Raw genomic sequence first — 144179 nt, forward strand, 5'->3', positions numbered from 1 at the left:
GAAGAGCCCACAGAGAGCTCGCATCTGGCAGCTGCTCCCCTCGCCCTCTCCATGCTCTGCACACAGTAAGCGCTCAATAAATACGATTGATTGATTGATTGATTGATTGATTGATTGGAGGTCAAAGAGACCCCTCCTTGCGGAGCCGGCCCTCCCGGCGGAGACCCTGGAAAATATGTTCGTAATGAAAACACTGACAGGGCTCAAAGAGATCAAACATCTGGCCCCTTCCCAAACCACACGCCCCCCTTGCCCCCTCTCTGGAGCGCTTCCCAAGCGCTTAGTCCAGTGCTCTGCACACAGTAAGCGCTCAGTACATATGACTGATTGATTGATTGATTGCTTAAACTTTCCCAACTGGTAATTGGCCTTAGAAGAGGGCTCAGCGCTTAGAACAGTGCTCGGCACATAGTAGGCGCTTAACAAATCATCATCATCATCATCAATCGTATTTATTGAGCGCTTACTGTGTGCAGAGCACTGGACTAAGCGCTTGGGAAGTCCAAGCTGGCAACACCTAGAGACAGTCCCTACCCAACAGTGGGCTCACAGTCTAAAAGGGGGAGACAGAGAACAGAACCAAACATACTAACAAAATAAAATAAATAGAATAGATATGTACAAGTGAAATAAATAGAGTAATAAATATGTACAAACATATATCCATATATACAGGTGCTGTGGGGAAGGGAAGGAGGTAAGATGGGGGGGGATGGAGAGGGGGACGAGGGGGAGAGGAAGGAAGGGGCTCAGTCTGGGAAGGCCTCCTGGAGGAGGTGAGCTCTCAGCGGGGCCTTGAAGGGAATTTACTGAGTACTTACTGTGTGCCCCCACGGGCCCCTCCGCCCAGGGCCGGCGCCAGGCCCCTAGATCAGTGCGCACGCGCACTCGCTCCGTCCCCCGGGTCCTCGCGCCCCACCACGTGCCCCTTCTCCTAGGGCCGGCGCGAGGCCCTTTGCGCACGCGCGCTCGCTCCGTCCCCCGGGTCCTCGCGGCCCACCACGTGACACTCCGCCCAGGGCTGGCGCGAGGCCCCTTGCGCACGCGCACTCGCTCCGTCGGGTCTTCGCAACCCCCCCCCCCCCCCCCAACGCCTCTTAGCCCAGGGAAAGCGCGAGGCCCCTTGCGCACGCGCGCTCGCTCCGTCCCCCGGGTCCTCGCGGCCCACCACGTGACACAGCGCCCAGGGCCGGCGCCAGGCCCCTTGCGCAGGGTCCCCGGGTCTTCGCACCCCCCCCCCCCCCACAGCCCTTTGACCAGGGCCGGCGCCAGGCCCTTTTGCACGCGCGCGCGCGCGCTCCGTCTTCGGGTCTTCGCACCCCCCTCCACACCCCTTTGACCAGGGCCGGCGCCAGGCCCTTGCGCAGGCGCGCTCGCTCCGTCCCCGGGTCCTCGCGCCTCCCCACGTGCCCCTCCGCCCAGGGCCGGCCCCAGACCCCGTGCGCACGCGCACTCGCTCCGTCCCCGGGTCCTCGCGCCTCCCCACGTGCCCCACCAAGGGCTGGCGCGAGGCCCCTTGTGCACGCGCACGCCGTCCCTCCCCCGGGTCCTCGCGCCCCGCCACGTGCTTCCCCGCCCAGGGCCGGCGCCAGGCCCCTTGCGCACGCGCGCTCGCTCCGTCCTCGGGTCCTCGCGCCCCACCACGTGATACTGCGCCCAGGGCGGGCGCGAGGCCCCATGCGCACGCGCACTCGCTCCGTCCCCGGGTCCTCGCGCCCCGCCACGTGACCCTCTGCCCAGGGCTGGCGCGAGGCCCCTTGCGCACGTGCACGGCCCCTTGCGCACGCGCACTCCTTCCCTCGCCCGGTCCTCGCGCCCCGCCACGTGCCCCTCCAGCCAGGGCCGGCGCCAGACCTCTTGCGCACGCGCGCTCGCTCCGTCCCCGGGTCTTCGCACCCCCCTCCACGCCTCTTAGCCCAGGGCCGGCGCCAGGCCACGTGCGCATGCGCACTCGCTCCGTCCCCCCGGGTCCTCGCGCCTCCCCACGTGCCCCACCGACCAGGGCGGGCGCGAGGCCCCTTGCGCACGCGCGCTCGCTCCATCCCCGGGTCCTCGCGCCCCGCCACGTGCTTCGCCGCCCAGGGAGGGCGCCAGGCAACCCTTGCGCACGCGCGCTCGCTCCGTCCCTGGGTCCTCGCGCCCCACCACGTGACACTCCGCCCAGGGTGGGCGCGATGCCCCGTGCGCACGCGCACTCACTCCGTCCCCGGGTCCTCGCACCCCGCCGCGTGCCCCTCCACCCAGGGCCGGCGCCAGACCTCTTGCGCACGCGCGCTCGCTCTGTCCCCGGGTCTTCGCACCCCCTTCCACTCCTCTTAGCCAAGGGCCGGCGCGAGGCCCCTTGCGCACATGCGCTCGCTCCGTCCCCGGGTCCTCGCGCCCCACCACGTGACACTGCGCCCAGGGCGGGAGCGAGGCCCCGTGCGCACGCGCGCTCGCTCCGTCCCCGGGTCCTCGCACCGCGCCACGTGCCTCACCGCCCAGGGCCGTCGCCAGGCCCCGTGCGCACGCGCACTCGCTCCGTCCCCGGGTCCTCGCGCCCCGCCACGTGTCTCACGCCCAGGGCCGGCGCCAGGCCTCGTGCGCACGCGCGCTCGCTTCGTCCTCGGGGCCTCGCGCCCCACCACGTGACACTCCAACCAGGGAGGGCGCGAGGCCCCTTGCGCACGCGCATTCGCTCCGTCTCCGGGTCCACGCGCCCCGCCACGTGACCCTCCGCCCAGGGCCGGCGCGAGGCCCCGTGCGCACGCGCGCTCTTTCCGTCCCCGGGTCCTCGCGCCCAGCCACGTGCCTCACCGTCCAGGGCCGGCGCGACGCCCCGTGCGCACGCGCACTCAATCCGTCCCCGGGTCCTCGCTCCTCCCCACGCGACACTGCTCCCAGGGCCGGCGCCAGGCCCCTTGCGCACGCGCGCTCGCTCCGTCCCCGGGTCGTCGCGCCCCACCACATGACACTCCGCCCAGGGCGGGCGCGAGGCCCCGTGCGCACGCGCACTCGCTCCGTCCCCGGATCCTCGCGCCCCACCACGCGACCCTCCGCCCAGGGCGGGCGCGAGGCCCCGTGCGCACGCGCGCTCGCTCCGTCCCCGGGTCCTCGCGCCTCCCCACGTGCCGCACCGACCAGGGCCGTCGCCAGGCCCCGTGTGCACGCGCACTCGCTCCGTCCCCGGGTCCTCGCGCCCCGCCACGTGTCTCACGCCCAGGGCCGGCGCGAGGCCCCGTGCGCACGCGCACTCGCTCCGTCCCCGGGTCCTCACGCCTCCCCACGTGCCCCACCAACCAGGGCGGGCGCGAGGCCCCTTGCAAGGCACGCGCACTCCGTCCCTCCCCCAGTCCTCGCGCCCCGCCACGTGACTCTCCGCCCAGGGCCGGCGCGAGGCCCCGTGCGCACGCGCACTCGCTCCGTCCCCGGGTCCTCGCGCCCCGCCACGTGCCTCACCGTCCAGGGCCGGCGCGACGCCCCGTGCGCACGCGCACTCAGTCCGTCCCCGGGTCCTCGCGCCTCCCCACGCGACACTGCTCCCAGGGCCGGCGCCAGGCCCCTTGCGCACGCGCACTCGTTCCGTCCTCGGGTCCTCGCGCCCCACCACATGACACTCCGCCCAGGGCGGGCGCGAGGCCCCGTGCGCACGCGCACTCGCTCCGTCCCCGGGTCCTCGCGCCTCCCCACGTGCCGCACCGACCAGGGCCGGCGCCAGGCCTCGTGCGCACGCGCGCTCCCTTCGTCCTCGGGTCCTCGCGCCCCACCACGTGACACTACAACCAGGGAGGGCGCGAGGCCCCTTGCGCACGCGCATTCGCTCCGTCCCCGGGTCCTCGCGCCTCCCCACGTGCCCCACCGCCCAGGGCCGGCCTCAGGCCCCGTGCGCACGCGCACTCGCTCCGTCCCCGGGTCCTCGCGCCCCGCCACATGCCCCACCGCCCAGGGCCGGCGCCAGGCCTCGTGCGCACGCGCAGTCGCTTCGTCCTCGGGTCCTCGCGCCCCACCACGTGCCACTCCAACCAGGGAGGGCGCGAGGCCCCTTGCGCACGCGCACTCGCTCCGTCCCCGGGTCCTCGCGCCCCGCCACGTGCCTCACCGCCCAGGGCGGGCGCCAGGCCCCGTGCGCACGCGCACTCGCTCCGTCCCTGGGTCCTCGCGCCCCACCACGTGACACTCCCCCCAGGGCTGGCGCGAGGCCCCGTGCGCACGCGCACTCGCTCCGTCCCCGGGTCCTCCCGCCTCCCCACGTGCCCCACCAACCAGGGCGGGCGCGAGGCCCCTTGCGCACGCGCACTCCGTCCCTCCCCCAGTCCTCGCGCCCCGCCACGTGACCCTCCGCCCAGGGCGGGCGCGAGGCCCCGTGCGCACGCGCACTCGCTCCGTCCCCGGGTCCTCGCGCCCCGCCACGTGCCGCTCGGCGCGAGGCCGGCGTCTCAGCGCCATGAGGGACGGGGCCCCCACAGACACCGACACCGCCGCCGCCGCCGCCACGGCGACCGGCAGGAGGAAGACGAGAAAGAAGAAGAAGAAGAAGAAACGGCGGCAGCGGCTCCGGGGGAGACCCCCGACCCCCTGACCTTTGACCCCCTGACCCCGCCCCCGCGTGAGTGCGGGGGGGCTGACGTGCGGGGGGAGGGGCTGAAGCCTCACTCAGTCAGTCAGTCATCCATTCATTCATTCATTCATCCCGGCCTATCGATTGAGCGCCTACTGTGCGCAGAGCACTGGGCTAAGCGCTGGGGAAGCGCAATTCATTCATTCAGTCGTGCTTAGTGAGCGCTTACCGAGCACTGGACTAAGCCTTGGGGAACCACAATTCATTCATTCAGTCGTGTTTAGTGAGCGCTTACCGTGCGCAGAGCACTGGGCTAAGCGCTGGGGAAGGACAATTCATTCACTCAGTCGTGTTTAGTGAGCGCTTACCGTGCGCAGAGCACTGGGCTAAGCGCTGGGGAAGGACAATTCATTCATTCAGTTGTGTTTATTGAGCACTTACCGTGCGCAGAGCACTGGACTGAGTGCTGGGAAAGTACAATTCATTCGCTCAATTGTGTTTATTGAGCACTTACTGTGCGCAGAGCACTGGACTGAGTGCTGGGAAAGTACAATTCATTCACTCAGTTGTGTTTTTTGAGCGCTTACTGTGCGCAGAGCACTAGGCTAAGCGCTGGGGAAGCACATTTCGTTCATTCAGTCGTGTTTAGTGAGGGCTTACTGTGCGCAGAGCACTGGGCTAAGCGCTGGGGAAGCTCAATTCATTCATTCAGTCGTGCTTAGTGAGCGCTTACCGAGCACTGGACTAAGCCTTGGGGAACCACAATTCATTCATTCAGTCGTGTTTAGTGAGCGCTTACCGTGCGCAGAGCACTGGGCTAAGCGCTGGGGAAGGACAATTCATTCATTCAGTCGTATTTAGTGAGCGCTTACCGTGCGCAGAGCACTGGGCTAGGCGCTGGGGAAGGACAATTCATTCATTCAGTCGTGTTTAGTGAGCGCTTACTGTATGCAGAGTACTGGGCTAAGTGCTGGGGAAGGACAATTCATTCATTCAGTCGTGTTTAGTGAGCGCTTACCGTGCGCAGAACACTGGGCTAAGCGCTGGGGAAGGACAATTCATTCATTCAATCGTGTTTATTGAGAGTTTACCGTGTGCAGAGCACTGGGCTAAGCGCTGGGGAAGGACAAGTCATTCATTCCGTCGTGTTTAGTGAGCGCTTACCGGGCACTGGGCTAAGCGCTGGGGAAGGACAATTCATTCATTCAGTCGTGTTTAGTGAGCGCTTACCGTGTGCAGAGCACTGGGCTAAGCGCTGAGGAAGGACAATTCGTTCATTCAGTCGTGTTTATTGAGCACTTACCGAGCACTGGGCTAAGCGCTGGGGAAGGACAATTCATTCATTCAGTCGTGTTTATTAAGCGCTTACTGTGTGCAGAGCACTGGGCTAAGTGCTGGGGAAGGACAATTCATTCAGTCGTGTTTACTGAGCGCTTACTGTGAGCAGAGCACTGGGCTAAGCGCTGGGGAAGGACAATTCATTCATTCAGTCGTGTTTATTGAGCACTTACTGTGAGCAGAGCACTGGGCTAAGTGCTGGGGAATCACAATTCATTCATTCAGTCGTGATTAGTGAGCGCTTACGGTGCGCAGAGCACTGGGCTAAGCGCTGGGGAAGGACAATTCGTTCATTCAGTCGTGTTTAATGAGCGCTTACCGAGCACTGGGCTAAGCGCTGGGGAAGGACAATTCATTCATTCAGTCGTGTTTAATGAGCGCTTACCGTGCGCAGAGCACTGGGCTAAGCGCTGGGGAAGCACAATTCATTCATTCAGTCGTGTTTAGTGAGCCGCTTATGGTGTGCAGAGTACTGGACTAAGTGCTGGGGAAGGACAATTCATTCATTCAATCGTGTTTAGTGAAAGCTTACTGTGCACAGAGCACTGGGGAAGCACAATTCATTCATTCAGTCGTGTTTAGTGAGCGCTTATCGAGCACTGGACTAAGCCCTGGGGAACCACAATTCATTCATTCAGTCGTGTTTAGTGAGCGCTTACCATGCGCAGAGCACTGGGCTAAGTGCTGGGGTAGGACAATTCATTAATTCAATCGTGCTTAGTGAGCGCTTACCGTGCGCAGAGCACTGGGCTAAGCGCGGGGAAGGATAATTCATTCATTCAATTGTGTTTATTGAGCGTTTACCGTGTGCAGAGCACTGGACTAAGCGCTGGGAAGGACAAGTCATTCATTCCGTCGTGTTTAGTGAGCGCTTACCGAGCACTGGGCTAAGCGCTGGGGAAGGACAATTCATTCATTCAGTCGTGTTTAGTGAGCGCTTACCGAGCACTGGACTAAGCGCTGGGGAAGCACAAGTCGTTCATTCAGTCGTGTTTAGTGAGCGCTTACCGTGCGCAGAGCACTGGGCTAAGCGCTGGGGAAGCACAATTCATTCACTCAGTCGTGTTTAGTGAGCGCTTACTGTGCGCAGAGCACTGGGCTAAGCGCTGGGGAAGGACAATTCATTCAGTCGTGTTTATTGAGCGCTTACCGAGCACTGGACTAAGCGCTGGGGAAGGACAATTCATTCATCCAGTCGTGTTTAGTGAGCGCTTACCGTGCGTAGAGCACTGGGCTAAGCGCCGGGGAAGGACAATTCATTCATTCAATCGTGTTTAGTGAGCGCTTACCGTGTGCAGAGCACTGGACTAAGCGCTGGGGAAGCACAAGTCGTTCATTCAGTCGTGTTTAGTGAGCGCTTACCGTGCGCAGAGCACTGGGCTAAGCGCTGGGGAAGCACAATTCATTCACTCAGTCGTGTTTAGTGAGCGCTTACTGTGCGCAGAGCACTGGGCTAAGCGCTGGGGAAGGACAATTCATTCAGTCGTGTTTATTGAGCGCTTACCGAGCACTGGACTAAGCGCTGGGGAAGGACAATTCATTCATCCAGTCGTGTTTAGTGAGCGCTTACCGTGCGCAGAGCACTGGGCTAAGTGCTGGGGAAGGACCATTCATTCAGTCGTGTTTAGTGAGCGCTTACCAAGCACTGGGCTAAGCGCTGGGGAAGCACAATTCATTCATTCAGTCGTGTTTAGTGAGCGCTTACCGTGCGCAGAGTACTGGGCTAAGTGCTGGGGAAGGACCATTCATTCAGTCGTGTTTAGTGAGCGCTTACCGAGCACTGGGCTAAGCGCTGGGGAAGCACAATTCATTCATTCAGTCGTGTTTAGTGAGCTCTTACCGTGTGCAGAGCACTGGGCTAAGCGCTGGGGAAGCACAATTCATTCATTCAGTCGTGTTTAGTGAGCTCTTACCGTGTGCAGAGCACTGGGCTAAGCGCTGGGGAAGCACAATTCATTCATTCAGTCGTGTTTAGTGAGCTCTTACCGTGTGCAGAGCACTGGGCTAAGCGCTGGGGAAGCACAATTCATTCATTCAGTCGTGTTTAGTGAGCTCTTACCGTGTGCAGAGCACTGGGCTAAGCGCTGGGGAAGCACAATTCATTCATTCAGTCGTGTTTAGTGAGCTCTTACCGTGTGCAGAGCACTGGGCTAAGCGCTGGGGAAGCACAATTCATTCATTCAGTCGTGTTTAGTGAGCAATTACCGTGTGCAGAGCATTGGGCTAAGCGCTGGAGAAGGACAATTCATTCATTCCATCATATTTATTGAGCGCTTACTGTGCGCAGAGCATCGGACTAAGCGCTGGGGAAGGACAATCCATTCATTCAGTCGTGTTTAGTGAGCGCTTATCGTGCTCAGAGCATTCATTTCATTCATTCAATCGTATTTATTGAGCGCTTACTGTGTGCAGAGCACTGTACTAAGCGCTTGGGAAGGACAAATCAGCAACATCTAGAGACGGTCCCTACCCAACAACGGGCTCACAGTCGAGAAGGGGGAGACAGACAACAGAACAAAACAAGTAGATGGGTGTCAATACCATCAGAATAAATGGAATTATAGCTATATAATATATACCTATAGAGAGAGAAGCAACGTGGCTCAGTGGAAGGAGCCCGGGCTTTGGAGTCAGAGGTCATGGGTTCAAATCCCGGCTCCGCCACTTGTCAGCTGTGTGACTCTGGGCAAGTCACTTCACTTCTCTGTGCCTCAGTTACCTCGTCTGTAAAATGGGGCTTAAGATTGTGAGCCCCCCGTGGGACAACCTGATCACCTTGTATCCTCCCAGCGTTTATAACAGTGCTTTGCACATAATAAGCGCTTAACAAATACCATCATCATTATTATTATTAAGCAACGTGGCTCAGCGGAAAGAGCCCGGGCTTTGGAGTCAGAGGTCATGGGTTGTCAGCTGTGTGACTTTGGGCAAGTCACTTCACTTCTCTGTGCCTCAGTTACCTCGTCTGTAAAATGGGGATTAAGATTGTGAGCCCCCTGTGGGACAATCTCATCACCTTGTATCCTCCCAGCACTTAGAACAGTGCTTTGCACATAATAAGCGCTTAACAAATACCATTATTATTATTATTATTAAGCAACGTGGCTCCGCCAACTGTCAGCTGTGTGACTTTTGGGCAAGCCACTTAATAATAATGGCATTTGTTAAGCGCTTACTATGTGCAAAGCACTGTTCTAAGCGCTGGGGGGGTACAAGGTGATCAGGTTGTCCCACGTGGGGCTCACAGTCTTAATCCCCATTTTCCAGATGAGGTCACTGAGGCCCAGAGAAGTGAAGTGGCTTGCCCAAGCTCACACAGCTAAGTTGCGGAGTCGGGATTTGAATCCAGGACCTCCGACTCTCAAGCCCGGGCGCCTTCCACTGAGCCCCGCTGCTTCCCTCTGGGCCTCAGTTCCCTCATCTGTAAAATGGGGATGAAGACTGTGAGCCCCCCCATGGGACAACCTGATCACCTTGTAACCTCCCCAGCGCTTAGAACAGTGCTTTGCACATTCGTCATTCAATCGTATTTACTGAGCGCTTACTGTGTGCCGAGCACTGTACTAAGCGCTTAAAGCTTAGTTGTACCAAGCACATAGCGCTTAACAAATACCATCATTATTATTATCATATACACATCGTGGATAAAATAGTCACAAATCGGTACAAATCTAGAGAAAAGTGGAATAAATAGGTGCAAAAAAAATCTAGAGACAACTTGCCAGAGGTCATGGGTTCAAATCCCGGCTCCGCCAACTGTCAGCTGTGTGGCTTTGGGCAAGTCACTTCACTTCTCTGGGCCTCAGTTCCCTCATCTGGAAAATGGGGATGAAGACTGTGAGCCCCCCCCATGGGACAACCTGATCACCTTGTAACCCCCACCAGCGCTTAGGACAGTGCTTTGCACATTCGTCATTCAATCGTATTTATTGAGCGCTTACTGTGTGCAGAGCACTGTACTAAGCGCTTAAAGCTTAGCTGTACCAAGCACATAGCGCTTAACAAATTCCATCATTATCATTATCATATACACATCATGGATAAAATAGAGTCACAAATCGGTACAAATCTAGAGAAAAGTGGAATAAATAGGTGCAAAAAAAATCTAGAGACAACTTGCCAGAGGTCATGGGTTCAAATCCCGGCTCCGCCAACTGTCAGCTGTGTGGCTTTGGGCAAGTCACTTCACTTCTCTGGGCCTCAGTTCCCTCATCTGGAAAATGGGGATGAAGACTGTGAGCCCCCCTGGGGACAACGATCACCTTGTAACCTCCCCAGCGCTTAGAACAGTGCTTTGCACATTCGTCATTCAATCGTATTTACTGAGCGCTTACTGTGTGCCGAGCACTGTACTAAGCGCTTAAAGCTTAGCTGTACCAAGCACATAGCGCTTAACAAATTCCATCATTATCATTATCATATACACATCATGGATAAAATAGAGTCACAAATCGGTACAAATCTAGAGAAAAGTGGAATAAATAGGTGCAAAACAATCTAGAGACAAGTTGTCAGAGTCATGGGTTCAAATCCCGGCTCCGCCAACTGTCAGCTGTGTGGCTTTGGGCAAGTCGCTTCACTTCTCCGGGCCTCAGTTCCCTCATCTGGAAAATGGGGATGAAGACTGTGAGCCCCCCGTGGGACAACCTGATCACCTTGTAACCTCCCCAGCGCTTAGAACAGTGATTTGCACATAGTAAGCGCTTAATAAATGCCATTTTTGGGGGGAGGGAGGGGAAGGGGGGATTTGCCCGCCAGAATTGGCGGGGGGCGCGGCCTCCAGGAGGAGGGGGCGGGGACACACACTCACACACACTCCACACACAGACACACACTCTACACACACACACTCTACACACCCCCGGAGGCCCCGGCGGGAATCCTCCCGCCGCCTCCTTCCCACCCCCGGGAGGGATTTGCAGAGCGCCCGCCGTGTGCCAGACACTGTGCTGAGCGCTTTGTTGGGCCGCGATGCCCCCCCCGTCGCAGGGGTCCCTCTCCCACCGACCCGCCTTTGTCCCCCGGACCCCGGAGCCCTGAAACCCCCGACCGACGAGAGGACCAAGAGGACAGGGCGTCCTGACAGTAGCCCCGGGGGGACCTGCGTAAGTAGCCCGGGGGACGTGTGAAAGTAGTAATAATGATAATGACGGTAGCTGTTAAGCACCTACTATGTGCCAAGCACTGTAGCCCGGGGGGGACGTGTGGAAGTGATAATGATGGTATTTGTTAAGCGCCTACTTTGTGCGAAGCACTGTAGCCCGGGGGGGATGTGTGGAAGTAATGATAATGATGGTATTTGTTAAGCGCCTACTTTGTGCGAAGCACTGTAGCCCGGGGGGGATGTGTGGAAGTAATGATAATGATAATGATGGTATTTGTTAAGCGCCTACTTTGTGCGAAGCACTGTTGGCCGGGGGATGTGTGGAAGTAATGATAATGATAATGATGGTATTTGTTAAGCGCCTACTTTGTAAGAAGCACTGTAGCCCGGGGGGGATGTGTGGAAGTAATGATAATGATGGTATTTGTTAAGCGCCTACTATGTGCGAAGCACTGTTGGCCGGGGGATGTGTAGAAGTAATAATAATGATAATGATGGTATTTGTTAAGCGCCTACTTTGTGCGAAGCACTGTTGGCCGGGGGATGTGTGGAAGTAATAATAATGATAATGATGGTATTTGTTAAGCGCCTACTTTGTGCGAAGCACTGTAGCCCGGGGGGGATGTGTGGAAGTAATGATAATGATGGTATTTGTTAAGCGCCTACTATGTGCGAAGCACTGTTGGCCGGGGGATGTGTAGAAGTAATAATAATGATAATGATGGTATTTGTTAAGCGCCTACTTTGTGCGAAGCACTGTAGCCCGGGGGGGATGTGTGGAAGTAATGATAATGATGGTATTTGTTAAGCGCCTACTACGTGCGAAGCACTGTTGGCCGGGGGATGTGTAGAAGTAATAATAATGATAATGATGGTATTTGTTAAGCGCCTACTTTGTGCGAAGCACTGTTGGCCGGGGGATGTGTGGAAGTAATAATAATGATAATGATGGTATTTGTTAAGCGCCTACTTTGTGCCAAGCACTGTAGGCCGGGGGATGTGTGGAAGTAATGATAATTATGGTATTTGTTAAGCGCCTACTTTGTGCGAAGCACTGTTGGCCGGGGGATGTGTGGAAGTAATAATAATGATAGTGATGGTATTTGTTAAGCGCCTACTTTGTGCGAAGCACCGTAGGCCGGGGGATGTGTGGAAGTAATCATAATGATAATGATGGTGAGCCCACTGTTGGGTAGGGACTGTCTCTATGTGTTGCCAATTTGTACCTCCCAAGCGCTTAGTACAGTGCTCTGCACATAGTAAGCGCTCAATAAATACGATTGATTGATTGATTGATTGATTAAGCGCCTACTTTGTGCCAAGCACTGTAGCCCGGGGGGACGTGTGGAAGTAGCCCCGGGGATGTGTGGGAGTGATACTGATGATACTTGTTAAGCGCCAACTTTGTGCCAAGCACTGTAGGCCGGGGGATGTGTGGAAGTAATAATAATGATAATGATGGTATTTGTTAAGCGCCTACTTTGTGCCAAGCACTGTAGGCCGGGGGATGTGTGGAAGTAATAATAATGATAATGATGGTATTTGTTAAGCGCCTACTTTGTGCCAAGTACTGTAGCCCGGGGGGATGTGTGGAAGTAGCCCGGGGGATGTGTGGAAGTGATAATGATGGTACTTGTTAAGCGCCAACTTTGTGCCAAGCACTGTAGGCCGGGGAACGTGTGGAAGTAATGATAATGATGGTATTTGTTAAGCGCCTACTTTGTGCCAAGCACTGTAGCCCGGGGGGACGTGTGTAAGTAGCCCGGGGCAATGTGTGGAAGTAATAATAATGGTAATGATGGTACTTGTTAAGCGCCTACTATGTGCCAAGCACAGTAGCCCGGGGGATGTGTGAAAGTAATAGCCCGGGGAAAGGGTGGAAGTAATAAGAATGATTATTCTGGTATTTGTTGAGCGCGTACTATGTGCCAAGTACTGTTGTAAGCCCAGGGGACGTGGAAATAATAATAATAATAATAATGATGGCATTTATTAAGCGCTTACTATGTGCAAAGCACTGTTCTAAGCGCTGGGAGGATACAAGGTGATGAGGTTGTCCCACGTGGGGCTCACAGTCTTCATCCCCATTTTACAGATGAGGGAACTGAGGCCCAGAGAAGTTAAGTGGCTTGCCCAAAGTCACACAGCTGACAAGTGGTGGAGCCGGGATTTGAACCCATGGGGTGGAAGTAATAATAAAGATTATTCTGCTATTTGTTGAGCGCTTACTATGTGCCAAATATTGTTGTAAGCCCGGGGGACGTGGAAATATCCCGGGGAAAGGGTGGAAGTAATAATAATGATTATTTTGGTATTTGTTGAGCATTTACTATGTGCCAAGTACTGTTGTAAGCCCGAGGGACGTGGAAATATCCCGGGGAAAGGGTGGAAGTAATAATAATGATTATTCTGCTATTTGTTGAGCGCTTACTATGTGCCAAGTACTGTTGTAAACCCGGGGGACGTGGAAATAGCCCGGGAAAAGGGTGGAAGTAATAATAATGATTATTCTGGTATTTGTTGAGCGCTTACTATGTGCCAAGTATTGTTGTAAGCCCAGGGGACGTGGAAATATCCCGGGGAAAGGGTGGAAGTAATAATAATGATTATTCTGATATTTGTTGAGCGCTTACTATGTGTCAAGTACTGTTCTAAGCCCGGGAGAGTGGAAATAGCCCGGGGAAAGGGTGGATGTAATAATAATGATTATTCTGGTATTTGATGAGCGCTTACTATGTGCCAAGTATTGTTGTAAGCCCGGGAGACGTGGAAATAGCCCGGGGAAAGGGTGGAAGTAATAATAATGATTATTCTGCTATTTGTTGAGCGCTTACTATGTGTCAAGTACTGTTCTAAGCCCGGGGGACGTGTGTAAGTAGCCCGGGGAAGATGGAAGTAGCCCAGGGAGGCTCCTTCCTCCCTTTAAACTGGGCTCCCTCCACTTGGCACAACTTTAGGCGGCTTTCCCAGCTCCAGAAGCCCGTGGGACGCAGCGCTTTGCACAAGGACGGCCTTGGGCGTCGATCCCGGCCTTGGATTTGGGGGGGGGGGGGGAAGAAATCCCGAAATCCCCGGCCTTGGGATTTTGAGGGCCAAAGCGGCCCCCCCTGCTCCCCGAGATGAGGCTGTGAGCCCACTTTTAGGTTGGGACCGTCTCTATATGTTGCCAACTTGGACTTCCCAAGCGCTTAGTACAGTGCTCTGCACACAGTAAGCGCTCAATAAATACGACTGAATGAATGAATGAATGAATGAATGAGGCCCAGAGCCAGGGGAAGCGCTGAGATAAATGTGGTTATCGAGCCTGGGCGCTTGATAAGGGGCTGCATTCCTTCAGGGCAGGGCCGGGAGTTAATAATAATGGTATTTATTAGGCGCTTACTAGGTGCAGAGCACTGTTCTAAGCACTGGGGAGGTTACAAGGTGATCAGGTGGTCCCACGGGGGGCTCACAGTCTTCACCCCCATTTTCCAGATGAGGGAACTGAGGCCCAGAGAAGTGAAGTGACTTTTTCATTCATTCATTCAATCATATTTATTGAGCGCTCACTGTGTGCAGGGCACTGTACCAAGCGCTTGGGAAGTACAAATCGGCAACATACAGGGACGGTCCCTACCCAACTGGGGGTTCGCAGTCTAGAAGGGGGAGACGGACAACAAAACAAAACGTATTAACAAAATAAAATAAATAGAATAAACGTACAAATAAAATAAGTAAATAAAGAGTAATATAAGATAAATAAATAAATAGAGTAATACACATGGTAAGAGCCCGCTGCGGGACAAGGCCTGCGTCCAACCCGATCTCCTTGGGAGCCACCCCGGCGTTCATTCATTCATTCAATCGTATTTATTGAGCGCTTACTGTGTGCAGAGCACTGGACTAAGCGCTCACTGTACTTGTACTTGCCCAAAGTCACCCAGCTGACAATTGGCGGAGCAGGGATTTGAACCCATGACCTCCGACTCCCAAGCCCGGGCTCTTTCCACCGAGCCACGCTGGTTGAGGGTGGGTGGGTGAGGAGTGCCCCTAAATCAGGGGAAAGAGCCCGGGCTTGGGAGTCAGAGGTCATGGGTTCAAATCCCGGCTCTGCCAATTGTCAGCCGGGTGACTCTGAGCAAGTCACTTCACTTCTCTGGGCCTCAGTTCCCTCATCTGTAAATGGGGATGAAGACTGTGAGCCCCCTGTGGGACAACCGTATCACCTTGTAATAATAGTAATAATGGCATTTATTAAGTGCTTACTATGTGCAAAGCACTGTTCTAAGCACTGGGGAGGTGATCACCTTGTAATAATAATAATAATGACATTTATTAAGCGCTTACTATGTGCAAAGCACTGTTCTAAGAGCTGGGGAGGTTGCAAGGTGATCACCTTGTAATAATAATGATAATAATAATAATAATGGCATTTATTAAGTGCTTACTATGTGCAAAGCACTGTTCTAAGCGCTGGGGAGGTTACAAGGTGATCACCATGTAATAATAATAATAATATTAATAATGGCATTTATTAAGCGCTTACTATGTGCAAAGCACTGTTCTAAGCGCTGGGGACATTACAAGCTGATCACCTTGTAATAATAATAATAATAGTAATGGCATTTATTAAGCACTTACTATGTGCAAAGCACTGTTCTAAGCGCTGGGGAGGTTACAAGGTGATCAGGTGGTCCCACAGGGGGCTCACAGTCTTAATCCCCATTTTCCAGATGAGGTAATTGAGGCCGAGAGAAGTGAAGTGACTTGCCCAATGTCACCCAGTTGACGATTGGCGGAGCTGGGATTTGAACCCATCACCTCTGACTCCCAAGCCCGGGCTCTTTCCACTGAGCCACGCTGCTTCTCATGAATGAATTATCCCTGCTCGCAAGGACCTTTTTTTTCCATAATAATAATAATAATGGTATTTATTAAGCCCGGGCTCTTTCCACTGAGCCACGCTGCTTCTCGTAACCTTCTTGTAACCTCCCCAGCACTTAGAGCAGTGCTTGGCACATAGTAAGCACTTAATGCATGCCATTATTTATTTATTATTATTATTGTTATTAGTATTAAATCACATCTTGTCCCGAGCTTGGCTGTCTTGCACATTCACAGAGCCGCACACTTCGAGGAGACCTGTACGTATTTATTACTCTATTTATTTATTTATTTTACTTGTACATATCTATCCTATTTATTTTATTTTGTTAGTATGTTTGGTTTTGTTCTCTGTCTCCCCCTTTTAGACTGTGAGCCCGCTGTTGGGTAGGGACTGTCTCTAGATGTTGCCAATTTGTACTTCCCAAGCGCTTAGTACAGTGCTCTGCCCATAGTAAGCGCTCAATAAATACGATTGATTGATTGATTGACCCTCGGTTTGGCTTCCTAGAGGATTAAGCATCGGAGCGAGGTGAGGAATTAAATGGTTTTTTTTCCCCCCAACCCCCTGCCAAGGAGTCAGGATAAGAATGCAGGAAATCTCCCTTTCTGGCCAGGGACTTTTGAGCGAAAATCTTAAATGGGGGAAAGTCCTGCTGGTGGTTTTCAGGAGTTGGACTTTTTTTCCGCGCTGCCTTGGCTGCAGATTGCTCAAGGCCTACGTAATGGCAGAACCGCAGAAATCCCAACTAACGCCGGAGTTGGGTTAGAGGGAAAACTTTTGTAAACAGATCCGGGCCTTCGTGAGGGCCCAGCGTCCCCGTGCTAGGCCTTGGGGAATAAACTGTTCCAAAAAAGCCAGCAATGTATGAAGAAGTCGCACACGATTTCCGCCGTCTCCGTGATTAATTGGGACTGGGAGATTCCTGGGATCTGCAAGCGCTTTTCCAAGTATGGACTAGGGAAGCCGACCCGGAACATCAACTTTTCTAATCAAAAGAACGCCGGGTGCCCGGAGGTTTTCTCTACCGCGCCTTCATTTCTCCCTTCCTAGTTCCCCGCTTGTACTTCCCAGGCGCTTAGTACAGTGCTCTGCACACAGAAGGCGCTCAATAAATACGATGGATTGAATGAATGAATGAAATAAAGTAGTATTTATCGAGCCCTTACTTTGTGCAGAGCACTGTACTGAATCATCATCAATCGTATTTATTGAGCGCTTACTATGTGCAGAGCACTGAATGCCTGAGATTGTAAAGCAGTGTCGGGAGGCATTATCCTTCCAGACTGTGAGCCCGTTGGTGGGAAGGGACCGTCTCTATATGTTGCCAACTTGGACTTCCCGAGCGCTTAGTACAGTGCTCTGCACACAGTAAGCGCTCAATAAATATGATTGAATGAATAATAATAATGATGATGGCACTTATTAAGCGCGTACTATGTGCAAAGCACCGTTCTAAGCACTGGGGAGGTTACAAGGTGATCAGGTTGTCCCACGGGGGGCTCACAGTCTTCATCCCCATTTTACAGATGAGGGAACTGAGGCCCAGAGAAGTCAAGTGACTTGCCCAAAGTCACACAGCTGACAGTTGGTGGAGCCGGGGTTTGAACCCTTGACCTCTGACTCCAAAGCCCGGGCTCTTTCCACTGAGCCACCCTGCTTCCCTTGAGCCACCCTGCTTCCCCTACAAGTCGGCAACATCTTAGTACTTCCCAAGTGTCTAGTACAGGTCATGGGTTCCAATCCCAGCTCTGCCAATTTCAGCTGTGTGGCTTTGGGCAAGTCACTTAACCTCTCTGTGCCTCAGTTCCCTCATCTGTAAAATGGGGATTAAGACTGTGAGCCCCGTGTGGGACAACCTGATCACCTTGTAACCTCCCCAGCGCTTAGAACAGTGCTTTGCACATAGTAAGCGCTTAATAAATGCCATTATTATTATTATTATATTGCGTTGCACCAAGTGAGAAGCAGCATGGTGTAATGGATAGAGCACGGGCCTGGAAATCAGAAGGTCATGGGTTCTAATCCCGACTCTGTCCCTTGTCTGCTTTGTGAACTTGGGCAAGTCCCTTCTCTGGGCCTCAGTTTACTTCAGCTGTAAAATGGGGAATTGAGATTGGAGAGCCCCACACGGGGCAGGGACTGTGTCCAACGCAATCTGCTTTTATCCACCCCGGCACTTAGAATAGTGCCTGGCACATAGTAAATGCTCAGCAAATACCGTCGTTATTATCAGGGCTTAGGACAGTGCTTGGCACGTAGTAAGCGCTCAACAAATACCATCATCATTATTAAGTGGGTGCTCAATAAAGGGGAAGCAGCGTGGCTCAGTGGAAAGAGCCCGGGCTTGGAGTCAGAGGTCATGGGTCCTAATCCCGGCCCCACCGCTTGTAACTTTGGGCAAGTCACTTAATAATAATAATAATAATAATAATAATAATAATAATAATAATAATAGCATTTATTAAGCGCTTACTATGTGCAAAGCACTGTTCTAAGCACTGGTGAGGTTACAATAACAATAATAATGATGACATTTGTTAAGCGTTTACCATGTGCAAAGCACTGTTCTAAGCGCTCGGGAGGTTACAATAATAATAACAATGGCATTTGTTAAGCGCTTACTATGTGCAAAGCACTGTTCTAAGCGCTGGGGAGGTTACAATAATAATAATAATGAGGATGATGCCATTTGTCTTCTCTGTGCCTCAGTTACCTCATCTGGAAAATGGGGATTAAGACGGTGAGCCCCACGTGGGCCCACCTGATCACCTTGTATCCTCCCCAGTGCTTAGAACAGTGCTTTGCACATAGTAAGCGCTTAATAAATGCCATCGTTATTATTATTATTATTTGCACACAGTAAGCGCTTAATAAATGCCATCATTATTATTATTATTTGCACACAGTCAGCGCTTAACGAATGCCATCATTATGATTATTATTATGAAATCCCATTCCTGCCCCCACCCCTTTGCAGATAATAGTTTTGATTGTGGACTTCGTTAAACGCTTACTCTGTATATATGTATATATGTTTGTACATATTTATTACTCTATTTATTTTACTTGTACATATCTATTCTATTTATTTTATTTTGTTAGTATGTTTGGTTTTGTTCTCTGTCTCCCCCTTTTAGACTGTGAGCCCACTGTTGGGTAGGGACTGTCTCTAGATGTTGCCAACTTGGACTTCCCAAGCGCTTAGGACAGTGCTCTGCACACAGTAAGCGCTCAATAAATACGATTGATGATGATGATATTTTATTTATTTATTTATTTATTTATTTATTTTACTTGTACCTATCTATTCTATTTATTTTATTTTGTTAGTATGTTTGGTTTTGTTCTCTGTCTCCCCCTTTTAGACGTGAGCCCACTGTTGGGTAGGGACTGTCTCTAGATGTTGCCAACTTGGACTTCCCAAGCGCTTAGTCCAGTGCTCTGCACACAGTAAGCGCTCAATAAATACGATTGATGATGATGATGATGATAAGATTATCAGTTCGGACCCAATCCCCTCTCCGTCCCGCGTGAAGTTTACTGTCTAAAAGAAAGGAAAAGTCTCTGACTAGTGTCCGATTTTCAGCTCGTTGGGTCCCCTGGATTTGACACCTATTTTCACTTTTTATTCATTCATTCCTTCAGTCGTATTTATTGAGCGCTTACTGTGTGCAGAGCACTGGACTAAGCGCTTGGAAAGTACAATTCGGCAACAGATAGAGACAGTCCCTACCCAACAGCGGGCTCACAGTCTAGAAGGGGGAGACAGAGAACAAAACCAAACATACCAACAAAATAAAATAAATAGAATAGATATGTACAAGTAAGATCACCATGTCACTTCTTCCTCCTGTACCGCCCAAACACCTCACCGAGGGTGCGTTCAGGACACGGACATTACATATGTTGCCAATTTGTACTTCCCAAGCGCTTAGTACAGTGCTCTGCACATAGTAAGCGCTCAATAAATACGATTGATGATGATGATATCTATTCTATTTTATTTTATTTATTTTATTTCTATTTATTTTATTTGTTAGTATGTTTGGTTTTGTTCTCTGTCTCCCCCTTTTAGACTGTGAGCCCTCTGTTGGGTAGGGACTGTCTCTTTACGTTGCCGACTTGGACTTCCCAAGCGCTTAGCACAGTGCTCTGCACACAGTAAGCGCTCAATAAATACGATTGTCCTCCAGGAGGCCTTCCCAGACTGAGCCCCTTCCTTCCTCTCCCCCTCGTCCCCCTCTCCATCCCCCCATCTTACCTCCTTCCCTTCCCCACAGCACCTGTATAGATGTATATATGTTTGTACGTATTTATTACTCTATTTATTTATGTATTTATTTATTTTACTTGTACATTTCTATCCTATTTATTTTATTTTGTTAGTCTGTTTGGTTTTGTTCTCCGTCTCCCCCTTTTAGACTGTGAGCCCACTGTTGGGTAGGGACCGTCTCTAGATGTTGCCAACTTGGACTTCCCAAGCGCTTAGTCCAGTGCTCTGCACGCAGTAAGCGCTCAATAAATACGATTGATGATGATGATGACACGGTAATACCACCGCTACGTGCTGCCTTACAAGGCCTCCTTAAATTCCCCCTCTCCTCTAGTCCGATAGGCAGAAAAGTCTGCAATTTAGAGGCAGGACTCGAGATAACACGGCTCTTGACATGTAGCGTGTGCTTCCACATGGGCCGAAAGCAGGGCCCCACGGATAGGGAACGGTACGGGGCACGGGAAAAATAGTTTCTCCGTCTCTTACGCTTCCCTTAAAAGCTATCAGGAATAGGGAGAGATCATCATCATCATCATCAATCGTATTTATTGAGCGCTTACTGTGTGCAGAGCACTGGACTAAGCGCTTGGGAAGTCCAAGTTGGCAACATCTAGAGACGGTCCCTACCCACCAGTGGGCTTACAGTCTAAAAGGGGGAGACAGGGAGCAAAACCAAACATACCAAGAAAATAAAATAAATAGATATATACAAGTGAAATAAATGAATAAATAGAGAAATAAATCTGTACAAACATATATCCATATATCCAGGTGCTGTGGGGAAGGGAAGGAGGTAAGATGGGGGGGATGGAGAGGGGGACGAGGGGGAGAAATCAGTCAGCCGACACTCGCAGGCTTTTTTACCCGTCCTTTGATAACGAGTGTTTTGTGATTCGGAGTTCTGAAAGAGACGGAAATATTCCCCAAAGGGAATGTGGCTGGAATTCTCCAAGGCCCAGTCGGGGGAACGAACGATCTTTCCGTCCCCCTGTCATATTTGTGATGGGCAAAATCAAACCAGCGGGAGAAGCAGCGTGGCTCAGTGGAAAGAGCGCGCGCTTTGGAGTCAGAGGTCATGGGTTCAAATCCCGGCTGCGCCACTCGTCAGCTTCACTTCTCTGGGCCTCAGTGACCTCATCTGGAAAATGGGGATCAAGACTGTGAGCCCCACGTGGGACAACCTGATCACCTTGTAACCTCCCCAGGGCTTAGAACAGTGATTGGTACATAGTAAGCGCTTAATAAATGCCATTTAAAAAAAAATGGTGGTATTTGTTAAGGGCTCACTTTGTGCCAGGCACCGTACTAAGCGCTGGGGCCTCAGAAGCAGCGTGGCTCAATGGAAAGAGCGCGGACTTTGGAGTCAGAGGTCATGGGTTCAAATCCCGGCTGCGCCACTTGTCAGCTGGGCGACTTTGAGCGAGTCGCTTCACCTCTCTGGGCCTCAGAAGCAGCGGGGCTCAATGGAAAGAGCACGGACTTTGGAGTCAGAGGTCATGGGTTCAAATCCTGGCTGCGCCACTTGTCAGCTGGGCGACTTTGGGTGAGTCGCTTCACCTCTCCGGGCCTCAGAAGCAGCAGGGCTCAATGGAAAGAGCGCGGACTTTGGAGTCAGAGGTCATGGGTTCAAATTCCGGCTGCGCCACTAGTCAGCTGGGCGACTTTGGGCAAGTCGCTTCACTTCTCTGGGCCTCAGAAGCAGCGGGGCTCAATGGAAAGAGCGTGGACTTTGGAGTCAGAGGTCATGGGTTCAAGTCCCGGCTGCGCCACTTGTCAGCTGGGCGACTTTGGGCAAGTCGCTTCACTTCTCTGGGCCTCAGAAGCAGCGGGGCTCAATGGAAAGAGCGTGGACTTTGGAGTCAGAGGTCATGGGTTCAAGTCCCGGCTGCGCCACTTGTCAGCTGGGCGACTTTGGGCAAGTCACTTAACTAGAGAAGCAGCGTGGTTCAGTGGAAAGAGCCTGGGCGTTGGAGTCAGAGGTCATGGGTTCAAATCCCGGCTCTGCCACTTGTCAGCTGGGGGACTTTGGGCGAGTCGCTTGACTTCTCTGGGCCTCAGAAGCAGCGTGGCTCAATGGAAAGAGCACGGACTTTGGAGTCAGAGGTCATGGGTTCAAATCCCGGCTCCGCCACTTGTCAGCTGGGTGACTTTGGGCAAGTCGCTTCACTTCCCTGGGCCTCAGAAGCAGCGGGGCTCAATGGAAAGAGCACGGACTATGGAGTCAGAGGTCATGGGTTCAAATCCCGGCTCCGCCACTTGTCAGCTAGGTGACTTTGGGCAAGTCATTTAACTAGAGAAGCAGCGTGGTTCAGTGGAAAGAGCCCGGGCTTTGGAGTCAGAGGTCATGGGTTCAAATCCCGGCTCTGCCACTTGTCAGCTGGGTGACTTTGGGCAAGTCACTTAACTGGATAAGCAGCGTGGTTCAGTGGAAAGAGCCCGGGCTTTGGAGTCAGAGGTCATGGGTTCAAATCCCGGCTCCGCCACTTGTCAGCTGGGTGACTTAGGGCAAGTCAGTTCGCTTCTCTGGGCCTCATCTGTAAAATGGGGACTAAGACCGTGAGCCCCCTTGGGACAACCTGATCACCTTGTAACCTCCCCAGGGCTTAGAACAGTGCCTTGCACATAGTAAGCACTTAATAAGTGCCATCATTATTATTACTAATATTATTGTAACCTCCCCAGTGCTTAGAACAGTACTTTGCACATAGTAAGCGCTTAATAAGTGCCATCATTATTACTACTAATATTATTGTAACCTCCCCAGTGCTTAGAACAGTGCTTTGCACATAGTAAGCGCTTAACAAATGCCATTATTATTATTATTGAGCACCTCCAGGATGCAGAGCACTGCACTTGGCGCTCAGTAGCATTTACTGAGCACCTACTGGGGGCAATCAATCAGTGGCATTGATTGAGCGCTTACTGTGGGCAGAGCCCTTGGAAGAGTGCAATATAATACTGCATGGCTCAGTGGAAAGAGCACGGGCTTTGGAGTCAGAGGTCATGGGTTCGAATCCCAGCTCCATCACGTCTGCTGTGTGACCTTGGGGAAGTCACTTAATTTCCCTGAGCCTCAGTTACCTCATCTGTAAAATGGGGATTAAGACTGTGAGCCCCACGCGGGACAACCAGATCACCATGTATCTCTCCCAGCGCTTAGAACAGCGCTTTGCACATAGCAAGCGCTTAACAAATGCCAACATTATTATTGAGAAGCAGTGTGGCCCAGTGGAAAGAGCCCGGGCTTTGGAGTCAGAGGTCATGGGTTCTAATCCCGGCTCCGCCAATTCTCAGTTGTGTCACTTTACTTCTCTTGGCCTCAGTTTCCTCATCTGTATCAATCAATCAATCAATCAATCAATCGTATTTATTGAGCGCTTACTATGTGCAGAGCACTGTACTAAGCTCTTGGGAAGTACAAATTGGCAACACATAGAGACAGTCCCTACCCAACAGTGGGCTCACAGTCTAAAAGGGGGAGACAGAGAACAGAACCAAACATACCAACAAAATAAAATAAGTAGGATAGAAATGTACAAGTAAAATAAATAAATAAATAAATAAATAAATAGAGTAATAAATATGTACAACCATATATACATATATACAGGTGCTGTGGGGAAGGGAAGGAGGTAAGACGGGGGGATGGAGAGGGGGACGAGGGGGAGAGGAAAGAAGGGGCTCAGTCTGGGAAGGCCTCCTGGAGGAGGTGAGCTCTCAGCAGGGCCTTGAAGGGAGGAAGATAATGTATAATGGGGATTAAGACTGTGAGCCCCACGCAGGACAACCTGATCACCATGTATCTCTCCCAGCGCTTAGAACAACGCTTTGCACAAAGTAAGCGCTTAACAAATGCCAACATTATTATTGAGAAGCAGTGTGGCCCAGTGGAAAGAGCACGGGCTTTGGAGTCAGAGGTCATGGGTTCTAATCCCGGCTCCGCCAATTCTCAGTGGTGTGACTCTGGGCAAGTCACTTCACTTCTCTGCGCCTCAGTTCCCTCATCTGTAAAATGGGGATTAAGACTCGGAGCCCCTCGTGGGATGACCTGATCACCTTGTAACCTCCCCAGTGCTTCAAACAGTGCTTTAAGCGCTTAGTACAGTGCTCTGCATACAGTAAGCGCTCAATAAATACGATTGATAATATAATGGCATCCCTGCCCAGCAGGAGCTCACGTACTGTATCGGCTTGTAAACTCCTTGGGGCAGAAATCGGGTGTGCTCCTGCCGTCATATGCTCCCAAACGCTTTGCGTAGCGTTATGCACACAGTGTTGGTTGATGTTTGAGGGCTCACTATTCGCCAAGCACTGTAATAATTGTTTGGGGGAGCACAATAGGGGTAGTAGACGCGCTCAATCAATCAATCAATCAATCAATCGTATTTATTGAGCGCTTACTGTGTGCAGAGCACTGCACTAAGCGCTTGGGAAGTCCAAGTCAGCAACACGTGGAGACGGTCCCTACCCAACAGCGGGCTCACGGTCTAGGAGGGGGAGACAGAGAACAAAACCAAAACCTACTAACAAAATAAAATAAATAGAATAGATGTGTACAAGTAAGATAAATAAATGAATGAATGAATGAATGAATGAAGAAATAAATAAATGAATAAATAAATAAATGAATGAATAAATGAATGAATGAATGAATGAATAAAGTAAGTAAATAAATAAATAAGTGAATGAATAAATAAATAAAGTAAATAAATAAATAAATAAATAGAGTAATAAATATGTACAAACATATATACATATATACAGGTGCTGTGGGGAAGGGAAGGAGGTATGCCTTTGAGGCGCTTACTTTCCGATCGCAGAGTCAGGCCAGACTGACCTGATCACCTTGTAACCTCCCCAGCGCTTAGAACAGTGGTTTGCACATAGTAAGCACTTAATAAATGCCATTATTATTATTATTATTATAACAGGAGAAAAAAGAGAAGGGAAAGATAGCGCTGATAGTAGTCGGTGTGTTTATTCATTCATTCATTCAGTTGTATTTATTGAGCGCTTACTGTGTGCAGAGCACTGGACTAAGCGCTTGGGAAGCAGCGTGGCTCAGTGGAAAGAGCCCGGGCTGTGGAGTCAGAGGTCGTGGGTTCCAGTCCCGGCTCCGCCACTTGTCAGCTGGGTGACTTTGGGCGAGTCACTTCGCTTCTCTGGGCCTCAGTTCCCTCATCTCTATAATGGGGATGAAGACTGTGAGCCCCCCGTGGGATGACCTGATCACCTTGTAACCTCCTCAGCACTTAGACCAGTGCTTACCTGTATATATGTATACATGTTTGTACATATTTATTACTCTATTTATTTATTTTACTTGTACATATTCTATTTATTTTATTTTAATATGTTTTGTTTTGTTGTCTGTCTCCCCCTTCTAGCCTGTGAGTCCACTGTTGGGTAGGGACCGTCTCTAGATGTTGCCAACTTGGACTTCCCAAGCGCTTAGTACAGTGCTCTGCACACAGTAAGCGCTCAATAAATGCAATTGAATGAATGAATGAATGGAAGCGCTGGCATTAAAATGACGTTTTTATAGCAACGATGAAGCAGCGTGGCTCAGTGGAAAGAGCCTGGGCTTTGGAGTCAGAGGTCATGGGTTCAAATCCCGGTTCCGCCACCTGTCAGCTGTGTGACTTTGGGCAAGTCACTTCACTTCTCTGTGTGCCTCAGTGACCTCGTCTGTAAAATGGGGATGAAGACTGTGAGCCCCCCGTGGGACAACCTGATCACCTTGTAACCTCCTCAGCGCTTAGAGCAGTGCTTGGCACATAGTAAGCGCTTAATAAATGCCATCATTATTATTATTATTAATGCTCTTTTAAGAGGCTGGGAAATTTAGGAAACGGTGGCCCCTTTTTCCCAGAGCGGAAAGCATCGCGTCTTCGGGATGTCTATGGAAAATGCCTCGTCTTCTGGATTTCTATGGAAAATGCTTTCGGTGGGAGAGGGCAGGGAGTTCTTTTTGAGAGGAAATCTTCACGGCCGGTTCCGTCTCCCCCACCGCGGGGAGTCGGGAATTACGTCCATCTGGCCGCAGATGGCCCTTCCCAATTCCCATCCCATCCGCCGGCAGCCACATTCCTCGGACGCCAAAGGTCAGGGGTCAGGATGGACGGTCGCGGCCGATTGGGGAGTCGCGGATGCACTTTCAAAAGAAAACTTCCTTTATGTTGGGAAAAAAAAAAATCACCCAGCGGGAAAAGATAACCGACTTCCTGAGGGTGGGGCTCCCGAATCTACTGCGGTCGTCGTCGTGTTTATGCCCGAATTGGAGGAGGCGGAAAAACAGATTCATTCGTCCAGTCAGTCGGATTTATTGAGCGCTTACTGAGCGCAGAGCACTGGACTAAGCGCTTGGGAAGTCCAACTCGGCAACATTCATTCATTCAGTCGTATTTACTGAGCGCTTACTGAGCGCAGAGCACTGGACTAAGCGCTAGGGAAGTCCAACTCGGCAACATTCATTCATTCAGTCGTATTTATTGAGCGCTTACTGTGCGCAGAGCACTGGACTAAGTGCTTGGGAAGTACAAGTCAGCAACATTCATTCATTCATTCAATCATATTTATTGAGCGCTTACTGTGCGCAGAGCACTGGACTAAGTGCTTGGGAAGTCCAACTCGGCAACATTCATTCATTCAATCGTATTTATTGAGCGCTTACTGTGTGCAGAGCACTGGACTAAGCGCTTGGGAAGTCCAACTCAGCAACATTCATTCATTCAATCGTATTTATTGAGCGCTTACTGTGCGCAGAGAACTGGACTAAGCGCTTGGGAAGTCCAACTCGGCAACATTCATTCATTCAGTCGTATTTATTGAGCGCTTACTGTGCGCAGAGCACTGGACTAAGTACTTGGGAAGTACAAGTCAGCAACATTCATTCATTCAATCGTATTTATTGAGCGCTTACTGTGTGCAGAGCACTGGACTAAGCGCTTGGGAAGTACAAGTCGGCAACATTCATTCAATCGTATTTATTGAGCGCTTACTGTGTGCAGAGCACTGGACTAAGCGCTTGGGAAGTACAAGTCAGCAACATTCATTCATTCAATCGTATTTATTGAGCGCTTACTGTGTGCAGAGCACTGGACTAAGCGCTTGGGAAGTCCACGTTGGCAGCATTCATTCAGTCAGTCAGTCAGTCGTGTTTATTGAGCGCTTACTGTGTGCAGAGCACTGGACTAAGTGCTTGGGAAGTCCAAGTCGGCAACATTCATTCATTCATTCATTCATTCATTCAATCGTATTTATTATTATTAATAATAATAATGATGGCATTTATTAAGTGCTTACTATGTGCCAAGCACTGTTCTAAGCGCTGGAGAAGTTACAAGGTGATCAGGTTGTCTCAGAGAGGGCTCACAGTCTTAATCCCCATTTTACAGATGAGGGAACCGAGGCCCAGAGAAGTGAAGTGACTTGCCCAGAGTCACACAGCTGACAAATGGCGGAGCCGGGATTTGAACCCATGACCCCTGACTCCAAAGCCTGGGCTCTTTCCACTGAGCCATGTTCTTGCTGTGTGCTGAGCACTGTACTAAGCGCTTGGGAAGTCCAAGTCGGCAACATTCATTCATTCATTCAATTGTATTTATTGAGTGCTTACTGTGTGCAGAGCACTGGACTAAGCGCTTGGGAAGTCCAAGTCGGCAACATTCATTCATTCAATCGTATTTATTGAGTGCTTACTGTGTGCAAATCACTGGACTAAGCTCTTGGGAAGTTCAACTCGGCAGCATTCATTCATTCGATCATATTTATTGAGCGCTTACTGTGTGCAGAGCACTGGACTAAGCGCTTGGGAAGTCCAAGTCGGCAACATTCATTCATTCATATTTCTTGAGCGCTTACTGTGTGCAGAGTACTGTGTGCACTGTGCACTGTACTAAGCGCTTGGGGAGTCCAAGTCTGCAACATTCATTCATTCATTCATTCAATCATATTTATTGAGCGCTTACTGTGTGCAGAGCACTGGACTAAGCGCTTGGGAAGTCCAAGTCGGCAACATTCATTCATTCAGTTGTGTTTATTGAGCGCTTACTGTGTGCAGAGCACTGGACTAAGCGCTTGGGAAGTCCATGTCAGCAACATTCATTCATTCATTCATTCAGTCGTATTTATGGAGCGCTTACTGTATGCAGAGCACTGTACTAAGCGCTTGGGAAGTCCAAGTCGGCAACATTCAGTCCTTCAATAGTATTTATTGAGCGCTTACTGTGTGCAGAGCACTGTACTAAGCGCTTGGGAAGTCCAAGTCGGCAACATTCATTCATTCATTCAGACTGAGCCCCTTCCTTCTTCTCCCCCTCATCCCCCTCTCCAACCCCCCCATCTTACCTCCTTCCCTTCCCCCCAGCACCTGTATATATGTATATATGTTTGTACAGATTTATTACTCTATTTATTTATTTATTTATTTTACTTGTACATATCTATTCTATTTATTTTCTTTAGTTAGTATGTTTGGTTTTGTTCTCTGTCTCCCCCTTTTAGACTGTAAGCCCACGGTTGGGTAGGGACTGTCTCTAGATGTTGCCGACTTGTACTTCCCAAGCGCTTAGTACAGTGCTCTGCACATAGTAAGCGCTCAATAAATACGATAGATGATGATGATGATGCAGAGCACTGGACTAAGTGCTTGGGAAGTCCAAGTCAGCAACATTCATTCATTCATTCATTCATTCGTATTTATGGAGCACTTACTGTGTGCAGAGCACTGGACTAAGCGCTTGGGAAGTCCGAGTCGACAACGTTCATTCAGTCAATCGTCTTTATTGAGCGCTTACTGTGTGCAGAGCACTGTACTGAGTGCTTGGGAAGTCGAATCGGCAACATTCATTCATTCAGTCGTATTTATTGAGCACTTACTGTGTGCAGAGCACTGGACTAAGCGCTTGGGAAGTCCAAGTCGGCAACATTCGTTCATTCATTCATTCAGTCATATTTATTGAGTGCTTACTGTGTGCAGAGCACTGGACTAAGCGCTTGGGAAGTCCAAGTCGGCAACATTCATTCATTCATTCATTCATTCATTCAAGTCGTATTTATGGAGCGCTTACTGTGTGCAGTCAGGCCTCCTGGAGCACGAGGCCGACGTTCTCCTCCTGCCTCGAGGGACGGAAAGCCACTGTTCCCGTTCCCACGCCCCGAGCGAGCCCAGGGCTCTCTCTTCCCGTACCCCCCGCCGCCATCCCTTTCCCAGATGGACGGATGTGCGCCCCGTCGGGAAAGCATCCCCTCTCATCCCCCCCAAAGGAGGGAGCGGACCGAAGCGGGGCGACCAAAGCACGCGACGAGAGCCGCCGTCCGTTGGCTCAGTGGAAAGAGCCCAGGCTTGAGAGTCAGAGGTTGTGGGTTCTAATAATAATAATAATAATAATAATAATAGCATTTATTAAGTGCTTACTATGTGCAAAGCACTGTTCTAAGCGCTGGGGAGGTTACAAAGTGATCAGGTTGTCCCACTGGGGGCTCACCATCTTCACCCCCATTTTCCAGATGAGGGAACCGAGGCCCAGAGAAATGAAGTGACTTGCCCGAAGTCACACAGCTGACAATTGGCGGAGCTGGGATTTGAACCCATGACCTCTGACTCCAAAGCCCGAGCTCTTTCCACGGAGCCACGGTGCTTCTAATCCTGGCTCCTCCACTTAATAATGATGGCATTTATTCATTCATTCGTTCATTCATTCATTCATTCAGTCGTATTGAGTGAGCGCTTACTGTGTGCAGAGCACTGGACTGAGCGCTTGGGAAGTACAAGTTGGCAACATATAGGGACGGTCCTCACCCAACAGTGGGCTCATTCATTCATTCATTCATTCATTCATTCAATCGTATTTATTGAGCACTTACTGTGTGCAGAGCACTGTACTAAGCGCTTGGGAAGTCCAAGTTGGCAACATATAGAGGCGGTCCTTACCCAACAGCGGGCTCACAGTCTAGAAGGGGGAGACAGACAACAAAACCAAACATATTACCAAAATAAAATAAATAGAATAAATACGTACAAGTAAAGTAAATAACTAAATAGAGTAATAAATATGTACAAACATATATACATAGTGACTTGAATATAGGTAGCACACCCCTCTAAATGTTTATTAAGCACTTACTGTGTGCAAAGCGCTGTTATAAGCGCTGGGGAGGTTACAAGGTGATCAGGTTGTCCCACGGGGGGCTCACCATCTGCTTAGTGTGTGCAAAGCACTGTTCTAAGCGCTGGAGGGGGGATACAGGGTGATCAGGTTGTCCCACGTGGGGCTCACAATCTTAATCCCCATTTTACAGATGAGGGAAGTGAGGCCTAGAGAAGTGAAGTGACTTGCCCAAAGTCACACAGCTGATAATTGGCGGAGCTGCGATTTGAACCCATGACCTCTGACTCCAAAGCCCGGGCTCTTTCCACGGAGCCATGCTGCTTCTTAATAATAATAATGATGGTATTTGTTAAGCGCTTACTATGTGCAAAGCACTGTTCTAAGCTTCAATCAATCAATCAATCAATCGTATTTATTGAGCGCTTACTGTGTGCAGAGCACTGGACTAAGCGCTTGGGAGGTACACGTTGGCAACGTATAGAGACGGTCCCTACCCAACAGTGGGCTCACAGTCGAGAAGGGGGAGAAGCAGCGTGGCTCAGTGGAAAGAGCCCGGGCTTTAGAGTCAGAGGTCATGGGTTCAAATCCCGGCTCCGCCACTAGTCAGCTGGGTGACTTTGGGCAAGGCACTTCACTTCTGTGGGCCTCGGTTCCCTCATCTGGAAAATGGGGATGAAGACTGTGAGCCCCCCCCTTGGGACAACCCGATCACCTTGTAACCTCCCCAGCGCTTAGAACAGTGCTTTGCACATAGTAAGTGCTTAATAAATGCCATTATTATTATTATTACTAGTGAGTACAAGTGCCCAGGAGGCCCCGAAATACGGAAGCGGAGAGGTAAGGGCTTGGACCTGGAGGGGGGTACAGAAGCAAATTGGGGGGGCTTCCTGGAGGAGGTAACGACTGTTTTCACTCTATCTGTACTGCCAGATGACTGTTTGGCCGCCAGATTGGCCCGCGTTTGTCGCTCTTGGGTGATTAAGACTAGACTTCTAGACTGTGAGCCCACTGTTGGGTAGGGACCGTCTCTATATGTGGCCAACTTGGACTTCCCAAGCGCTTAGTACAGTGCTCTGCACCCAGTAAGCGCTCAATAAAGGTGATCGATTGATGAAGCCACCTGTTTCCACCGCCCGGCTGGCTTTAGCTACCGCTTGAGAGGTTGTGCTTTTAGACTGTGAGCCCACTATTGGGTAGGGACCGTCTCTATATGTTGCCAAATTGTACTTCCCAAGCGCTTAGTACAGTGCTCTGCACACATTAAGCACTCAATAAATACGATTGATGATGATGTGCAGCTCAACAAAGCGTGGCGTTGTGGGCGAGCGTGCCCGTTGATCAATCAATCAATCAATCAATCAATTGGCTGCCACTGCCCGTTCAAGCTGTTTCATTCAAAATCTCCAACCCGCGGGCGGGATTCCTCGAAGGGGGCGAGTTCTTCGGGCCTGAGAAAGCCGGAAACCGCCAAGGAATATCTGGGAATCTGGGAGTCAGCCAGGGTTCGGACGCTTGCCTGGGAAAAAGGCACGGGGAAGGGAGTGACCGAGGACCTCTGCCGTGCTGCCCGAAAGGTTCATTCAGTCATATTTACAATAATAATAATAATAATAATAATAATAATGGCATTTTTGAAGCGCTTACTATGTGCAAAGCACTGTTCTAAGCGCTGGGGAGGTTCCAAGGTGATCAGATTGTCCCACGTGGGGCTCACAGTCTTCATCCCCATTTTCCAGATGAGGGAACTGAGGCCCAGAGAAGTGACTTGCCCAAAGTCACCCAGCTGACAAGCGGCGGAGCCGGAATTGGAACCCATGACCTCTGACTCCAGAGCCCGGGCTCTTTCCACTGAGCCACGCTGCTTCTCTGCGTTGATCAATCAATGAATCAATCGTATTTATTGAGCGCTTGCCGTGTGCAGAGCACTGTACTAAGCGCTTGGGAAGTACAAGTTGGCAACATATAGAGACGGTCCCTACCCAACAGCAGATGGTCACTTCTGTGCGTTTGCCTGCTCCTCGTTTATTCATTCGTTCATTCAGTCGTATTTAGTACAGTGCTCTGCACACAGTAAGCGCTCAATAAATACGATTGAATGAATGAATGAATTTATTGAGCGCTTACTGTGTGCAGAGCACTGGACTGAGCGCCTGGGAAGTCCAAGTCCCCAACACAACTGTTTAACCGGGACCGCGAATTAAGGAGCGGCCCGGTCAGTCTGAATCGCCGGGGACTCTTCCGTGAGGATGCGAGTGGGAAGGAGGGTTTTTTTTCCAAGTTCTAAATAAATAGGATATATTTAGAATAATGGGGGATTTGTGGTCAGCAGTAGATTAGGGGAGGCATAATGGAAAAATTGAGTTAGATAAGCCGAAGAATGAGACATAATGGAGAAGCAGCGTGACTCAGTGGAAAGAGCCGGAGGTCATGGGTTCAAATCCCGGCCCCGCCAATTGTCAGCTGTGTGGCTTTGGGCGAGTCACTGCACTTCTCTGGGCCTCAGTTCCCTCATCTGGAAAATGGGGATGAAGACTGTGAGCCCCACGAGGGACAACCTGATCGCCTTGTAACCTCCCCTTCTAGCCTGTGAGCCCGCTGTTGGGTAGGGACCGTCTCTATATTATCGCCATCATTATTGTTATCAAGCGCTTAGTACAGTGCTCTGCACACAGTAAGCGCTCAATAAATACGATTGATTGATTATCCACACACAGTAAGCGCTCAATAAATACGATCGAATGAATGAATGAACAAAGGACCTAACTTCTCTGAGTTCTCTTAACTTCTCTCATTATTATTATTATCTTTATTATTGCTATCTTATTTATTTATTCATTTATTTATTATCTTATCGTTATTAATAATATTATCTTATTATTTATTCATTATAAATAACTATATGTATATATTTATATATAAAATAATTATATTATAACAATATTATTATAAATAATTATAAATAAATAATTATTTATTATCTTATTAATAATAATATTATCTTATTATTATTAAGCGCTTAGTACAGTGCTCTGCACATAGTAAGCGCTCAATAAATACGATTGATGATGATCTGCTTCCAAATGCGTCCAAATGGGGATTCAGTCTGGGAGCCCCATGGGGAACAACCTGTTTACCATCTATATCTACCCAGCGCTTAGAACAGTGCTTTGCACGTAGTAAGCGCTTAATAAATGCCATTATTATTATTATTATTATCCGCTTCCAAATCCCTCATCCCACCCCCTCACTTAACTGTAAGGAATTCCCGTCCAGCGGTGAGCTAACCCCCAACAAATTCAGCAGGCGGTCATCGTGGCCCATCCGGGGGACTTCTCCGGCCTCTGTCCTTTGCAGGGCTCTGTAGTGAGCGTCCGGGATATCACAGCGCACTTAGCCGGCACGCTCCCTGCCCGCTGGAGAGCTTATAGTCAATTGCAGGTGGGAAGGAGAAGAAAAATCGAGGTTTAGGAGTGTGATTAGTTGGCAACAGATGTGTACTTCTCCGGCCTCTCTCCTTTGCAGGGCTCTGTAGTGAGCGTCCGGGATATCACAGCGCACTTAGTTGGCTCGCTCCCTGCCCGCTGGAGAGCTTATAGTCAATTGAAGGTGGGAAGGAGAAGAAAAATCGAGGTTTAGGAGGGTGCTTAGATGGTAACAGACGCGTACTTCTCTGGCCTCTCTCCTTTGCAGGGCTCTGTAGTGAGCGTCTGGGATATCACAGCACACTTCGTTGGCACACTCCCTGCCCGCTGGAGAGCTTATAGTCAATTGCAGGTGGGAAGGAGAAGAAAAATCGAGGTTTAGGAGTGTGATTAGATGGCAACTGATGTGTACTTTTCCGGCCTCTCTCCTTTGCAAGGCTCTGTAGTGAGCGTCCGGAATATCACAGCACACTTAGCCGGCACGCTCCCTGCCCACTGGAGAGCTTATAGTCAATTGCAGGTGGGAAGGAGAAGAAAAGTCAAGGTTTAGGAGGGTGCTTAGATGGTACCAGACGCGTACTTCTCCGGCCTCTCTCCTTTGCAGGGCTCTGTAGTGAGCGTCCGGGATATCATAGCATACTTAGTTGGCACGATCCCTGCCCACTGGAGAGCTTATAGTCAATTGCAGGTGGGAAGGAGAAGAAAAGTCGAGGTTTAGGAGTGTGATTAGATGGCAACAGACGCGTACTTCTCCGGCCTCTCTCCTTTGCAAGGCTCTGTAGTGAGCGTCCGGGATATCACAGCGCACTTTGTTGGCACGCTCCCTGCCCGCCGGAGAGCTTATAGTCAATTGAAGGTGGGAAGGAGAAGAAAAATCGAGGTTTAGGAGGGTGCTTAGATGGTAACAGACGCGTACTTCTCCGGCCTCTCTCCTTTGCAGGGCTCTGTAGTGAGCGTCCGGGATATCACAGCACACTTCGTTGGCACACTCCCTGCCCGCTGGAGAGCTTATAGTCAGTTGCAGGTGGGAAGGAGAAGAAAAATCGAGGTTTAGGAGTGTGATTAGATGGCAACAGATGTGTACTTCTCCGGCCTCTCTCCTTTGCAGGGCTCTGTAGTGAGCATCCGGGATATCACAGCGCACTTAGCCGGCACGATCCCTGCCCGCTGGAGAGCTTATAGTCAAGTGCAGGTGGGAAGGAGAAGAAAAATCGAGGTTTAGGAGTGTGATTAGATGGCAACAGATGCATACTTCTCCGGCCTCTCTCCTTTGCAGGGCTCTGTAGTGAGCGTCCAGGATATCACAGCGCACTTAGCCGGCACGCTCCCTGCCCGCCGGAGAGCTTATAGTCAATTGCAGGTGGGAAGGAGAAGAAAAATCGAGGTTTAGGAGTGTGATTAGATGGCAACAGATGTGTACTTTTCTGGCCTCTCTCCTTTGCAAGGCTCTGTAGTGAGCGTCCGGGATATCACAGCGCACTTCGTTGGCACACTCCCTGCCCGCTGGAGAGCTTATAGTCAATTGCAGGTGGGAAGGAGAAGAAAAATCGAGGTTTAGGAGTGTGATTAGATGGCAACAGATGCATACTTCTCCGGCCTCTCTCCTTTGCAGGGCTCTGTAGTGAGCGTCCGGGATATCACAGCGCACTTAGCCGGCACGCTCCCTGCCCGCCGGAGAGCTTATAGTCAATTGAAGGTGGGAAGGAGAAGAAAAATCGAGGTCTAGGGGTGTGATTAGATGGCAACAGATGTGTACTTTTGCGGCCTCTCTCCTTTGCAGGGCTCTGTAGTGAGCATCCAGGATATCACAGCGCACTTAGCCGGCACGCTCCCTGCCCGCCGGAGAGCTTATAGTCAATTGCAGGTGGGAAGGAGAAGAAAAATCCAGGTTTAGGAGTGTGATTAGATGGCAACAGATGTGTACTTTTCTGGCCTCTCTCCTTTGCAAGACTCTGTAGTGAGCGTCCGGGATATCACAGCGCACTTCGTTGGCACACTCCCTGCCCGCTGGAGAGCTTATAGTCAATTGCAGGTGGGAAGGAGAAGAAAAATCGAGGTTTAGGAGGGTGCTAAGATGGTAACAGACGTGTAGTCGGGACGACACACAAACTCTCTTTCTGTCTGCGTTGTGCGTGGGGTCAGCTCAGCAAGGAGCAAAGTGGCGTCAATCAATCAATCGTATTTATTGAGCGCTTACTGTGTGCAGAGCACTGTACTAAGCGCTTGGGAAGTCCAAGTTGGCAACATATAGAGACGGTCCCTACCCAGCAGCGGGCTCACAGGCTAGAAGATGTTGCCAACTTGTACTTCCCAAGCGCGTCGTACAGTGCTCTGCACACAGTAAGCGCTCAATAAATAATAATAATGGCATTTATTAAGCGCTTACTATGCGTAAAGCACTGTTCTAAGCACTGGGGAGGTTACAAGGTGATCAGGTTGTCCCACGGGGGGCTCACAGAATAATAATGGCCTTTATTAAGCACTTATGATGACGATGGTATACGATTGAATGAATATATGCACTTCATTCGTTCATTCATTCAATCGTTTTTATTGAGCGCTTACCGTGTGCAGAGCACTGGACTAAGCGCCTGTGGCTCTGTATCTTTAGGGCACTTGATAGTCACCCCAGCCTTGGTCCCACGGAAATTACGGACAGATCCTAATTCTAAATGCTAAATAAATAATAATTTATTTATATTAGTGTCTGCCTCCCTCGCTAGACTGTTAGCTCACAGAGAAGCAGCGTGGCTCAGTGGAAAGAGCCCGGGCTTGGGAGTCAGAGGTCACGGGTTCGAATCCTGACCCCGCCACTTGTCAGCTGTGTGACTTTGGACAAGTCCCTTCACTTCTCTGTGCCTCAGTTACCTCATCTGTAAAATGGGGATTAAGATTGTGAGCCCCCCGTGGGATAACCTGATCACCTTGTAGCCTCCCCAGCGCTTAGAACGGTGCTTGGCACATAGTAAGCGCTTAACAAATGCCATCATTTTTATTATTGAGGGCAGGGAACACGTCTACCCTCCTCTGTTATATTGGACTCTCCCAAGCACACAGGAAAGTGCTCTGCCTCTAGTAAGTGCTCAATAAATTCATCCAATTGTATTTATTGAGCGCTTACTGTGTGCAGAGCACTGTACTTAGCGCTTGGGAAGTCCAAGTTGACAACATATAGAGACGGTTCCTACCCAACAGTGGGCTCACAGTCTAGAAGATTAGATAAATACCACGGATTGATTGATTTAGCTGCCAAAGAGCTCACCTCCTCCAGGAGGCCTTCCCAGATTGAGCCCCCTCCTTACCTCCTTCCCCTCCCCACAGCACCTGTATAGATGTATATATGTTTGTACGGATTTATTACTCTATTTATTGATTTATTTTATTTGTACATATTTATTACATTTGTACATTGATTTATTCTACTGATAATAGAATAAATAATAGAATTTATTCTACTGATTGTATCTACAGTCTACATTTGTAGATTGATTTATTCTACTGATTTTATTTTGTTAATATGTTTGGTTTTGTCGTCTGTCTCCCCCTCCTAGACTGTGAGCCCGCTGTCGGGTAGGGGCCGTCTCTAGATGTTGCCAACTTGGACTTCCCAAGCGCTTAGTCCAGTGCTCTGCACACAGTAAGCGCTCAATAAATCCTCTTGATTGATTGATTGATTGATTTAAGCTGGCACTGTAGCAATAAACCGGTAAAACAGGCCGCTCTAATCCTGGGATTAAACGTTGGTATACACACATTTATTTTTAGTTTCGCGGGGTGGGAAAAGAGAACGCTGATGGATCGATGCTAATTATGGATCGATGCTAATTATGGATCGATGCTAATTTGGCCTTCCTCAGGCCGCTCCTTTTTTCTTATCTGACGGTGAGTAATGGGGTCCGGCGGATGAGCCGTTTTACCAAATTTGTCTAAATCCAAATTTAGCCAAAGGGCAAGAAGGAAAAGCCGCATTCCCTCGCGTTCCCTTTGGAAGGAAGCCCAACACGCTTTCGTTTGGTCTGGGTTCTAATCCCGGCCCCGCCACTTGGCGTGGGTGTGACTTGGGGCAAGTCACTTCACTTCTCTGGGCCTCAGTTCCCTCATCTGGAAAATGGGGATAAAGACTGCGAGCCCCAAGTGGGACAACCTGATCACCTTGTATCCCCCCAGCGCTTAGAACAGTGCCTGGCCCGTTCATTCAGCCGTATTTATCACGCGCTTACTGTGTGCAGAGCACTGTACTAAGCGCTTGGGAGAGTAAATACAACAATAAACAGTGACAACCCCTGCCCACAACAAGCTTCATTCATTCATTCGTTCAGTCGTATTTATTGAGCGCTTACTGTGTGCAGAGCACTGTACTAAGCGCTTGGGAAGTCCAAGTGGGCAACATATAGAGATGGTCCCTACCCAACAGCGGGCTCACAGGCTAGAAGGGGGAGACAGACAACAAAACAAGCAGCGTGGCTCAATGGAAAGAGCCCGGGCTTTGGAGTCAGAGGTCGCGGGTTCAATCAATCAATCAATCAATCGTATTTATTGAGCACTTACTGTGTGCAGAGCACTGGACTAAGCGCTTGGGAAGTCCAAGTTGGCAACGTATAGAGACAGTCCCTACCCAACAGTGGGCTCACAGTCTAGGGTTCGTATCCCGGCTCCGCCAATTGTCAGCTGGGTGACTCTGGGCAAGTCACTTCACCTCTCTGGCCCTCAGTTCCCTCATCTGGAAAATGGGGATGAAGACTGTGAGCCCCATGTGGGGCAACCTGATCAGCTTGTAACCTCCCCAGTGCTTAGAACAGTGCTTTACACATAGTAAGCGCTTAATAAAATGCCATCATCATCATTATTATTATAATTATTAATTATATTAATTATTATAATTATTATAATATTATTATTAAATAAGATTGATGATTATTAAGTGAGATTCTTCCCCTGTCACTGATCCGGATCCATGAAAACCTTGGAGGTCTCACATGGAGGCACCCCTCTCCCTCACCACCCCCTGAACCCCCCATATTACACTGAAGCAGCGTGGCTCAGCGGAAAGAGCCCGGGCTTTGGAGTAGGAGGTCATGGGTTCAAATCCTGCCTCCGCCAGTTGCCAGCTGTGTGACTTCAGGCACTTCTCTGGGCCTCAGTTCCCTCATCTGGAAAATGGGGATGACGAGTGTGAGCCCCCCGTGGGACAACCTGCTCACCTTTTAACCTCCCCAGGTCTTAGAACAGAGGTTATAAAGTGATATAATACTAATAATGATGGCATTTGTTAAGCACTTACTATGTGCACAGCACTGTTTTAAGCGCTGGGGAGGTTACAGAGTGATATAATAATAATAATGATGGCATTTGTTAAGCGCTTACTATTTGCAAAGCACTGTTCTAAGCGCTGGGGAGGTTACAGAGTGATATAATAATAATGATGGCATTTGTTAAGCGCTTACTATGTGCAAAGCACTGTTCTAAGCGCTGGGGAGGTTACAGAGTGATATAATAATAATAATGATGGCATTTGTTAAGCGCTTACTATATACAAAGCACTGTTCTAAGCGCTGGGGAGGTTACAGAGTGATACAGTAATAATAGTGATGGCATTTGTTAAGCGCTTAGTATATGCAAAGCACTGTTCTAAGCGCTGGGGAGGTTACAGAGTGATATAATGATAATGATGATGGCATTTGTTAAGCGCTTACTATATGCAAAGCACTGTTCTAAGCGCTGGCGAGGTTACAGAGTGATATAATACTAATGATGATGGCATTTGTTAAGCGCTTACTATGTGCAAAGCACTGTTCTAAGCTCTGGGGAGGTTACAGAGTGATATAATAATAATAATAATGATGGCATTTGTTAAGCGCTTACTATGTGCAAAGCACTGTTCTAAGCGCTGGGGAGGTTACAGAGTGATATAATACTAATGATGATGGCATTTGTTAAGCGCTTACTATGTGCAAAGCACTGTTCTAAGCGCTGGGGAGGTTACAGAGTGATATAATAATAATAATAATGGCATTTGTTAAGCGCTTACTATATGCAAAGCACTGTTCTAAGCGCTGGGGAGGTTACAGAGTGATATAATACTAATGATGATGGCATTTGTTAAGCGCTTACTATGTGCAAAGCACTGTTCTAAGCGCTGGGGAGGTTACAGAGTGATATAATAATAATGATGGCATTTGTTAAGCGCTTACTATGTGCAAAGCACTGTTCTAAGCACTGGGGAGGTTACAGAGTGATATAATAATAATAATGATGGCATTTGTTAAGCGCTTACTATATGCAAAGCACTGTTCTAAGCACTGGGGAGGTTCCAGAGTGATATAATAATACTAATAATGATGGCATTTGTTAAGCGCTTACTATGTGCAAAGCACTGTTCTAAGCGCTGGGGAGGTTCCAGAGTGATATAATACTAATAATGATGGCATTTGTGAAGCGCTTACTATGTGCAAAGCACTGTTCTAAGCGCTGGGGAGGTTACAGATAGATATAATAATAATAATGATGGCATTATTAGACTTGACTGTGAGCCCACTGTTGGGTATGGACTGTCTCTATCTGTTGCCAACTTGGACTTCCCAAGCGCTTAGTACAGTGCTCTGCACACAGTAAGCGCTCCATAAATACGATTGATTGATTGATTGATTTGTTAAGCGCTCACTACGTGCAAAGCACTGTTCTAAGCGTTGGGGATAATAATAATAATGATAATAATGATGGCATTTGTTAAGCGCTTACTATGTGCAAAGTCCTGTTCTAAGCGCTGGGGGGATATAATGTGATCAGGTTGTCCCGTGTGGGGCTCACAGTCAATCCCCATTTTACAGATGAGGTAACTGAGGCTCAGTGGTTTAAGCCCAGCCTCTCCCATGTTGCCAACTGGGCCTTCCCAAGCGCTTAGTCCAGTGCTCTGCACACAGTAAGCGCTCAATAAAGACGAGCGATGGATCTGCGGCCCCGGACAGCGGGGATAAGAGCGAGCGAGAGAAATCGAGGACTGGGGGAATTCTCCTCTCCACTTTTGAGGGTGAGGTAATTTTCCAGGCCTTCCCCTTCCCACATTTGCAAGGGCTTTATCTGTTTTCCCGCATGTCCTGCGGAGGAAGACAGAGTGGGCCGAGAAGCCGGTATTTGGGAGACGGACTAAAAAAAGACCAGGCCTGACTCCTCGCCTCGGAAGGTTATGTAAGCAGACAGACAGATGATTTTATCCAGGACGGTTGCCTCCCCAAGGATTCATCCCAACTGGGGGAAAAGTTGAAGCCGCCCTCAGCAGCGGGAATCGGAGGCAGTTTTGATTAATGGGATCCACGACGCTGAGGGCGATGACGGTATTTGATAAGCGCCCACTGTGCGCCGAGCACCGGGGTAGAACCAACTCTGGTTTACTGTAATAATAATAATAATAATGGTATTTGTTAGGCGCTTAATATGTTGCCTACTTGTACTTCCCAAACGCTGAGGACAGTGCTCTGCACACAGTAAGCGCTCAGTAAATACGATTGATGATAAATACGATTGATGATTTTATCCAGGACGGTTGCCTCCTCAAGGATTCATCCCAACTGGGGGAAAAGTTGAAGCCGCCCTCAGCAGCGGGAATCGGAGGCAGTTTTGATTAATGGGATCCACGACGCTGAGGGCGATGACGGTATTTGATAAGCGCCCACTGTGCGCCGAGCACCGGGGTAGAACCAACTCGGGTTTACCGTAATAATAATAATAATGGTATTTGTTAAGCGTGGCTCAGTGGAAGAGGGCTTTGGAGTCAGAGGTCATGGGTTCAAATCCTGACTCCGCCAATTGTCAGCTGTGTGACTTTGGGCAAGTCACTTCACTTCTCTGGGCCTCAGTTCCCTCATCTGTAAAATGGGGATTAAGGCTGGGAGCCCCCCATGGGACAACCTGATCACCTTGTAACCTCCCCAGCGCTTAGAACAGTGCTTTGCACATAGTAAGCGCTTAATAAATGCCATCATTATTATTATAATATGTTGCCAACTTGTACTTCCCAAGCGCTGAGGACAGTGCTCTGCACACAGTAAGCGCTCAATAAGTACAATTGATGATAAATACGATGGATGATTTCATCCAGGACGGTTGCCTCCCCAAGGATTCATCCCAACTGGGGGAAAAGTTTAGGCCGCCCTCAGCAGCGGGAGCCAGAGGCAGTTTTGATTAATGGGATCCACGACGCTGAGGGTGATGACGGTATTTGATAAGCGCCCACTGTGCGCCGAGCACTGGGGTAGAACCAACTCTGGTTTACTGTAATAATAATAATAATGGTATTTGTTAGGCGCTTAATATGTTGTCAACTTGTACTTCCCAAGCGCTGAGGACAGTGCTCTGCACACAGTAAGCGCTCCGTAAATACGATTGATGATAAATACGATTGATGATTTTATCCAGGACGGCTGCCTCCCCAAGGATTCATCCCAACTGGGGGAAAAGTTTAAGCCGCCCTCAGCAGCGGGAGCGGGAGCCGGAGGTAGTTTTGATTAATGGGATGGCGCTTAACAAATGCCATCATTATTATTATTATTATTCTCTGGGCCTCAGTGACCTCATCTGTAAAATGGGGATTAAGACTGTGAGCCCCCTGTGCGACAACCTGATCACCTTGTATCCCCCAGCGCTTAGAACAGTGCTTTGCACATAGTAAGCGCTTAACAAATGCCATCATTATTATTATTATTATAATGGTATTTGTTAAGCGCTTAATATGTCACCACCTTGTACTTCCCAAGCGCTAAGGACAGTGCTCTGCACACAGTAAGCGCTCAATAAATACGATTGATGATAAATACGATTGATGATTTTATCCAGGACGGTTGCCTTCCCAAGGATTCATCCCAACTGGGGGAAAAGTTGAAGCCGCCCTCAGCAGCGGGAGTCGGAGGGAGTTTTGATTAATGGGATCCACGACGCTGAGGGCGATGACGGTATTTGATAAGTGCCCACTGTGTGCCAAGCACTGGGGTAGAACCAACTCTGGTTTACTGTAATAATAATAATAATGGTATTTGTTAGGCGCTTAATATGTTGCCTACTTGTACTTCCCAAGCGCTGAGGACAGTGCTCTGCACACAGTAAGCGCTCAGTAAATACGATTGATGATAAATACGATTGATGATTTTATCCAGGACGGTTGCCTCCCCAAGGATGCATCCCAACTGGGGGAAAAGTTGAAGCCGCCCTCAGCAGCGGGAGCGGGAGCTGGAGGTAGTTTTGATTAATGGGATGGCGCTTAACAAATGCCATCATTATTATTATTATTATTCTCTGGGCCTCAGTTACCTCATCTGTAAAGTGGGGATTAAGACTGTGAGCCCCCTGTGTGACAACCTGATCACCTTGTATCCCCCAGCGCTTAGAACAGTGCTTTGCACATAGTAAGCGCTTAACAAATGCCATCATTATTATTATTATTATAATGGTATTTGTTAAGCGCTTAATATGTCGCCACCTTGTACTTCCCAAGCGCTGAGGACAGTGCTCTGCACACAGTAAGCGCTCAGTAAATACAGTTGATAAATACGATTGATGATTTTATCCAGGACAGTTGCCTCCCCAAGGATTCATCCCAACTGGGGGAAAAGTTGAAGCCGCCCTCAGCAGCGGGAATCGGAGGCAGTTTTGATTAATGGGATCCACGACGCTGAGGGCGATGACGGTATTTGATAAGCGCCCACTGTGCGCCGAGCACCGGCGTAGAACCAACTCTGGTTTACTGTAATAATAATAATAATGGTATTTGTTAGGCGCTTAATATGTTGCCTACTTGTACTTCCCAAGCGCTGAGGACAGTGCTCTGCACACAGTAAGCGCTCCGTAAATACGATTGATGATAAATACGATTGATGATTTTATCCAGGACGGTTGCCTCCCCAAGGATTCATCCCAACTGGGGGAAAAGTTGAAGCCGCCCTCAGCAGCGGGAGCGGGAGCCGGAGGTAGTTTTGATTAATGGGATGGCGCTTAACAAATGCCATCATTATTATTATTATTATTCTCTGGGCCTCAGTTACCTCATCTGTAAAGTGGGGATTAAGACTGTGAGCCCCCTGTGTGACAACCTGATCACCTTGTATCCCCCAGCGCTTAGAACAGTGCTTTGCACATAGTAAGCGCTTAACAAATGCCATCATTATTATTATTATTATAGTGGTATTTGTTAGGCGCTTAATATGTCGCCACCTTGTACTTCCCAAGCGCTGAGGACAGTGCTCTGCACACAGTAAGCGCTCAGTAAATACGATTGATGATAAATACGATTGATGATTTTATCCAGGACAGTTGCCTCCCCAAGGATTCATCCCAACTGGAGGAAAAGTTTAAGCCGCCCTCAGCAGCGGGAGTCGGAGGGAGTTTTGATAAATGGGATCCACGACGCTGAGGGCGATGACGGTATTTGATAAGTGCCCACTGTGTGCCAAGCACTGGGGTAGAACCAACTCTGGTTTACTGTAATAATAATAATAATGGTATTTGTTAGGCGCTTAATATGTTGCCTACTTGTACTTCCCAAGCGCTGAGGACAGTGCTCTGCACACAGTAAGCGCTCAGTAAATACGATTGATGATAAATACGATTGATGATTTTATCCAGGACGGTTGCCTCCCCAAGGATGCATCCCAATTGGGGGAAAAGTTGAAGCCTCCCTCAGCAGCGGGAGCGGGAGCCGGAGGTAGTTTTGATTAATGGGATGGCGCTTAACAAATGCCATCATTATTATTATTATTATTATTCTCTGGGCCTCAGTGACCTCATCTGTAAAATGGGGATTAAGACTGTGAGCCCCCTGTGCGACAACCTGATCACCTTGTATCCCCCAACGCTTAGAACAGTGCTTTGCATATAGTAAGCGCTTAACAAATGCCATCATCATTATTATTATTATTATTATAATGGTTTTTGTTAAGCGCTTAATATGTTGCCAACTTGTACTTCCCAAGCGCTGAGCACAGTGCTCTGCACACAGTAAGCGCTCAATAAATACGATTGATGATAAATACGATTGATGATTTTATCCAGGACGGTTGCCTCCCCAAGGATTCATTCATCCCAACTGGGGGAAAAGTTGAAGCCGCCCTCAGCAGCGGGAATCGGAGGCAGTTTTGATTAATGGGATCCACGATGCTGAGGGGGATGACGGTATTTGATAAGCGCCCACTGTGCGCCAAGCACTGGGGTAGAACCAACTCTGGTTTACTGTAATAATAATGATAATGGTATTTGTTAAGCGCTTAATATGTTGCCAACTTGTACTTCCCGAGTGCTTAGTGTAATAATAATAATAATGTACCTGTATATATATATATATATGTATGTATATATGTATATATACATATATATATATATACCTGTATATATGTATATATGCTTGTACATATTTGTTACTCAATTTATTTATTTTACTTGTACATATCTATTCTATTTATCTTATTTGGTTAGTATGTTTGGTTTTGTTGTCTGTCTCCCGCTTTTAGACTGTGAGCCCACTGTTGGGTAGGGACCGTCTCTAGATGTTGCCAACTTGGACTTCCCAAGCGTTTAGTACAGTGCTCTGCACACAGTAAGCGCTCAATAAATACGATTGATGATAATAATAATAATAATAGTGGCATTTGTTAAGCGCTTAATATGTTGCCAACTTGTACTTCCCAAGCGCTGAGGACAGTGCCCTGCACACAGTAAGTGCTCAATAAATACGATTGATTGATGGATTGATTGACCAATATAATAATAATAATAATGGTTGTTAAGTGCTTAATATAATAATAATAATGGTTGTTAAGCGCTTAATATAATAATGGTAATAATGATGGCATTTATTAAGCGCTTACTATGTGCAAAGCACTGTTCTAAGCGCTGGGGAATTTACCAGGCTCACAGCCTTCGTCCCCATTTTACAGAGGAGGGAACTGAGGCCCAGAGAAGCGAAGTGACTTGCCCAAAGTCACCCAGCTGACAGGTGGTGGAGCTGGGATTTGAACCCGTGACCTCTGACTTCAAAGCCCGGGCTCTTTCCACTGAGCCACGCTGCAAAGCACTGTTCTAAGCGCTGGAATGATGATGATGATGGTATTTATTTTATTTTATTTAATTTTTTGATGACATTTATTAAGCGCTTACTATGTGCAAAGCAGTGTTCTAAGCGCTGGAATGATGATGATGATGGCATTTATTTTATTTTATTTTATATTTTTTGATGGCATTTATTAAGTACTTACTATGTGCAAAGCACTGTTCTAAGAGCTTACTATGTGCAAAGCACTGTTCTAAGCGCTGGAATGATGATGATGGTATTTATTTTATTTTATTTTATTTTTTGAGGGCATTTATTAAGCGCTTACTATGTGCAAAGCACTGTTCTAAGCGCTGGAATGATGATGATGATGATGGTATTTATTTTATTTTATTTTTTTTGATGACATTTATTAAGCACTTACTAGGTGCAAAGCACTGTTCTAAGCGCTTACTATGTGCAAAGCACTGTTCTAAGCGCTGGAATGATGATGATGGTATTTATTATATTTTATTTTTTACGACATTTATTAAGCGCTTACTAGGTGCAAAGCACTGTTCTAAGCGCTTACTATGTGCAAAGCACTGTTCTAAGCGCTGGAATGATGATGATGGCATTTATTTTATTTTATATTATATGTTTTGATGGCATTTATTAAGCACTTACTATGTGCAAAGCACTGTTCTAAGCGCTTCCTATGTGCAAAGCACTGTTCTAAGCGCTGGAATGATGATGATGGTATTTATTTTATTTTATTTTTATGACATTTATTAAGCACCTACTATGTGCAAAGCACTGTTCTAAGCGCTTACTATGTGCAAAGTACTGTTCTAAGCGCTGGAATGATGATGATGATGATATTTATTTTATTTTATTTTATTTTTTGATGGCATTTATTAAGCGCTTACTATGTGCAAAGCACTGTTCTAAGCGCTTACTACGTGCAAAGCACTGTTCTAAGCACTGGAATGATGATGATGGTGTTTATTTTATTTTATTTTATATTTTTTGATGGCATTTATTAAGCGCTTACTACGTGTAAAGCACTGTTCTAAGTGCTTACTATGTGCAAAGCACTGTTCTATGCGCTGGAATGATTATGATGGCATTTATTTTATTTTATTTTTATGACATTTATTAAGCGCCTACTATGTGCAAAGCACTGTTCTAAGCGCTTACTATGTGCAAAGCACTGTTCTAAGCGCTGGAATGATGATGATGGTATTTTATTTTATTTTATATTTTTGATGGCCTTTATTAAGCGCTTACTATGTGCAAAGCACTGTTCTAAGCGCTGGAATGATGATGGTGTTTATTTTATTTTACTTTATATTTTTTGATGGCATGTATTAAGTGCTTACTATGTGTAAAGCACTGTTCTAAGCGCTTACTATGTGCAAAGCACTGTTCTAAGCGCTGGAATGATGATGATGGTATTTATTTTATTTTATTTTATATTTTTTGATGGCATTTATTAAGCGCTTACTGTGTGCAAAGCACTGTTCTAAGCGCTGGGGAGGTTACAAGGTGATCAGGCGGTCCCACGGGGGCTCACAGTCTTCATCCCCATGGTACAGATGAGGGAACTGAGGCACAGAGAAGTCAAGTGACTTGCCCAAAGTCACACAGCTGACAGTTGGCGGAGCCGGACTGTACTCCCTCAAGCGCTTAGTACAGTGCTGTTAACACGGTAAGTGTTTAGTAAGCCCGCTGTTGGGTAGGGACTGTCTCTATATGTTGCCAACTTGGACTTCCCAAGCGCTTAGTACAGTGCTCTGCACACAGTAAGCGCTCGATAAATATGATTGAATAAATTGATTGATTGATTGATTGAGGTGTAAGATAATCAGATCAGGCACTGCCCCTTTCCCACATGGGGCTCACCGTTTCAGGGGAAGGGAAAGCAGGAACAGAGAAGGAGCGTGGCTCAGTGGAAAGAGCCCGGGCTTTGGAGTCAGAGGTCATGGGTTCAAATCCCGCCTCCGCCACTTGTCAGCTGGGTGACTTTGGGCAAGTCGCTTCACTTCTCTGGGCCTCAGTTCCCTCATCTGTCAAATGGGGATGAAGACTGTGTGTGGGACAACCTACCCCAGCGCTTAGAACTGTGCTCGGCACATGGTAGGCGCTTAACAAATACCATCGTTATTACTGCAGCGCTGAGTACGGTGCCTGGCATGAAGTAATCAATCAATCAATCGTATTTATTGATTGATTGATTACTTCAATCAATAAGCGCTTAACAGATATTGTTTAAAAAATAAATCATCATCATCATCATCAATCGTATTTATTGAGCGCTTACTATGTGCAGAGCACTGGACTAAGCGCTTGGGAAGTACAAATTGGCAACATATAGAGACAGTCCCTACCCAACAGTGGGCTCACAGTCTAAAACATCCCTCAATAATAATAGTAATAATAATAATAATAATGATGGTATTTATTAAGCGATTACTATGTGCAAAGCACTGCTTTAAGCGCTGGGGAGGTTACAAGGTGATCAGGTTGTCCCACGGGGGACTCACAGTCTTAACCCCCATTTTACAGATGAGGTAACTGAGGCCCAGAGAAGGTGATCCTTCTCTTTAATAAGGTGATGAGGTTGTCCCACACGGGGCTCACAGTCTTCATCCCCATTTTACAGATGAGGGCTCAGAGATGTTAAGTGACTTGCCCAGAGTCACCCAGCTGACAATTGGCGGAGCCGGGATTTGAACCCATGACTTCCGACTCCAAAGTCCGGGCTCTTTCCACTGAGCCACGCTGCTCCTCAAGTGGCTCACAAATAAAACCTGTTCTGATTCATTCATTCAATCGTATTTATTGAGCCCTCCTCCTCTTCCCCCTCACCTCCTTCCCTTCCCCACAGCACCTGTATATATGTATATATGTTTGTTCGTATTTATTACTCTATTTATTCTACTTGTACATATCTATTCTATTTTATTTTGTTAATACGTTTTGTTTTGTTCTCCGTCTCCCCCTTCCAGACTGCGAGCCCGCTGTTGGGTAGCGGCCGTCTCTAGATGTGGCCGACTTGGCCTTCCCAAGCGCTTAGTCCAGTGCTCTGCACACAGTAAGCGCTCAATAAATACGATTGGTTGATTGATTGATTGCAGAGCACTGTACTAAGCGCTGGGGAAGTACAAGCTGGAGGGATAGGGACGGCTCTGTGCCCTTCTGCCGGTGTGAAAATGGCATCCTGGTGACTGAAGGCAGGCCGTGGGAGGAGGCGTCCATCTGACCCTTGGCTCTCCCTTTCTCCTTGCAGTGGCGCTCCGCAAGGGCTGCACGGAAAACTGCCGATTATCAATCAATCAATCAATCAATCGTATTTATTGAGCGCTTACTATGTGCAGAGCACTGTACTAAGCGCTTGGGAAGTACAAATTGGCAACACATAGAGACAGTCCCTACCCAACAGTGGGCTCACAGTCTAAAAGAAATCTATCTATCAGTCTATCAAGCCGGGTGGCGGGAGTTCTCCCTGGTAAGTATTCGGGAACTAATTCACTGATCAATAATCAATCAATCGTATTTATTGAGCGCTTACTGTGTGCAGATCACTATACTAAGCGCTTGGGAAGTCCAAGTTGGCAACATATAGAGACTGTCCCTACCCAACAGTGGGCTCACGGTCACAGTCTGATGGCCCCAAGCGCTCACTAGGGACCTGGGCTCTAATCCAGGCTCTGCCACTTAATAATAATAATGGCATTTATTAAGCGCTTACTATGTGCGAAGCACTGTTCTAAGCGCTGGGGAGGTTACAAGGTGATTAGGTTGTCCCACAGGGGGCTCACAGTCAATCCCCATTTTACAGAGGAGGTAACTGAAGCACAGAGAAGTGAAGTGACTTGCCCAAAGTCACACAGCTGACAATTGGTGGAGCCGGGATTTGAACCCATGACCTCTGACTCCAAAGCCCGGACTCTTTCCACTGAGCCACGCTGCTTCTCTGTACTTGTCTGCTACCAGTCAACCAACGCATCAAGCCAAAGCTCCTCACCCTGGGCTTCCAGGCTGTCCATCCCCTCTCTCCACTTCAATCCATACTTCATGCTCCTGCCCGGATTATCTTTGTCCAGAAACGCTCTGGGCCTGTTACTCCCCTCCTCAAAAATCTCCAGTGGCTGCCAATCAATCTGCGCATCGGGCAGAAACTCCTCCCCCTGGGCTTCCAGGCTGTCCGTCCATCCCCTGGCCCCCTCCTCCCTCCCCTCCCTTCTCTCCTTGTCCATCGCAGCCCGCACCCTCCGCTCCTCCGCCGCTAATCTCCTCCCCGTACCTCGTTCTCGCCCGTCCCACCGTCGACCCCCGGCCCACGTCCTCCCCCGGGCCTGGAATGCCCCCAGTCCCTCTGCCCCTCCGCCAAGCTCGCTCTCTTCCTCCCTTCAAGGCCCTGCTGAGAGCTCACCTCCTCCAGGAGGCCTTCCCAGACTGAGCCCCTTCCTTCCTCTCCCCCTCGTCCCCCTCTCCATCCCCCCATCTTACCTCCCTCCCTTCCCCACAGCACCTGTATATATGTATATATGTTTGCACATATTTTTTTACTCTATTTATTTATTTAATTTATTTGTACATATCTATTCTATTTATTTTATTTTGTTAGTATGTTTGGTCTCTGTCTCCCCCTTTTAGACTGTGAGCCCACTGTTGGGTAGGGACTGTCTCTAGATGTTGCCAATTTGTACTTCCCAAGCGCTTAGTACAGTGCTCTGCACATAGTAAGCGCTCAATAAATATGATTGATGATGATGATGATATAGGGACAGAACCTACGCAACAGCGGGCTCACAGTCTAGAAGGGGGAGACAGACGACAAAACGAAACATGGAGACAGGTGTCAAAACCATCAAAACAGATAGAATTAAACAGTGCTTTGCACATAGTAAGCGCTTAATAAATGCCATCATCATCATTATTATTATTATTAGATGCACATCATTAACAAAATAAATAGAATAGTAAATATGTACAAGTAAAATAGAGTAATAAATCTGTACAAAAATACTGTCTGTCTCCCCCTTCTAGACTATGAGCCCGTTGTTGGGTAGGGACCGGCTCTATATGTTGCCGACTTGGACTTTCCAAGCGCTTAGTACAGTGCTCTGCACACTGTAAGCGCTCAATAAATACGATTGAATGAATGGTTACAGGTGCTGTGGGGAGGGGAAGGAGGTAGGGCGGGGGGATGAGGAGGAGGAGAAGAGGAAAAAGGGGGCTCACTTGTCTGCTGTGTGACCTCGGGCAAGTCACTTCTCCTCCCTGGGCCTCAGTTTCCTCATCTTTAAAGTGGGATTACAATACCCGTTCTCGCCTCCTTCTTGAACTGGAGCACGGTAGGGACGGAGTCTGTGTCCGATCGGATTACTTTGCATCTACCACAGAGCTTGGCGCAGAGAAAGCACTTAGTAAATACTCTTTTTTTGTAGCATTTATTAAGCGCTTACTATGTGCCAAGCACTGTTCTAAGCGCTGGGGTGGATACAATACAATACAATACAATACTCTTCTTATTCCCAGAAGCAGCGTGGCCTCTTGGAAAGAGCTCCAGTCTGGGAGTCAAAGGATCCGGGTTCTAATCCCAGCTCTGCCATTTTGCCTGCCGCACGACTTCGGGCAAGTCACTTCGCTTCTCTGTGCCTCAGTTCCCTCATTCATTCAATCAATCAATCAATCAATCAATCGTATTTATTGAGCGCTTACTGTGTGCAGAGCACTGGACTAAGCGCTTGGGAAGTACAAGTCGGCAACACATAGAGACAGCCCCCTACCCAACAGCGGGCTCACGGTCTAGAAGATCGTACTTATTGAGCGCTTACTGTGTGCAGAGCACTGTACTAAGCGCTTGGGAAGTACAGTTTGGCAACATATAGACATCAGCAGCCATTCTCCCTCATACTTTGACCCGCAGCCCCATATCATCATCATCAATCGTATTTATTGAGCGCTTTCTGGTCCCATATGGGACCTACTTTTATCAACCCCAGTACTTAGTACAGTCCTTGGCACATAGTAAATACTTAACGAGAACCATTTGGATGATTATTGTTATCGTTATTGTTTTTTATAGTATCTGTTAAGCCCTTACCGTGTGCCGGGGGTGAGCCGTTTTCCGTAGTGTAGTGGTTATCACGTTCGCCTAACACGCGAAAGGTCCTCCGTTCATAACCGGGAGGAAACATTAACGTTTTTAGCGAAGCAGCGTGGCTCAGTGGAAAGAGCCCGGGCTTTGGAGTCAGAGGTCATGGGTTCAAATCCTGGCTCCGCCAATTGTCAGCTGGGTGACTTTGGGCAAGTCGCTTCGCTTCTCTGGGCCTCAGTTCCCTCAGCTGTAAAATGGGGATTAAGACTGTGAGCCCCACATGGGACAGCCTGATCACCCTGTATCTCCCCCGGTGCTTAGAACAGTGCTTTGCACATAGTAGGCGCTTAACAAATACCATTATTATTATTATTATTATTATTATTATTATTATTATTATTATTACTAAGCTGGGGTAGATACAAAATACGTAAGCTAGGCACAGTCCCGGTCCCGCATAGGATTCACAACCTTTATTCACAATCTTTATGCCGTTATTATTATTTATCCCCATTTTACAGGCGAAAGAACTGAGGACTGATGGGGTTTTGCACAGACCACTAGAATTTAGGGAATTTACACCTTGAATGCACATTTTTTAGACATGATTTTTTTTAACTGTTTCTTACATGTATGTGTTGCCAACTTGTACTTCCCAAGCGCTTAGTACAGTGCTCTGCACACAGTAAGCGCTCAATAAATACGACTGAATGAATACATCTGACATAATTGTACAGATGTACGGGATTTATTACTCTCTTTTGCTTGTACATATTTACTATTCTGTTCACCTTGTAACCTCCCCAGGGCTTAGAACAGTGCTTTGCACATAGTAAGTGCTTAATAAATGCCATTGTTATTATTATTATTATTATTATTATTATTATTCTATTTATTTTGTTAACGGGCTTTGGAGTCAGGGGTCATGGGTTCGAATCCAGACTCTGCCAATTGTCAGCTGTGTGACTTTGGGCAAGTCACTTCACTTCTCTGTGCCTCAGTTACCTTATCTGTAAAATGGGGATTAAGACTGTGAGCCCCCCCATGGGACAACCTGATCTCCTTGTAACCTCCTCAGCGCTTAGGACAGTGCTTGGCACATAGTAAGTGCTTCATAAATGCCATTATTATTATTATTATTCTTATTAATGATGTGCATCTAGCTTCACTTCTATTTATTCTGACAACTTGACACCCGTCCCCATGTTTTGTTCTGTCCTCTGTCTTCCCCTTGTAGCCCATGAGCCCATTGTTGGGTAGGGACCGTCTCTATCTGTTGCCAACTTGGACTTCCCAAGCGCTTAGTCCAGTGCTCCGCACACAGTAAGCGCTCAATAAATGATGGTGATGATGGCATTTGTTAAGCGCTTACTATGTGCAAAGCACTGTTCTAAGCGCTGGAGGGGGATACAAGGTGATCAGGTTGTCCCACGGGGGGCTCACAGTCTTCATCTTTATTTGTACATACAAACTTTATTTGTACATATTTATTCTATTTATTTTATTTTGTGAGTATGTTTTGTTTCGTTCTCCGTCTCCCCCTTCTAGACTGTGAGTCCGCTGTTGGGTCGGGACGGTCTCTATATGTTGCCAACTTGGACTTCCCAAGCGCTTAGTACAGTTCATTCATTCAATCGTATTTATTGAGCGCTTACTGTGTGCAGAGCACAGTACTAAGCGCTCTGCACACAGTAAGCGCTCAGTAAATACGATTGAATGAATGAATGAATCCCCATTTTCCAGATGAGGGAACCGAGGCTCCGAGAAGTGAAGTGACTTGCCCAGGGTCACGCAGCAGACACGTGGCGGAGCCGGGATTCGAAACCCATGACCTCTGGCTCCCAAGCCCGGGCTCTTTCCACTGAGTCACGCTGCTTCTCTAAATACGATTGAATGAATGACCAGGGAAGCGCTTAGTACAGTGCTAAGCGCTTAGCACAGTGCTTTGCACACAGTAAGCGCTCAATAAATACGATTGATTGATTGAAGCCAAGTGAGTTGCCTGCAGTCACACAGCAGGCAGGCGGCGGGGCCGGGATTAGAACCCAGATCCTCTAACTCCCGGGCCTGAGATCTTACCGTACTGTCGTTTCTCAAGCACTCACCGGTGAGGATAATAATAATAATGATGGCATTTGTTAAGCGCTTACTATGTGCAAAGCACTGTTCTAAGCGCTGGGGGGGGATACAAGGTGATCAGGTTGTCCCACGGGGGGCTCACAGCCTTCATCCCCATTTTACAGATGAGGGAACTGAGGCTCAGAGAAGTGAAGTGACTTGCCCAAGGTCACACAGCAGACATGTGGCGGAGCCGGGATTCGAACTCATGACCTCTGACTCCAAAGCCCAGGCTCTTTCCTGCTATGCAGTGCACTCCTCTCCCCCTCCTCCCCCTCTCCATCCCCCCCCCTTACCTTCTTCCCTTCCCCACAGCACCTGTAGATATGTTTGTATGTTTTTATTACTCTATTTATTTTACTTGTACATATCTCTTCTATTTATTTTATTTGGTTAATATGTTTGGTTTTGTCCCCTGTCTCCCCCTTCTAGACCGTGAGCCCGCTGTCGGGTAGGGACCGTCTCTAGATGTTGCCAACTTGCCAACAGTCTAGATGTTGCCAGCTTGCCAACAGTCTAGATGTAGCCACCTTGGACTTCCCAAGCGCTTAGTCCAGTGCTCTGCACACAGTAGGCGCTCAATAAATACGACTGATTGATTGATGGATTGATTTGCACTGACGACTGCTTGCCCGAACTGTGTTTCAGCTAGGCGCTCCCCCAGGAGGACGCTGTAGCCGTGTTGGCGGATGCTGCGACCTCGGTGACGGCGCCCGGGCATCCCCGGCCCCCCGCATGTGACCCCAGACCCTTCCTCAGGGACGCCGACGCCGACGCCGCCCGGACCATCAGCGGGGACCCGCGAGGGAGCCGGAGCCCGGAAGGCTGGGTTGGTAAATCCAGGCCCACCCATCCCCGGGATCCGGGGGAAGACAGGCCATCCTATCGATTGAGCGCTTACTGCGGGCAGGGCGCTTTCTACGTCCTTGTTTATCATTGCGCTGTTGGTGCAATATAATCCCCATTTTCCAGATGAGGGAACTGAGGCCCAGAGAAGTGAAGTGACTTGCCCAAAGTCACCCAGCTGGCAGTTGGGGGAGCGGGGATTTGAACCCGTGACCTCTGACTCCCAAGCCCGGGCTCTTTCCACTGAGCCACGCTGCTTCCGGGGTCCAGGGCGGGCTCGGGCCCAGGCCGGCAGCTTCAGGTCCCAGGATTTCCCGATTTTCCCCCCACCCCGGCCTGCTCTGGAACCGAGTGAGCCTGACCTGCCGGGCCCGAAGAAGGCCAGTCAATCAATCAATCAATCAATCGCATTTATTGAGCGCTTACTGTGTGCAGAGCACTGGACTAAGCGCTTGGGAAGTACAAGTTGGCAGCATATGACAGTCCCTTGTCCTCCGTATTCAGAGGAGAAGCAGCGTGGCCTAGTGGAAAGGGCACCGGCCTGGGCATCAGAATCAATCAATCAATCAATCATATTTATTGAGCGCCTACTGTGTGCAGAGCACTGGACTAAGCGCTTGGGAAGTACAAGTTGGCAGCATATGACAGTCCCTTGTCCTCCGTATTCGGAGGAGAAGCAGCGTGGCCTAGTGGAAAGGGCACCAGCCTGGGCATCAGAATCAATCAATCAATCAATTGTATTTATTGAGCGCTTACTGTGTGCAGAGCACTGGACTAAGCGCTTGGGAAGAACAAGTTGGCAACATATGACAGTCCCTTGCCCTCCGTATTCGGAGGAGAAGCAGCGTGGCCTAGTGGAAAGGGCACCAGCCTGGGCATCAGAATCAATCAATCAATCAATCGTATTTATTGAGCGCTTACTGTGTGCAGAGCACTGTACTAAGCGCTTGGGAAGAACAAGTTGGCAACATATGACAGTCCCTTGCCCTCCGTATTCGGAGGAGAAGCAGCGTGGCCTAGTGGAAAGGGCACCAGCCTGGGCATCAGAATCAATCAATTAATCAATCGTATTTATTGAGCGCTTACTGTGTGCAGAGCACTGGACTAAGCGCTTGGGAAGAACAAGTTGGCAACATGTGACAGTCCCTTGCCCTCCGTATTCGGAGGAGAAGCAGCGTGGCCTAGTGGAAAGGGCACCGGCCTGGGCATCAGAATCAATCAATCAATCAATCAATCGTATTTATTGAGTGCTTACTGTGTGCAGAGCACTATACTAAGCGCTTGGGAAGTACAAGTTGGCAACATATGACAGTCCCTTGTCCTCCGTATTCGGAGGAGAAGCAGCGTGGCCTAGTGGAAAGGGCACCAGCCTGGGCGTCAGAAGTCCCGAGCCGCCATCCACCCAGGTGCGCAGTGGCCTTGGTCAAGTCACTTCACTTCCCCGGGCCTCAGTTACCTCATCTGGCCAACGGGGATTAAGATAAAGCGCTTAGTCCAGTGCTCTGCACACAGTAAGCGCTCAATAAATACGATTGATGATGCTCTGCACACAGTAAGCGCTCAGTAAATACGATTGATTGATTAAGACGGGTGAGCCCCATGGGGGACAGGGACGGAGTCCAATCCGATTAGCCTGGATCTGCTCCGGCACTTAGTACGGTGCCTGGCACATATTAAGCGCCTAATTAGTACCGTAAGAAACCAAAGGCCCCGCCGCTGGGGAAATCCCCCGCTCTGCCCGCGGTCCCAGCATGCTCCGGGGCAGAAGGCCCGTCCTTCGCCGTCACGGTGGGCTGTAGTGGTCGCCTCCGGCGGCCCGGGGCCCCCAGCCGACCCCTCGCGACCAATCGATCGTATTTATTGAGCGCTTACTGTGTGCAGAGCACTGTACTAAGCGCTTGGGAAGTACAATCAATCAATCAATCAATCATATTTATTGAGCGCTTACTAAGCTCTTGGGAAGTACAAATTGGCAACATATAGAGACAGTCCCTACCCAACATTGGGCTCACAGTCTAAAAGGGGGAGACAGAGAAAAAAAGAAAAACCAAATATACTAACAAAATAAAATAAATAGAATAGATATGTACAAGTAAAATAAATAGAGTAATAAATATGTACAAACATATATACATATATACAGGTGCTGTGGGGAAGGGAAGGAGGTAAGATGGGGGGGGATGGAGAGGGGGACGAGGGGGAGAGGAAGGAAGGGGCTCAGTGTGGGAAGGCCTCCTGGAGGAGGTGAGCTCTCAGCAGGGCCTTGAAGGGAGGAAGAGAGCGAGCTTGGCGGAGGGGCAGAGGGATTGGGGGCAATCCGGGTCAGGGGGAAGATGTGGGCCGGGGGTCGATGGCGGGACAGGCGAGAACGAGGTACGGTGAGGAGATTAGCGGCAGAGGAGCGGAGGGTGCGGGCTGCGATGGAGAAGGAGAGAAGGGAGGGGAGGGAGGAGGGGGCCAGGGGATGGACAGCCTTGAAGCCCAGGGTGACGAGTTTCTGCCTGATGCGCAGATCGATCGGTAGCCACCGGAGATTATTGAGGAGGGGAGTGATATGCCCAGAGCGTTTCTGGGCAAGTTGGCAACCCTCCCACCCGCCGGGAACGAGTCCCGCGGCCACCGCCCTCGGGGATCCCGCGGAGGCGGAGGGGGCGGAATCGCCCGGGCTGACAGCGGGCCGGGGCTGGGGGGGACCCCCGTCTCTCTCCAGGCTGAGAGGCCGCGCCCACCATGAGCTGGAGCTTCCTGACCCGCCTGCTGGAGGAGATCCACAACCACTCGACGTTCGTGGGCAAGATCTGGCTGACGGCCCTGATCGTGTTCCGCATCGTCCTGACGGCCGTGGGCGGCGAGTCCATCTACTACGACGAGCAGAGCAAGTTCGTGTGCAACACGGAGCAGCCGGGCTGCGAGAACGTCTGCTACGACGCCTTCGCCCCGCTGTCCCACGTGCGCTTCTGGGTCTTCCAGATCATCCTGGTGGCCACCCCGTCGGTCCTCTACCTGGGCTACGCCATCCACCGGATCGCCAAGCTGGACCACGGGGCCGGGGCCGGGAAGGGGGCGGCGCGGGGCGAGCCCTACCCCGTCCGCTGGAAGCCCCACCGGGCCCTGGAGGAGACGGAGGAGGACCGCCAGGAGGACCCCGTGATGTTCCCGGAGGCGGACCTGGAGGGCACCCCGGCCGGCCGGGAGCCCGGCCCGCCCGAGCCCAAGCACGACGGCCGGCGGCGCATCCGGCGGGACGGCCTGATGCGCGTCTACGTCGTCCAGCTGCTGGCCCGCACGGGCTTCGAGGTGGGCTTCCTGCTGGGCCAGTACTTCCTCTACGGCTTCCGGGTCAGCCCCTCGTACGTCTGCAGCCGCAGCCCCTGCCCCCACAGGATCGACTGCTTCGTCTCCCGGCCCACGGAGAAGACGGTCTTCCTCCTCATCATGTACGGGGTCAGCGGCCTCTGCCTGGTCCTCAACGTCTGGGAGATGCTGCACCTGGGCCTGGGGACCCTGCGGGACTCGCTGGGCCGCCCCGGGCCCCGGCCGGACCCCCCGGGCCCGCCCCGCGGCTCGCCCTGCCCCTGGGACGCCCCGTCGGCACCCCCTGGCTACAACATCGCCGTCAGGCCGGAGCCGGGGGGCCCCTACGCCGAGTTGGCCAGCGCCAAGATCGCCTCCAAGCAGAACCGGGCCAACAGCGCCCAGGAGCGCCAGCAGTTCGGCAGCCACGAGGGCAACCTCCCGGCCGACCTGGAGGCCCTGCAGAGGGAGATCCGCGTGGCCCAGGAGCGCCTGGACCTGGCCATCCAGGCCTACAACCACCACCACCACCGCCAGCCCGCCGGCGGGCCGGAGAAGAAGGCGCGGACCGGCTCCAAGGGCAGCGTCAGCAGCAAGTCGGGGGACGGCAAGGCCTCCGTCTGGATCTGACCCGCGGCGGGGCCCGACTCCGGTGGCGGGGGGCTCGGGGGTCCCCGGGGACGCCCGCCCGCCTGGCCGGAGGAGGATCCGTTCCCGGAGCAGGCCCCGGCCTCCCGGCGGGGAGCGCAGGGCTCGAAATCGCCCCCGTCGAACCGTTCTGCGCCTACGGTGCTGTGGTGCGTTTTCAGCACGAAACCGTCTTTTGTATTTATCCGTCGGCCCGCCGCGGTTCGACTTTTCTATTAAAGGAAAACCCAGTTGGGCGACTCCTGACGCAGAGCCCGGACGGGGCCGCGGCGGGCCTCGGGAGCCGCCGGCGGCCCGTGGGGCTTGCCGTCGAGCGGTGGTGTTTATTGAGCGCTGACGCTCGGCGGGGCTCCGTGCTGAGCGCTTGGGAGAAGGCGGATCGGTAGAGTTGGGAATCGCTGGGAGCGGCACGGCGGAGTGGGTAGAACACGGGCCCGGGAGCCGGGTCGGGGGTTCCAATTCCGCTTGGGGAAGTCGCTTCGCTTCTCTGGGCCTCGGTTGCCTCATCTGTGAAATGGGGATGTAGACTGGGAGCCCCATGCGGGATAGGGACCGGTCCAGCCTGACTTGTTTATAGCCACCCCAGCTCTTAGTGCAGTGCCTGGCACGTAGTAAGTGCCTAACAAATACCATAATTGTTATTATTATTATGATCCCTGCCCTCTTGGTGCTGAGGGTAGGGAAAGGGAACCTGGATCGGGAAGGAGTAAGCTGGCTCCTCCCTAATAATGAAAATAATAATTGTGATATCTCTTAAGCACTTACTATGAGCCAGGCACTGTTGTAAGCCCTGGGGTAGCTACAAGCTAATCAGTTGGGACACGGTCCCTGTCCCGCTTGGGGCTCACGGTTTCAATCCCCATTTCACAGACGAGAACCTAGGTTCTTCTGACTTCCGGGCCTGTGCTCTATCCAATAGGCTACACTGCTTCTCAGCGTGGCCCTCCTACCTCCTCCTCCTAACTGCTTCCTCCTCCTCCTCCCCTTCCTTCCTTCCTTCCTTCCTTCCTTCCTTCCTTCCATCTTCCTTCCTTCCTATCTTCCTTCCTTCCTACCTATATTCCTTCCTTCCTTCCTTCCTTCCTTCCATCTTCCTTCCTTCCTATCTTCCTTCCTTCCTACCTATATTCCTTCCTTCCTTCCTTCCTTCCTTCCATCTTCCTTTCTTCCTATCTTCCTTCCTTCCTACCTATATTCCTTCCTTCCTTCCTTCCTTCCTTCCTTCCTCCCTCCCTTCCTTCCTTCCTCCCTCCCTCCCTTCCTTCCTTCCTTCCTCCCTCCCTCCCTTCCTTCCTTCCTTCCTTCCTCTCTCCTTCCCTCCCTTCCTTCCTACCTATCTTCCTTCCTTCCTTCCTTCATCTTCCTTCCTTCCTTCCTCCCTCCCTTCCTTCCTTCCTCCCTCCCTCCCTCCCTCCATCCTTCCCTCCCTCCCTTCCTTCCTTCCTTCCTTCCTTCCTTCCTTCCCTCCCTCCCTCCTTCCTTCCCTCCTTCTTTCCCTCCTTCCCTCCTTCCTTCCCTCCTTCCCTCCCTCCCTCCCTCCCTCCCTCCCTCCCTCCTTCCTTCCTTCCTTTCTTCCTTCCTTCCCCCCTTCCTCCCTTCCTCCCTTCCTCCCTTCCTCCCTTCCTCCCTTCCTCCCTTCCTCCCTTCCCCTTCTTTCCTTCCTTCCTTCCTTCCTCTCTCCCTCCATCCTCCATCAGCCTCTAGGACCCTGCCTCAGGCCAGCCCGGCCCTCCACCAGAACTCACAGCCCCCCAGGGAACGAAGCCCCCACCAGGGTCGGGGGCAACGGATGTTGGGGTGGGGAGCCAGGGGCCAGCCCTGCCCGGGGTGGCTCAAAACCAGCTTAGAGCTGGGGTGTTGGTTGCGTCTTTGGCCTGCGTTCACCCCGGGTACCCGGTGCTGGATTTTCAGGGTGTCTGCGAGGGACAGTCTCCTGTTCTGCAGGGCGTGGGTCGGCCTCCCGGGCCCGGAAAGGCCAAACTCTCCAGCCTGTGGGGACGCCTGGGTCTGTTGGGGACCCGCGGGGGCGGCGGCCCCTCCGTGTCCAGGATACCGTCCACCACACCGTCCACTTAGGCCAGACTTCAGCTCTTCAGAAGGACACGCTGGGTGCTGCATTCTTGGAGGGACTTCTCAACCGGTTCTTCTAACGGGGCGGGCTGGGGGTCGAAGGTGCGCTCCGCGGGGGCTCCCGAGACCGACCGGCAAGGAGCAGACCCCTCTCTGCGATCTCCAGCTTTGGAGGGATGCAGCCCAGAGACCTCCCCTGCCTCTGAGTTGGGGCGAGAACTGGGACAGAAAACCCACGAGGGCCCTTGCCCTCTCTAGAACGGCGGGCAGAGCTACGGCCCGCAGAACGCCCTTCGGGCAAAGGACCCGTCACCACCGATTCCCGCGTCTCTAGTCTTGAGGCCGTGGGGGAGTTCCGACCAGAATCTTTAATTGGAAAATAACAAACAAAGAAATAATAAATAAAAAAATAACACCGAGAGATGGGCAGGTAGGCCCTACCCAGGGGAAAGTTTGCGGTGCTCGGGAAGGAGGGAGGCACCAGAGAGCTGAAGAAGTAATAATCATCATCATCATAATGATGGTATTGGTTGAGCGCTTACTATATGTCAGACACCGTACTAAACGCTAGCGTGGATACAAGCAAATCAAGTTAGGCCCAGTCCCTGGCCCAAGAGGGGCTCAGAGTCTCCATCCCCATTTTCTTCTTTAATGGCATTTATTGAGCGCTTACTATGTGCAAAGCACTGTTCTAAGCGCTGGGGAAGCTACAAGGTGATCAGGCTGTCCCACGTGGGGCTCACAGTCTTAATCCCCATTTTACAGGTGAGGTGACTGAGGCACAGAGAAGTTAATTGACTCACCCAAAGGCACACAGCTGAGAAGTGGCGGAGCCGGGATTTGAACCCATGACCTCTGACTCCCAAGCCCGGGCTCTTTCCGCTGAGCCACGCTGCTTCTTTTGATGGATGTTGTAATTGAGGCCAAGAGGGGCTCAGAGTCTCAATCCCTATTTGACGGATGTTGTAACCGAGGCCCAGAGAAGTCAAGTGACTTGCCCACAGTCACGTAGCAGAGAAGAGGAGCCGGGATTAGAACCCGTGACCTTCCGGATCCCAGGCCCGTGCTCTATCCACTATATCATACTGCTCTATTTGAAGCCTCTGGAGGGGACGGGTGGAAGCAGTGATATTTGGCTTTTATTTTATTTAAGCCACGGTCCACCCAGCAGCCCCAGACGCTGCCCTGGGTTTTTCTACCCGGCGTTTCGTCGGCTAAAGGAACCAGGATCGTCCTCGGTGACTTCGGATTTGTGGAGTTGGATCAGAGTGGTTCCCGGCCCTCTGACCAGATCGTGCGCGCGACAGATGTCCTGCCTGTCGATCGCTGCCTTCTTGCCGCAGTGTGTCAGCTCTGCGCACGGCCTTTCCCTCTAATCGACTGCCCGTTCGTCAAAACGACCAGCGGTGATAATCACGACGATAATCGTGACAATTGTGAAACGCCTACTATGAGCCGAGCACTATGCTGAGCGTTGGAGATGGTACTGCCCACCCTGCTCACGCTGTAAAAGGGAGGGAGAACGGCTGTTGACTCTCCGTTTTTACAGATGAGGAGGCCCAGAGAAGTGAAGTGACTTACCCGAGGTCACACAGCAGCAAGCAGGTGGGGGAGCCGGGATTAGAAAGCCGGTTCCCGGACGCGTGAGTTTGTGCTCTTTCCACCAGGCCACTCTGCTTGCCTTAATATTCAGTCATTTATGGAGTGCTTACTGCATGCGGAGCACTAAACTCAGTACAGTAGAAGTGAGTAGCAGCGTGGCTCAGTGGAAAGATCCCGGGCTTTGGAGTCGGAGGTCGTGGGTTCAAATCCCGGCTCCGCCAACTGTCGACTTTGGGCAAGTCACAGTCATGCTGTGTCCACTAAACCATACTATAATAATAATTGTGGTGTTTGTTGAGCGCTTAAGGGATGAAATGGGAGCCTCAAAGGTAGGGAAGTTCGCTCTTTGGGTAAGAGTCCTCGCCGAAACACGGTGGAACCCACAGCCCTTGGCCCTGGGCGGCGTAGAGTTAACCAACTGGCCCTAATTCAAGTTGCGTGCCCTTAAAATTGCAAGATTATACCCCGTCGCCACGGAGATGTCTTTCTTTCCCATTAAGAGTTTACATTTCCACCCCTTCCCCCTCTCTGTATTTCATTAAAACGTCTAGTCCTCCCCCACCCCACAAAAGTACATCTGGAATTAATGACCAAATGTTTTTGGTTGGCAGCCAGCTCGGAGGAAAAGCAAAAAAACCCAAAACTGTCTTGTACCTGAAAATGTTTTTGATTCCGTTCCCCCAATTCTTTCTGTTGCTAGAAAGGCAAGGTAGTTAGAAGAACTGGGGAACCCTGGTCGAAGAGCATTAAGCCGCCGCCGACATCCCTTCCTTCTGAACTCCGCGTGGTGCCCCGGACCGGATGGAAAATCGGGGTCGGTGTCCTCGGACCCTTTGGCCTTTGGGAAGTGAGTTTCTTCTCCGGACACGGATGGGTTGAACTCGCCTCCGAGGCTTCAGCTGGGTTTGCGGGGTCGCTTATTTAAAATCGCGCGATGCCGCCCCGAGACTGTTCCTTCCAGAACCGAATTGTTCCGAGGGAAATGGATGGAGCCGTTCGGTGCTGTGACCTGGGTTGGATGAGAATAAACCTCAGGTCTGGTTAAAAACAGATCTTCCCGCAACTTCTGGCTGAAATCTCTTCTCTCTCTCAAACTTACACACATACACACTCTCTTTCCTCATGGGGGACAGGGAGTTGACTGGTCACAATAATGTCACTCCAGAATTCCTATCTATCTATCTATCTATCTATCTATCTATCATCTATATCTATCTAATCTATCTATCTATCTAATCTATCCATCCATCCACCCATCCATCCATCTATTGTAATAATAATAAGGGCATTTGTTGAGCGCTTACTATGTGCAAAGCACTGTTCTAAGCACTGGGGGGGGGAATACAAGGTGATCAGGTTGTCCCACATGGGGCTCACAATCTTAATCCCCATTTTACAGATGAGGTCACTGAGGCTCAGAGATGTGAAGTGACTTGCCCAAGGTCACACAGCAGACATGTGACAGAGCCGGAATTCTCTGGGATTCTATCTATCTATCTATCTATCTATCTATCTATCTCTAATAATAATAATAATGGCATCTTTTGAGCGCTTACTATGTGCAAAGCACTGTTCTAAGCACTGGGGGGCTTACAAGGTGATCAGGTTGTCCCACAGGGGGCTCACAATCTTAATCCCCATTTTACAGATGAGGTCACTGAGGCTCAGAGAAGTGAAGTGACTTGCCCAAGGTCACACAGCAGACATGTGGCAGAGCCGGGATTCTCTTGGATTCTCCGGGATTCTATATCTATCTTCTATTTATCTATCTATCTATCTATCTATCATCATCTATCTATCTATCTATCTATCTATCATCTATCTATCATAATAATAATAATGGCATTTGTTAAGCGCTTACTATGTGCAAAGCACTGTTCTAAGCACTGGGGGGATACAAGGTGATCAGGTTGTCCCACATGGGGCTCACAATCTTAATCCCCATTTTACAGATGAGGTCACTGAGGCTCAGCGAAGTAGTGACTAGCCCAAGGTCACACAGCAGACACGTGGCAGAGCCGGAATTCTCTGGGATTCTCCGGGATTGTATCTATCTGTCTATCTATCTATCATCTATCTATCTATCTATCATCTATCTATATCATAATAATAATAATAATGGCATTTGTTGAGCGCTTACTATGTGCAAAGCACTGTTCTAAGCACTGGGGGGGGGGGGATACAAGGTGATCGGTTGTCCCACATGGGGCTCACAATCTTAATCCCCATTTTACAGATGAGGTCAGTGAGGCTCAGAGAAGTGAAGTGACTTGCCCAAGGTCACACAGCAGACATGTGGCAGAGCTGGGATTCTCTGGGATTCTATCTATCTATCTATCTATCTATCTATCTATCTATCTGTCATAATAATAATAAGGGCATTTGTTGAGCGCTTACTATGTGCAAAGCACGTTCTAAGCACTGGGGGGGATACAAGGTGATCAGGTTGTCCCACATGGCGCTCACAATCTTAATCCCCATTTTACAGATGAGGATACTGAGGCTCAGAGAAGTGAAGTGACTAGCCCAAGGTCACACAGCAGACACGTGGCAGAGCCGGAATTCTCTGGGATTCTCCGGAATTGTATCTATCTATCTATCTATCTATCTATCTATCTATCTATCTATCTATCATCTATCTATCTATCTATCATCTATCTATATCATAATAATAATAATAATGGCATTTGTTGAGCGCTTACTATGTGCAAAGCACTGTTCTAAGCACTGGGGGGGGGATACAAGGTGATCAGGTTGTCCCACATGGGGCTCACAATCTTAATCCCCATTTTACAGATGAGGTCATTGAGGCTCAGAGAAGTGAAGTGACTTGCCCAAGGTCACACAGCAGACATGTGGCAGAGCCGGGATTCTCTGGGATTCTATCTATCTATCTATCTATCTATCTGTCTATCTATCTATCTGTCATAATAATAATAAGGGCATTTGTTGAGCGCTTACTATGTGCAAAGCACTGTTCTAAGCACTGGGGGGGATACAAGGTGATCAGGTTGTCCCACATGGGGCTCACAATCTTAATCCCCATTTTACAGATGAGGTCACTGAGGCTCAGAGAATTGAAGTGACTTGCCCAAGGTCACACAGCAGACATGTGGCAGAGCCGGGATTCTCCGGGATTCTATCTATCTATCTATCTATCTATCTATCTATCTATCTATATCTATCTATCTATCATAATAATAATAATAATGGCATTTGTTGAGCGCTTACTATGTGCAAAGCACTGTTCTAAGCACTGGGGGGGGGAATACAAGGTGATCAGGTTGTCCCACATGGGGCTCACAATCATAATCCCCATTTTACAGATGAGGTCACTGAGGCTCAGAGAAGTGAAGTGACTTGCCCAAGGTCACACAGCAGACATATGGCAGAGCCGGGATTCTATCTATCTATCTATCTATCTATCTATCATCTATCTATCTATCATCTATCTATCTATCTAATCTATCTAATCTATCTATGTATATATATGTGTGTGTTATATACGTGTGTGTGTATAAATATATATATATATTTGGTTGCAGGAGTTATACGTTTTAGGTGAGGATTTTTGTTTTTGTGGGCAATAATAATGGAATTTGTCAGGCACTTACTCTGTGCCAGGCCGTGAACTAAGCATGCAGAAAATACAAGATAATCAGGTCAGGTGCAGTCCCTGTCTAGACCGAAAGCTTGTTATTAATAATAATAATAATGGCATTTATGAAGTGCTTAATAATAATGATGGTATTTGATAAGCGCTTACTGTGTGCGAAGCACTGTTCTAAGCGCTGGGGGGATGCACGGTGATAAGGTTGGGGCTCACAGTCTTCACCCCCATTTTACAGAGGAGGTAACTGAGGCACAGAGAAGTTAAGTGGCTTGCCCAAGGTCACAAAGCAGACAAGTGGCAGAGCCGGGATTCGAACCCTTGACCTTTGACTCCCAAGGCCGGGCTCTTTCCACTGAGCCACACTGCCTCAGGTCAGATGCAGTCCCTGTCTAGACCAAAAGCTTGTTAATAATAATAATAATAATAATAATGGCATTTATGAAGCACTTAGTAATAATAATAATGGCATTTATAATAATAATGATGGCATTAGTTAAGCGCTTACTATATGTGAAGCACTGCTTTAAGCGCTGAGGGGGGATTCAAGGTGATCAGGTTGTCCCACATGGGGCTCACAGTCTTAATCCCCGTTTTACAGATGAGGGAACTGAGGCACAGAGAAGTGAAGTGACTTGCCCAGGATCACACAGCTGACAAGTGGGAGTGCCAGGATTCGAACCCATGACCTCTGACTCCCAAGCCCGTGTTCTTTCCACTGAGCCATGCTGCTCCTCCAGAGCTTTTATTAAGCACTATTTATTAAGCGCTTACTCTGTGCAAAGCACTGTTCTAAGCGCTGGGGAGGTTACAAGGTGATCAGGTTGTCCCATGGGGGGCCCAAGGTCACACAGCTGACAAGTGGGAGGGCCAGGATTCGAACCCATGACCTCTGACTCCCAAGCCCGTGCTCTTTGAGCCACGCTGCTTCTCAAGCGCTTTTATCAAGCACTATTTATTAAGCACGTACTATGTGCAAAGCACTGTTCTAAGCGCTGGGGAGGTTTCAAGGTGATCAGGTTGTCCTGTGGGGGGCTCACAGTTTTCATCCCCATTTTCCAGATGTGGGAACTGAGTCCCAGAGAAGTGAAGTGACTTGCCTAAAGTCACACAGCTAACAAGTGGTGGAGCTGGGATTTGAACCCATGACCTCTGACTCCAAAGCCCGGGCTCTTTCCACTGAGCCACGCTGTGGTCCTAGAGGGGAGAGACTGTTGGGTAGGGACCGCCTCAGTATGTTGCCAACTTGTACTTCCCAAGCGCTTAGTACAGTGCTCTGCACACAGTAAGCGCTCAATAAATACGATTGAATGAATGAATGGTCAGGGATTGTGTCTACCAACTCTGTTGTATTGTACGCTACCAAGCATTTTCGTTCATTCATTCATGTATTCAGTCGTATTTATTGAGTGCTTACTGTGTGCAGAACACTGTACTAAGCGCCTGGGAGAGTACAATAGAATCAACACACATTCCCTGCCCACAACGAGCTTACAGTCTAGAGGGGGAGGCAGACATTAATATAAAATGTTATAGATATGCAGCAGTGGCATGAGAGAGAATGGAAGCGCTTAGTACAGTGCTCTGCACACAGTAAGCGCTCAATAAATACGATTGAATGAATGAATGAATGGAAGGTGGAGACTCAGGATTACTGAGTCTTCTAGACTGTGAGCCTGCTGTTGAGTAGGGACCGTCTCTATATGTTGCCAGCTTGGACTTCCCAAGCGCTTAGTACAGTGCTCTGCACACAGTAAGTGCTCAATAAATACGATTGAATGATTACCGCACGGAAGGTGGCAGTGGTAAACCACTTCTGTAGTTTTACCGAGAAAACACTGTGGGTCCACTACCAGAATGACTGCAGATAATAATAATAATAATAATGGCGTTTATTAAGCGCTTACTATGTTCAGAGCACTGTCCTAAGCGCTGGGGAGGATGCAAGGTGATCAGGTTGTCCCACTGGGGGCTCACAGTCTTAATCCCCATTTTCCAGATGAGGGAACTGAGGCCCAGAGAAGTGAAGTGACTTGGCCAGAGTCACACCGCTGACAAGTGGCCGAGTTGGGATTTGAACCCGTGATCTCTGACTCTAACTTGTACTTCCCATGCACTTAGTCCAGTGCTCTGCACTCAGTAAGCGCTCAATAAATACGATTGATTGATTGATTGACTCCAAAGCCCAGGCTCTTTCCACCGAGCCACGCCGCTTCTCTAGCCGCGCCGATGGAGACGGGGTGTTCTGGGAGAGACCGTGAGCCCGCTGTTGGGTAGGGACCGTCTCTCTATGTTGCCAACTTGGACTTCCCAAGCGCCTAGTACAGTGCTCTGCACACAGTAGGCGCTCAATAAATACGATTGATGATGATGATGACTGGGAGGGGGGCGATGAATAAAGGGAGCAAGTCAGGGGGACGCAGAAGGGAGCGGGAGTTGAGGAAATCAATCAATCAATCAATCGTATTTATTGAGCGCTTACTATGTGCAGAGCACTGTACTAAGCGCTTGGGAAGTACAAATTGGCAACATATAGAGACGGTCCCTACCCAACAGTGGGCTCACAGTCTAAAAGAATTTAAAAAAGAAGACATGGAAACAAGGAAGACAAGGAAAGGCGGGCTTAGTCAGGGAAGGCCTCTTGGAGGAGGTGGGCCTGCAATAAGGCTCCGAAGGGATGGAAAGTAATTCCCTTGTCAGATTCCCGGAGATAGGCCAAAGGAGGATGTGGATGAGAAACAGCGTGGCTCAGTGGAAAGAGCCCGGGCTTTGGAGTCCGAGGTCATGGGTTCAAATCCCTGCTCTGCCACTTGTCAGCTGGGTGACTTTGGGAAAGTCACTTCACTTCTCTCGGCCTCAGTTACCTCATCTGTAAAATGGGGATTAAGACTGTGAACCCCCTGTGGGACCACCTGATTACCCTTGGATCCTCCCCAGCACTTCGAACAGTGCTTTGCGCATAGTAAGCGCTTAACAAATTCCATCATTATTATTATTATTATTTTCTGCACCTCAGTTCCCTCATCTGTAAAATGGGGATGAAGACTGTGAGCCCCGTATGGGACAACCTGATTACCCTTGGATCCTCCCCAGCGCTGCACGTAGTAAGCGCTTAACAAATGCCTTCGTTATTATTATTATTCTCTGCACCTCAGTTACCTCATCTGTAAAATGGGGATGAAGACTGTGAGCCCCATATGGGACAACCTGTTTACCCTTGGATCCTCCCCAGCGCTTAGAACAGTGCTTTGCACATAGTAAGCGCTTAACAAATGCCATCATTGTTATTATTATTATTCTCTGTGCCTCAGTTACCTCATCTGTAAAATGGGGATTAAGACTGTGAGCCCCATGTGGGACAACCTGATTACCCTTGTCTCCTCCCCAGCGCTTAGAACAGTGCTTTGCACATAGTAAGTGCTTAACAAATGCCATCATTATTATTATTATTATTATTCTCTGGGCCTCAGTTACCTGATCTGTAAAATGGGGATGAAGACTGTGAGCCCCATATGGGACAACCTGAATACCCTTGTATCCTCCCCAGCGCTTAGAACAGTGCTTTGCACATAGTAAGCACTTACAAATACCATCATAATAATAATAATTATTATTGTTATTCTCTGCACTCAGTTACCTCATCTGGAAAATGGGGATTAAGACTGTGAGCCCCCCGTGGGACAACCTGATCACCTTGTACCTCCCCAGCGCTTAGAACAGTGCTTTGCACATAGTAAGTGCTTAAGAAATGCCATCATTATTATTATTATTATTATTCTCTGCACCTCAGTTATCTCATCCTGTAAAATGGGGATTAAGACTGTGAGCCCCCCATAGGACAACCTGATCACCTTGTACCTCCCCAGTGCTTAGAACAGTGTTTTGCACATAGTAAGCGCCTAACAAATGCCATCATTATTATTATTATGCTCTGCACCTCAGTTATTACCTCATCTGTAAAATGAGGATTAAAACTGAGCCCCCCATGGGACAACCTGATCACCTTGTACCTCCCCAGCGCTTAGAACAGTGCTTTGCACATAGTAAGTGCTTAGCAAATGCCATCATTATTATTATTATTCTCTGCACCTCAGTTACCTCATCTGTAAAATGGGGATTAAGACTGTGAGCCCCATGTGGGACAACCTAATCACCTTGTACCTCCCCAGCGCTTAGAACAGTGCTTTGCACATAGTAAGCACTTAATAAAGGCCATTATTATTATTATGTAGATGAGAGGTTGGCGGCAAGATAGATCGAGATACAGGGAGAGTCCTCGGCCCACGGTAAACTTTCAACGAATACTGTAGATTGAGCGGTTGTCCCATTCATTCAATCGTATTTATTGAGCGGTTACTGTGTGCAGAGCACTGGACTAAGCGCTTGGGAAATCCAAGTTGGCAACATCTAGAGACGGTCCCTATCCAACAGCGGGCTCACAGTCTAGGAAGGGGAGAAAGAGGACAAAAGAAAACATATCAACAAAAGAAAATAAATAGAATGAATATGTACAAATACAATAAATATGTACATTCATTCATTCAGTCGTATTTATTGAGCGCTTACTGTTTGCAGAGCACTGGACTAATAGCTTGGGAAATCCAAGTCGGCAACATCTAGAGACGGTCCCTACCCAACAGCGGGCTCACAGGCTAGAAGGGGGACACAGACGACAAAACAGAACATCAACAAAAGAAAATAAATAGAATAAATATGTACAAATTAAATAAATAAATAAATATGTACATTCATTCACTCAATCGTATTTATTGAGCGCTTACTGTGTGCAGAGCACTGGACTAAGCGCTTGGGAAGTCCAAGTTGGCAACATCTAGAGACGGTCCCTACCCAACAGCGGGCTCACAGTCTAGAAGGGGGAGACAGAGGACAAAACAAAACGTCAACAAAATAAAATAAATAGAATAAATATGTACAAATAAAATAGAGTAAATACGTACATTCATTCATTCAATCGTACTTATTGAGCGCTTACTGTGTGCAGAGCACTGTACTAAGCGTTTGGGAAGTCCAAGTTGGCAACATCTAGAGACGGTCCCTACCCAGCAGCGGGCTCACAGTCTAGAAGGGGGAGACAGACGACAAAACAAAACATATCAACAAAAGAAAATAAATAGAATAAATATGTACAAATAAAATAGAGTAATAAATCCGTACAAACATATATACAGGTGGTGTGGGGAGGGGAAGGAGGTAAGGCGGGGGGGATGGGGAGGAGGGGGAATGCTTCTCATATGATCCCTAGAAAATAATAGTAGTAATACTATTTATTGAAGACTTTAACCATGTGTAGAGTTAGTGCTGGAAAAGAATTCACAGAAAGAAATTTTACACCGTCCCCACCTCTTAAGGTGAGAAGCAGCGTGGCTCAGTAGGAAAGAGCACGGGCTTTGGAGTCAGAGGTAATGGGTTCAAATCCCGGCTCCACCAATTGTCAGCTGTGTGACTTTGGGCAAGTCACTTAACTTCTCCGGGCCTCAGTTCCCTCATCTGGAAAATGGGGATTAAATCTGTGAGCCCCACGAGGGACAACCTGATCACCTTGTAACCTCCCCAGCGCTTAGAACAGTGCTTTGCACATAGTAAGCGCTTAATAAATGCCATTATTATTATTATTATTAAGGAGTTCATGATCTAAGAATATAAGAGGAGGAGAGGAGACTGGTGACAGACACACCTAAGAGCGATGACACCATAAAGCCCAAAAGCAACGTAAAGGAGAAGGAAAAATAACAAAAAGCAAAATCAGGGTCTGCTGTGTGACCTTGGACAAGTCACCTAACTTCTCTGGGCCTCAGTTCCCTCATCTGCAAAATGGGGATGAAGACTGTGAGCCCCCTGTGGGACAACCTGATTACTTTGTATCTGCCCCAGCGCTTAGAACAGTGCTTGGCACATAGCGCTTAACAAATACCATCATCATTATTATTATTATTATTCGTTCATTCATTCAATCGTATTTATTGAGCGCTTACTGTGTGCAGAGCACTGGACTAAGCGCTTGAGAAGTCCAAGTTGGCAGCATCTAGAGACGGGCCCTACCCAACAGTGGGCTCACAGGCGAGAAGGGGGAGACAGACAACAAAACAAAACATATTAATAAAATAAAATAAGTAGAATAAAAATGTACAAGTAAAATAAATCAATAAATAGAGTAATAAATCCGTACAAATATATCCATATATACAGGTGCTATGGGGAAGGGAAGGAGGGGGAGACACAGAGATTATTATTCTCAGTGTCTCAGTTACCTCATCTGTAAAATGGGGATGAAGACTGTGAGCCCTTTGTGGGATAGGGACTGTGTCCAACCTGATTAACTTGAAGTTATCCCAGCGCTTAGTACAGTGCCTGGCACATATTAAGCACTTAGCAAATACAGTTTTAAAAAAAAAAATACTTTTTTTTTTTTCCTCCTCATACTCGATCTCATTTTCCGTAAAAAGGCTTTCGTGGAACCCTCTACCTCAGGCACAGATTATTTCTAGATTTTCAGGAGGTACAAAGGTTTTGAAGGTGGAACTAAATGACTACTCCCAAGGCGGATTATTGTTCATTCATTCCTTCGATCGTATTTATTGAGCGCTTACTGTGTGCAGAGCACTGTACTGAGCGCTTGGGAAGTCCCAGTTGGCAACATATAGAGACGGTCCCTCCCCACCAGCGGGCTCACAGGCGAGAAGGGGGAGACAGACAACAAAACAAAACATATTAATAAAATAAAATAAGTAGAATAAAAATGTACAAGTAAAATAAATCAATAAATAGAGTAATAAATCCGTACAAATATATCCATATATACAGGTGCTATGGGGAAGGGAAGGAGGGGGAGACACAGAGATTATTATTCTCAGTGTCTCAGTTACCTCATCTGTAAAATGGGGATGAAGACTGTGAGCCCTTTGTGGGATAGGGACTGTGTCCAACCTGATTAACTTGAAGTTATCCCAGCGCTTAGTACAGTGCCTGACACATATTAAGCACTTAGCAAATACCGGTTTAAAAAAAAATAGGTTTTTTTTTTCCTCCTCTCATACTCGATCTCGTTTTCCGTAACAAGGCCTTCATGGAACCCTCTACCTCAGGTACGGATTATTTCTAGATTTTCAGGAGGTACAAGGGTTTGAAGGTGGAACTAAATGACTACTCCCAAGGCAGATTATTGTTCATTCATTCCTTCAATCGTATTTATTGAGCGCTTACTGTGTGCAGAGCACTGTACTGAGCGCTTGGGAAGTACAAGTCTACGTCAGGCACAAATTATTTCTAGATTTTCAGGAGGTACAAGGGTTTGAAGGCGGAACTGAATGACTACTCCCAAGGCAGATTTTCGTTCAATTGTATTTATTGAGCACTAAATGACTAATTTTCTATAATTAAATGACTAAATGACTATAATTTTCGTTCATTCATTCCTTCAATCGTATTTATTGAGCACTTACTGCATGCAGAGCGCTGTACTGAGCGCTTGGGAAGTAAAGTCTACCTCAGGCACAGATTATTTCTAGATTTTCAGGAGGTACAAGGGTTTGAAGGCGGAACTAAATGACTACTCCCAAGGCAGATTTTCGTTCAATTGTATTTATTGAGCGCTAAATGACTAATTTTCTATAATTAAATGACTAAATGACTATAATTTTCATTCATTCATTCCTTCAATCGTATTTATTGAGCGCTTACTGTGTGCAGAGCGCTGTACTGAGTGCTTGGGAAGTACAAGTCTACATCAGGCACAGATTATTTCTAGATTTTCAGGAGGTACAAGGGTTTGAAGGCGGAACTAAATGACTACTCCCAAGGCGGATTTTTGTTCATTCATTCCTTCAATCGTATTTATTGAGCGCTTACTGTATGCAGAGCACTGTACTGAGCGCTTGGGAAGTACAAGTCTACCTCAGGCACAGATTATTTCTAGATTTTCAGGAGGTACAAGGGTTTGAAGGCGGAACTGAATGACTACTCCCAAGGCAGATTTTCGTTCAATTGTATTTATTGAGCACTAAATGACTAATTTTCTATAATTAAATGACTAAATGACTATAATTTTCATTCATTCATTCCTTCAATCGTATTTATTGAGCACTTACTGCATGCAGAGCGCTGTACTGAGCGCTTGGGAAGTACAAGTCTACCTCAGGCACAGATTATTTCTAGATTTTCAGGAGGTACAAGGGTTTGAAGGCGGAACTAAATGACTACTCCCAAGGCGGATTTTCGTTCATTCATTCCTTCAATCGTATTTATTGAGCGCTTACTGTGTGCAGAGCGCTGTACTGAGCGCTTGGGAAGTACAATCAATCAATCAATTGTATTTATTGAGCGCTTACTGTGTGCAGAGCACTGGATTAAGCGCTTGGGAAGTCCAAGTTGGCAACATCTACAGATGGTCCCTACCCAACTGCGGGCTCACAGTCTAGAAGGGAGAGACAGAGAACAAAACCAAACATATTAACAAAATAAAATAAATAGAATACATATGCACAAATAAAATAGATAAATAAATAGAGTAATAAATACATACATACATATATACAGGTGCTGTGGGGAGGGGAAGGAGGTAAGGTGGGGGAGAGGAAGGAGGGGGCTCAGTCTGGGAAAGCTTTGGAGTCAGAGGTCATGGGTTCTAATCCCTGCTCTGCCACTTGTCAGCTGTGTGACTTTGGGCAAGTCACTTCACTTCTCTGGGCCTCAGTTACCTCATCTGTCGAATGGGGACTAAGACTGTGAGCCCCACGTGGGACAACCTGATCACCTTGTATCCCCCTCAGCGCTTAGAACAGTGCTTCGCACCTTGTAAGCGTTTAACAGAATGCGATCGTCATTATTATTATTATTAAAGAGTCGGTCAATCGGTTGCTCATTCATTCAATCGTATTTATTGAGCTCTTACTGTGTGCAGAGCACAGTACTAAGCCCTTAGATCAGTAATAATACTAATTATTAATTAATTACTAATTAATTAATTAGAAATTCAATTACTAATTCTAATTATAAATTAGAATTACTAATTAATTAATTAGAAATTCAGTTACTAATTCTAATTATCAATCGTCATCATCATCAATCGCATTTATTGAGCGCTTACTATGTGCAGAGCACTGTACTAAGCGCTTGGGAAGTACAAATTGGCAACACATAGAGACAGTCCCTACCCAACAGTGGGCTCACAGTCTAAAAGGGGGAGACAGAGAACAAAACCAAACATGAATTACTAATTAATTAATTGCTAATTAATTACTAATTAATAATCAGTAATAGAGAAGCAGCGTGGCTCAGTGGAAAAGAACACGGGCTTGGGAGTCAGAGGTCATGGGTTCAAATCCCCGCTCCGCCAATTGCCAGCTGTGTGACTTTGAGCAAGTCGCTTCACTTCTCTGGGCCTCAGTTACCTCATCTGGAAAATGGGGATGAGTGACTGTGAGCCCCCCGTGGGGCAACCTGATCACCTTGTAACCTCCCCAGCGCTTAGAACAGTGCTTTGCACATAGTAAGCGCTTAATAAATGCCATTATTACTAATAATAATTATGGTATTTATTAAGCACGCTTGGAAAAGGAGAGAAGGATATCAAGTGCTGAGTGGGGTGGTAGAAGAAGGAACTAGAAGCAGCAGGGCTAGACCTAGAATTTAACTCAGCCAGGAAACGTAAGTGCAATTCAGAGCCCACCGGGGGGGAAATTCAATCAATCAATCAATCAATCAATCGTATTTATTGAGCGCTTACTGTGTGCAGAGCACTGGACTAAGCGCTTGGGAAGTCCAAGTTGGCAACATATAGAGTTGGCAACACACAGAGATGGTCCCTACCCAACAGTGGGCTCACAGTCTAGAAGGGGGAGACAGATAACAAAACCAAGCATATTAACAAAATAAAATAAGTATATGTACAAGTAAAATAAATAAATAAATAAATGAATGAATAAATAAATAAATGAAGTAATAAATATGTACAAACATATATACATATATACAGGCATACTATATATACAATATACAATATATACAATATTGTATATACAATATACATTATATTATATATACATAATAATATATTAATTATTATAATTATATTAATTGATGTATTAATATATTGTATATTATATATCGAGATGCAGCATGGCTCAGTGGAAAGAGCACGGGCTTGGGAGTCAGAGGTCAAGGGTTCGAATCCCGGCTCCGCCACTTATCGGCTGTGTGACTTTGGGCAAGTCACTTCACTTCTCTGTGCCTCAGTTACCTCATCTGTAAAATGGGGATTAAGATTGTGAGCCCCCCGTGGGACAACCTGATCACCTTGTATCCCTCCCAGCGCTTAGAACAGTGCTTTGCACATGGTAAGCGCTTAATAAATGCCATCATTATTATTATTATATATATATTGTATAGATATATATACAATATATATACAATATTGCAATATATGGAGTAATAAATATGTACAAACATATATACAGGTATACAATATATATATATACAATATTGTATATACAATATATATTGTATAGATATATCAATCAATCAATCAATCGTATTTATTGAGCACTTACTGTGTGCAGAGCACTGTACTAAGCGCTTGGGAAGTACAAGTCGGCAACACATAGAGACATATATATACATAGATATATATATATATAGATATATATATAGATAGATACATAGACATAGACATAGATATACAATATGTAGATACACAATATTGCAATATATATTAATTGCAACTTTTCCACTGACGCCCCCCAAATCACCCTGGCCCTTTTGATTTTTCTTCTCTGAACTGATGTGCAGTTTTAAGGAAGTGGCCGGCCCTGGGGTCAACTCCCTCGGAAGTTCCCTGTTTCCGAAAGAATGTTCTGCCAATTCCAAATATGGTTGAGAAAAGCCATTTGTATTTTTCCAGCTCCAGTAGGACTCGGTGATGGGCCGGGAATTCATCCCAAATTTAGCCAGGAAGAGTGTCGGGAGCAGAGATCTGAGGCAGGATTCTTGAAACCGCGCTCTAGTCTCTTACACGTCATCCGGGGGGGGACAAAATGTACTTCAGGTTGATTGATCGGTCGTATTTATTGAGTGCCTAATAAGTTGTTGCCAACTTGTACTTCCCAAGCGCTTAGTACGGCGCTCTGCACACAGTAAGCGCTCAATAAATACGATTGATTGATTGATTGATTGCTTACTGTGTGTAGAGCCCTGTACTGAGCACTTGGGAGAGCAAATTGGTTCAGGGGATGGTGACCAATCAATCAATCAATCAATCAATCGTATTTATTGAGCGCTTACTGTGTGCAGAGCGCTGTACTAAGCGCTTGGGAAGTCCAAGTTGGCAACACCCAACAGTGGGCTCACAGTCGAGAAATCAAAGGTCATAAGAAGGTGGCGGGGAGGAGGCAGAATAAGGGAAGTGAAAAGAAATTTCAATAAAATAACAAAGAAAAGTCATGCCTTTTTTCCCCCCACTTGGCTCGATACATTTATTCTATATTCAATCAAGCAATGGTATTTATTAAGCGCTGGCTATGTGCAGAGCATTGATAGGTACCTAAAGGCCTAAAGAAACTGGTTTTAGTTTAAAATCCAAGATAACAATACTTGGAAGCAGTGTCCGGTGATACACAAAAATATATATATATATATATATATATATATATATATATATATATATATATATATGTATGTATCACCGGACAAAATAAATAAATAGAATAGACATGTACAAGTAAAATAAATAAATAAATAGAGTAATAAATATGCACAAACATATATACATATACATAGATACATATAACATATACATTATATTATATACATAATAATATATAATATATTAATATATAATATAATAGTTATTATAATTATATCATAATTAGGCCAACATTAGTATAAATTACAGATAATAATAATACATATATAATATATCTATGTATCTATGCATATGTATATATGTATATATGTTTGTGCATATTTATTACTCTATTTATTTATTTATTTTACTTGTACATGTCTATTCTATTTATTTTATTTTGTTAGTATGTTTGGTTTTGTTCTCTGTCTCCCCCTTTTAGACTGTGAGCCCACTGTTGGGTAGGGACTGTCTCTAGATGTTGCCAACTTGGACTTCCCAAGCGCTTAGTCCAGTGCTCTGCACACAGTAAGCGCTCAATAAATACGATTGATGATGATGATGATGATGATGATGATGATACCCAGGAGCTCAGGGGGCTTGGCGGGTGGAAGGATTTATCTGTGGCCTAATCCAGAAAGGGGCAACATCAGCCATGAGCAGCAGCGTGGCTCAGTGGAATGAGCCCGGGCTTTGGAGTCAGGGGTCATGGGTTCAAATCGCGGCTCCACCAATTGTCAGCTGTGTGACTTGGGGCAAGTCACTTCACTTCTCAGGGCCTCAGTTCCCTCATCTGGAAAATGGGGATTAAGACCGTGAGCCCCCCGTGGGACAACCTGATCACCTTGTAACCTCCCCAGTGCTTAGAACAGTGCGTTGCACATAGTAAGCGCTTAATAAATGCCATTATTATTATTATTAATAAGTAAGAAGGGGTGAGGGGATGGACAGCTTCTAGACTGTGAGCCCACTGTTGGGTAGGGACTGTCTCTATATGTTGCCAACTTGTACTTCCCAAGCGCTTAGTCCAGTGCTCTGCACACAGTAAGCGCTCAATAAATACGATTGATTGATTGATTGATTGATTGATTGAAAATGGGGATGAAGACTGTGAGCCCTCCCGTGGGACAACCTGATCACCTTGTAACCTCCCCAGCGCTTAGAACAGTGCGTTGCGCATAGTAAGCACTTAATAAATGCCATTGTTATTATTATTATTAAGTAAGAAGGGGCGAGGGGATGGACAGCTTCTAGACTGTGAGCCCACTGTTGGGTAGGGACCGTCTCTATACGTTGCCAACTTGGACTTCCCAAGCGCTTAGTACAGTGCTCTGCACACAGTAAGTGCTCAATAAAGACGATTGATTGATTGATTGATTGAAAATGGGGATTAAGATTGTGAGCCCCACGTGGGACAACCTGATCACCTTGTAACCTCCCCAGCGCTTAGAACAGTGCGCTGCACATAGTAAGCACTTAATAAATGCCATCACTATTATTATTAATAAGTAAGAAGGGGTGAGGGGATGGACAGCTTCTAGCCTGTGAGCCCACTGTTGGGTAGGGACCGTCTCTATACATTGCCAACTTGTACTTCCCAAGCGCTTAGTACAGTGCTCTGCACACAGTAAGTGCTCAATAAATACGATTGATTGATTGAAAATGGGGATTAAGACTGTGAGCCCCCCGTGGGACAACCTGATCACCTTGTAACCTCCCCAGCGCTTAGAACAGTGCGTTGCACATAGTAAGCACTTAATAAATGCTATTATTATTATTATTATTAAGTAAGAAGGGGCGAGGGGATGGACAGCTTCTAGACTGTGAGCTCACTGTTGGGTAGGGGCCGTCTCTATATGTTGTCAACTTGTACTTCCCAAGCGCTTAGTACAGTGCTCTGCACACAGTAAGCGCTCAATAAATATGATCGATCGATTGATTGATTGATCTTACGGTCAAGTGGGGGAGACAGACCCTGAACTAAATTACAGATGATGGGAAGAGTAAATCCATCCATCGATCATCGATCAATCGTGTTTATTGAGTGCTTACTGTTTATAGAGCGCTGTACTACAGTGCTTTGCATATAGTAAGCGCTTAACAAATGCCATCATTATTATTATTATTTATTGAGCACTTACTGTATGCAGAACACTGTACTAAGCGCTTGGGAAGTCCAAGTTGGCAACATATAGAGACGGTCCCTACCCAACAGCGGGCTCACAGTCAGAAGCCCCTGGGAGCGTTCAGTACAGCAGAGTTCGTTGACAGGTTCCCTTCCCACTAGAAGCTTACAGTCCGTGGGGGGAGGCCAACATTAGTATAAATTACGGATAATAATAATAACGATGGTATTTGTTAAGCGCTTACTCTGTGCCAAGCACCGTTCTAAGCGCTGGGGGGGATACAAGGTAATCAGGTTGTCCCACGTGGGGCTCACAGTCTTCATCCCCATTTTCCAGATGAGGGAACTGAGGCCCAGAGAATAATAATAATAATAATGGCATTTATTAAGAGCTTACTATGTGCAAAGCACTGTTCTAAGCGCTGGGGAGGTTACAAGGTGATCCGGTTGTCCCATGGGGGGCTCACAGTCTTCATCCCCATTTTCCAGATGAGGGAACTGAGGCCCAGAGAATAATAATAATAATAATGGCATTTATTAAGCGCTTACTATGTGCAAAGCACTGTTCTAAGCGCTGGGGAAGTTACAAAGTGATCCGGTTGTCCCATGGGGGGCTCACAGTCTTCATCCCCATTTTCCAGATGAGGGAACTGAGGCCCAGAGAAGTGAAGTGACTTGCCCAAAGTCACACAGCTGACAAGTGGCGGAGTCAGAATTAGAACCCACAACCTCATATGTGTGGCCTCTCTTAGGATATGTACACAAGTGCTGTGGGGCTGAGAGTGGGAATGCAAAGGATGGAGATCTTCTCGACCGTGAGCCCACTGTTGGGTAGGGACCGTCTCTATATGTTGCCAACTTGGACTTCCCAAGCGCTTAGTACAGTGCTCTGCACACAGTAAGCGCTCAATAAATACGATTGAATGAATGAATGATAATCCAAATGCACCCTTGGAAAAGAAGAGATGGATATCAAGTGCTGAGTAGGGTGGTAGAAGAAGAAACTAGAAGCAGCAGGGCTTAGTGGATAGAGCTCAGACTTGCGAGTCAGAAGGACCTGGGTTCTAATCCTGGCTCCTCCCCTTGTCTGCTGTGTGACCTTGGGCAAGTCAGTTCACTTCTCTGGGCCTCCATTACCTCATCTGTCAAATGGGGATTAAGACTATGAGCCCTATGTGGGACATGGAGTGAGTCCAATCCGATTACCTGAGTGGAAAGAGCCCGGGCTTTGGAGTCAGAGGCCATGGGTTCAAATCCCGGCTCCGCCAATTGCCAGCTGGGTGACTTTGGGCAAGTCACTTCACTTCTCTGGGCCTCAGTTTCCTCATCTGGAAAATGGGGATTAAGACTATGAGCCCCCCGTGGGACAACCTGATCACCTCGTGACCTCCCCAGCGCTTAGAACAGTGCTTTGCACGTAGTAAGCGCTTAATAAATGCCATCATTATTATTATTATCAGAAGTTTATCATGGAGTTCACAGTCTAAGTAGCAGGGAGTAGGATTTAATCTCCAATTTACAGACAAGCTGAGGCCCAGAGAAGTGAAGCGACTGCCCAAGGTCACGCAGCAGACAAGTGGCAGAGGCAGGATTAGAACCCGGGTCCTCTGACTCCCAGCCCCGGGCTCTTTCCACCAGGCTACCCTGCTTCTCCAAGTGGTCGAGGTTGCGGGATGCCCATTCATTCATTCATCATCAGTCAGTCGCATTTATTAAGCGCTTACTGTGTGCAGAGCACTGAACTAAGATGAAGCAGCGTGGCCCAGTGGAAAGAGCACCGGTTTGGAGTCAGAGGTCATGGGTTCAAATCCAGCCTCCGCCAATTTTCAGCTGTGTGACTTTGGGCAAGTCACTTAATAATAATAATAATAATAATAATAATAATAATAATGATAATAATGATGGCATTAATTAAGCGCTTACTATGTGCAAAGCACTGTTCTAAGCGCTGGGGAGGTTACAAGGTGATCGGGTTGTCCCACGGGGGGGTCACAGTCTTAACCCCCATTTTTCACATGAGGTAACTGAGGCACAGAGAAGTGAAGTGAGTTGCCCAAAGTCACACAGCTGACAAGTGGCGGAGCCGGGATTTGAACCCCTGACCTCTGACTCCACAGCCACAAAACTTCTCTGTGCCTCAGTGACCTCATCTGTAAAATGGGGATTTGGACTGTGAGCCCCACGTGGGACAACCGGATCACTTTGTAACCTCCCCAGCGCTTAGAACAATGCTTTGCACATAGTAAGCACTTAATAAATGCCATTATTATTATTATCATTATTATTATTAAGAGCTTGGGAAAGTCCAGCGCTTTGAACAGTGCCCGGAGCTTAGAACAGTGCTTTGCACATAGTAAGCGCTTAACAAATGCCATTATTATCATCATCATCAATCGTATTTATTGAGCGCTTACTGTGTGCAGAGCACTGTACTAAGCGCTTGGGAAGTACAAGTTGGCAACATATAGAGACAGTCAATCAATCAATCAATCAATCAATCGTATTTATTGAGCGCTTACTATGTGCAGAGCACTGTACTAAGCGCTTGGGAAGTACAAATTGGCATCACATAGAGACAGTCCCTACCCAATAGTGGGCTCCCAGTCTAAAAATTATTATGTACAATTCCGCAATAAACAGCGACATTCCCTGCCCACAACGAGCTTATCAGCCTAGAGGAGGGGAGACAGACATCAATCCCCCCTGCCTTACCTCCTTCCCTTTTCCCCACAGCACCTGTATATCTGTATATATGTTTGTACGGATTTATTACTCTATTTATTTATTTATTTTACTTGTACCTATCTATTCTATTTATTTTATTTTGTTAATATGTTTGGTTTTGTTCTCTGTCTCCCCCTTCTAGCCTGTGAGCCCGCTGTTGGGCAGGGACCGTCTCTAGATGTTGCCAACTTGGACTTCCCAAGCGCTCAGCACAGTGCTCTGCACACAGTAAGCGCTCAATAAATACGATTGATCAATACAAGTAAATACAAATTTGGGCTGGTCAATCAATCAATCAATCGTATTTATTGAGCGCTTACTGTGTGCAGAGCACCGGACTAAGCGCTTGGGAAGTACAAGTACAGAGACAGTCCCTACCCAACAGTGGGCTCACTGTCTAGAAGGGGGAGACAAAACCATACATACTAACAAAATAAAATAAATAGAATAGATATGTACAAGTAAAATAAATAAATAGAGTAATAAATCTGTACAAACATATATACGTATATACAGGTGCTGTGGGGAAGGGAAGGAGGTAAGATGGGGGGGTTGGAGAGGGGGACGAGGGGGAGAGGAAGGAAGGGGCTCAGTCTGGGAAGGCCTCCTGGAGGAGGTGAGCTCTCAGTAGGGCCTTTGAGCTCTCAGTAGGGCCTTAAGTAGTGGTCATCAAGTAGCGTTCTGCTGCTGGAAGGCGTAGGCCCCGAAGAGGCATGAATCAGAAAACCGTGACTAGCCAACCATATTTAGTAACAGACTTGGATGCGAAAGCTCGAAAAGCCCTTATGTCCTCCGGGGCCCTGATTAATCTAGTTTTAGTGCAATTCTCTGATAGATCTGTCATGAGAAACAGACTCAACTAGTACAGTGCGTGGAATCTCATAATAGCGATGGTATTTGGCATTAAAAGAAGCAGCGTGGTTCGGTGGAAAGAGCCCGGGCTTTGGAGTCAGAGGTCACGGGTTCAAATCCCGGCTCCGCCAACTGTCAGCTGGGTGACTTTGGGCAAGTCACTTCACTTAATAATAATAATAATAATAATGGCATTTATTAAGCGCTTACTATGTGCAAAGCACTGTTCTAAGCACTGGGAGGCTACAAGGTGATCAGGTTGTCCTACGGGGGGCTCACAGTCTTAATCCCCATTTTACAGATGAGGGAACTGAGGCCCAGAGAAGTGAAGTGACTTGCCCAAAGTCACACAGCTGAGAAGTGGCGGAGGTGGGATATGAACCCATGACCTCTGACTCCAAAGCCCGTACACTTTCCACTGAGCCATGCTGCTTCACTTCTCTGGGCCTCAGTTCCCTCATCTGTAAAATGGGGATTAAGACTGAGGCCCCCCCCCCCCGCCATGGGGCAACCTGCTCGTCTTGTAACCTCCCCAGCGCTTAGAACAGTGCTTTGCACATAGTAAGCGCTTAATAAATACCATCATCATCATTATTATTATTATGAGAACAGACTCAACTAGTACAGTGCGTGGAATCTCATAATAGTGAGATTTGGTATTAGGGAGAAGCAGCGTGGCTCAGTGGGAAGAGCCCGGGCTTTGGAGTCAGAGGTCATGGGTTCAAATCCCCACTCCGCCAACTGTCAGCTGGGTGACTTTGGGCAAGTTGCTTCACTTCTCTGGGCCTCAGCTCACTCATCTGTAAAATGGGGGTTAAAACTGTGAGCCCCTCCATGGGACAACCTGATCACCTTGTAACCTCCCCAGCGCTTAGACCAGTGCTTTGCACATAGTAAGCGCTTAATAAATGCCATCATTATTATTATTAGAACAGTGCTTTGCACATAGTAAACAATAAATGCTATTATTATTATTATTATTAGGGAGTGTGCAGGCATTAATTACGGCATTTCAGTTTAACTCTGACATTTATTAAATGAGGTAAACATGGGACGACTCACAGGTATGGGATTGGACCCAATCCCTGTCCACCCGAGGCTCCCCATCTATCATCATCAATCGTATTTATTGAGCGCTTACTGTGTGCAGAGCACTGTACTAAGCGCTTAGTATCTCCAGGATACAGGTGAGGAAACTGAAGCCCAGAGAGGTTAAGCGACTTTCCCTAAGGTCACACAGAAGGCCGGGGCGAGGCTGGAACTCAAACCCGGGTTTCCTGCCTCAATCAATGAGTGGCATTTATTATTAATAATAATAATAATAATGACGGCATTTATTAAGTGCTTACTATGTGCAAAGCAAGTGCTTTCTGTGTACAGAGCACTGAACTCTCTCCATCCCCCTCTCCATCCCCCCATCTTACCTCCTTCCCTTCCCCACAGCACCTGTATATATGTGTATATGTTTGTACATATTTATTACTCTATTTATTTATTTTATTTGTACATATCTATTCTATTTATTTTATTTTGTTAGTATGTTTGGTTTTGTTCTCCGTCTCCCCCTTTTAGACTGTGAGCCCACTGTTGGGTAGAGACTGTCTCTATATGTTGCCAAGTTGTACTTCCCAAGCGCTTAGTACAGTGCTCTGCACATAGTAAGTGCTCAATAAATACGATTGATGATGAACTAAGTGCTTGGGAGAGTAAAGTACAATAAAATTGGTAGACATGATCTTTGCCCACGAAGAGTTTATAGACTAGAGGGGGAGACAGACATGGGAAGAAATTACATTTGGATGGGTACCTAAATAATAATGATGGCATTTGTTAAGCGCTTACTATGTGCAAAGCACTGTTCTAAGCGCTGAGCACTGTTCTACCTAAATGGCGTGGGACTTGGGGTGGGGTGAACGCCAAAGTGCTTAAAGGGTACAGAGAAGCAGCGTGGCTCAGTGGAAAGAGCCCAGGCTTGGGAGCCAGAGGCCGTGGGTTCTAATCCCAGCTCCGCCACTCGTCAGCCGTGTGACTTTGGGCAAGTCACTTCACTTCTCTGGGCCTCAGCTCCCTCATCTGGAAAATGGGGATGAAGACTGGGAGCCCCACGTGGGCCAACCTGATAATAATGGCATTTATTAAGCGCTTACTATGTGCAAAGCACTGTTCTAAGCGCTGGGGAGGTTACAAGGTGATCAGGTTGTCCCACGGGGGGCTCACAGTCAATCCCCATTTTACAGATGGGGGAACTGAGGCAAAGAGAAGTGAAGTGACTTACCCAAAGTCACACAGCTGACAATTGGCAGAGCCGGGATTTGAACCTATGATCTCTGACTCCAAAGCCCGGGCTCTTTCCACTGAGCCATGCTGCTTCCCTGATCACCTCGTATCCTCCCCAGCACTTAGAACAGTGCCTTGCGCATAGTAAGTGCTTAATAAATGCTATTATTATTATTATTATTATTATTATTAATCCCCATTTTACAGATGAGGTAACTGAGACCCAGAGAACACCTCGTATCCTCCCCAGCACTTAGAACAGTGCCTTGCGCATAGTAAGTGCTTAATAAATGCTATTATTATTATTATTATTATTATTGTTATTAATCCCCATTTTACAGATGAGGTAACTGAGACCCAGAGAAGTGAAGTGACTTGCCCAAAGTCACACAGCTGACAAGTGGCGGAGCCAGGATTAGAACCCAAGACCTCTGAGCCCCCTTCCCCACTTCCCCACTTCCTCCAGGGCATCAAGAGATTAGAGAAGCAGTGTGGCTCAGTGGACAAAAGCCCGGGCTTTGGAGTCAGAGGTCATGGGTTCAAATCCCGGCTCTGCCACTTGTCAGCTGTGAGACTTTGGGCAAGTCACTTCACTTCTCTGGCCCTCAGTTCCCTCATCTGTAAAATGGGGATTAGGACTGTGAGCCCCATGTGGGACACCCTGATCACCTTGTAACCTCCCCAGCGCTCAGAACAGTCCTTCAAGACTGTGAGCCCACTGTTGGGTAGGGACCGTCTCTATATGTTGCCAACTTGGACTTCCCAAGCGCTTAGTTCAGTGCTCTGCACACTGTAAGCACTCAATAAATACGATTGAATGAATGTCTTGCACAGAGTAAGCACTTAATAAATGCCATTATTATTATTCCCCATTTTGCAGATGAGGTAACTGAGGCCCAGAGAAGTGATGTGACTTGCCCAAAGTCACACAGCTGACAAGTGAGCCCACTGTTGGGTAGGGACTGTCTCTATATGTTGCCAATTTGTACTTCCCAAACGCTTAGTACAGTGCTCTGCACATAGTAAGCGCTCAATAAATACGATTGATGATGATGAAGTGGCGGAGCAGGATTAGAGCCCCCTTCCCCACTTCCTCCAGGGCATCAAGCCCCACGGTTTGGCCCCGGCTACCAACCTTATTCCTCTCAGAGACTCAAGTGCGGCCTTTCCCGGTCCCCATCCCCGCAAAATCCCTGCCCCTGCTCCTTCGCTGACCTCTTCCCTGGGGGAATAGCTGGGAATCAATCAATCAATCAATCAATCAATCGTATTTATTGAGCGCTTACTGTGTGCAGAGCACTGTACTAAGCGCTTGGGAAGTCCAAGTTGGCAACATATAGAGGCAGTCCCTACCCAACAGTGGGCTCACAGTCTAAAAGGGGGAGACAGTGGAATATTTATTCCACTCTAATGGAATAAATATACTCCACTCCACTAATTACACTAATTACTCCAGTAAATTTATTTTACTCCAGTAAATAGAGTAATAATTTACTCTATTTATTTATTTATTTATTTATTTATTTTACTTGTACATATCTATCCTATTTATTTTATTTTGTTAGTATGTTTGGTTTTATTCTCTGTCTCCCCCTTTTAGACTGTGAGCCCACTGTTGGGTAGGGACTGTCTCTATGTGTTGCCAATTTGTACTTCCCAAGCGCTTAGTACAGTGCTCTGCACATAGTAAGTGCTCAATAAATACAATTGATTGATTGATTGATTGATTGATTGGTAGCCAGAGCCGGCCCGGTGGCCTCGTCCTGGCCGGCGAAGGGCCTGGCGTCGCCCCTGGTAGGCCCGGTCCCCTCAGTTCGGCCTAACCCAACACTGCCCCAAAGTCCGGCCCTCCCGCCTCCGGTTGGGCCCCCCCAAAATGGGCTGGGACATTCCTACCCCTCTCTGGCCTTCTGGGAGGAAGGGTCAGTCTGGAGCGCTGGGAAACGGCCGTTCAGCCCGTGGCACGCGGAATTTTATTTTTAAACCCAAGTGGACATGACAGCAGCTCTTGAGTAGCAGGGAGGATGTCGGATGTCAGATGGGGCCCCTTCTAGGCCGTGAGCCCGCTGTTGGGTAGGGACCGTCTCTAAATGTTGCCAACTTGGACTTCCCAAGCGCTTAGTACAGCGCTCTGCACACAGTAAGCGCTCAATAAATACAATTGATGGATTGCAGAGAGGTTAGCAGCGGGTCAAAACTTGGGAGGAAACTGATTGGCCTCTGGCCCCTTCGGTGGGTGCCCAGGAGCAGAGAGAAAGGGAAGGGGGACAGGGGGATACCGGGCAGGGGACAGCGGTTCCTGCCTCGATAGAAGCTCTTTAATTTTAAATAATTATAATAATTATAATAATAATGGCATTTGTTAAGCGCTTACTATGTGCAGAGCACTGTTCTAAGCGCTGGGGGGGGGGATACAAGGTGATCAAGTTGTCCCACGTGGGGCTCACGGTCATCATCCCCATTTTACAGATGAGGGAACTGAGGCTCGGAGAAGTGAAGTGACTTGCAAAAGGTCACACAGCAGACAGGTGGTGGAGTCGGGATTCAAACCCGTGACCTCTGGCTCCAAAGCCCGGGCTCTTTCCACTGAGCCACGCTGCTTAGCCATTTAAACTATTAAACTATAACTATTTGTTCAGTACTTCTTGAGCGCTAAGTGCTGGACTGGAGGGATTGTCTCTATTGGTTGCTGAATTATACTTTCCAAGCGCTTAGTACAGGGATCTGCACACAGTAAGCGCTCAGTCAATACGACTGAATGAATGAATGATTCCATTTATTTATACTGATGCTGTTGATGCCCGTTTACTTGTTTTGATGTCTGTTTCCCCCCTTCTAGCCTCTCTCGAGTCTGCTTCTATAACAAATAGAAGAACAAATAGAGAAGCAGCGTGGCTCAGTGGAAAGAGCCCAGGCTTTGGAGTCAGAGGTCATGGGTTCAAATCCCAGCTCCGCCAACTGTCAGCTGTGTGACTCTGGACAAGTCACTTCACTTCTCTGGGCCTCAGTTACCTCATCTGGAAAATGGGGATGAAGACTGTGAGCCACCTGTGGGACAACCTGATTGCCTTGTAACTTCCCCAGCAGAACAGTGCTTTGCGCATAGTAAGCGCTTAATAAATGCCATCATTATTATTATTCTCTGGGCCTCAGTGACCTCATCTGTAAAATGGGGATGAAGACTGTGAGCCCCCCGTGGGCCAACCTGACCACCTTGTAACCTCCCTCAGGGCTTAGGAACGGTGCTGGGCACATAGTAAATACTTAACAAATAACATTATTATTATTATAATTATTATTATTATTCTCTCCAGGCCAGAGGCGAGTGCGATTATGGCAGTTAAGCCATCCTGTGCAGGGCCCGCCAGAAATCTTATTAGAGAGGGGCAGGAATGCCACCCAGTGAGACATCTGCTTCTTTCATTCATTCATTCATTCAATCGTATTTATTGAGCACTTACTGTGTGCAGAGCACTGTACTAAGCGCTTGGGAAGTACAAGTTGGCAACATATAGAGACGGTCCCTACCCCACAGCGGGCTCACAGTCTAGAAGGGGGAGAAAACCTCTTATGATTTTGGGTGTCCGCCCGCTTTCCGAAGAGGCCCAAGGCTGACCTCTCTCACCTCGTAACCTCCCCAGCGCTTAGAACAGCGCTTTGCACATAGTAAGCGCTTAATAAATGCCATCATTATTACCGTTATCATTATCACGTCGCACTCTGCAAATGCAGCATGGGATTTGTTTTATTTTGTTAGTATGTTTGGTTTTGTTCTCTGTCTCCCCCTTTTAGACTGTGAGCCCACTGGTGGGTAGGGACTGTCTCTATATGTTGCCAATTTGTACTTCCCAAGCGCTTAGTACAGTGCTCTGCACATAGTAAGCGCTCAATAAATACGATCGATGATGATGATGATGATGATTAGAACCCACGACCTTTGGACTCCCACGTCTTTGCTCTGTCCACCGCGCCACGCTGCGTTACTTGCCCCATCAGGCTGAAGGGCAGGGGCCGGGATGCCTCCTCCAGGAAGTCAGGAGGAGGGATTGCGCCTACCAACCGTACTCTCCCGAGAGCTTGGCACGTAGTAAGCGCTTAAAAAATCCCATTATTATTGCCCTCCCACCCGCCGGGCAGTGGGGGAAGGAAGTTGGCCTGGATGATGGCCCCCCCTCTCCATCCCCCCATCTTACTTCCTTCCCTTCCCCACAGCACCTGTATATATGTATATATGGTTGTACATATTTATTACTCTATTTATTTATTTATTTATTTATTTATTTTACTTTTACATTTCTATCCTATTTATTTTATTTTGTTGGTATGTTTGGTTCTGTTCTCTGTCTCCCCCTTTTAGACTGTGAGCCCACTGTTGGGTAGGGACTGCCTCTATGTGTTGCCAATTTGTACTTCCCAAGCGCTTAGTACAGTGCTCTGCACATAGTAAGCGCTCAATAAATACGATTGATTGATTGATTGATTGATGGGGGAAAGGGGGTACACAGGCGTGACAAAGTTGTGAGGCCGAAATAAGCAGGCAGCAGACAGGCTTGGGCGAACCCGTGGGCCCATTGGAAGCCCCCTGGGGTCTTTAATTCCTAATCCTGAGCCCCCCACCCTCCCCACCCCGTCCCCCAGTGTATTTACAGGGGCTTTGAGGGCAGTTGGCAGCAGCTGCAGAAATCTAGACGAGAGGTGTGATGCCGAAACAGTGAGAGGCTCCCAACAGGCCGGGGGCCACACCAGCCGGTCGCCAAACGCGCACACGTGCGTACATGTGAGCACAGGGGTACTCACGCTGTGCAGCTGCATACACTCGTGCAGGCGTGTTCACACGTGTACACACACACACAAGTGTCTAGATAAGGCATCGCTGCCCCAGCGCAGAATCCCTTTGCCCTGGAAGGGTGGGTGGGCGGGTGGAGGGGCCCAGCTGCCCTTCAAGAGCTGGGTTTGGGGATGGTGAGAAGAGGTGACCCCCCCAGTGGGGTCAACCGTTACCTTGGTGATGCCCTCAAACTGCCCCAGAGCCCAGGACCACCCACCCCTACCCCGGACCACCCCGCCGCTCCCGGCCCGCGGGGAGACTGGACCCGCCCCGAGAATCCAGTTGTGCCCCGGACAGGCGACGAGTGACCGGATCCCACTCGGCCTGCCCAGCAGAGACCCTCGAGACCCGGACGTTGACCTCCGGTCCCGGGGTGGGGGGATTTTCCCGGCTCGGAAAATCCGGGAGATCCCAACCCAGGTGGGGCCCCCACCTTTACCACTCACCCTCCTCACCGCCCCCCCACAACGGTGGGGAGAGCTGAGGGCCCCTTCCCGCTGGGAGAAGCCGTGGGTTTGGCTCCTCTTCAGCCCTGAGGCCGGGAGACGGAATTGGAGGCTTCTGGGAAAGCAGTCTGGCCCCTCAACCGTGCGGAAAAGGGGGTACGATCAGCCTCCAGGGCCAGATCCCACCCCACCCCTACATTCTTCCCCTTGGTCAGAGCCCCCCCGTAGCCTCTCCCTCAGAGGGCAGCTCCCCATCCCCGTCCCCAGTGCAAGCCGGGATCCCCAGTTCCCTTGGGAGCATCCCCAGATCGGGGTGCTGCTCAATTTGAACGTTTGGGATGGGGCAGGGGGTGGTTAATCAGGGTTTGGGGGCTCCCAGTAGCAGCGCTCTGCCTCTCCCAGTCCAGGCCCCGGCGGCCCCGGCTTCACGGGCCCAGGCCGGCCCAGCTCCGATCCATCCCGCCGCTCAGTCCAACTTGGGCGGCCAGTACGGGGAACGGGGCCTGGGCCGGGCCGGAGCCGATGCCCCCGATAGCAGCACGGTGCAGAGGCGGGAGGCGGGCACCGGACGGGGCCGGGGTCGACGTCCTGCCACCTCTCCAAGGCCGGCTCCCGCAGTGGTTCTGTTCCTCTTGAGGGCCGCGTTGAGGGTGAGACCGGGCCCGTGCCAGGGCCAAAGTGGGGCTGCAAGAGGCTGGCAGAGGGGCTGCCTCCCCTCACCCCCTGCCCGCTGGTACTATCTGGCGCAGAGCCCGGACTCTGGCCAAGTCCCAGGCCATGGCTGCCAGGGATGGGGAGGGAAGAGTTCGGGGCTGGGCCGAGGTGGATGTGGGGCTGGGGCTGGGGCCGGGGAAGGGGGCGAGGGTCCTCCCGTCCGGAGCACCTCTGGCAGTGCACGGTGGGGGTGGGGGCGGGCCGGAGCCCCTGAGTCACCACGCTGGGGTCCCTCCCGTGACTCTGGCCCCGTGGCCCCCGGAAGACTTGCTTGTGGCCCCTCAGTGCCGGGCGATGGGGGGAGGGTCCTTTGCCCCTGAGAGTGTAGCCAGTGGGCACAGGAAGGGCGGGTTGGGGAGAGGGGCCTAGGCACCACCAGACCTGGAACAGAGAGAGGGGCTCAGGCGACGGACCGCGGGAGGGGAAGGGGGCGACGGGACCCCCCCCCCCAACGCCCCCTCCACCGGGGCAGGGGCTGGGAGCGGAAGCAGGCCCAGAACCAGAGTGTGGACAACGGGGATGACATCGAATGCGATGGGATGGAGACGACGCGGATGGACAGGCCTCGGGGGAGGCCTGGGGGGTCTCGGGGACGGTATGGGGGGCTTTGGGGGTGACGCGGGGAGCTTCGGCCTCCAGTCGGGAGGTCAGGGAAAGACCTAGAGGGGGACCAGGGATGGAGGAGTTGGGGAGGTGCCCCCGCGGTGGAGGACGCCGGAGGTGGGCCCGGGCCGGGACCCCTCCCTCCGGCCCACTCGGGGAGGATGGATGGGACGCAGACGGCGAGGGATGGGCAGGTGGGATGGACACGATGGAGGCGGAGGGGTCACACTGTCCCCTGTTGGGTCGGGTCATACCTGCCGCGCCGAATATTCCTGAGGGAACCCAGGCAGGAGACGGGGACGGAGGGGAAAGACCGGGTTTTAAAACCGGGGGGGAGAGCAGGCTTCCGTTCCCACCCGGGGCCCGGAGGGTTGCGGAGCCGGGCCCGGCGCGCGGAGCGGCCAGGGGAGGGGACGGCTGATCTTGAACCCCACTCCCCACCTCTCCGCGCCCCCCCCGGCCCGGGACCACCCTGGGGACTCGCCCCGACGGCCAGAGCGGGGAGGGCGAGGTGCTTACTTGAATCCCCAACCGGTGCCGCCCAGCACGATGGCCGCCACCAGCACCGCCCCGGCGATGGAGCCGATGATGATGTTGGTGCCGCTGGGCCCTGAGGACGAGCCGGGTCAGAACTGGCAGGGGGCAGGGGGCGCGGGGCGGGCGCGAGAGGAGGGGGCGGCCACACGTACCCTTGTAGCGCTCCGTCTCGCCCGTGGGCTGGGGGGCGGGCAGGGGGTCGTAGACGCTGCAGTCCTTGCCCGTCCAGTCCGGGTGGCAGATGCATTTGCCTTCGTTGCTGCAGACCTGGAGCCGAGGGTCGCGGGGGTGAGGCCGCGAGGCCGGACCGGGCCGAGGGTTGCCCCCCGACCCGGCGTCCCGGCGGCTCCGGATCCAACTCAAGTCACCGGACCTATCGAGCGTTCACCGGGTGCAAAGTACTGTACTAGGCGCTGGAGCAATTCCCAGTTGGATTTGGAGGGAGGGGAGCCGTCCGGAAGGGGCCGGGGCCTACCCCGTGGTCGAAGCAGATCTTTCGGTCCCAGCTTCCGGGGCAGGAGCTGAAGTTGAAGGCGGAGGCCGGCAGGCAGCGGTGATCCAGGCAGAGCATGTTGGGGCCGCAGGGCGTCCCGTCCTCCACGTAGCTCAGGTCCGAGCCGTCCACCAGCTGCACGTGCCCCCCTCTGCGGGGGAGACGGAGGGGAACGGGCCTCGGCCTCCGACCCTTGACCTTTCCCGGGGCCGGAGGAGCGGGAAGGATCCCCGACCCGGGACCCCCGCCATCCCGCCCCTCGGGGGTCCGGGTCGCCCGGGGCCTGGGTTGGCACCCTCCCCGGCCCGCGGCGGGCACCTGCAGTCCAGTTCCTTGCTCTGGTGGTAAAACGTGAAGCTGTTGATGTCCCCGCTCAAGTCCCCGAGCTTGGGGGTCCCCGAGATGTTGACGCAGAGGAGGAAGCCGCAGAGCACGTCCCTGTCGGACGGAGGGAGGAATCGGCCCCGGCCCTCGGGAAGGGGAGCCGGCCATTCCTCCACCCCACCGCGCCCTCCCGCCCTGGCAGAGCGGCTGGGGCACGAGGGGCTTGAGGATTTTCCGCCAGAACCCCGCCCACAAGAGAAGCAGCGTGGCTCAGTGGAAAGAGCCCGGGCTTTGGAGTCGGGGGTCGTGGGTTCAAATCCCGGCTCCGCCAATTGTCAATCAATCAATCAATCGATCGTATTTATTGAGCGCTTACTGTGTGCAGAGCACCGGACTAAGCGCTTGGGAAGTCCAAGTTGGCAACATATAGAGACAGTCCCTGCTGTGTGACCTTGGGCAAGTCACTTCACTTCTCTGTGCCTCAGTTCCCTCATCTGGAAAATGGGGGTGAAGACTGTGAGCCCAAATGTGGGACAACCTGATCACCTTGTTACCTCCCCAGCGTTTAGAACAGTGCTTTGCACATAGTAAAAGCTTAATAAATGCCATCATCATCGTCACTCAGCGGTCAGCAGGGCCTCAGGCTGACTGGGTCCAATTCCGTACCCTAATAATAATAATAATAATAATAATGTTGGTATTTGTTAAGCGCTTACTATGTGCAAAGCACTGTTCTATGCGCTGGGGTAGATACAGGGTAATCAATCAATCAATCGTATTTATTAAGCGCTTACTGTGTGCAGAGCACTGTACTAAGTGCTTGGGAAGTACAAGTTAGCAACATCTAGAGACAGTCCCTACCCAACAGTGGGCTCACAGTCTAAAAGGGGGAGACAGAGAACAAAATCAAACGTACTAACAAAATAAAATAAATAGAATAGATATGTACAAGTAAAATAAATAAATAAATAGAGTAATAAACATGTACAAACATATATATATATATATGTATACACACACACACATATATATATGTGTACATATATATATATATATATATATATATATATATATATATATATACAGGGTAATCAGGTTGTCCCACGAGGGGCTCACAGTCTTCATCCCCATTGGACAGATGAGGGAACTGAGGCCCAGGGAAATGAAGTGACTTGCCCAAAGTCATACAGGTGATGAGTGGCGGAGCCGGGATTTGAACCCACGGCCTCTGACTCCAAAGTCATGCTCTTTCCACTGAGCCACGCTGCTTCAAGGACCAAAGCTCCCCCCACACCCGCCGACAAAGCTTCCTAAAGGTCGCCTCCTCCAAGAAGCCTTCCAGGATCAGCCTCCATCTCCCCCACCTGCCACCTCTCAGTCCCTCGGCTCTTTCTTTTTTTATATCTACGGTATTGGTTTAAAGCACTTACTACGCGCCAGCCTCGGTACTAAGCACTTGGGGTAGATACAAGATAGGTTGGATCCTGTCTAGTTCTAGCCTGTGAGCCCGCTGTTGGGTAGGGACCGTCTCTATATGTTGCCAACTTCTCCTTCCCAAGCACTTAGTCCAGTGCTCTGCACACAGTAAGCGCTCAATAAATATGATTGAATGAATGAATGAATCCAATCCACGCCCCACATGGGGTTCACAGTCTTAACCCCCATTTTCCTGACGAGATAACTGAGGCACAGAGAAGTGAAGCGACTGGCGTAAGATCACACAGCGGACAAGTAGCGGAGCCGGAATTAGAACACAGACCCTTCTGAATCCCAGGTCTGTGCTCTAACCACTAGGCCACGCCGCCCTTTCACGTGGGAATCTCTTTGTGGTCAAACCATTCATGTCCATTTTCTATTCTCAGCGACCACATTTAGTAGTTTGTCGGTGTGCCTCTCCATAATAATAATAATAATGATGGCATTTATTAAGCGCTTACTATGTGCAAAGCACTGTTCTAAGCGCTGGGGAGGTTACAAGGCGATGGGGTTGTCCCACGGGGGGGCTCACATTCTTCATCCCCGTTTTCCAGATGAGGGAACTGAGGCCCAGAGAAGTGAAGTCTAGACTGTGAGCCCGCTGTTGGGTAGGGACCGTCTCCATATGTTGCCAACTGGTACTTCCCAAGCGCTTAGTACAGTGCTCTGCACACAGGAAGCGCTCAATAAATATGATTGATTGAATGAATGAATGAATGAAGTGACTTAGTCACCCAGCTGACAAGTGGCGGAGCCTGGATTTGAACCCATGACCTTTGACTCCCAAGCCCGGAGTCTTTCCACTGAGCCACGCTGCTTCTCCATGGGCCTCTAAGCTCCCCAAAGATGGGGGAGAATCAAGCTGAGGGCTTGCCCGCCCCCTCAAAATAGGCTCGCTCAATACACTTCACAGGAAGCATTGCAGGGGATAATAATAATAATAATAATAACAATAATAATAATAATGGCATTTGCTAAGCGCTTACTATGTGCAGAGCACTGTTCTAAGTGCTGGTGAGGATACAAGGTGTTCAAGTTGTCCCACGTGGGGCTCAAAGTCTTAATCCCCATTTTACAGATGAGGTAACTGAGGCTCAGAGAAGTTAAGTGACTTGCCCAAGGTCACACAGCAGACATGTGGTGGAGTTGGGATTCATTCATTCATTCAGTCGTATTTATCATCATCATCAATCGTATTGATTGAGCACTTACTGTGTGCAGAGCACTGTACTAAGCGCTTGGGAAGTCCAAGTTGGCAACATCTAGAGACGGTCCCTACCCAACAGCGGGCTCACAGTCTAGAAGGGGGAGACAGACAACAAAACAAAACATATTAACCAAATAAAAAAAATGGGATAAATATGTACAAATAAAATAAATGGAGTAATAAATACATATTTATTCAAACCCATGACCTCTGACTCCAAAGCCCGGGCTCTTTCCACTGAGCCACGCTGCTTCTCCATGAGACTCTAAGCTCCCCAAAGATGGGGAAGAATCAAGCTGAGGTCCTGCCCACCCCTTCAAAATAGGCTCGCCCAATACACTTATAATAATAATAATAATAATGACGGTATTTGTTAAGCATTTACTATGTGCGAAGCACTGTTCTAAGCGCTGGTGGGGATGCAAGGTGATCAGGTTGTCCCACGAGGGGCTCACAGTCTTAATCCCCATTTTACAAATAAGGTAACTGGGGCCCAGAGATGTTAAGTGACTTGCCCAAGGTCACACAGCTGAGAAGTGGTGGAGACGGGATTAGAACCCATGACCCCCGGCTCCCGGGCCCGTGCTCTTTCCACTGAGCCACGCTGCTTCTCAAGAACACTTCACAGGAAGCGTGGCAGGGGATACTGAGGGACATACGCAGCTCCCTCGAGGGCTGCTGTATATACGTATATATGTTTGTACGTATTTATTACTCTATTTTATTTGTACATATTTAGTCTATTTATTTGATTTTGTTAATATGTTTGGTTTTGTTCTCTGTCTCCCCCTTCTCGACTGCGAGCCCGCTGTCGGGTAGGGACCGTCTCTAGATGCTGCCACCTTGGACTTCCCAAGCGCTTAGTCCAGTGCTCTGCACACAGTCAGCGCTCAATAAATACGACTAAGTGACCGAATGCTGGGAAGGGCAGTTCAGAGGGCGTTCGCTCCCGTCCGACCGGCCACTACAGCACGTGCTCACGGCCGCCGGCGTCCAGGCCATCCCGGGATCCACCCAGCTTTTTGGGACCAGGGCTGGGTGGGATTGGGATGGTCCCCAACTGCGCCTGGAAGCCCGCTGTTGGGTAGGGCCTGTCTTTCTATGTTGCCAACTTGGACTTCCCAAACACTTAGTCCAGTGCTCTGCGCACAGTCAGCGCTCAATAAATACGATTGATTGATTGATTGATTGGGCTGGGCCGGGAGCAGGACCCAGGCCTAATCGGGACTCCCTCCCACCGTCCCCCCTTCCCTCCGGGCCCACCCCCGGCCGTCCAGCGGCCGTCCGGCCGTACTCACTGCTTATTACACTGGACCCAGCTGGATCCCTTCCGCCCGCAGTTGCCCCGCTCGGTGCCCTCCACGTTCAGCCGCTCGTAGCAGAACCGGTCGGCGGTACCTGGTGACGGGCAGCTCTTGTCAATCCTCCTCCTGCCCCCTCGCCCTTCCTCTTTCCCTCCCCCCAACTCTGATGGGCAAGGGAGATACCCCTGGAAAGACCTCTTTTTTTAAAAAAAAAAAGGTATAGTAATGATAATAATAGCATTTATTAAGCACTGACTATGTGCAAAGCACTGTTCTAAGCGCTGGGGAGGTTACAAGCAGATCAGGTGGTCCCATGGGGGGCGCGCAGTCTTAATCCGGGCCTGGAATGCCCCCAATCCCTCTGCCCATCCGCCCAGCTAGCTCTCTTCCTCCCTTCAAGGCCCAACTGAGAGCTCACCTCCTCCAGGAGGCCTTCCCACACTGAGCCCCTTCCTTCCTCTCCCCCTTGTCCCCCTCTCCATCCCCCCCATCTTACCTCCTTCCCTTCCCCACAGCTCCTGGATATATGTATATTTGTTTGTACATATTACTCTATTTATTTATTTTACTTGTACATATCTATTCTATTTATTTTATTTTGTTAGTCTGTTTGGTTTTGTTCTCTGTCTCCCCCTTTTAGACCGTGAGCCCACTGTTGGGTGGGGCCTGTCTCTATATGTTGCCAACTTGGACTTCCCAAGCGCTTAGTACAGTGCTCTGCACACAGTAAGCGCTCAATAAATACGATTGATTGATTGATTAATCCCCACCATCTTACCTCCTTCCCTTCCCCACAGCACCTGTATATATGTATATATGTTTGTACATATTTATTACTCTATTTTACTTGTACATATCTATTCTATTTATTTTCTTTTGTTAGTATGTTTGGTTTTGTTCTCTGTCTCCCCCTTTTAGACTGTGAGCCCACTGTTGGGTAGGGACTGTCTCTATATGTTGCCGACTTGGACTTCCCAAGCACTTAGTACAGTGCTCTGCACACAGTAAGCGCTCAATAAATACGATTGATTGATTGATTGATTGATTAATCCCCACCATCTTACCTCCTTCCCTTCCCCACAGCACCTGTATATATGTATATATGTTTGTACATACTTATTACTCTATTTTACTTGTACATATCTATTCTATTTATTTTCTTTTGTTAATATGTTTGGTTTTGTTGTCTGTCTCCCCCTTCTAGACTGTGAGCCCGCTGTTGGGTAGGGACCGTCTCTAGATGCTGCCAACTTGGACTTCCCAAGCGCTTAGTACAGTGCTCCGCACACAGTAAGCACTCAATAAATACGATTGATTGATTGATTGATTGATTGACTGTCTCTATATGTTGCCAACTTGTACTTCCCAAGCGCTTAGTACAGTGCTCTGCACACAGTAAGTGCTCAATAAATACGATTGATTGATTAATCCCCATTTTACAGATGAGGTCACTGAGGCACAGAGAAGAGAAGTGACTGGCCCACAGTCACACAGCTGACAATTGGCAGAGCCGGGGTTTGAAGCCATGACCTCTGACTCCGAAGCCCGCGCTCTTTCCACTGAGCCACACTGGGTACGTTCATTCATTCATTCATTCAGTCATATTTATTGAGTGCTTACTGTGTGCAGAGCACTGTATTGAGCGCTTACCGTGTGCAGAGCACTGTATTGAGCGCTTACTGTGTGCAGAGCACTGTACTAAGCGCGTGGGAAGTCCAAGTTGGCAACATCTAGAGACGGTCCCTGCCCAACAGTGGGCTCACAGTCTAGAAGGGGGAGATGTTATGCCCTTACTATGTGCCAGGCACTGTACTAAGCGCTGGGGTGGATACAAGCTAATCATTCAATTCATTCATTCAATCGTATTTATTGAGCGCTTACTGTGTGCAGGGCACTGTAATCAGGTTGGATACAGTCCCTGTCCCACACAGGGCTCACGGTCTTAATCCCCATTTTACTGATGAGGTGACTGAGGCACAGAGAAGTTAAGTGGCTTGCCCGAGGTCACACAGCAGACACGTGGCAGAGCTGGGATTAGAACCCAGGTCCTTCTAGCTCCTGGGCTCATGTGCAATCCACCAAGCAACACCCTGGACAAGTCACTTAACTTCTCTGAGCCTCAGTTCCCTCACCTGTAAAATGGGGATGAAGACTATGAGCCCCCCGTGGGACAACCTGATCACCTTGTATCACCCCCAGCGCTTAGAACAGTGCTTTGGACATAGTAAGTGCTTAACAAATGCTACCATTATTATTATTATTATTAACACGGCTTCTCATAGAAAATGATCAGATCCCACACGGCGCTCACAGTCTACATGGGAGGGAGATCAGAATGGAATCCCCATTTTGCAGATGAGGTAACTGAGGCACAGAAAAGTGAAGCGACTTGCCCAAGGCCACCCAGCAGACAAATGGCAGATCTGGGATTAGAAGGCCGGTCCTCTGCCTCCTGAGTCCCAGGCTTTTTCTGATATAGCTATAATTCTATTTATTCTGATTCACTCATTCATTCAATCATATTTATTGAGCGCTTACTGTGCACAGAGCACTGTACTAAGTGCTTGGGAAGTCCAAGCTGGCAACATATAGAGATGGTCCCTACCCGACAGCGGGCTCACAGTCTAGAAGGGGGAGACAGACGACAAAACAAAACGTATTAACAAAATAAAATAAATAGAATAAATATGTACAAATAAAATAGAGTAATAAATATGTACAAACATATTCATTCATTCATTCAATCATATTTATTGAGCGCTTACTGTGTGCTGAACACTGTACTAAGCGCTTGGGAAGTCCAAGTTGGCAACATCTAGAGACGGTCCCTACCCAGTAGCTGGCTCACAGCCTAGAAGCGGGAGACAGACAACAAAACAAAACGTATTAACAAAATAAAATAAATAGAATAAATATGTACAAATAAAATAGAGTAATAAATACGTACAAACATTCATTCATTCAATCATATTTATTGAGCGCTTACTGTGTGCAGAGCACTGTACTAAGCGCTTGGTAAGTCCAAGTTGGCCACATCTAGAGACGGTCCCTCCCGACAGCGGGCTCACAGTCGAGAAGGGGGAGACAGACGCCAAAACAAAACATATTAACAAAATAAAATGAGTAGAATAAATATGTACAAATAAGAGTAATAAATACGTACAAACATATTCATTCATTCATTCAATTGTATTTATTGAGCGCTTACTGTGTGCAGAGCACTGGACTAAGCGCTTGGGAAGTCCAAGTTGGCCACATCTAGAGACGGTCCCTACCCGACAGCGGGCTCACAGTCTAGAAGGGGGAGACAGGCGTCAAAACAAAACATATTAACAAAATAAAATAAGTAGAATAGATATGTACAAATAAAATAAATAAATAGAATAATAAATACGTACAAACATATATACATATATCTGATGGTTTTGACACCTGTCTACACGTTCTTTTTTGTTCCCTGTCTCCCCCTTCTAGCCTGTGAGCCCGCTGTTGGGTAGGGACCGTCTCTAGATGTTGCCGACTTGGGCTTCCCAAGCGCTTAGTACAGTGCTCTGCACACAGTAAGCGCTCAATAAATATGATGGAATGAATGAATGATAGGTTAGGGCTTCATCTAAGGACTTGGGGGGCGGGGTGGCCCTTACCCCCTCAGATTTGGCAAGCTTCCTGGGCAAGGTGGGTGGCCACAGTCGGCCCACACTGCGCCCTCACAACTCTGCCCCGTGTTACCTTCAAATAAAAGTTGGCACTGAGATCACACCCATCCCCATCGCCCCTGGGGTCAATAATAATAATAATAATAATAATAATAATAATAATAATGGTATTTGTTAAGTGCTTACTATGTGCTCTATTTACTCTATTTTTACTCTACTTATTTATTTATTTAATTTATTTGTACATATCTATTCTATTTTATTTTGTTAGTGTGTTTGGTTTTGTTCTCTGTCTCCCCCTTTTAGACTGTGAGCCCACTGTTGGGTAGGGACTGTCTCTAGATGTTGCCAATTTGTACTTCCCAAGCGCTTAGTACAGTGCTCTGCACATAGTAAGCACTCAATAAATACGATTGATGATGATGATGATGTGCGAAGCACTGTTCTAAGCGCTGGGGGAGAAACAAGGTGATCAAGTTGTCCCACGGGGGGGGCTCACAGTCTCATTTCCCATTTTCCCACTGTTGCCAACTTGTACTTCCCAAGCGCTTAGTCTAGTGCTCTGCACACAGTAAGCGCTCAATAAATACGATTGATGATGATGATTTTCCGGATGAGGGAACTGAGGCCCAGAGAAGTGAAGTGGCTCGCCCAAAGTCACCCGGCTGACAAGTGGCAGAGCCGGGATTTGAACCCAGGACCTCAGACTCCAAAGCCCGCGCTCTTTCCACCGAGCCACGCCGCTTCTCGTGGTCAGGCCCTTCAGGGACTGGGAGGAAAAGGAGGAAAGCGCTTAGTCCAGTGCTCTGCACACAGTAAGCGCTCAATAAATACGATTGAATGAATGAATGAATGAACGAAAGATGGGGTAGGAAGAGAGAGGGGGATGGGAAGGGGGAAGGGGGGCAGGATAGGAGCAGCATGGTCTAGTGAAAAAAAAGCACAGTCTTGGGAGTCAGAGGTCCTGGGTTCTAATCCCGGCTCCACTACATGCCTGCTGTGTGACCTTGGGCAAGTCACTTAACTTCCCAGTGCCTCAGTTCCCTCAACTGTAAAACGGGCATTAAGACCGTGAGCCCCCTCTGGTACAGGGATTGGGTCCAACCCGATTTGCTTGTATCCACCCCAGCGCTTAGTACAGTGCCTGGCAAATAGTAAGCGCTTAACCTCTGTAATTTACTTCTTTAAGTAACTGTAAGCTCGTTGTGGGCAGGGATTCTGTCTGTCTATCGTTGTGATCTCCCAAGCGTTTAGTCCAGTGCTCTGCACACAGTAAGCGCTCAGTAAATGTGATTGACTGAATTCATTCATTCATTCAATCGTATTTATTGAGCGCTTACTGTGTGCAGGGCACTGTACTAAGCGCTTGGGAAGTACAAGTCGGCAACATATAGAGACGGTCCCTAACCAACAACGGGCTCACAGGCTAGAAGGGGGAGACAGACAACAAAACAAAACATGTGGACAGGTGTCAGGTCATCAGAATAAATAAAAATAAAGCTAGATGCACATTATTAACAAACGGAGGAGAGAGAAGGGACATTCATTCATTCAATCAATCGTATTTATTGAGCGCTTACTGTGTGCAGGGCACTGTACTGAGCGCTTGGGAAGTACAAGTTGGTAACATATAGAGACGGTCCCTACTCAACAATGGGCTCACAGTCTAGAAGGGGGAGACAGACAACAAAACAAAACATGTGGACAGGTGTCAGGCTGGCAGAATAAATAAAAATGAAGCTAGATGCACATTATTAACAAATGGAGGAGAGAGAAGGGACATTTATTTGTTCATTCAGTAGTATTTATTGAGTGCTTACTGTGTGCAGGGCACTGTACTAAGCGCTTGGGACGTACAAGTCGGCAATGTATAGATACGGTCCCTACCCAACAACGGGCTCACAGGCTACAAGGGGGAGACAGACAACAAAACAAAACATGTGGACAGGTGTGAGGTCATCAGAATAAATAAAAATAAAGCTAGATGCACATTATTAACAAATGGAGGAGAGAGAAGGGACATTCATTCGTTCATTCAATCGTATTTATTGAGCGCTTACTGTGTGCAGGGCACTATACTAAGCGCTTGGGACGTACAAGTTGGCCACATATAGAGACGGTCCCTACCCAACAACGGGCTCACAGGCCAGAAAGGCACAGGCACACAAGCACACAGTAAGCTCTCAATAAATACGAATGAATGAATGAATGAATAAGCACTTAGTACAGTGCGCAGCAGTCTGAGCACTCAGTAAAGACCGTCTGCTGGATAAGTCTGGTAATAATGATGTTCACTTGTTTTGTTTTGTTGTCTGTCCACCCCCCCTTCTAGACCGTAAGCCTGTTGTTGGGTAGGGACCGTCTCTATATGTTGCCAACTTGGACTTCCCAAGCGCTTAGTACAGTGCTCTGCACACAGGAAGCGCTCAATAAATACGATTGAATGAATGAATGAATGAAATGAATGGATAAGTCTGGTAATAATGATGTTCACATGTTTTGTTGTCTGTCCCCCCCCCCACCTTCTAGACTGTGAGCCCGTTGTTGGGTAGGGACCGTCTCTATATGTTGCCAACTTGGACTTCCCAAGCGCTTAGTACAGTGCTCTGCACACAGTAAGCGCTCAATAAATACGATTCACTCGCTTGAAAGGAGAGACAGACGACAAAACAAACATGTGGACAGTTGTCAGGTCGTCAGAATAAATAAAAATAAAGCTAGATGCACATTATTGAGAGAGGGGACAGTCATTCATTCAATCACATTTATTGAGCGCTTACTGTGTGCAGAGCACTGTACTAAGCGCTTGGGAAATCCAAGTTGGCAACATATACAGTCCCTACCCAACAAGGGGCTCACAGTCTTGGAGGGGAGAAGGGGGATGGAAGGAGAGACTGTGAGCTCGTGGGCAGGGAATGTGTCTGTTGTTATATTGTACTTTCTCAAGCGCTTAGTACAGAGCTTTGCATACAGTAAGCGCTCAATAAATACGATCGAATGAATGAATAAATGAATGAATGGAGAGGGGGAAAGGAGATGGGGTTGGTGGGAGGGTGTCAGAAGAACTCACCTTGGCCCCAGAGAGCCCGACACTGGCGATCCCGGGTTTTGCAGCGACCTCCATAGCAACGACCCTTCGGGGGAGATGGAAATCAATCAATCAATCAATCAATCATATTTATTGAGCGCTTACTGTGTGCAGAGCACCGTACTAAGCGCTTGGGAAGTCCAAGTTGGCAACATCTAGAGACGGTCCCTACCCGACAGCGGGCTCACAGTCTAGAAGTCTACTCTATATGTTGCCAACTTGTACTTCCCAAGCGCTTAGTACAGTACTCTGCACACAGTAAGCGCTCAATAAATACGATTGATTAATTGATTGATTGATTAGAAGGGGGAGACAGATGACAAAGCAAAACATATTAACAAAATAAATAGAATAAATATGTACAAATAAAATAGAGTAATAAATACGTACAAACATATTCATTCATTCATTCAATCGTATTTATTGAGCGCTTACTGTGTGCAGAGCACTGTACTAAGCGCTTGGGAAGTCCAAGTTGGCAACATCTAGAAACGGTCCCTACCCAACAGTGGGCTCACGGATCGCGATCAATCAATCAATCGTATTTATTGAGTGCTTACCGTGTGCAGAGCACTGTACTAAATGCTTGGGAGATCACAACGATAAACAGACACATTCCCTGCCCACAATGAGCTTACGGTTACTTAAATAAATAAATAAATAATAATAATAATAATAATAATGGCATTTATTAAGCGCTTACTATGTGCAAAGCACTGCTCTAAGCGGAGGTTAAGCGCTTACTATTTGCCAGGCACTGTACTAAGCGCTGGGGTGGATACAAGCACCCCACTTGGGAGAGCACAACAGAACTGAGTTGGTAGAGACGATCCCTGCCCACAAGGAGCTTACAGTCTAGAGGGGGAGACATTCATTCATTCAATCGTATTTATTGAGCGCTTACTGTGTGCAGAGCACTGTACTAAGCGCTTGGGAAGTACAAGTTGGCAACATATAGAGACGGTCCCTACCCAACAGTGGGCTCACAGTCTAGAAAACAGATAGTACAGATAAATAAATAACCCCGCCTCTGCCACTTGTCCGCTGTGTGACTTTGGGCAAGTCACTTCACTTCTCTGGGCCTCAGTGACCTCATCTGTAAAAGGGGGATGAAGCCTGTGAGCCCCACGTGGGACAACCTGATCACCTTGTATCTACCCCAGTGTTTAGAACAGTGCTTGGTGCATAGTAAGCGCTTAACAAATATCATCTAGACTGTGAGCCCGTTGTTGGGTAGGGACCGTCTCTATATGTTGCCAACTTGTACTCCCCAAGTGCTTAGCACAGCATGGCTCAGTGGAAAGAGCCCGGGCTTTGGAGTCAGAGGTCATGGGTTCAAATCCCGGCTCTGCCAATTGTCAGCTGTGTGACTTTGGGCAAGTCACTTCACTTCTCTGGGCCTCAGTTACCTCATCTGTAAAATGGGGATTAGGACTGTGAGCCCCCCGTGGGACAACCTGATCACCTTGTAAACTCCCCAGCACTTAGAACAATGCTTTGCACAGAGTAAGCGCTTAACAAATGCCATCATTATTATTATTTTTATTATTACAGTGCTCTGCACACAGTAAGCGCTCAATAAATACGATCGAATGAATGAATAAATTATTGTTATATGGGCCTAAATGCAGTGGGGATAAGGGAGGGGTCAGCGTGGCTCAGTGGAAAGAGTACAGGCTTTGGAGTCAGAAGTCATGGGTTCAAATCCCAGCTCCACCACTTGTCAGCTGGGTGACTTTGGGCAAGTCACTTCACTTCTCTGGGCCTCAGTTCCCTCATCTGTAAAATGAGGATGAAGACTGTGAGCCCCCCGTGGGACAACCTGATCACATTGTAAACTCCCCAGCGCTTAGAACAGTGCTTTGCACGTAGTAAGCACTTAATAAATGTCATTATTATTATTATTATTATTATTATTATTATTAAGGGAGCAAATCCAAATGCAAAGACGGCACAGAAGGGAGTGGGAGAAGAGGACTTCATCTGGGAAGGCCTCTTGGAAGAGATGGGCCTTCAATAAGTCTGTGAACGGGGGGTGGGGTGGGGAGAGCTGCGGGGTCCAGACTCCTTGAAACTCCTGTGACATGGGGCTATCTTCCGAAAATTTGGGGAAGCCAGTCGGATTGCCTCAGCAGGTCCCAAAATCCAGGGCCACGGGAGAGCATGGATCCTACGCAACCTCAAAAGTTGCTCTCGATTAACCAGCAGTGGCAGCCCATAGAGATGCTGCAGAAGGTGAGGAAACCGACCGCCTGACCGAGGGGACCGAGCCGCCGCCCCCCCGCATCCCCGGGAAACCTGCGGAATCACCTCTGCACAACCTCGTCTTCTGAACCGGTGTGCGGAGATACTTCTGCTGCACACTGTGGACCACCCCCTTCTCCTCAACACGTTATCTGACCTTGGCTTCACAGACTCCGTCCTCTCCTGGTTCTCCTCTTATCTCTCCGGTCGTTCTTTCTCAGTCTCTTTTGCAGGCTCCTCCTCCCCCTCCCATCCTCTTACTGTGGGGGTTCCCCAAGGTTCAGTGCTTGGTCCCCTTCTGTTCTCAATCTACACTCACTCCCTTGGTGACCTCATTCGCTCCCACGGCTTCAACTATCATCTCTACGCTGATGACACCCAGATCTACATCTCTGCCCCTGCTCTCTCCCCCTCCCTCCAGGCTCGCATCTCCTCCTGCCTTCAGGACATCTCCATCTGGATGTCCGCCCGCCACCTAAAGCTCAACATGTCGAAGACTGTGCTCCTTGTCTTCCCTCCCAAACCTTGTCCTCTCCCTGACTTTCCCATCTCTGTTGACGGCACTACCATCCTTCCCGTCTCACAAGCCCGCAACCTTGGTGTCATCCTCGACTCCGCTCTCTCATTCACCCCTCACATCCAAGCCGTCACCAAAACCTGCCGGTCTCAGCTCCGCAACATTGCCAAGATCCGCCCTTTCCTCTCCATCCAAACCGCTACCCTGCTAATTCAAGCTCTCATCCTCTCCCGTCTGGACTACTGCACTAGCCTTCTCTCTGATCTCCCATCCTCGTGTCTCTCTCCACTTCAATCCATACTTCATGCTGCTGCCCGGATTATCTTTGTCCAGAAACGCTCTGGACATATTACTCCCCTCCTCAAAAACCTCCAATGGCTACCGATCAATCTGCGCATCAGGCAGAAACTCCTCACCCTGGGCTTCCAGGCTGTCCATCCATCACCTCGCCCCCTCCTACCTCACCTCCCTTCTCTCCTTCTACTGCCCAGCCCGCACCCTCCGCTCCTCCACCACTAATCTCCTCACTGTACCTCGCTCTCGCCTGTCCCGCCATCGACCCCCGGCCCACGTCATCCCCCGGGCCTGGAATGCCCTCCCTCTGCCCATCCGCCAAGCTAGCTCTCTTCCTCCCTTCAAGGCCCTGCTGAGAGCTCACCTCCTCCAGGAGGCCTTCCCAGACTGAGCCCCTTCTTTCCTCTCCCCCTCGTCCCCCTCTCCATCCCCCCCGTCTTACCTCCTTCCCTTCCCCACAGCACCTGTATATATGTATATATGGTTGTACATATTTATTACTCTATTTATTTATTTATTTTACTTGTACATTTCTATCCTACTTATTTTATTTTGTTGGTATGTTTGGTTCTGTTCTCTGTCTCCCCCTTTTAGACTGTGAGCCCACTGTTGGGTAGGGACTGTCTCTATGTGATGCCAATTTGTACTTCCCAAGCGCTTAGTACAGTGCTCTGCACATAGTAAGCGCTCAATAAATACGATTGATTGATTGATTGATTGAGAGAGTTGGCTACGAGGAGGGAGGGTGTTTCAGGCAGTCATGGGTGCGAGGTTGGCAGCGATATTTATTGAGCGCTTATTGTGAGCGGTACATTGTACTCAGCACTTGGAAGAGGACAATATCACACAGTTGGTAGTCCTTGTCCACAAGGAGCCCCACGTGGGACAGGGACTGTGTCCAACCCGATTAGCTTGTATCTCCCCCAGCGCTTAGAACAGTGCTTGGCACATAGTAAGCGCTTAATAAATGCCATCAGTATTAATATTATTATTAATGAGCTTCCAGTCCAGAGGGACTGTAAAGGGACAGGCTGCGGATGGCGGGTGGGAGTAGAGAAGCAGCGTGGCTTAGTGGAAAAAGCCCGGGCTTGGGAGTCAGAGGTCATGGGTTCGAATCCCAGCTCCGCCCCTGATCAACTGGGTGACTTTGGGCAAGTCACTTGACTTCTCTGGGCCTCAGTTCCCTCATCTGGAAAATGGGGATGAAGCCTGTGAGCCCCACGTGGGAGAACCTGATTACCTTGTATCTACCCCAGTGCTTAGAATGGTGCTTGGCACATAGTAAGCGCTTAACAAATACCATCATCACCATTATTATTATTCTATCCCCCCACCCTGCCCTTTACCTGGTCGTTTTCACAGTAGTAGCCATCCAGTTTGTGCAGGTTAGGGGGGCACTGCGAAGGGAAGGGGACAGAGAAGAGGAAGAGGCGGAGGCGAGCCAGGGTTGGACCCCCCACCGCCCAGCCCTGGGGGCGAGCCCTCCCCTGGGTAGGATCCGAACCCAGAGCCCGGGGGTGGATCCCGGGGCTCACCTGGCTGGAGTCTCCGGTGCAGGTCTCCGGGATGTCGCACTCGTTCACCGCCTCGCGACACGACACCCCTCGAGGCTCGTACTGGGGAGGGGGTGCAGGAATGGGGGAGAAGGGAAGGGGGGGGTCCTGCTCGTCGCCCCTCCCCACCTTTGGCCTCCCCCGACCCCCCCCAGCCCGCCCAGCCCCCTCCTCACCCTGCAGCCCCTGCAGCACAGCCCGTCGCTGCACATGGCATCGTGCGTCAAAGTGCATTTCCTGCAGCATCGGCCGCCTCCACGTGCGCACTCCTGGGGGGTGCAAGGTGGGGGCTCAGGCGACCCCGGGCCCTCTGGACGCCCCCTTCCCCAATTAAAGCCCCCCCTCCAAACCTCTCCCCTCCTTCTTTACCGCCAGCGAGCCGCAATCACACTCCTCTCCGGCCTCCACGAAGCCATTCCCGCACTCCGGAGGGTCCAGGAGCTGGGGCGGGGGGTCAGGGGTCATCTTCTCACACACACACACACACACACACTCTCTTGGGGACCACCCCAATCGGCCTTTCGGGGTGGGAGACCCTCCCCACCGCCCACCCTCCGCCCCCCACTTCTCCCCACCGGGCTGGGCGGAGGAAGGCCGATGGAGGATGGAGGATGGAGACGGCCGGGCCTGAGCTGGGTGGGGAGGGGGAGAATGGGGGCGAGAGGAAGGGGGGGGGGGCGAGGAGGGGGAAAAAGGAAGGGATGGGAGAGAAAAGAAGGGGAAGGGGCGACGGAAGGGGAAGGGGCTCTCGCAAGGCCCGGCTAGGCCGCAGGCGTCTTGCCTGGGTTGGTGGGCCCGGTGGGTTTGGTTGGTGGGGGCCCGGTGCAGCGGGGAAGGGGCTGGGGTTGGGGTGGGTGGTCTTGGGTTTGAGGGTGGGGGGATTGGGGTACTTTCAGGGGCTTGTTGAAGAGGCAGCCGCCGCCGCCCTCCTGCAGGAACCGGCTGTACTCGTCCAGGCTGCAGCGGGAGAACTTGCGTGGCAGGTAATACCTAAGGAGGAGGGCACGTGCCAACCGTTGTTCCCGCCACCCCTGACCCTCGACCCCGGACCCCCTGACCCGCCCTGGGGACCCCGGCCTCGACGCCCCCTCTGCCGCAGAGGGAAGGGTGAGGAGGGAAGAGGGGAAAGAGGGACAGGGGAGGGAGGAAGAGGAAAGGGAAAGGGAAGGAAAGGGGAAGAGAGAAGGGGAGGGAGGAAAAGGGGAAGGAAGGGGGGGAGAGGGAAGAGGAGGGAGGGGAGGAGGAAGAAAAGAAGGGGGGAGGGAAAAGGAAGAGGGAAGGGGAAGGTAAGGGGTAGAGAGAAGGGGAGGGAGGAAAAGGGGAAGAAAAGGGGGAGAGGGAAGAGGAGGGAGGGGAGGAGGATGAAAAGAAGGAGGGGAGGGAAAGGGAAGAGGGAAGGGAGGGAAAGGGAAGAGGGAAGGGGAGGGAGGAAACGGGGGAGAAGAGGGGGAGAGGGAAGGGGAGGGAGGGGAGGAGGAGGAGGGAAGAGGGGAAAGAGGGAGAGGGGAGGGAGGAAAAGGGGGAAGAGTGTAAAATGGGGATGAAGACTGTGAGCCCCCCGTGGGACAACCTGATCACCTTGTAACCTCCCCAGCGCTTAGAACAGTGCTTGGCACATAGTAAGCGCTTAATAAATGCCATCATCATTATTGTTATTATTAAAAGGGGAGGGGAGGGAGGAAGAAAGAGGGAGGAGGAGGGAAAGGGAGGGAGGAAAAGGGGGAGAAGAGAGGGGGAGAGGGAAGGGGAGGGAGGGGAGGAGGAGGGAAGAGGGGAAAGAAGAAAAGGGAAGCGAGAAGGGGAGGAAGGAGAAGGGGAAGAAGAGGTGGGGAGAGGGAAGAGGAGGGAGGAGGAGGAAGAGGAAAGGGGGAAGAGAGAAGCAGAGGGAGGAAAGGGGGAAGAAGAGGGGGAGAAGAGGGGAGGGGAAGAAAAAGGGAGGGAGGGAAGAGAGAAGGGAAGGGAGGAAAGGGGGAAGAAGAGAGGGACGGAGAGGGGGAGAGGGAGGGATGGGACGGGAGGAGGGAAGAAAAAAGAGAGGGAGAGACGAGGGTAAAGAGGGAAAGGGAAGAGGGAATGGGAGGGAGGAAAAAGAGAGAAGGAGGGGGAAGAGAGAAAGGGAGGGGGGAAGAAGGGGAAGAGATGGGGAGGGAGGGGAGGAGGCAAGAGGGGAAAGAGAGAGGGGAGGGAGGAAAACGGGGAGAAGGGAGGGAGGGGAAGAGGGAAGAGGGGAAAGAGAGAAGGGGAGGGAGAAAAAGGGGAAAAGAGGGGAAGAGGGGAGGGGAAAGTGGGAAAGGGAAGAGAGAAGGGAAGGGGGAAGAAAAAGGGGAGGGAGGGGAGAAGAGAAGAGGGGGAAAAGGGAAGAGAGAAGGGGAGGGAGGAAAGGGGAAGAAGAGAGGGAAAGGGAGGGGGAGGAGGAGGGAAGAGGGGAAAGGGAAGAGAGAAGGGGAGGGGGAAGAAAAAGGGGAGGGAGGGGAGGAGGGAAGAGGGGGGAAAAGGGACGAGAGAAGGGGAGGGAGGAATAGGGGAAGAAGAGGGGGGAGAGGGAGGGGAGGAAGGTAGAGGGGAAAGAGGGAAAGGGAAGAGAGAAGGGGGAAGAAAAACGGGGAGGGAGGGGAGGAGGGAAGAGGAGAAAAGGGAAGAGAGAAGGGGAGGGAGGAAAAGGGGAAAACGGGGGGGAGAGGGGAGGGGGAAGAAAAAGGGGAGGGAGGGGAGAAGGAGAGAAGAGGGGAAAGGGAAGGGAGGAAAGGGAGAAGAAGAGAGGGAAGGGAAGGAGGGGGAGAGGGAAGGGAGGGGGAGAGGGAAAGGGAAGAGAAAGGAAAGAGGGAAGAAGGAAGGGAGGGAAAGGGGAAGAGAAGGGTAAGGAGTATCTATCCTTGTATCTCCCCCAGCGCTTAGAACAGTGTTGGCACATAGTAAGCGCTTAACAAATACCAACATTATTATTAAGGAGGAGGGGAGGGGTGCGGGGGGTGGGGGGGCGGTCTGGGCTCCGATGGGCTGTGGCGGCTCCTAGTGGCGAAAGGCCGGAGCTGCAGGCCGCCTCTCGCAGCCGCCCAGAGGTCAGCGGGGTCACCTCCATTCATTCATTCATTCAATCGTATTTATTGAGCGCTTACTGTGTGCAGAGCACTGGGCTAAGCTACTGACGGGAGGCCTAAGGTCCGGGGGCCCCGGGGTCCTCAGCTCCCAGGCCCAGCCCCTGCCGGACTCAGCGGGACAAAGACACACAGCTGGGCCGCCCTGGGCTTGGTGGGGAAATTGGGGCGGGGGGGCGGGTCTGTGGGAATGTAATAATGATGGTATTTGTTCATTCATTCATTCATTCAATCGTATTTATTGAGCGCTTACTGTGTGCAGAGCACTGGACTAAGCGCTTAGTTAAGCGCTTACTGTGTGCGAAGCACTGTTCTCAGAGCTAGGGGGGAATACAAGGTCATCAGGTTGTCCCATGTGGGGCTCACAGTCTCCATCCCCATTTTACAGATGAAGGAACTGAGACCCAGAGAAGTGAAGTGACTTGCCCCAAGTCACACGGCTGACAAGCGGTGGAGCCGGGATTAGAAACTGGCTCCCAAGCCGGTAGTCTTTCCAATGAGCCACGCTGTGTGAGTGGTGGGGGGCTGTAGGCCTCTACTTAATAATAATAATAATAATAATGATGGCATTTGTTAAGCGCTTACAATGCGCAAAGCACTGTGCTAAGCGCTGGGGAGGATACAAGGTGATCAGGTTGTCCCACGGGGGGCTCGCAGTCTTAATCCCAGATGAGGTCACTGAGGCCCAGAGAAGTTAAGCAACTTGCCCGACTTCACACAGCTGACAAGTGGTAGAGCCGGGTCTTGAACCCGTGACCTCTGACTCCCAAGCCCGGGCTCTTTCCACTGAGCCAACCAACCACCCCCTCCCACCTGCAGCCTTCCACGCATTCCCAAGCCCCAGCCCCCTTCCCATTCCCCCCGCACCGCTCACCCGGTGTCCTCCATGATGCAGCCCAGCCAGGTGTCCGGGCATTTGCAGTCCCCTGTGGAAAATCCGGGATGGTCCTTGGTCCCGACCGCTCCTCGGCCCCCCGGGAATCCCCGGATGCACCCCCTCCCGCACCCCAGCGGGTCAGGCCCTGTCCTTGAAGAGGGGCTGACCCCGGTGGGCTTGGGCCGGGGGAGGTCAAGGGAAGGGGGTGGCGGGGCGCGTGTCCACCTGCCGAGGTGCGGTGCGTGTTCCATATCATGCCCAGGTTCTGGCCCAGGGTCTGGGCCAGCGTCACCGCCATGGCCCCCACGTTGCCGTACTGCGGGGAGGGGTCCGAAGGGGAGGAGAAGCAGGTTGTTGGCCCGTCGTCCTCCCCCGAGCGCTCAGTACGGTGCTCTGCGCACCGTGAGCGCTCAACAAATAGCGCCGCATGAATGAGGCCTACCTCCTCCGCCCGCCAACCCCGGCTGGGCCCTCACCTCGTTGACGCCCCCTCCCCTCGCTGGGGAGCAGATGCCCCCGACGTAGGCCGTGCCACTGCGAGAGCTCTGGAAGGTCCTGCCCCTGGAGGGGAGAGGGGCAGGCTGGAGACCCCCCACCCGCTCTCCAGGGGTGAGGTGGGGGGCCGCCGGACCAGTCCTCCCTCCTGAGCGGGGCGACCGGGGGCGGGGAAGGGGGTCTCGGGGGTCGCCTCACGAGAAGAGGTGGACGGCGTCGCTGGGCTCGGGCATGGCCTCTCGCCGGTAGCGCATGAGGCGGCCCAGCGTGTCCAGCGGCTCGTCCTGCACCCGGACCTTGTCCCCCGCCGCCCAGGTCTCCATGGCGACCAGCACGATGCGGGTGTTCAGCTGCTCCTTGTACATCTGACGGGGGCGGGGGGGCCGTCAGAGGGTCCGCACGGTGCCGGCGGGAATTCCCGCCCTCCTTCCGAGATGTTCCTTCAGTTCCCTGGCCCCCAGTAACCCCAGTTGATCCAGTGTGACCCCCCCCAGTAACCCCAGCCCTGATACCCCCACTCCCCCAGTAACCTAGAGGGAGATGAGAGGGAGTGTAGCCTGATGGAAAGACCCCCGGGCCTTGGCGTCTTCTAGACCGTGAGCCCGCTATTGGGTAGGGACCGTCTCCATATGTTACCAACTTGTCCTTCCCAAGCGCTTAGTCCAGTGCTCTGCACCCAGTAAGCGCTCAATAAATACGATTGAATGAATGAATGAGTCAGGGGACCTGGGATCCAATCCTGCCTCCGCCGCTGTCTGCAGTAGGATCGTGGGGAAGTCACTTCACTTCCCTGGGCCTCAGTGTCCTCATCTGCAAAATGGGGGTTCAGCGCCTGTTCTTCTTCCTACTTAAGACTGAAGCCCCATGTGGGACCTTTTTTTATGGCATTTGTTAATAATTGGGCTATTTTTTAAGTGCTTACTACGGGCCCCAGACTGAGCCCCCTTTTTCATTCGTTCATTCATTCAAACGTAAATGGGGGTTGAGATGGTGAGCCCCAAGTGGGACAAGGACTGTGTCCAACCTGATTATATCTACTCCAGGGTTTAGTATAGTGCCTGGCATTCAGTCATTCATTCAATCATTCATTCAGTCGTATTTATTGAGCGCTTACTATGTGCAGAGCACTGTGCTAAGCGCTTGGGAAGTCCAAGTTGGCAACATCTAGAGACAGTCCCTACCCAACAGCAGGCTCACAGCCTAGAAGGGGGAGACAGACAACAAAACAAAATATATTAATAAAATAAAATAAATAGAATAAATATGTACAAGTAAAATAGAGTAATAAATCTGTACAAACATATATACATTCATTCATTCAATCCTCTCCTCCTCCCCATCCCCCCCACCCTACCTCCTTCCCCTCCCCACAGCACCTGTATATACGTTTGTACAGATTTATTACTCGATTTATTTTACTTGTACATATTTACTATTCTACTTGTTTTCTTAATGATGTGCATTTAGCTTGAATTCTATTTGTTCTGACGACGTGACACCTGTCCACATGTTTTGTTTTGTTGTCCGTCTCCCCCTTCTAGCCCGTGAGCCCGTTGTTGGGTAGGGACCGTCTCTATATGTTGCCAACTTGGACTTCCCAAGCACTTAGTACAGTGCTCTGCACACAGTAAGCAGTCAATAAATATGATTGAATGAATGAATGAATGAATGAATGCCAGGCACTATACTAAACCCTGGAATAGATATAATCAGGTTGGACACAGTCCTTGTCAATCAATCAATCAATCAATCAATTGTATTTATTGATCGCTTACTGTGTGCAGAGCACTGTACTAAGCGCTTGGGAAGTACAAGTCGGCAACGCATAGAGACAGTCCCTACCCAACAGCGGGTCCCACTTGGGGCTCACCGTCTCAACCCCCATTTTACAGATTTTGTAACTGAGGCACAGACAAGTGAAGCGACTTGCCCAAGGCCGCACAGCAGACAGGTGGTGGAGCCGGGATTAGAAACCAGCGGGACTCTTCGGCCCGCGCTGTTTCATCATCATCAATCGTATTTATTGAGCGCTTACTATGTGCAGAGCACTGTACTGAGCGCTTGCACTGTACTAAGCGCTCTTTCCACTAAAGCCACACTGCTTCTACTCCAGCACTTAGTACGGTGCTTGACGGACATCACGATTATTCGGAGGGGCAGGCGGAGGCATGGTGGGAGTGGGAAGAAACGGCGGGAAGAGCGCTGCCCCCGGCTAGTCCGCCCCGCCACCCGGGAGCCCGTGCCCGTCGGAGGGGGCATCCCCGCCGTCGGGGAGAGGAGCGGGGCTCACCACGTCGGCCAGGTTCACCACGGACTTGGCAAAGTTGCTGGTGAGGATGACGGATTGGCGCAGTTGCTCAAACTGAGACGAAGAGAGGAGACAGGTGATGGACGGCGGTGCCAGGAGACCCGGGGCATAGGGGTGTCCAACACAGGTAGTGTCCAGGGGAGGAGGGGGCTGGGGGTGGGGAAGGATGGGGTCGGGGAATATCGTAATCTCCTTGAGGGCAGGGATAATAATAATAATGATGGCATTTATTAAGCGCTTACTATGTGCCAAGCACTGTTCTAAACACTGGGGAGGTTACAAGGTGATCAGGTTGCCCCAAGTGGGGCTCACAGTCTTAATCCCCATTTTCCAGATGAGGTCACTGCGGCCCAGAGAAGCGAAGCATCTTGCCCAAAATCACCCAGCTGACAAGTGCTCTGAACACAGTAAGCGCTCAATAAATACGATTGATTGATTGATTGATTGAAGTGGCGGAGCCGGGATTTGAACCCATGACCTCTGACTCCCAAGCCTGGGCTCTTTCCCCTGAGCCACGCTGCTTCTCTAAGGAAAAATAATGTTGGTATTTGTTAAGCGCTTACTATGTGCCAAGCACCGTTCTACACGCTGGGGAGGTTACATGGGGATCAGGGTGTCCCACGGGGGTGCTCACAGTCTTCATCTCCATTTTCCAGATGAGGTCGCTGAGGCCGGGAGAAGTGAAGTGACTTGCCCGAAGTCACACAGCTAAGTGGCGGAGCCGGGATTGGAACCCGTGACCTCTGACTCCAGAGCCCGTGTTCCTTCCACTGAGCCACGCTGCTTCTCCGATCATCATCATCAATCGTATTTATTGAGCGCTTACTATGTGCAGAGCACTGTACTAAGCGCTTGGGAAGTACAAATTGGCAACATATACAGACAGTCCCTACCCAACAGTGGGCTCACAGTCTAAAAGATCATGTCTACTTAACGCGACTGTACGCTCCTGAGTGCTTAGTACAGTGCTCTGCAGAGAGTAAGTGCTCAATAAATGCCATTGGTTGATTGACAGGGGGAAGGTGGGGGACGGGGGTTGGGAGAGGTGTCCAGATGGGGCCCTTACAGCCACCCCGTTCGCCCCTGGCCCGTGTTCCTCGACTGGTGCTCCCTCTCCGTGCTCACCAGCTGGTGATCGTTGACGACGATCAGCTCCACGTACTTGGTCTCGCTGTGGACCGTGTGATGTCCTCGTCGTACCTGGGGGTGAGGGCGGGCACCGGGTGAGAAGGACCGGGGCCACGGACGCACCCCGCACCCGACACCCCGGGCCTACCCCTCTTCCGGCCCCTCCGCGACTCGTCGTGGGCGGAGATCGTGCCTGTTTATTGTCCTAGTGTCCTCTCCCAAGCGCTTAGTACAGCGCCTCCTCGCACACAGGAAGCGCCCCAAAAATACGACTGAACCAACGGATGCACAAAGCAGCGTGGCTGAACGGAAAGGGCCCGGGCTTGGGAGCCAAGAGGTCGTGAGTTCTAATCCCGGCTCCGCCACTTGTCGGCCGGGTGACTTTGGGCAGGTCACTTGACTTCACGGGGCCTCAGTGACCTCATCTGGAAAATGGGGATGAAGACTGGGAGCGCCACGTGGGACAACCTGATCACCTTGTATCTACCTCAGTGCCCAGAACAGTGCTCGGCACATAGTAAGCGCTTAACAGATACCGTCATCATCATCGTCAAAGCCGCCCCCTCCCACCACTGGAAGCCCCTCTCCCCATCACCCCATCACAGGACTCGGCAGCCCCATACCTGCCTTTTCCTCCTTAGTCGGGCCCGGGACGGGGCAGCCAGGCGGAGGCCGGGGGCGTCAAGCGGGCACCCTGATGGGAGTGGGGTCAAGCTGGTTGGGGGGTGGGAGTGCCCACGGGCCACCTTCCCTTTCATCCCTCTCTTCCCATCTCCCTCTCCAAACCTGGTCCCCATGCAGAGCCCCCTTCCTCACCCCTGTTCTGCCTGCTACTGGTTGCCAGCATGCCCCTGTGCCCAGTACGCCTGGATGCAGTGCTCTGCACACAGTAAGCGCTCAATAAATACGATTGAATGAACGAATGAAATGCCCTGCTGCCCGACATGCCCTGGTAACTGGCCTCACCTGGCTCTGTGCAGCCCACAGCCGGGCGGGAAGCGGGGGACCGGTAGATGAGGTGGGGAACGGGTCCCTCCTGGGGATGGGGCGAGGGGGAGGGCTGACACCCAGACTCTCCCTGGGACAGGGGATGGAGAGGGAGCAACTCCCTCCCTCCTCCCTGGGAGAGGGAAGCGGTGCCCCCGGATACCCCTACACCCTGGGAGTGTCTGCCCAGCCCAGCTCCCGTGTCCTATAACTCGTTCCTGTGGCATCCTTGGGTTTGGGTTCGAGGCCTGGATTGGGGCCAGAGCAGAGTCATCTGGGGGCAGGGGGAGATGAGGGTGTTTCACTGAAACCAGAGGTGAGGTCGCCAGGAGACTGGGATTAGGTTACTGGTGGGGGGTATCAAGACTGGGGTTACTAGGGGGTCACACTGGATCAACTGAGGTTACTGGGGGCCGGGGAACTGAAGTTACAGGGTGCTGTGGGACTGAGGTTACACGGGGTGGGGGACTGAGGTTACAGGAGGCCGGGGGATTGAGGTTTCAGGGAGTCTAGGGAGTGGGGTTACTGGGGGGGGTCAAGGGTGTGGGGCTACAGGGGGTTGGGGGACTGAAATTACAGGGGGTCAAGGGGTTGAGGTTACTGAGGGTCAAGGGATTGGGACTACCAGGAGTTGGGGAACTGAAGTTACAGGGGGGTCGAGGGACTGAGGTTTCAGGGAGTCGAGGGAGTGGGGTTACTGGGGGTTGGGGGATTGAGGTTACAGGGGGTCTGCACACTGAGGTTACAGGGGGGTCACGGGCCTGAGGTTACAGGGGGTTGGGGGGACTGAGGTTTCAGAGGGTCAGGGGACTGAGGTTACAGGGGGTTGGGGGGACTGAGGTTTCAGGGGGCTGGGGGGACTGAGGTTTCAGAGGGTCAGGGGACTGAGGTTATAGGGGGTTGGGGGGACTGAGGTTTCAGGGGGTTGGAGGGACTGAGGTTTCAGAGGGTCAGGGGACTGAGGTTATAGGGGGTTGGGGGGACTGAGGTTTCAGGGGGTTGGGGGGACTGAGGTTTCAGGGGGCCTGGGGACTGAGGTTACCAGGGGGTTGAGGGAGTGGAGCTATAGGGGACAGGTTTCGGGGGTTGAGAGAATGAGGTTACCGGGGGTTGGGGGACTGAGGTTACAGAAGGGTCGAGGGAATGGGGGTGCAGTGACTAACCCCCTGTGGACTAAACCCCACTTTTCCTCATCTCCCATTCCCTTCTGCGTCACCCTGCCTTGCTCCCTTTCCTTTCCCCCCTCTCCCCACCCCACAGCACTTAGGTATCGATCTGTCATTTTGTCTCTTTATATTGCTGTCTATTTGTATTGATGTCTGTCTCCCTCTCTCTAGACTGCGAGCTCACGGTGGGCAGAGATTGTCTCTCTTTATTGCTGTATTATACTTTCCCAAGGGCGCAGTACAGTGCTCTGCACACGGTAAGCGCTCAATAAATATGATTGAATGAATACAGGGGACAGGTTTCAGGCGTTGAGGGAGTGAGGTTACAGGGAATTGAGGGAATGAGGTTACTGGGGGGTCGAGGGAATGGGGCTACAGGGGGTCGGGGGATGGAGGTTACAGGGAATTGAGGGAATGAGGTTACTGGGGGGTCGAGGGAATGGACAGGGGGTCGGGGGACGGAGGTTACAGGGAATTGAGGGAATGAGGTTACTGGGGGGTCGAGGGAATGGGGCTACAGGGCGTCAGGGGACGGAGGTTACAGGGAATTGAGGGAATGAGGTTACTGGGGGGTCGAGGGAATGGGGCTACAGGGCGTCGGGGGACGGAGGTTACAGGGAATTGAGGGAATGAGGTTACTGGGGGGTCGAGGGAATGAGGGTACAGGGGGTCGGGGGACTGAGGTTACAGGGAATTGAGGGAATGAGGTTACTGGGGGGTCAAGGGAATGGGGCTACAGGGGGACGGGGGACTGAGGTTACAGGGAATTGAGGGAATGAGGTTACTGGGGGGTCGAGGGAATGGGGCTACAGGGGGTCGGGGGATGGAGGTTACAGGGAATTGAGGGAATGAGGTTACTGGGGGGTCGAGGGAATGGGGCTACAGGGGGTCGGGGGACTGATGTTACAGGGAATTGAGGGAATGAGGTTACTGGGGGGTCGAGGGAATGGGGCTACAGGGGGTTGGGGGACTGAGATTACAGGGGTCGACTGAGATTTCAGTGGGGTTACTGGGGGAAGAGAGAAGGGGGCTACAAGGGGGTCGGGGGACTGAGATTACGGGTGTCGACAGATTTCAGTGGGCTTACTGGGGGAAGAGAGAAGGGGGCTACAAGGGGATCAGGGGACTGAGATTACGGGGGTCGACAGATTTCAGTGGGGTTACTGGGGGAAGAGAGAAGGGGGCTACAAGGGGGTCGGGGGACTGAGGTTCCAGGGGGTCGGGGATTACAGTGGGGAAGGGGTTACCGACGAGGCAGTCTCCTGAGGCTCCAGTGTGTAGGTAAAGTTTCCATCTGAGAAGACACCCCTGAGGGAGAGAGAGAGAGAGTGTCAGACCCCTCCATCATCCCCCACCCCACCACCCCATATCCCGCCCCGATCCTCCGCTTCCATGGAACCCCTGGCTACTGTTTCCCAAAGTTGCCTCCCTCATTCCCCCTGGATCTACTTACTGCAACCCCTGGCAGCTGGATAAGGCGGCAAAGGACCGTGGGTTTCCACGCAGTCGGCCCTGGTAGTAGCAGTGCTCTCCGGCCCCCTGAAATGTAAATGTCTCTGGCCTGTAAGCTCGTTGTGGGCAGGAAATGTGGTCTTTGGAAGGCCAAATGACTCCACTCAGATTATTTTGGACACATAATCAGGAGGACGGAGTCTCTGGAGAAGACACTAATGCTAGGAAAAGTCCAGGGAAAATGTGGAAGAGGCAGACCAACAGCTAGGTGGGTAGAGACCATAACAATGGTAACAGAAGAACCATTAGAAAGGTTGTGGATTATAATAATGACGGCATTTATTAAGCGCTTACTATGTTTTGTTGTCTGTCTCCCCCTTCTAGACTGTGAACCCGCTGTTGGGTAGGGACCGTCTCTAGATGTTGCCAACTTGGACTTCCCAAGCGCTTAGTCCAGTGCTCTGCACACAGTAAGCGCTCAATAAATACGATTGAATGAATGAATGCCAAGCACTGTCTTGAGCGCTGGGGAGGTTACAAGGTGATCAGGTTGTCCCCTGGAGGGCTCACAGTCTTCATCCCCATTTTACAGGTGAGGGAACTGAGGCCCAGAGAAGTGGAGTGACTAGCCCAAAGTCACGCAGCTGGGATTTGAACCCATGACCTCTGACTCCAAAGCCCGGGCTCTTTCCACTGAGCCACACTGCTGGAGAAAGTATTTCTATGGAGTTGCTATGAATCGGAAATGACTCAATGGCACTTAATAATAATAATAATAATAATAATTGTTGTATCAGGTTTTCCCCTACGCTTAGTACAGTGCTCTGCGCACAGTAAGCGCTTGATAAATACGATTAAATGAATGAATGAAAGGGGACAAAGAGAGGTTGTTGAGCCAAGTAATCCTTCCCCTAAGCCCCGCTCCTACCCAGTGCAGCAAAGCCCATCCGAAAGGCCTGGATCTCCCAGTTCCAGGGTCCAGAGGACAAGAATAATAATAATTATCATAGTTTTTCTTAAGCATTTACTATGTGCCAAGCACTGTACTAGAGAAGCAGCGTGGCTCAGTGGAAAGAGCATGGGCTTTGGAGTCAGAGGTCATGGGTTCAAATCCTGGCTCTGCCAATTGTCAGCTGTGTGACTTTGGGCAGGTCACTTTACTTCTCTGCGCCTCAGTTTCCTCACCTGTAAAATGAGGATTAAAACTGTGAGCCCCCCGTGGGACAACCTGATCACTTTGTAACCTCCCCAGCGCTTAGAACAGTGCTTTGCACATAGTAAGCGCTTAATAAATGCCATTATTATTATTATAACTAAGCCCTGGAGTAGATGCAAGATAATCAGATCAGAAACAGTCTCTGTACCAACAGGGGCTCACAGTCTAACAGGGTTTTTTTTTTTGTGTGTGTGTGTGTATGTGTGTTTGTTTCTTTTTTTAATGGTATTTGTTAAGGGCTTACTATGCACCAGAAGCATCGTGGCTCAGTGGAAAGAGCCCGGGCTTTGGAGTCAGAGGTCATGGGTTCAAATCCCGGCTCTGCCAACTGTCAGCTGTGTGACTTTGGGAAAGTCACTTCACTTCTCTGGGCCTCAGTTACCTCATTTGTAAAATGGGGATTAAAACTCTGAGCCCCACGTGGGACAACCCGATCACCTTGTACCCTCCCCAGCGCTTAGAACAGTGCTTTACACATAGTAAGTGCTTAACAAATACCATCATTATTATTATTATTATTCTCTGTGCCTCAGTTCCCTCATCTGTGAAATGGGGATTAAGACTGTGAGTCCCCTGTGGGACAACCTGATCACCTTGTAACCTCCCCAGCGCTTAGAACAGTGCTTTGCACATAGTAAGAGCTTAACAAATACCATCATTATTATTATTATTATTCTCTGTGCCTCAGTTCCCTCATCTGTGAAATGGGGATTAAGACTGTGAGTCCCCTGTGGGACAACCTGATCACCTTGTAACCTCCCCAGCGCTTAGAACAGTGCTTTGCACATAGTAAGTGCTTAATAAATACCATCATCATTATTATTATTATTATGTATCTACCCTAGAGCTTAGTACAGAGCCTGGCACATAGTAAGCGCTTAACTAATACTACCAAAAAAAATAAAATAAGGTAAAAAAATGAAAATGAAACCAGGTGGGGAGGGGGGTCCAGCCTGGAGAAGAGGTCACAGCCTCCAAGTCGCAGAAGTTCCAAATTCAAATTCAGGCTTAAATGGCAGCAGGAGAGAGTTGGGTTAGACCAGAGGAAGAACTGGCGGATTCCCGGGGCTGTCACTCCTGGGAGGGGGGCCCAAAGTGGTCCTGGGGGAGACCCCTTACCCCAACCAACAGTGGAAATGTGACCGCTGAGCCCCGAGCAGCTTGGGTGGGCCTGCGAGGTGGGTGGGTGGGGGGACTGGGGCCTGCCCATCCGCCAAGCTCGCTCTCTTCCTCCCTTCAAGGCCCTGCTGAGAGCTCACCTCCTCCAGGAGGCCTTCCCAGACTGAGCCCCTTCTTTCCTCTCCCCCTCGTCCCCCTCTCCATCCCCCCCCGTCTTACCTCCTTCCCTTCCCCACAGCACCCGTATATATGTATATATGGTTGTACATATTTATTACTCTATTTATTTATTTATTTATTTTACTTGTACATTTCTATCCTACTTATTTTATTTTGTTGGTATGTTTGGTTCTGTTCTCTGTCTCCCCCTTTTAGACTGTGAGCCCACTGTTGGGTAGGGACTGTCTCTATGTGATGCCAATTTGTACTTCCCAAGCGCTTAGTACAGTGCTCTGCACATAGTAAGTGCTCAATAAATACGATTGATTGATTGATTGATTGATTGATTCCCACCGGCCCCCAGCTCACCCCCAGAGATTTTCTCTTCTCCATTTGTGGGCCTGCTAAGAAGGGTGGGGGGCGGCGGCCTGGGTTATTTATTGGGGCTCATTCATCTTCCTAAAGGAGCCGGCCGGGGTGGGGGGCTTGCTTGCTCCCCATCCCCCTTCCAAGCCCCAGTTCCCGGAGCCTGCTGGGGGGAAGGAGCACCCCTTCTCCTGCCCCAAATGTGGGGGATTCCGATGGAATTTAGGGGAGGGGGCTCTGAGGTCCCGTCCCCATCTCTATCCCCAGAGGGCCCCCCGGATAGGGCCTTCCTCTGGCCCGGGACATCAAGGGGCAGAGAACTGGAGTCCAGCAACTGTGGGAAGGGGCGAGCTGTAAAAAAAGACCCTCCGTCTTCCTCCCGAGGCTGTCTCCAAGGACCCTCTACCATTCATTCATTCGGTCATATTTACCAAGCGCTTACCGTGTGCAGAACTCTGTATTAAGTGCTTGGGAGAGGACAACACAACAAGAAACAGACACATTCCCTGCCCATGAGCACCCGCCCCTCCCACATGGGATCCTCCATCCTCCTCCCCAAGGTCCCTCTATCCCTCTCTCCAAGGCCCCTCTACCCTCCCCCTTGGGATCCTCCATCCCCCTCCTCAAGGCTACCCTAAGGACCCCCCATTCCTCTCTCCAAGGACCCTCTACCTTCCCCCAGGGGATCCTCCATCCCCCTCCTCCTCAAGGCTACCCTAAGGACCCCCCATTCCTCTCTCCAAGGACCCTCTACCTTCCCCCAGGGGATCCTCCATCCTCCTCCTCAAGGCTACCCTAGGGACCCCCCATTCCTCTCTCCAAGGACCCTCTACCTTCCCCCAGGGGATCCTCCATTCCCCTCCCAAAGGCTATCCCAAGGACTCTCTATCCCCATCCCCAAGACCGCCCCAAGGACCCTCCATCCCCTCCCCCAGGCCGCCCCAAGGACCCTCCATCTCCCTCCCCTTGGCCACCCCAAGGACCCTCCATCCCCTCCCCCAGGCCACCCCAAAGACCCTCTGCCCTCCCCTGCAGGGCCTCTCTGACCCTCCTCCCCAGGGCTCTCTCCCTTCCGACCCCAAGGAGGTAGTTCATTCCTTCAATCGTATTTATTGAGCGCTTACTGTGTGCAGAGCACTGGACTATGCGCTTGGGAAGTCCAAGTTGGCAACATAGAGAGACGGTCCCTACCCAACAACGGGCTCAGCCGGCAGAGATCTGGAAAGGCCACAGGCCCACCCGAAGACCCCTCCCCTGCCCCGGTGGGCTCACCGAGCTGTGCCGCATGCTCCCGTCGTGACCGAAGTGGCGTTCCACGTACTGGGAAGACAAGAGGTGGCTGGGAGGGTGGGGGTGGGAGGGGAACCAGATGAGCAGAGGCCCCCCAATTCCTGACCCTCGCCCCCCACCCCGTGACTTGACCCCTGACTGCTGAGCTCTTTCTGCAGGGAGGCAGATGGGTGGCTGAACTGGGGAGGCTCAGTGTTGTTTGGATCAGTTTTCCCCTGACCTGGGGACGGGGGTCGCAGTCAGGGTTTGGGAGGGGGCGAGGACAGGGGCCGGGCCAGGAGACAGTTCTGGGGGTCTTTGGGTCTGAGATGTCGGTCCAGGACTGAGCAGGGCCGCTCAGTAGGATGGCACAGAGATGATGAGGATGAGGATGGAGGCTGGAAGCTGGGAGGGGGCAGAGACTGGGGAGGGGGCTGGCCTGGAATGGGGTGGAGACTGGAGAATAATATAACCATCATCATCAATCGTATTTATTGAGCACTTACTGTGTGCAGAGCACTGTACTAAGCGCTTGGGAAGTCCAAGTTGGCAACATCTAGAGACAGTCCCTACCCAACAGTGGGCTCACAGTCTAATATATTGTTATATATAATAATATATATTATTATATAATAATAATAATGGCATTTGTTAAGCGCTTACTATGTGCCAAGCACTGTTCTGAGCGCTGGCACGGTTCTAAGCATTGGCACTGTTCTAAGCGGTGGGGTTCCACCACCTCCCCAGACACATAGACACCTCTTCACACGCATAAACACGTAAACATCCCCGCAATTTCTCTAAGGGGGCAGCTTACATCACACAAAGCTGCTCGGACCCTGCCCAGGGAGAGCCTGAGACCCACCTACGCACAATTCCAATGCCTAATACAGTGCCTGGCACATAGTAGGCGCTTAATGAATACCATTATTTTTTAAAATCCCACTCCCACTCCAAGACCTCATTCTCCCAACCCCCCCAACCCCTCCACCACCCAGCCTTTCCACCCTTCTTCTGCCAGCCAGCTGCTCCCCGCACCCGGAGCCCCCACCTGCCCAAGGTGCCCACCCCCGGGGTTGCCCACCCACCCCGCCTCACTCACTGATTCAGCTCCAGATCCAGGATGAAGGCCAAACTGAAGGCCTGAATGAGGAAACTCACCCGAGCCAGGTGCTCTGTCTGCGGAGACACAGGGAAGGAAGGGGTCAGCTGGGGTCCCTAAGCCGGGGACCACCTCAATTCTCAGGGTGGGGATGGAGGACGGGGGCCGTGGGCTCCCAGATGAGGCTGCCGGGCCAATCAATCAATCAATCAATCAATCAATCATATTTATTGAGCACTTACTGTGTGCAGAGCACTGTACTGAGCGCTTGGGAAGTACAAGTTGGCAACATCTAGAGACGGCCCCTACCCAACAGTGGGCTTACAGTCGAAAAGAGCCAGGATTCTGGCCTCCCCCGGCCTCCCCTCCCATCCCTCAGGTGGAGCAGAAGCAGGAAAGGGAGTGGAGGAGGAGAAGGAAGAAGAGGAAGAGGAGGAGAGGGAAGGGGAGGAGGGAGTTGGGGTTTCCAATTCTTCCTGCCTCTTGAGCCTTGGTAATAATAATAATAATAATAATGGCATTTATTAAGTGCTTACTATGTGCAAAGCACTGTTCTAAGCGCTGGGGAGGTTACAAGGTGATCAGGTTGTCCCACATCTTCATCCCCATTTTCCAGATGAGGCCCAGAGAAGTGAAGTGACTGGCCCAAAGTCACCCAGCTGACAATTGGCGGAGCCAGGATTTGGACCTATGACCTCTGAATAATAATAATAATAATAATGGCATTTATTAAGGGCTTACTATGTGCAAAGCACTGTTCTAAGCGCTGGGAAGGTTACAAGGTGATCAGGTTGTCCCCCAGGGGGCTCACAGTATTAATCCCCATTTTACAGGTGAGGTGACTGAGGCACAGAGAAGTTGTGACTTGCCCAGAGTCACACAGCTGACAAGTGGTGGAGCTGGGATTTGAACCCATGACCTCTGACTCCAAAGCCCGGGCTCTTTCCACTGAGCCACGCTGCTTACACAGGCCTGAGAGTCAGAGGACTTGGGCTCTGATCCTAGTCTGCCCTTAAATAATGATGGCATTTATTAAGCGCTTACTATGTGCAAAGCACTGCTCTAAGCGCTGGGGAGGTTACAAGGTGATCAGGTTGTCCCACGGGGGGCTCACAGTCTTCATCCCCATTTTCCAGATGAGGTCACTGAGGCCCAGAGAAGTGACTTGCCCAAAGTCACATGCCTCTGTACCTCAGCTCCCTCATCTATGAAATGGGGACTTAATACCTGTCCTCTCTCCCCTTTAGATGTGAGTCCCATAATAATAATAATAATAATAATGGCATTTATTAAGCACTTACTATGTGCAAAGCACTGTTCTAAGCGCTGGGGAGGTTACAAGGTGATCAGGTTGTCCCACGGGGGGCTCACAGTCTTCATCCCCATTTTCCAGATGAGGTACTGAGGCACGGAGAAGTTAAGCTCATTCATTCATTCATTCATTCAATCGTATTTATTGAGCGCTTACTGTGTGCAGAGCACTGGACTAAGCGCTTGGGAAGTCCAAGTTGGCAACATCTAGAGATGGTCCCTACCCAACAGCGGGCTCACAGTGTAGAAGGGGGAGACAGACAACAAAATGAAACATATTAACAAAAGAAAATAAATAGAATAAATATATACAAGTAAAATAAATAAATATAGTAATAAATATGTACAAACAATAAATACTAGACAACAACTTGTTGTCTCCCCCTTCTAGCCTGTGAGCCCGTTGTTCATTCATTCATTCTATTACTCTATTTATTTATTTATTTATTTTACTTGTACATATCTATTCTATTTATTTTGTTTCGTTAGTATGTTTGGTTTTGTTCTCAGTCTCCCCCTTTTAGACTGTGAGCCCACTGTTGGGTAGGGACTGTCTCTATATGTTGCCAGTTTGTACTTCCCAAGCGCTTAGTACAGTGCTCTGCACATAGTAAGCGCTCAATAAATACGATTGATGATTCATTCAATCGTATTTATTGAGTGCTTACTGTGTGCAGAGCACTGTGCTAAGCGCTTGGGAAGTCCAAGTTGGCAACATCTAGAGACGGTCCCTACCCAGCAGCGGGCTCACAGTCTAGAAGGGGGAGACAGACAACAAAACCAAACATATTAACAAAATAAAATAAATAGAATAGATATGTACAAGTAAAATAGAGTAATAAATATGTACAAACATATATACATAGTGACTTGAATATAGATAGCACTCCCCTCTAAATGTTTATCACGACCAAAAATGTGGTAACCCCGTTTTCTGGATATGCTAGGTATCTAAGCAAGGGGACTTTCTTTTTTTTTTCAGAGCAGTAGTTGCCCAAAATCAATCAATTAATCAATGGGCCAGATTGCCTGAGTCTGCCTGCTCAGACACCTAACAGCCATCATCTCTGGGCAAGGCACTTCACTTCTCTGTGCCTCAGTTCCCTCATCTGTGAAATGGGGATGAAGACTGTGAGCCCCCCGTGGGACAACCCGATCGCCTTGTAACTTCCCCAGCGCTTAGAACAGTGCTTTGTACATAGTAAGCGCTAACTAAATGCCATCATTATTATTATGAGAAGCAGCGTGGCTCAGTGGCAAGAGCCCGGGCTTTGGAGTCAGAGGTCATGGGTTCGAATCCCGACTCCACCACATGTCTGCTGTGTGACCTTGAGCAAGTCACTTCACTTCTCAGAGCCTCAGTTCCCTTATCTGTAAAATGGGGATGAAGACTGTGAGCCCCACGGGGGACAACTTGATCACCTTGTATCCCCCCAGAGCTTAGAACAGTGCTTTGCACATAGTAAGCGCTTAACAAATACCATCATCATCGTCATCATCTCTTTCTTGGCTGTTGCCAGGGGTCTTTTGAGCACCTGCAACTCCTTTTAGACTGTGAGCCCACTGTTGGGTAGGGACCGTCTCTATATGTTGCCAACTTGGACTGCCCAAGCGCTTAGTACAGTGCTCTGCACACAGTAAGCGCTCAATAAATACGACTGATTGATTAAACGGGACGAATGGGCCCCCCAAGCCAACCCGGCCAAGGAGCACAGATTCATTCATTCAGTCGTATTTATTGAGCGCTTACTGTGTGCAGAGAAGTGGACTAAGCGCTTGGGAAGTCCAAATTGGCAACATATAGGGACGGTCCCTACCCGACAACGGGCTCACAGTCTCCCCGGCCCAGCCAGAGGGAGTGGGCGGAAGAGGTTGCTCTTTAATATTTCAATCCCACGGTAAATTTTTAAAGAGGGGAAGTTTTCCCGATGAATTTTTCAGAGGGGTTTAAGGTGCGGCTTGGCTGCCGGGTGCCCGGCTGCTCCAGCACCAGAGAGGCCTCGAAAAGAGAATCAGAGTAGCCTAGTAGATAGAGCCCGGGCCCGGATCCTCCGCTTGTCTCCCGGGTGACCTTGGCCAAGTCATTTCTCTTCCCTGGGCCTCGGTTTCCTCCTCATCTGTAAAATGGGGATTAAGACGGTGAGCCCCATGCGGGACAGGGACCGTGTCCAACCTGATTAACTTGTACCTGCCCCAGCGTTTAGTACAGTGCCTGCCACACAGTAAGAGACGAGCCCGTTGTTGGGTAGGGGCCGTCTCTATATGTTGCCAACTTGTGATGATGATGATGTTGGTATTTGTTAAGCGCTTACTATGTGCGAGGCACTGTTCTAAGCGCTGGGGTAGATACAAGGTAATCAGGCTGTCCCACGTGGGGCTCACAGTCTTCATCCCCATTTTACAGATGAGGGAACTGGGGCCCAGAGAAGTGAAGTGACTTGCCCAAAGTCGCACAGCTGACAAGTGGCAGAGCCGGGATTTGAACCCATGACCTCTGACTCCAAAGCCCGTGCTCTTTCCATTGAGCCACGCTGCTTCTGATTCCCAAGCGCATAGTCCAGTGCTCTGCACGCAGTAAGCGCTCAATAAATATGATTGAATGAATGAATGAATGAACTAATGCCATTAAAGCAGCGTGGCTCAGTGGAAAGAGCCCGGGATTTGGAGTCGGTGGTCATGGGTTCAAATCCCGGCTCTGCCAATTGTTGGCTGTGTGACCTTGGGCAAGTCACTTAACTTCTCTGTGCCTCAGTGATCTCATCTGGAAAATGGGGACTGACTGTGGGGCCCCCCACACTTCTAGACTGTGAGCCCACTGTTGGGTAAGGACCGTCTCTATATGTTGCCAACTTGTACAGCTTAGTACAGTACTCTGCACATAGTAAGCACTCAATAAATACGATTGATTGATTGTACTTCCCAAGCGCTTAGTACAGTGCTCTGCACACAGTAAGCGCTCAATAAATACGATTGAATGAATGAATGAATAATAATAATGGTGGTATTTGTTAAGCACTTACTATCATCATCATCATCATCATCAATCGTATTTATTGAGCGCTTACTGTGTACAGAGCACTGTACTAAGCGCTTGGGAAGTCCAAGTTGGCAACATATAGAGACAGTCCCTACCCACCAGTGGGCTCACAGTCTAGAAGGGGGAGACAGATAACAAAACCAAACATAGTAACAAAATAAAATAAATAGAATAGATATGTACAAGTAAAATAAATAAATAAATAAATAGAGTAATTACTATGTGAGAAGCACTGTTCTAAGCGCTGGGGGGGATACAAGGTGATTAGGTTGTCCCACTTGGGGCTCACAGTCTTAATCCCCATTTTCCAGATGAGAGAACTGAGGCCCAGAGAGGTGAAGTGACTTGCCCAAAGCCACACAGCTGACAAGTGGCGGAGCCGGGAGTAAAACCCGTGACCTCTGGCTCCCAAGCCCGCGCTCTTTCCACTGAGCCACGCTGCTTCTCTGCTTGTATCCTCCCTAACGCTTAGTACAGAGCCTGGTATTCGTAATCTTGGGCTAGTCACCTCAGTCCTCTGGGCCTCAGTTTCCTCAACTGGAAAATGAGGAATCAATACCCATCCTTCCTCCCTATGAGTCAGTCAATTGTATTTATTGAGCACTTACAGTGTGCAGAACACTGTACTAAGCATCCCCTTGCTCCCATTGCTCCACGGGGAGCAGCAGTCCTCGGTCTCCTGATGCCCACCATCCCCTCCATTTCTAGCCCCCCGCCCCAGAAGCCGGCCTCCTCCCCCATGAGGTCCACAACACTCCACTTACAACACTCCGGCAAGGCTCTAGCACTTAGATATTCTGCTGTTCTGTCTCTTAGCACTTACTCGAATACATCAGTATTTGAATATCGAATATATAAGCACTTAGTACAGTGCTCTGCACACAGTAAGCGCTCAATAAATACGATTGATTGAATATATATTCTAATATATTCAAATTCGAACATTGAATATATTCAATTCGAATATATCGAATACATCTCCCTTCAAGGCCCTACTGAGAGCTCACCTCCTCCAGGAGGCCTTCCCAAACTGAGCCCCCTCCTTCCTCTCCCCCTCCCCGTCCCCCCAGCCTTACCTCCTTCCCTTCCCCACAGCACCTGTATATTTGTATATATGTTTGTACAGATTTATTACTCTATTTATTTATTTTACTTGTACATATCTATTCTACTTATTTTCTTTTGTTAATATGTTTTGTTTTGTTGTTTGTCTCCCCCTTCTAGACTGTGAGCCCGCTGTTGGGTCGGGACCGTCTCTAGATGTTGCCAACTTGGACTTCCCAAGCGCTTAGTCCTGTGCTCTGCACACAGTAAGCGTTCAATAAGTGCGATTGAATGAATGAATGAACAAATAAATACGATTGAATGAATGAATATTGAGCGCTTACTGTGTGCAGAGCACTGTACTAAGCGCTTGGGAAGTACAAGTTGGCAACATATAGAGACGGTCCCTACCCAACAGCGGGCTCTCGCTGTTGGTGGACAGGGAATGCTATTGATGCCTCTCTACTTGTTTTGTTTTGCTGTCTGTCTCCCCCTTCTAATCAATCCATCAATCAATCAATCAATCGTATTTATTGAGCGCTTACTGTGTGCAGAGCACTGTACTAAGCGCTGGGGAAGTACAAGTTGGCATAATAACAATAGCATTTATTAAGCGCTTACTGTGTGCAAAGCACGATTCTAAGTGCTGGGGACCATTCTAAGCGCTGGAATAATGGAATTTATTAAGCGCTTACTATGTGCAAACCACTGTTCTAAGCGCTGGGGGGGGGGGATACAAGGTGATCAGGTTGTCCCACGTGGGGCTCCCAGTCTTAATCTCCATTTTACAGATGAGGGAACTGAGGCCCAGAGAAGTGAAGTGACTTGCCCAAAGTCACCCAGCTGACAACTGGCAGAGCCGGGATTTGAACCCATGACCTCTGACTCCAAAGTCTGTGCTCTTTCCACTGAGCCAAGCTGCTTCACTTACTATGTGCAAAGCACCGTTCTAAGCGCTGGGGAGGTTATAAGGTGATCAGATTGTCCTATGGGGGATTCACAGTCTTAATCCCCATTTTACAGATGAGGGAACTGAGATGCAGAGAAGTGAAGTGACTTGCCCGAAGTCACACAGCTGACAATTGGCGGAGCCGGGATTTGAACCCATGACCTCTGACTCCAAAGTCTGTGCTCTTTCCACTGAGCCAAGCTGCTTCGCTTACTATGTGCAAAGCACTGTTCTAAGTGCTGGGGAGGTTACAAGGTGATCAGATTGTCCCACGGGGGGTTCACAGTCTTAATCCCCGTTTTACAGATGAGGGAACTGAGGCCCAGAGAAGTGAAGTGACTTGTCCAAAGTCACACAGCTGACAATCGGCAGAGCCGGGATTTGAACCCATGACCTCTGACTCTAAAGTCCGTGCTCTTTCCACTGAGCCACGCTGCTTCTCTAGGTGAGTCCACATGTTTCTGACTGGCTATAATTCTATTTGTTCTGATTATTTTGACACCCATTTAAGTGTTTTGTTTTGTTGTCTGTCTCCCCCTCCTAGACTGTGAACCCGTTGTTGTGTAGGGACCGTCTCTAGATGTTGCCAACTTGGACTTCCCAAGCGCTTAGTACAGTGCTCTGCACACAGTAAGCAGTCAATAAATATGATTGAATGAATGAATGAATGGACACACAGTCGTGCTGACACACACAAATCACACTGATACAGCTCCACGGTCACCCCCTCGCTGACACGCACAAATCAGAGTTGGTCACAGCCCCACAATCACACACCCGCACTGAGGCACACAAATCAGAGATAATCACACCCCCAGAGTCATACGCCCACACCGACACACACAAATCACAGAGATACTTACACCCCAGTTACACCGTCATACTGACACCCAATTACACAGACACATCACATCCCCAGTTACACACAGACACACACAAATACCTTCACACCCCCAGTCACACACTCACCCCGTTTTACCCAAAGACACATCCCCAAACACACAAACCCCAAGCCACACTCACCATGCTATAAAAATAATAATAATCATCATCATCATCATCAATCGTATTTATTGAGCGCTTACTGTGTGCAGAGCACTGTACTAAACACTTGGGAAGTACAAGTTGGCAACATATAGAGACAGTCCCTACCCAACAGTGGGCTCACAGTCTAATAATGATAATGATGGCATTTATTAAGCGCTTACTATGTGCAAAGCACTGTTCTAAGCGCTGGGGAGGTTACAAGGTGATCAGGTTGTCCCATGAGGGGCTCACAGTTCATTCATTCATTCAGTTGTATTTATTGAGCGCTTACTGTGTGCAGAGCACTGTACTAAGCGCTTGGGAAGTACAAGTTGGCAACGTCTGGAGACGGTCCCTACCCAACAGCGGGCTCACAGTCTAGAAGGGGGAGACAGACAACAACAAAAAAAACACATTAACAAAATTAATAATAATAATAATAATAATAATAATGTTGGTATTTGTTAAGCGCTTACTATGTGCAAAGCACTGTTCTAAGCGCTGGGGGGAATACAAGGAGATGAGGTTGTCCCGTGTGGGGCTCACAGTCTTCATCCCCATTTTACAGATGAGGGAACTGAGGCCCAGAGAAGTGAAGTGACTTGCCCAAGGTCACACAGCAGACATGTGGGGGAGGCGGGATTCGAACCCATGACCTGTGACTCCCAAGCCCACACTCTTTCCACTGAGCCACACTGCTAGTAAATATGTACAAGTAATCCAGTTTTAATCCCCATTTTCCAGACGAGGTAACTGAGGCACGGAGAAGTGAATTGACTTGCCCAGAGTCACTCAGCTGACAAGCGGCGGAGCCGGGATTTGAACCCATGACCTCTGACTCCCAAGCCCGGGCTCTTTCCACTGAGCCACGCTGCTTCACAGACACACACACACATCCTTACTCTCACGTTCACGAGGGCATTCACGGTCACCCGCTCACAAGGACCGCTGTCGGGCAGGGACCGTCTCTCCATGTTGCCAACTTGGACTTCCCAAGCGCTTAGTCCAGTGCTCTGCACACAGTGAGCGCTCAGTAAACACGATTGATTGAATGAATGAATGAACAAGGAAAGTACACCCTCCCAATGACATTTTATCAATACAACACAATCTCTCACACCCAGTAGTAGAGCCACATGCAACCCCATACAAATAGTCACAGACGCACAATCCCACACACAAACTAGTGACTGTTACTGAAAACTATTAACTTTCTCAACCCTACTTTCAGTTTAAAGGCAAGGAGGGGCTCATTTTGGGATTCGGGGTCTCTGTGTTGTCTGTATATATGCATGTATGTTTGTACATGTTTATTACTCTAGTTTACTTGTACATATTAGTGACCGTTACTGAAAACTATTAACTTGCTCAACCCTACTTTCAGTTTAAAGGCAAGGTGGGGCTCATTTGGGGATTCGGGGTCTCTGTGTTGTCTGTATATACGCATGTATGTTTGTACATATTTATTACTCTAGTTTACTTGTACATATTAGTGACCGTTACTGAAAACTATTAACTTGCTCAACCCTACTTTCAGTTTAGAGGCAAGGTGGGGCTCATTTTGGGATTCGGGGTCTCTGTGTTGTCTGTATATGTGCATGTATGTTTGTACATATTTATTACTCTATTTTATTTGTACATATTAGTGACCGTTACTGAAAACTATTAACTTGCTCAACCCTACTTTCAGTTTAAAGGCAAGGTGGGGCTCATTTCGGGATTCGGGGTCTCTGTGTTGTCTGTATATATGCATGTATGTTGGTACATATTTATTACTCTATTTTACTTGTACATATTAGTGACCGTTACTGAAAACTATTAACTTTCTCAACCCTACTTTCAGTTTAAAGGCAAGGAGGGGCTCATTTTGGGATTCGGGGTCTCTGTGTTATCTGTATATATGCATGTATGTTCTCTATTTATTTATTTATTTATTTTATTTGTACATATCTATTCTATTTATTTTATTTTGTTAGTATGTTTGGTTTTGTTCTCTGTCTCCCCCTTTTAGACTGTGAGCCCACTGTTGGGTAGGGACTGTCTCTATATGTTGCCAATTTGTACTTCCCAAGCGCTTAGTACAGTGCTCTGCACATAGTAAGCACTCAATAAATACGATTGATGATGATGATGATGATGATGTACATATTTATTACTCTAGTTTACTTGTACATATTAGTGACCGTTACTGAAAACTATTAACTTGCTCAACCCTACTTTCAGTTTAAAGGCAAGGTGGGGCTCATTTTGGGATTCGGGGTCTCTGTGTTGTCTGTATATTTGCATGTATGTTTGTACATATTTATTACTCTAGTTTACTTGTACATATTAGTGACCGTTCCTGAAAACTATTAACTTGCTCAACCCTACTTTCAGTTTAAAGGCAAGGTGGGGCTCATTTTGGGATTCGGGGTCTCTGTGTTGTCTGTATATATGCATGTATGTTGGTACATATTTATTACTCTATTTTACTTGTACATATTAGTGACCGTTACTGAAAACTATTAACTTGCTCAACCCTACTTTCAGTTTAAAGGCAAGGTGGGGCTCATTTTGGGATTTGGGGTCTCTGTGTTGTCTGTATATATGCATGTATGTTCTCTATTTATTTATTTATTTATTTATTTTACCTGTACATATCTATTCTATTTATTTTATTTTGTTAGTATGTTTGGTTTTGTTCTCTGTCTCCCCCTTTTAGACTGTGGGCCCACTGTTGGGTAGGGACTGTCTCTATATGTTGCCAATTTGTACTTCCCAAGCGCTTAGTACAGTGCTCTGCACATAGTAAGCGCTCAATAAATACGATCGATGATGATGATGATGATGTACATATTTATTACTCTAGTTTACTTGTACATATTAGTGACCGTTACTGAAAACTATTAACTTGCTCAACCCTACTTTCAGTTTAAAGGCAAGGAGGGGCTCATTTTGGGATTCGGGGTCTCTGTGTTGTCTGTATATATGCATGTATGTTTGTACATATTTATTACTCTAGTTTACTTGTACATATTAGTGACCGTTACTGAAAACTATTAACTTGCTCAACCCTACTTTCAGTTTAGAGGCAAGGTGGGGCTCATTTTGGGATTCGGGGTCTCTGTGTTGTCTGTATATACGCATGTATGTTTGTACATATTTATTATTCTAATTTACTTGTACATATTAGTGACCGTTACTGAAAACTATTAACTCGCTCAACCCTACTTTCAGTTTAAAGGCAAGGTGGGGCTCATTTTTGGATTCGGGGTCTCTGTGTTGTCTGTATATATGCATGTATGTTCTCTATTTATTTATTTATTTATTTTATTTGTACATATCTATTCTATTTATTTTATTTTGTTAGTATGTTTGGTTTTGTTCTCTGTCTCCCCCTTTTAGACTGTGAGCCCACTGTTGGGTAGGGACTGTCTCTAGATGTTGCCAGTTTGTACTTCCCAAGCGCTTAGTACAGTGCTCTGCACATAGTAAGCACTCAATAAATACGATTGACGATGATGATGATGATGATGTACATATTTATTACTCTAGTTTACTTGTACATATTAGTGACCGTTACTGAAAACTATCAACTTGCTCAACCCTACTTTCAGTTTAAAGGCAAGGTGGGGCTCATTTTGGGATTCGGGGTCTCTGTGTTGTCTGTATATTTGCATGTATGTTTGTACATATTTATTACTCTAGTTTACTTGTACATATTAGTGACCGTTCCTGAAAACTATTAACTTGCTCAACCCTACTTTCAGTTTAAAGGCAAGGTGGGGCTCATTTTGGGATTCGGGGTCTCTGTGTTGTCTGTATATATGCATGTATGTTTGTACATATTTATTACTCTAGTTTACTTGTACATATTAGTGACCGTTACTGAAAACTATTAACTTGCTCAACCCTACTTTCAGTTTAAAGGCAAGGTGGGGCTCATTTTGGGATTTGGGGTCTCTGTGTTGTCTGTATATATGCATGTATGTTCTCTATTTATTTATTTATTTATTTATTTTACCTGTACATATCTATTCTATTTATTTTATTTTGTTAGTATGTTTGGTTTTGTTCTCTGTCTCCCCCTTTTAGACTGTGGGCCCACTGTTGGGTAGGGACTGTCTCTGTATGTTGCCAATTTGTACTTCCCAAGCGCTTAGTACAGTGCTCTGCACATAGTAAGCGCTCAATAAATACGATTGATGATGATGATGATGATGTACATATTTATTACTCTAGTTTACTTGTACATATTAGTGACCGTTACTGAAAACTATCAACTTGCTCAACCCTACTTTCAGTTTAAAGGCAAGGTGGGGCTCATTTTGGGATTCGGGGTCTCTGTGTTGTCTGTATATACGCATGTATGTTTGTACATATTTATTACTCTAGTTTACTTGTACATATTAGTGACCGTTCCTGAAAACTATTAACTTGCTCAACCCTACTTTCAGTTTAAAGGCAAGGTGGGGCTCATTTTTGGATTCGGGGTCTCTGTGTTGTCTGTATATATGCATGTATGTTTGTACATATTTATTACTCTAGTTTACTTGTACATATTAGTGACCGTTACTGAAAACTATTAACTTGCTCAACCCTACTTTCAGTTTAAAGGCAAGGTGGGGCTCATTTTGGGATTTGGGGTCTCTGTGTTGTCTGTATATATGCATGTATGTTCTCTATTTATTTATTTATTTATTTATTTTACCTGTACATATCTATTCTATTTATTTTATTTTGTTAGTATGTTTGGTTTTGTTCTCTGTCTCCCCCTTTTAGACTGTGGGCCCACTGTTGGGTAGGGACTGTCTCTGTATGTTGCCAATTTGTACTTCCCAAGCGCTTAGTACAGTGCTCTGCACATAGTAAGCGCTCAATAAATACGATTGATGATGATGATGATGATGTACATATTTATTACTCTAGTTTACTTGTACATATTAGTGACCGTTACTGAAAACTATCAACTTGCTCAACCCTACTTTCAGTTTAAAGGCAAGGTGGGGCTCATTTTGGGATTCGGGGTCTCTGTGTTGTCTGTATATACGCATGTATGTTTGTACATATTTATTACTCTAGTTTACTTGTACATATTAGTGACCGTTACTGAAAACTATTAACTTGCTCACCCCTACTTTCAGTTTAAAGGCAAGGTGGGGCTCATTTTTGGATTCGGGGTCTCTGTGTTGTCTGTATATATGCATGTATGTTCTCTATTTATTTATTTATTTATTTTATTTGTACATATCTATTCTATTTATTTTATTTTGTTAGTATGTTTGGTTTTGTTCTCTGTCTCCCCCTTTTAGACTGTGAGCCCACTGTTGGGTAGGGACTGTCTCTAGATGTTGCCAATTTGTACTTCCCAAGCGCTTAGTACAGTGCTCTGCACATAGTAAGCGCTCAAGGCTTACTTTTGGGATTCGGGGTCTCTGTGTTGTCTGTATATATGCATGTATGTGCATATTTATTACTCTAGTTTACTTGTACATATTTATTCTATTTTATTCTGTTAATATGTTTTGTAGACTGTGAGCTCGTTGTTGGGCTATATGTTGCCAACTTGTACTTCCCAAGCGCTTAGTACAGTGCTCTGCACACAGTAAAAGCGCTCAATAAATACAATTGAATGAATGAATGAATCTCTCACAACACGTCATCCCTAAAACACATCATCCCTAAAACACGCCATCCCTAAAACACGCAAGCACACCCCCCCCAGATGCAATCCGCCACCCCTTCCCTGTCACCCAGGCCTCAGTTTCACCCAGACCAAAGGTCCTCCGCCCCCAGAGACCCTCAGTTTCCCGCTCCCCCCACTATGTGAGTTGTCAACCCCAGGGGGTTTGGTACTGAGGGCTTTGTTCACTGCTCTGCCCACAGTAATAACAATGATGGCATGTGTTAAGCGCTTACTATGTGCCAAGCACTGTTCTAAGCGCCGGGGGGATACAAGGTGATCAGGTTGTCCCACGTGGGGCTCACAGTCTTCATCCCCATTTTATAGATGAGGTCACTGAGGCACAGAGAAGTGAAGTGACTTGCCCAAAGTCCCACAGCTGACAATTTGCAGTCGGGATTTGAACCCATAATAATAATAATAATGGCATTTTATTAAGCACTTACTATGTCTTTATATGTTGCCAGCTTGTACTTCCCAAGCGCTTAGTACAGTGCTCTGCACAAAGTAAGCGCTCAATAAATACGATTGAATGAATGAATGTGCAGAGCACTGTTCTAAGCGCCGGGGGGATACAAGGTGATCAGGTTGTCCCACGTGGGGCTCACAGTCTTCATCCCCATTTTATAGATGAGGTCACTGAGGCACAGAGAAGTGAAGTGACTTGCCCAAAGTCCCACAGTTGACAATTTGCAGTCGGGATTTGAACTCATAATAATACTAATAATGGCATTTTATTAAGCGCTTACTATGTGCCAAGCACTGTTCTAAGCACCAGGGGGATACAAGGTGATCAGGTTGTCCCACGTGGGGCTCACAGTCTTCATCCCCATTTTACAGATGAGGGAACTGAGGCACAGAGAAGTGACTTGCCCAAAGTCCCACAGCTAACAATTGGTGGAGCCGGGATTTGAACCCAGGACCTCTGACTCCAAAGCCCAGGCTCTTTCCACTGAGCCACCTTGCTTCTCTGACATTCATTCATTCATTCATTCAGTTGTATTTATTGAGCACTTACTGTGTGCAGAGCACTGTACTAAGCGCTTGGGAAGTCCAAGTTGGCAACATATAGAGACGGTCCCTACTCAACAGTGGGCTCACAGTCTAGAAGGGGGAGACAGATGACAAAACAAGACATATTCACAAAATAAAATAAATAGAATAAATATGTACAAGTAAAATAAATACTCAATAACACTCAGAGAAGCACTCACTTGGGGGAGTGCCAGGTGGGAGGAGAAAGGGTGAATTGGGTTTTGGCCTCTGGGTCGGGGCTGCCCTTCTTCTGTGCCTCAGTTTCCCCCCGGTTGGGGTTCAGGCGGGTGAGAAAGAGGTCTGGAGAGGAAGGGGTCGTAGCTCGTTGAAAAGAGCCCGGGCTTTGGAGTCAGAGGTCATGGGTTCAAATTCCGGCTCCACCAATTGTCAGCTGTGTGACTTTGGGCAAGTCGCTTCACTTCTCTGGGCCTCAGTGACCTCATCTGGAAAATGGGGATGAAGACTGGGAGACCCCTAACCCGATCACCTTGTAACCTCCCCAGAGCTTAGAACAGTGCTTGGCACATGGTAAGTGCTTAATAAAATGCCACTAAAAAATAAACAAATAAATAAATAAATAAATAAATACATCATCATCATCATCATCATCAATCGTATTTATTGAGCGCTTACTATGTGCAGAGCACTGTACTAAGCGCTTGGGAAGTACAAATTGGCAACATATAGAGACAGTCCCTACCCAATAGTGGGCTCACAGTCTAAAAGGGGGAGACAGAGAACAAAACCAAACATACTAACAAAATAAAATAAATAGGATAGATATGTACAAGTAAAATAAGTAAATAAATAAATAAATAATAAATAAATAAATAAATAAGAAGCAGTGTGGCCTAGTGGATAAAGCCTGGGCCTGGCAATCAGAAGGACCCGAGTTCTAATCCTGCTCCACCGCTTGTCATTCATTCATTTATTCAATCGTATTCATTGAGCGCTTACTGTGTGCAGAGCACTGGACTAAGCATTTGGGAAATCCAAGTCGGCAACATCTAGAGACGGTCCCTACCCAACAACGGGCTCACAGGCTAGAAGGGGGAGACAGACAACACAACAAAACGTTCATTCATTCGGTCGCATTTATTGAGCGCTTACTGTGTGCAGAGCGCTGTACTAAGCGCTTGGGAAGTCCAAGTTGGCAACATATAGAGGCGGTCCCTACCCGACAGCGGGCTCACAGGCTAGAAAGATCTTGGCCCTGGTCTGCCTAGTGAGGCCTGCCCCCCGGCCTACCCCTCATTCTGCCCCCAGCCTCCCCCGCCCCCCGGGCTCTGTAGATCCCTGCCAACTTTTTGTCGTCCAATTCAGTCCCCCCTGCTCCACCGAGGCCTCCTGCCAACGAATTAGCCGGGGCGGGCTGCCAATCCAACAGACGCCCTGCGTACCAGCCCCCGTTTCCTCCTCCCGGTGCCCAGCTGCCAAAATTGTTAAGATTTCAGCTCCTTCCCCCGTCTCCCTCCCTTGGGCTCCCCGATGATGATGATGATGATGATGATGGTATTTGTTAAGCGCTTACTATGTGCAAAGCACTGTTCTAAGCGCTGGCAGACTGTGAGCCCACTGTTGGGTAGGGACCGTCTCTCTATGTTGCCAGCTTGTACTTCCCAAGCGCTTAGTCCGGTGCTCTGCGCACAGTAAGCGCTCAATAAATACGATTGATTGATTGGGGGTATACAAGGTGATCAAGTTGTCCCCCGTGGGGCTCACAGTCTTCATCCCCGTTTTATAGATGAGGGAACTGAGGCTCTGAGAAGTGAAGTGACTTGCCCAAGGTCACACAGCAGACATGTGGTGGAGTCGGGATTCGAACCCATGCCCTCTGACTCCAAAGCCCGGGCTCTTGCCACTGAGCCACGCTGCTTCTCATAATAATAATGATGGCATTTATTTAGCGCTTACTCTGTGCAAAGCACTGTTCTAAGCGCTGGGGAGGTTACGAGGTGAGCGGGTTGTCCCACGGGGGGCTCGCAGTCTTAATCCCCATTTTACAGATGAGGGAACTGAGGCACAGAGAAGTGAAGTGACTTACCCAAAGTCACCCAGCAGAGTCGGGATTCGAACCCATGACCTCCGACTCCAAAGCCCGTGCTCTTTCCACTGAGCCACGCTGCTCAATCAGTCATCATCATCAATCGTATTTATTGAGTGCTTACTGTGTGCAGAGCACTGTACTAAGCGCTTGGGAAGTACAAACTGGCAACATCTAGAGACAGTCCCTACCCAACAGTGGGCTCACAGTCTAAAAGGGGGAGACAGAGAACAAAACCAAACACACTAACAAAATAAAATAAATAGAATAGATATGTACAAATAAAATAGAGTAATAAATATGTACAAACATATAGACATATACACAGGTGCTGTGGGGAAGGGAAGGAGGTAAGATGGGGGGTGGAGAGGGGGACGAGGGGGAGAGGAAGGAAGGGGCTGAGTGTGGGAAGGCCTCCTGGAGGAGGTGAGCTCTCAGTAGGGCCTTGAAGGGAGGAAGAGAGCGAGCTGGGCGGATGGGCAGAGGGATTGGGGGCATTCCAGGCCCGGAGGAGGACGTGGGCCGGGGGTCGATGGCGGGACAGGCGAGAACGAGGCCTAACGGTGAGGAGGTGAGCGGCGGAGGAGCGGAGGGTGCGGGCTGCGATGGACAAGGAGAGAAGGAAGGTGAGGGAGGAGGGGGCCAGGGGATGGACGGACAGCCTGGAAGCCCAGGGGGAGGAGTTTCTGCCTGATGCGCAGATTGATTGGCAGCCACTGGAGATTTTTGAGGAGGGGAGTAACATGCCCAGAGCGTTTCTGGACAAAGACAATCCGGGCAGCAGCATGAAGTATGGATTGAAGTGGGGAGAGACAGGAGGATGGGAGATCAGAGAGAAGGCTGATGCAGTAGTCCAGACGGGATGTGCTTACTGTGTGCAGAGCACTGGACTAAACGCTTGGGAAGTCCACGTTGACAGCATAGAGAGACGGTCCCTACCCAACAGTGGGCTCACAGTCTAGAAGATCCAAGATGGCCCCAGCCTCTTCTCGGCCCACCTCTACGGCCTCTTCTAGGTGGTCGGTCTTCCCCTCGGCCCCCCGGCCTCAGTCTCCCCCTCCTCCTCCATCACTCAAACCTCCAAGTCCACCGAGGGACAGAAGGAGAGTCAGATTGCATAATTAGCCCCTTCCCCTTCATTCATTCATTCATTCAATCGTATTTATTGAGCGCTGACTGTGTGCAGAGAACTGGACTAAGCGCTTGGGAAGTACAAGTTGGCAACATAGAGGGACGGTCCCTACCCAACAGTGGGTTCAAACCCCGGCTCTGCCAATTGTCAGCTGGGCAACTTTGGGCAAGTCACTTCACTTCTCTGGGCCTCAGTTATCCCATCTGTAAAATGGGGGTGAAGACTGTGAGACCCCCAAGGGACAACCTGATCACCTTGTTGTATCCCCCCAACGCTTAGAACAGTGCTTTGCACATAGTAAGCGCTTAATAAAGCACCCGGACTGAGCCCCTTCCTTCCTCTCCCCGCCTTACCTCCTTCCCCTCTCCACAATCAATCAATTAATCAATCAATCAATCAATCGCATTTACTGAGTGCTGACTGTGTGCAGAGCACTGTACTAAGCGCTTGGGAAGTACAAGTTGGCAATGTATAGGGACGGTCCCTACCCAACAGTGGGCTCACAGTCTAGAAGGGGGAGACAGAGAACAAAACAAAACATATTAACAAAATAAAATAATTAGAGTAGATATGCACAAGTAAAATAAATAAATAGAGTAATAAATACGTACAAACATATATACATATATACAGGTGTATATATGTATATACACATACATATATATATATGTGTACCTGTATATATGTACAGCACTTGTATATATGTTTGTACAGATTTATTACTCCATTTTACTTGTACATATTTACTATTCTATTTATTTTATTTTGTTAATATGATTTGTTTTGTTGTCTGTCTCCCCCCGTCAGACCGCGAGCCCTTCAGATCCCTCTCCTCCCACTTGGAGCCCCCCTCCAGGGGAAACTGAGGCACACACTAGGACCGCCCCCCCCCCCCCCGACCCAGAACTCAAAGCGCAATAAACCCCTTCCCCTCCAGAGCCCTCTCCTCCCACCTGGAGCCCCCCCCTCCAGGGGAAACTGAGGCACAGACTAGGACCGCCCCCCCCGGACCCAGAGCTCAAAGAACAATAAACCCCTTCCCCCTTCAGACCCCTCTCCTCCCACTTGGAACCCCCCTCCAGGGGAAACTGAGGCACAGACTAGGAGACACCACACACCCCCGACCCAGAGCTCAAAGCACAATAAATCCCTTCCCCTCCAGAGCCCTCTCCTCCCACCTGGAGCCCCCCCTCCAGGGGAAACTGAGGCACAGACTAGGACCACCACTACCCCAGACCCGGAGCTCAAAGAACAATAAACCCCTTCCCCCTTCAGACCCCTCTCCTCCCACTTGGAGCCCCCCTCCAGGGGAAACTGAGGCACACACTAGGGGACACCCCCAC

The 144179-nt window shown here is 49.4% G+C and overlaps 2 protein-coding genes across 7 annotated transcripts in view; one reads left to right on the forward strand and one right to left on the reverse strand.

Moving 5' to 3' along the window:
* The first annotated feature begins 10788 nt into the window (after positions 1-10788).
* On the forward strand, positions 10789-63060 carry GJC1 (gap junction protein gamma 1). Of its 3 annotated transcripts, XR_005452943.1 has the most exons (3): positions 54565-54719; positions 57447-58827; positions 63051-63060. XR_005452943.1 is itself a non-coding variant. In XM_038753976.1 (2 exons), exon 2 carries the CDS (start codon positions 57467-57469, stop codon positions 58658-58660), a length of 1194 nt encoding a protein of 397 aa, XP_038609904.1. In that variant the 5' UTR covers positions 10789-10980; positions 57447-57466; the 3' UTR covers positions 58661-58921. The 3 variants fall into 3 exon arrangements, 2 of the variants coding, with proteins under 2 accessions (XP_038609904.1, XP_038609903.1); XM_038753976.1 differs by lacking the exons at positions 54565-54719; positions 63051-63060 and adding an exon at positions 10789-10980 and having other exon boundaries at positions 57447-58921; XM_038753975.1 differs by lacking the exon at positions 63051-63060 and having other exon boundaries at positions 57447-58921.
* A 28773-nt stretch (positions 63061-91833) lies between these two features.
* ADAM11 (ADAM metallopeptidase domain 11) overlaps positions 91834-144179 on the reverse strand; it is a 59670-nt gene continuing 7324 nt past the window's right edge. The window contains exons 3-27 of one of the 4 annotated variants that reach the window (XM_038754436.1): positions 125597-125673; positions 124498-124564; positions 120367-120452; positions 120161-120221; positions 117727-117796; positions 117384-117454; positions 116758-116832; positions 115615-115686; positions 113523-113689; positions 113306-113390; positions 113055-113145; positions 112827-112878; positions 109748-109847; positions 109227-109322; positions 109034-109126; positions 108840-108920; positions 108651-108701; positions 104232-104295; positions 97500-97599; positions 93513-93632; positions 93177-93345; positions 92854-92968; positions 92684-92774; positions 92419-92436; positions 91834-91942 (exon numbers count right to left, since the gene is read on the reverse strand). In XM_038754436.1, the coding sequence (XP_038610364.1) occupies positions 91927-91942; positions 92419-92436; positions 92684-92774; positions 92854-92968; positions 93177-93345; positions 93513-93632; positions 97500-97599; positions 104232-104295; positions 108651-108701; positions 108840-108920; positions 109034-109126; positions 109227-109322; positions 109748-109847; positions 112827-112878; positions 113055-113145; positions 113306-113390; positions 113523-113689; positions 115615-115686; positions 116758-116832; positions 117384-117454; positions 117727-117796; positions 120161-120221; positions 120367-120452; positions 124498-124564; positions 125597-125673 (2088 nt within the window). In that variant the 3' untranslated portion in view covers positions 91834-91926. The other 3 variants (XM_038754437.1, XM_038754435.1, XM_038754438.1) reach the window with 3 other exon arrangements.

The sequence above is a fragment of the Tachyglossus aculeatus genome, chromosome 11 (genome assembly GCF_015852505.1).
Source record: "Tachyglossus aculeatus isolate mTacAcu1 chromosome 11, mTacAcu1.pri, whole genome shotgun sequence".
NCBI lineage: Eukaryota > Metazoa > Chordata > Mammalia > Monotremata > Tachyglossidae > Tachyglossus > Tachyglossus aculeatus.

Bases quoted from the DNA above. Each gene is read 5' to 3' on its own strand.
- GJC1 (XM_038753976.1), top strand. From the start codon at position 57,467: ATGAGCTGGAGCTTCCTGACCCGCCTGCTGGAGGAGATCCACAACCAC.